The sequence below is a fragment of the Cervus elaphus genome, chromosome 3 (assembly GCF_910594005.1).
Source record: "Cervus elaphus chromosome 3, mCerEla1.1, whole genome shotgun sequence".
Classification (NCBI taxonomy): Eukaryota; Metazoa; Chordata; class Mammalia; order Artiodactyla; family Cervidae; genus Cervus; species Cervus elaphus.
This window is the reverse complement of record NC_057817.1, coordinates 31,753,430-31,896,902: the sequence shown is the minus strand read 5'-3', so window position 1 is coordinate 31,896,902 and position 143,473 is coordinate 31,753,430. Positions and strand designations below refer to the sequence as shown.

General features: G+C 43.3%; 3 protein-coding genes and 1 long non-coding RNA gene across 17 annotated transcripts; 2 read left to right on the top strand and 2 right to left on the bottom strand.

Moving 5' to 3' along the window:
- The first annotated feature begins 15,704 nt into the window (after positions 1–15,704).
- Positions 15,705–21,346, top strand: LOC122682767. The gene is made up of 3 exons (XR_006337509.1): positions 15,705–15,800; positions 17,008–17,202; positions 19,026–21,346. It is a non-coding gene; the product is annotated as an uncharacterized LOC122682767 (long non-coding RNA).
- A 15,303-nt stretch (positions 21,347–36,649) lies between these two features.
- Positions 36,650–87,000, bottom strand: SENP1 (SUMO specific peptidase 1). 4 transcript variants are annotated; one of them, XM_043885822.1, is made up of 18 exons: positions 86,895–87,000; positions 82,496–82,543; positions 80,456–80,586; positions 78,998–79,082; positions 73,792–73,951; positions 68,753–68,924; positions 61,755–61,858; positions 61,386–61,672; positions 59,912–59,966; positions 55,471–55,509; positions 54,418–54,502; positions 54,040–54,195; positions 52,920–53,051; positions 42,194–42,397; positions 40,848–40,927; positions 39,951–40,035; positions 39,341–39,436; positions 36,650–38,384 (listed from the first exon to the last, which is right to left on the bottom strand). In XM_043885822.1, exons 2-18 carry the CDS (start codon positions 82,497–82,499, stop codon positions 38,322–38,324), a joined length of 1,938 nt encoding a protein of 645 aa, XP_043741757.1. In that variant the 5' UTR covers positions 82,500–82,543; positions 86,895–87,000; the 3' UTR covers positions 36,650–38,321. The 4 variants fall into 4 exon arrangements, with proteins under 4 accessions (XP_043741757.1, XP_043741730.1, XP_043741741.1 ...); XM_043885795.1 differs by lacking the exon at positions 86,895–87,000 and adding an exon at positions 86,561–86,840; XM_043885806.1 differs by lacking the exon at positions 86,895–87,000 and adding an exon at positions 85,945–86,548.
- An 852-nt stretch (positions 87,001–87,852) lies between these two features.
- PFKM (phosphofructokinase, muscle) lies at positions 87,853–131,352 on the top strand. 9 transcript variants are annotated; one of them, XM_043885714.1, is made up of 24 exons: positions 87,853–87,949; positions 88,550–88,672; positions 110,016–110,108; positions 116,900–116,973; positions 117,766–117,843; positions 119,466–119,655; positions 119,877–120,042; positions 120,752–120,796; positions 121,219–121,327; positions 121,442–121,537; positions 121,771–121,863; positions 122,406–122,531; positions 123,643–123,707; positions 124,270–124,333; positions 125,070–125,219; positions 126,280–126,350; positions 126,679–126,766; positions 126,856–127,008; positions 127,486–127,650; positions 128,587–128,648; positions 128,879–128,990; positions 130,286–130,385; positions 130,465–130,570; positions 130,812–131,352. In XM_043885714.1, exons 1-24 carry the CDS (start codon positions 87,868–87,870, stop codon positions 130,954–130,956), a joined length of 2,556 nt encoding a protein of 851 aa, XP_043741649.1. In that variant the 5' UTR covers positions 87,853–87,867; the 3' UTR covers positions 130,957–131,352. The 9 variants fall into 9 exon arrangements, with proteins under 9 accessions (XP_043741649.1, XP_043741658.1, XP_043741717.1 ...); XM_043885723.1 differs by lacking the exons at positions 87,853–87,949; positions 88,550–88,672 and adding an exon at positions 106,770–106,913; XM_043885782.1 differs by lacking the exons at positions 87,853–87,949; positions 88,550–88,672 and adding an exon at positions 107,171–107,188.
- Positions 131,353–132,396: 1,044 nt separating this feature from the next.
- ASB8 (ankyrin repeat and SOCS box containing 8) lies at positions 132,397–140,672 on the bottom strand. 3 transcript variants are annotated; one of them, XM_043885845.1, is made up of 4 exons: positions 140,533–140,672; positions 137,645–137,808; positions 136,079–136,183; positions 132,397–134,270 (listed from the first exon to the last, which is right to left on the bottom strand). In XM_043885845.1, exons 2-4 carry the CDS (start codon positions 137,771–137,773, stop codon positions 133,638–133,640), a joined length of 867 nt encoding a protein of 288 aa, XP_043741780.1. In that variant the 5' UTR covers positions 137,774–137,808; positions 140,533–140,672; the 3' UTR covers positions 132,397–133,637. The 3 variants fall into 3 exon arrangements, with proteins under 3 accessions (XP_043741780.1, XP_043741772.1, XP_043741789.1); XM_043885837.1 differs by having other exon boundaries at positions 137,645–137,804; positions 140,533–140,667; XM_043885854.1 differs by lacking the exon at positions 137,645–137,808 and having other exon boundaries at positions 140,533–140,640.
- Between the last annotated feature and the right edge of the window lie 2,801 nt (positions 140,673–143,473).

Sequence of the window (143,473 nt, the reverse complement as noted above, 5' to 3'; positions counted from 1 at the left end):
TATAAGAAGGCAAAGAAGAGCAGATGAACCAGAAGGCATGGCAGGGGGTCCAGACCAGTGTGGAGTCAGCCATGGGGGCCAGTGGGAGTAAGATGTAGTACTAGGGATGAGAAAGGCCAGACACGGAGGACTCCGTGAGTGCCACTAGTTGTCACTGGGTCTGGCTCAGACCTGCCTTTCTTACTTCTCATTCTTTCCTCTTCTACTTATCTCCTACTAGAGAGACCTTTGGGGCAAAAGAGAAAGACATCTGGCTTTCTAAAACTTTCTGAAGTCTTACTTTTTGAAGAAGTAGCTGTGTTTTATCTGCACATGACCTTCCTATTTCCACCCCCCTCCCCTTTTTTAAAAGCATAAGTCATTCATGCAATATCTCACATTCTCTTGAAGCATATGGCTTTCTGGCTTTAAGGAACATATGTGTTCTCATTAATTCTTGCTGGTTCCAGGGTGAAGGGAGAAACATCAGGGCCTCAAGGCAGAGATGCTCGATCACTCCCAGCAGGGGTTGCATGTGAAGCAACCGTGGTTGTCCAGCCACAACTGTCTCCAAGGACCAGAAGGCATTTACTCTGGGCACTTGTCTGGCAATGGCATGGCGTTGTGGCTCCAGGGGACACACTCTGAGGGACCGACAACCCGCCAAATGTGTGAAAGTCGGTGGTTTCTATCTCCTGTCTCCCTCCCTTGAACTCTTGCACTCGTATATAGCCCATCCCATGCACTTGTACCCTTATTCATTCATCCATCTATCCCTCAACCACGGAGAAAAATCTGTGTGAATTTATTCACATGTCTCCTTGAGAACAGGAGCTATCACTTTTACACTTACAGTTCCCCCCATGAAGTCTTCCCTGAGGGCTCAGCAGGAAAAGAATCCACCTGCAGTGCAGGAGACACAGGAGATGCAGGTTCGATCCTTGGGGAGGGAAGATCCCCTGGAGGAGGAAATGGCAAACCACTCCAATATTCCTGGATGAAAAATCTCATGGACAGAGGAGCCTGGCTACAGTCCAATGGGTTGCAAAGAGCTGGACACAACTGACTGACTAAGCACAGCACCCACAAATTCTATTTAGTATAGTGTGGTCACGTGGTAAGTGTTCTATACCCTCACTATGGTAAGAGTGGTCCACAGAATCCTCTCAATCAGATTTGGCATTTTACTGCATCTCCAGATAACTCATGTGCCCATTAGGGGTAGAGAAGTGCCGGCCTAAATATTGGTTTGAAGACGGTGATTTCTGGCCCTAGTAGAGCGGGTGTTGTCTGCAGGCCGCGATCAGGCATGCACTGCATTTGCCATCATGGCCAGGAGGGGGCCTGAGTGAAAAGGTGCCAGAGAGAAGTGAGTTGAGGGAGAGGGATGGACAGAGGTGGGAGAGGAGATGACAGATGCAGGACTTTGGAAAGACTGCGGCTGGGGCCGTGAGTGTGGTAACTCTCAAAAGCTGTCTTCTTCTGCTGTAGGTGAGGGGTCACTTTTCCCATGTTCCATTTCTCTGATAGGAAGTGGAGCTGGAGCCAGGAAGAGATGAACATTTTCTCGAACTCGAGTCCTGAACTCCATGGAGAGAGTGCTGGAGCTGAGCCGAAGCGGAGGCTGGTGTCTTACCTCTTCCCCACCTCTTGGGGACTCGTGACCGATAAACTCTCCCTGGGTGGGAATTATCATGGAAAGGAGCCTCTGGGCCTAGCAGGGTACATACCCCTCAGAGAAAGCCAGGCTCCTGGAAATCAAGTTTATTCTACCCCAGTGGGTGTGGGTGGACCAGCCCTCCAGGAAGTCCTTGAAAAGCTCAAGGGAACGTGTGGTAAGCTTCTAGTGGATTCCTCTGCCAAAAACAACCTCAGGAGGGAGCAGAAGGACATGTGTGAGCCCTTCCCCACCCGCAAACCCAGTGAGGGCACCTCATGTGCCCTGCTGAGTGAGGCACCTGTCCAGGGCCAGACAGGGCACCACCCTGCTCCGCATACCCGCCCCATGCTCCAGCCTGCAGGCCAGCCCCTCTGCTGACACCCACCCACCGCCCCTGACACCCACCCCCCAGGCTCCTGGGCTCAAAGCCAGGGACTCCTCTTGGACTGTCTCCCCTTACTCTGTCCCCCTTCCCACGCCCCCTGTGTTGAGCACCAACACAGAACGATCTATTTGATGTGGACCCTGTCCTGAGGCAGATCACCGCCTCAGGGGGTGGAGACAGTCACACAAGGAGCCAAACTACGAGTAAACAGGCTGCAATAGGACATATATCCGGTACAGGGCAGCTCAGCGCAGCGCCATTTGTGGACGCACTCTGCCCTGGCATTTAGCCAAGAATAGCTCTTCGCACAATTTTGGGTGGTAGAAGCAGCTTGGTCACATCTGTGCCTCAGTGTGACTATTCAGAGTCTCCAGAGATCTGCCACCCACCCCCCTCCATCCCTAAACAGAAGTTTCTTCCTCTGGCAGCTCAACTGAGACACCAGCAAGGCCCCCACAATGGCTTTGCTCCTTGTCCTATGGGGAACCTGCCCGGGAATCCTCAGCCGGTTGTACAAGGACTCCATTCTTATGGGAACAAGAGAAATGAGTCCCACTTGTACCCCTGTTCCTTCCTCTGCCAGCCCATCAGGATGCCTGTCTAGGTTTAGTCTAAAAGTTCTTAGAAACGTGCATACCTTACAGTGGTTCTTGAACTTGCCCAGGCTGGAATAGGCGACTGCACTGCCCAGCTGTATTCCCTTAGGCAAGTTACTCGGCTTCTCTGAACTTCATCCAGAAAGCAGGGATAACGACAATTTGCTTCTGGGCTCATCGTGAGCATAAATGCAATACAGATGTGGAGTTTTAGCAACGCGCTCCACAGAGGAGGCTCAGAGTCATGTTTCTTATCTTCATCCCTGCTTTCCGTGGTCTCCAACCTTTTTATTTCCCCCTGCCCCACCTGCCTACCACACCATAAAGAAGCAATCTCGTGTCTCTGTTTTTAATTTAATTGAGTCCTATTAACACTTTTGTCTTACCCATTATGTTTCCTAGCGTTTGGATGACAACAGTTAGGATCTAGGTTGACTGATGAAGATCCTGGGATGTGAAGTGTAGAACTAAAAGTGTTTTCATTGTTTCGAAGTCAGTAACACAAACTCAGGATTCATAGACTTTTATATGACCTGAAAAGGAAAGTTGGCGCTAATGATACATGGACTCAATACTTGGGCAAAACTTCTGCCTAAGAAAGAGAACAGAAACTTCTCAGTTTATCATGAAAGCTAGGAAGACTAGGATAGCAATTAATCTTCTCTATGAGTATCAGTTTAAACAAAAAGCCCAGTTTGCTTTTACTGTGAAAAGACCAAGATTTGGAGAGAGATTTCCCTTCAAGGCTTTTTGATCCAGTTTGATGAGAAGCTCTGGAGAGAGAGAAGCTGGTTCTTCTCAGGTCTCAATAGCACCAATGCCATACAGTTGAAGGGGCGAGGGGTTAGGGGCTCCAGCTCTCTGGCCATCGAAAACTAGCATATAATTTACAGCTGACTCTCCTTATCTGTGGTTCTTCCATATATACAGCTCAGCATCTGTGGATTCAACAATTTCAGATTGTGTAATTCTGTAATATTTGCTATTGAAAAAATAGAGGGTTGGGAGAAGTTCACTTATCCCAGAAGCAGTCTATGCAGGGTGAATCTAGCAGTGGGAAGTGGTGGCTGGAAGTGAGAAGACGAGAAAAAAGCAATTTCACAGTGACAGCCTAGAGGGGTAGGATGAGGAGGTGAGGTGGGAGGGAGGCTTAAGAGAGAGGGGATATATGTTTATTTATGGCTGATTCATGTTGTTGTATGGCAGAAACCAACACAACATTGTAAAGCAATTATCCTCCAGTTAAATTAATAAAAAAAAGCAATTTCATTATCACCCTTACTAGAAAATTTAAAGATCTACCTATATTATCTGTTTTACTGGTGATACAAATTTATGTAATATTCTATTTCTTTTCTTGAATGGCTTGCAAATCTCTTGGCCATAGAGCAGTGGGAAAAACACTGGCGTTGAAGTCAGGAAACAAATTTTACACCTCCCCATGCATCTAACTGCTGATGCTGAAGCTCCAATACTTTGGCCACCTGATATGAAGATCCGACTCATTGGAAAAGACCCCGATGCTGGGAAAGATTGAGGGCAGGAGGAAAAAGAGGTGACGGAGGATGAGATGGTTGGATGGCATCATCAACTCAATGAACATGAGTTTGAGCAAACTCTGGGAGATAGTGAGGGACAGGGAAGCCTGTTGTGCTGCAGTCTACAGGGTCGCAAAGAAACAGGCAAGACTTAGCAACTGAATAACTCGCCTTGTGATCTTGATCCAATTGCTTTACTCCATGAGCTCAGATGTTTCATCTGTAAAATGAAGTAGCTGCATGTGGTTTGTTTGTTTGTTTGTTTTGATGGGGATGGGTTTTAAAGTCTTTACTGAATCTGTTACAATATTGTTTTTGTTTTATGTTTTGGTTTCTTGGGCTGCAAGGAATGTGGGCTGTTAGTTCCCTGACTAGGGATCAATCCAGGACCCCTTGCCTTGGAAGGCGAAGTTCCAACCACTGAACCACCACGAAAGTCCCCGCTTGTGGTTTTGTGATGAAAGGTACCTGGTTTCTTTTCCTCTCCCACTTCACTGTACTCCTACTTTCACTGTCAGTGACCCCTAAATTGGATCTGACAATCATCCACTGTGAAGCTAAGAGATCAACAGGCAAAGGGTTTAGCTTTCCCACCTAGTGTGACTAGTCAGGTGGAAGCTCCTCTACCAACGGGCTCAGCACCTCTCTCCCAGCTCCGCCGGGGTCCATATTGGTTGCCTGAGGAGAAGCAGAGTGATTACCCAGGAATAGGAAGTAGGCCGTCTCCAGCGCTCTACTCTCCCCAAGACCCAGAAAAAAAAAAAAATCCCTTGAGAAAAGAGAATCAGTCTAGATTTGTCATGTCTGAGTTGGCCTTGGAAGATGAAGTGCCCCATCCGCTGCACCTGTGTGTCCCAGTCCATCCTCCAGACTGTAATGACTGATAACAGCAAATGCTCTGAGAGGTGATCACCCGGAACCCTGTACCTTCTTGCCTGAATCATGGGCCGGCCAGAGGTAGCTGTGCAACCTAGTCACACAGCTCTGCCATGCCCATTGAGCTGTCCTGGATAAAACTCCAGAACAATGTTAACTGATGCCCAAGTAGACATCAATCAGCCAGTATTGATATGACACTTGCCTGTGGACAAAAGCATGAGTGCGCTAACCTGAGCGGGCATTAACCAAGCATTTTCCATAGGCCTAGTACACAGGCACACTGTGAGGAGTGCAAAAGAAGTATTTTATAGTCCCCACACCAAGAAAGCTTTGACCCACATTTCAAGAGATGGCTGCTCCAATACAGTTTCAAAGAGATGCTCTAGGACAGAACTGCCTAACAGGACTTTCTGAGATGATAGAAGCATTCTGTATCTGTGCTGTCCAATATGGTAGTCAGTAGCCACAGACTTTATTTTTTGGGGCTCCAAAATCACTGCAGATGGTGATTGCAGCCATGAAATTAAAAGACGCTTACTCCTTGAAAGGAAAGTTATGACCAACATAGATAGCATATTAAAAAGCAGAGACATTACATTGCCAACAAAGGTCCATCTAGTCAAGGCTATGGTTTTTCCAGTGGTCGTGTATGGATGTGAGAGTTGGACTGTGAAGAAAGCTGAGCACCGAAAAATTGATGCTTTTGAACTGTGGTGTTGGAGAAGACTCTTGAGAGTCCCTTGGACTGCAAGGAGATCCAACCAGTCCATCCCAAAGAAGATCAGTCCTGGGTGTTCATTGGAAGGACTGATGCTGAAGCTGAAACTCCAATACTTTGGCCTCCTGATGCAAAGAGTTGACTCATTGGAAAAGACCGTGATGCTGGGAGGGATTGGGGGCAGGAAGAGAAGGGGATGACAGAGGATGAGATGGCTGGATGGCATCACCGACTCAATGGACATGAGTTTGAGTAAACTCCGGGAGTTGGTAATGGACAGGGAGGCCTGGTGTGCTGTGATTCATGGGGTTGCAAAGAGTTGAACACGACTGAGCGGCTGAACTGAATTGAACTGAACTGAGCCACATGTGATGGGCTTCCCTGGTGGCTCTGCAATAAAGAATCCGCCTGCAGTATAGGAGACGCAGGAGACATGGGTTCGATCCCTGGGTCAGGAAGATCCCCTGGAGAAGGAAATGGCAACCCACTCCATTATTGTTGCCTGGGAAATCCCATGGACAGAGGAACCTGGCGGGCTCCACAGGATCATAAAGAGTCAGACTCGAGTGAAGCAACTGAGCATGCATGCAGTCACATGTGATGATTGAGCACTTAAAGTGGCTAATGTGGGACTTCTCTGGTGGTCCAGTGGCTGGGACTCCAAGCTCCCAATGCAAGGGGCCCGGGTATGATCCCTAGTCAGGGAACTAGATCCCACATGCCACAACAAGGAGTTCACCTGCCACAACTTAAGATCCTGTGTGCTGCAACTAAGATCTGGCTCAGCCCCAAATAAATAAATAAATAAATTTTAGATAAATAAAACATGACTAATGCAATTGAGAAACTGACTTTTTAAGTTTACTATTAAATTTAATTGGTTTTAATTTTAATCATAGCTATGTGGTTAGTAGCTACCATCTTGGACCACGTATGACATCCTTGTTACTCAAAGTATGGTCTGCAAATCAGCCGCATCACACCACCTGGGGACCTGTTAGAATGCAGGGTGTCAGGCTCCGCCCCAGACACAGTGAATCAGAATCTGTTTCTTAATGAGGTAATGTGTTTGCACATGAAGTCCGAGAAGCACTAGCTCAGGGCAGTGCTTCCCAAACTTGACTGTGTATTGGAATTCCTAATATGGGGATCTTTTAATAGTCTCAATGCTGTGCCTGCACCCCAGACAAATTAAGCCAAAATTTCAGGCACTGGTGCTTTTTAAGTCCCCTCCTCATGTGATTCCAATGTGCACCCAAGGCGAGAATGGCTTCTCCTGGGCCATGCGGCCAGCCTGGGTCCCACCCTGAAGGACGAGTCTGTGTGAGGGCTAGCGACTGACTTCTCAGCCTCTCAATTCACTTGTTGGGCCTGGCTGACTGGGAAGCCAAAGGGAGTTATTCATGCTCAGCAAGTGTAAGAACTGGCTGGGGCTGATGTTTGTTTCCAACGCCTAAGTGAGATGTTCGTTAGTTTTTGACAAAACACATCCAAATGCCACACCACCAGAAGGTACTGAACAGGCCTCTGACTGGAGGGCTGGGAAGGGCTGATTCACTTCCTCACTCATCGACCTGGATAACCCTGGCATCGTGGAGCAGCCCCATGAAGGGAGCTATTCTTCCCCTCCAGGGTGGAGGCAGCTGGTTTTTCCAATGCCACTGTCTTCAGTTGCCCTTCCCTGAAGCTCAGCAAGCGTCCGAGGGTCACTAGGGCCAAGTAGAAAAGGTGGGTTTTCCTGAAGAACCAGACTTTCTCATCCTGTTGATTCGAGCAGGACCTTAAAGGCCCCTGTCACTTTCTAGTGACGAGTGAGATTTTAGGAGATGACTCTTCCTCTCCTAGCTGGCAGGCTTCCCTGGTGGCTCAGACGGCAAAGAATCTGCCTACAATGTAGGAGATTCAAGTTGAGTCCCTGAGTCGGAAAGATTCCCTGGAGAAGGAAATGGCAACCCACTCCAGTATTCTCGCCTGGAGAATTCCATGGACAGAGGGATCTGGTGGGCTACAGAATGGGACACAACTGAGCGACTTTCACTCACTCACTCGCTCCTAGTTGGCAAAGGCTCAGGAAAAGTACATCTGAACTCAGGCTCTGAGCAAACTAGGTCCCCTGCACAGCATGGATATGCCAAGGGACGGAGCCACAGACCCTGTGTGGAGTGGCAGTTCCCAGAGCCTCACTGAGGAATACCATGCTTGACTAGGGTGATGTGGAAATGCAGGCTATTCACCATGGAAATGGGATCCACAACGCTATGATTATTAGCCCCTTTGTTGTGAAGTGTCCAGAGGATTTCTAAAGCTTTGTATCCATAACTTTCCTCCATGCCGACCTTAGAAGACTCTGTCAAGACAAAAGAGCCCTCAGGAATGAGAGAACAAGCCACGTGCTTTGCCCGTTTGGGGCCAGGGAGGAGGAGGACCAGCAGAGAGAGCGTCCTAGGACAGCCAGAGCAAGCGCCTCTTCTGTCCCCTCCATGTCCCCCTCCCCCTGGAGGTTAAAGGCATCCCACAGACATCCAGACAGACACCCAAGGAGGCTCTGTTAACCAACAAGCCACACCTGAATCTGACTGGGTGTGAACCCATTTCCAGGGGGAGGATCGGGAAAAGAGGCAGGGGGAAGGTTTTCTTCTCCGAGGCTGCAAAGGTTAGGTTGTGCCCAGTGGAAACAGAAAGCTAGCAAAATGTCATCTCCTGCAACAGTCTCGATGCTACTGCTGTCCCACTGTCTTGATGAAGACTCCCCGTCACCCACCCACACTGTTGTCTAGGCTACACCACTAGCACTTTGCTAAATGCTCCCTAGTTCTTCAATGACACTTCATTCCTGAGCCATGAATCATCAGGGCCCAGCAGGATCCCAGGAGGTCAAATGGTCCAACCCTGTTGATTTAAAGATGGAGCAGTGTGGCCTAGGGAACAGAGCTGTGAGCCCCAATGGAGCCTAAAGCTAAGAGAAACTAGCAATGCTCCTCTCATCTTCATTTGAAAGGTTGGCTTTCTGTTCATAATGAAATTTTTTGCATTGATTTTTATGTTTAAAATATTATCTTTAAATGCTGTTTATCTTGATTCCCAAGGCTTTTTTTTTTTTTTTACTAAGTGTTAGTCACTCAGTTGTGTCCGACTCTTTTCGACCCCATGGACTGTAGCCCACCAGGCTCCTCTGTCCATGGAATTCTCCAGGCAAGAATTCTCTGTCCATTGCCTTCTCCAAAGGATCTTCCGGACCCAGGGAATCAAACCTAGGTCTCCTTCATTGCAGGCAAGTTCTTTACTGTCTGAGCCTTGTGTTCCTAAAAATTTGCACCCAAAGCAAGTGCCTTGCTCCCCTCTCACCCTAGGCCTGGCTGGCCCTGATGGGAAGGGTAGGGACTTGGCCAAGGCAGCATTAGGTTTGACCAGAAGCAAAAAGAGAGCTCGAGTCTTCCAGCTACGTCTACCTCCTTCTTCTCTGTCGACTTCAAGCGCAAGATCCCATTTCTCCATAAAAGTGGAGCACTCCGGCTGGCAGGGAGCTGAACTGGTGGAGTAATACCACTGTTACTTGCTTATCACCCAGCCAAAGAAGTGATATTTGCAAATTCAAAAAACTGCAAAATTATTCCACAAATAAGTTACTATTGATGACAGTATCAAAAGGGTGATACTGCAGTGACATTAGAAGAGATACAGGAATGAACACAGGCTAAAATGTGGGCCAACTCCCTTGCCCAAACCTCTCTCACCTACACTACCTTGAAATCGAGAAAGCCCCTTCCATCCTTTCCAAATGCAGGCTGGTGGTATTTCAAAAGAGTTTGTTACTTTGATCAAGCTTCACCACACCTGTGGTCCTTCTGTTTGGCCTATGCTTATGGCATAGACCACAGCCTTAGGCACACGAGGGTGAACAATATACAACAACCTGGGCAGTGAGGAGCACCCTTCTTCCACTGTATGGCCACGAGACCCAGCGTTCCTCTGCATGGATGCGCTGTGGCATCCATACCAGTCAGTATACCGTCCAACACCAGTCACGAGTTGATGGACACTTGGTTGCTTCTTTTTGTTTTCTCTCTGCTTCCTCTCCCCTCCTCTCTCTCTTAATCTCTCTTTCTCTCTCCCCACCCACCTACCTTTTTGACTGGGGGTAAGCCACAGTTTTGTTTCTCCAGGGTTCTCCATTGCACAGCCATGCAGAGCATACAGTTTTCTCAGAGTGAGTATGTGGTCTGTGCCCAGAATCAGTGCTGCTTAGGATTCACATTCTCTAGCTGAAGGATCAACTGTCCCCCACTCAGAGGGAATTGTTGTTCGTTGTGGGCTTTTACAACTGTTCCCTAAAACTCTCTGTGAGCACTGCTGCTGAGAGAGCCCATGAGAAAGGAGAGAGGAATGCAGTGAGGTGCCACCAGCACCCGGCTGCATCAGCTTTGCATGCTACTGGGTTTTCCTCTTCTTCCTCTGTCGTACCATTTCCTCCCTTCTTTTCTCTCCCTTTTTTTTTTTTAAAGAAAAAAATCATAGCATTAATATTATTTGTAATAGGTAATTCATTCACATGATTCAAAATTTCAACGGTACAAAAAGTGAAGTCTCCCTCCCAGCCACCTATGACCCCTCCCAGAAGGAACCAACGTGACTGGTTTTCAGGTGTCCTTACTGAGGAATTCCAAGCGTAGCTAAGCAACTGTGCTCCTCTCCTCACATTATAAATGATAAATACCATCCCTCCTCTCTCAGCACAAATGGTAACATACTCCAGGCCCCGGTCTGCATGAGTCTTTTTTGGTGTGTCTTAAAGATGATTTCATATCAACACAATAAAAATCACCTGACTATTTTAATGATTGCTTAGTATTTCATTGTGAAATGTGAAATTTCATTGTGTGGATATACCATCAATTATTTAACCATTCCTTGTTTGGTGGACATTTGAACCATTTCTAGTCTCTTGCTGAAATAATGCTGCAATAATAGTTGTTAATGTTTTCTCATGGTTTGATATGTCATCTTTGAGTTTGCCTATGGTGATATTTTTGGTTTTGCCATGAAAATTTTTTTTTTTGCTTTTCATGGTCAAATTGATCATTATTTTATTTTTATTTCTGGCTTAATTCATAGGTTTAAATTTTTTCTCATTGTTTCTTTCAGTTTTTTTTTTTTTTAGATGTAGTTTTAATTTTTACACGTAGGGCCTTCCCTGGTGGTCCAGTGACTGAGACTCCACGCTCCGAATGCACAGGGCCTGGGTTCAATCCCTGGTCAGGGAACTAGATCCCATATGCAGCAACTAAGACCTGGTGCAGCCAAATAAATAAATTAAATAAGTAAATATTTTTAAAACTCCTTAAATTTTTTTTTAACATTTAAACTTTTGATCCACATGCAATCTATTTCATTTTAAATGTATAAGGTGTAAATCTTACTTAAATTTTTTTTCCCTAAGTGTGTACTCAGTTGTTCCAGAACACTTATTGAGAAATCTGTCTTTCCTCACAGGTCGAAACGCCATCTTTACTATGTTGTCTCTTCAAAGCCTGTTTGTGCCTGTCTCTGTGCCGCCCCTGCTGCCCACCGGCTCACGTCCCCAGCCACCAGGCTCTTGTCTTTTCCTTAGGTGCCACCTGGACTTGACTCGGGTCTCTGGGTTTGCAGACACTAGTGTGGGATGGGGTCAGGATTGGGGAACAGCAAAAAGGCTGGATGTGAAGGTCAGAAAGCTTGTAAGATCTTTCCAAGGAGTCCCACATAAACAATGGCCTTACTCCCATACCTCCTCTCAAAAGAAAATCAGAAAGAGAACAAAGCTCATTTCCTCATTAAAAAATCTGGCAATTTGTCCAGCCCAGAGGGAAGCCCTTCTCCCCTGTGCACTCAGCGGAGGATCCTCTCTCTCCAAGTGTCTTCCCTTCCAGTTTCAGCAGCCTGGGAAGGACTTTGATCACCTCTTTGCTTCCCCCATAAGCTCCCTACACCCCAAGCCTAGCTCTTGAAGGTGGAGTGTGAACTGAGCTGGTCCTTATCTTAGAGACATTACAAGAGATCCTAAACAAACACATTAACAGCCACTAAGAGACCTAACTAATGCCGGCCAATAAACAACCCCCCAGAAGAGATTATGCAGAGGAGGTTCTTCCTCCTCTCAGGCTGAGTTCTTGCTCCCTCAGCCCACTGGGCTCCTTGTCATGTCTCCTCCCACCCCCGCCACTAGACTGAAAGGACCAGAAGGGCAGCTGCTCTGCCCTGCCTTCTTTTGCCTTCCCCTACAATCACCCAGCATGGTCCTCTACACTTAAAAAATAGCCAGTGCAAACAAAACAAGGAAGTTCATCTTAGAAGGAACAGCTGTGAGTTCCAAGAAACCAAAAGGAAAGGTTCCTTTTGTCTCCAAGTCAGAGATTATCCTGTATAACAGAGGTTTTCAATTTCAGGTCTTTAGATGCACTTCAGACATTCCCTGAGCCCCTGCCATGATTGGCAAACTACATAGGCCTGGGTTTCCCTGGTGGCTCAGTGGTAAAGAATCCGTCTGTAATGCAGGAGATGCAGGTTCTATCCCTGGATCAGGAAGATCCCCTGAAGCAGGGCAGGACAACCCACTCCAGTATTCTTGCCTGGAAAATCACACGGACAGAGGAGCCAGGCAGGCTACAATCCACGGTGTCCCAAAGAGTTGGACACGGCTGAAGCTACTGAGCACACACGCATGCACATACATAGGCCTGGGGTGAGGGGAGGGTTCTTGGTGTTCTTCAGTGTCCAATACTTAAAAAAAAGTCTAAATGTCTATGGATAAGATGATGTCGGGGATTTACAGGTGGCGCTAGTAGTAAAGAATTCACCTGCCAATGCATAAGATGCAAGAGACATGGATTCAATCCCTGGGTTGGAAAGATCCCCTGGAGAAGGAAATGGCAACCCACTCCAGTATTCTTGCCTGGAAAATCCTACGTGGACAGAGGAGACTTGTGGGCTACAGTCCATAGGGTCTTGAAGACCAGGACACAACTGAGTGACCGACACTCCTCCAAGCTGATGTTGGGAATTTGCTTCAAAACATTCCAGTTGGAAGGAATAGAGTGGGTGGAGTAGGTGTAGCGATTGATGAAACAAGATCGGCTGTGAGTAGATCATTGTTGGTGCTCTTGATGGGTGCTTGGGAGTTTATTGTATTATCTCTCTCATGAAATGAATGGAGGAAGGGAGAGATGGAAGGAGGGACGGAGGGAAGGAAATCCTTGCTACAGACCACAATGAAATAACCAGACAGCCCACAGTGGGCAGCTACAGTCTCACAGCTCTAGCTTTAAAGGAGCCTCTGCCCAGTGGTCTCCCTGATTAGTGTTTGGAAGCCTGGAAATATCTGTGGGTGCAGAAGCATGTCCCCTTCACTCTCACCCCCACCCTCTAATCTCAGCATCACCCAGAGGAAAGGACCAGAGTCCCTGAGGCCATCTTGATCCATCTGCATCCTCTCTGCTAAGCCTCCAACACCCCAGCACAGTCTTCGTGGGGACCAGGGAGCTGGTCCTCCAAGGCCCTTGGCTCTCTAGCTCCACCCCAAGCAGATGGAGCCCTAGTTGCCCAAGCAAGCTTGTGCAGAAGGGGGCTCTGCTTGCTCCGTTTGGATGTGCTTGGAGTAGAAAATTCACAAATTCCAAGGTCTGCTCCCAAAGCAAACCTCCTCGGCCCAGGTGCTACACCCCTCATCCCTCCGATGAGCTATGTGGGGCCGCCAAGCGGGAGGCTTTGAAAACCAGCTTGTGTCTGGGTTGTGAAAGCACCAATGTTTGCTATGTTTGCCCAGCAAAAAGGGAGCATATTTTCTCCCTTCCAAATGCAAGCTCAAAAGATGCTCCACAGATTTTTCTTCAGACTTTCCACAGGAAACATAAATAAGGAAGAAAAATGACTTTAGGTGCTGAGACCTGAAGTGGAATTTCAACCCTGAGGAGCTACTTGTAACAAGCACTCTCTGTCCTTCAGGGAAGTCGCTGTCTAGAGCCTGGTCCATGATTCTCCTCTCTGAGCAGCCCTCACGGACCAGGCGAAGGGAGGAACTGGGCCGGTTCTCAGGCCTGATTCCCAGCCAGGGTTGCACCCCCTTGCAGTAGATGGCCAGTGCCTGGGCTCGTTACTTGCTGAGATTCCTTAGCTAAAGTTATATCTTTCCAGCCTTGCTCTTCCTTGATTGTGTTAGAGTAGAATAAATGTGGGTGCTCCAACCCTGGAGGCCCACTGCCCTTTAAGCCAAACATTGATCAGAGTGTGAAGCATCCCCTGGACCCTGAGGCCCCCTTTTCCTGATCTCTATCTTGGAGGGAGAAGGACTGCTCTGGTCCATGTTCTCCACCCTGAGGAAGGCTACAGTCTGCAAACACAGACTGAGGGAGGCCATAAGGCAGCGTTTGAGTGCACACATATATGCATCAGTCGATCCACGGTTTTGAATAACCCAAATTGACTTTTTTCTGCACAGAGGATCAGAGTACCTTCTATTCATGGGTTATTACTATCAGCTAACTGCTTCCTCACTGGGGGTTTTGAAAATTATATATCTACAGATCAAATGGGCCCTACAAGAGCTCCAGACCCTAGAAATGCAGGATTGAAGTCAGTTTGGCTAGTTTTTGTGGACTGACTGATTCATTAGGAGCTGTGCTGTTAAGGTTTTACCAGGGCTGCAAATGGAGTGCTTCAAGGCTGCCATTTCTGCCTCCTGACACCCGAGAACATTTCTTCTCGAGATGTTTTCCTCTCCTATAACATTCTGTCTTTAGAATGGGTAGGATAGGTCTCTCCTTGTTAGGATAGACCCAACAAGGCCATTGAGCATCTATAATTTTTTAAAAATGATTATCAATTCATATACAGCAACTAAACAAAGCACGGGACACCTTTGGAAGATTCTTGTAAGAAGTTCATGCTTCCAACTAGAACTTGGTTGTCTTTGATGTACCAAATTCAGAGAAAGACCTCAGAAACCATTTCCTTTCAGGCTGCAGTTTATCTGTTTATTTGAAGCCAAAGCTAATAATCCAAGTGGCTTTCAATGACTAAGAAGGTTTCTCAGCACTAGATTAGTCAGTCCCGTCAGAGAAAAGTCAGCTGCCTTATGGACTGGCCTGCTATATTCATGAGTGGTACCAGTTCTGACATCCAGGCAGTGGGGGAGCGTGCAAGTATTTCCCTGGCAATGTCTGAGAGGAGAGGCACTAGCTGAGTCTAACTCTGAAAGGAGAAGAGAGGAGGAAAGGGCAAGCAGTGTGCTGATACGAGCAAGAAAGAGTAAGATAGAGAAGTTGTCAGGTGGCTCAGAGCATGGGCTTGGGGGTCATTCAGATCTGGACCCAAAGGGCTAGCCAGGCTCTGCCATTTAGCAGCTCGGCCACCTGACGAGTTCACGCGTTTCCTGACATGTTAAAGTGGCACAGTTGTAGCACCGGCCTTATAAAGTAATTATGAGGGTTAAAAAAGACAATATGTAGACTTCAACGGGAGCTGCTAGGCTCAGACAGCCTTCAGCATATGGAAGCTGTCCTAATTATGACAAAAAAGAACAAGAGGACAAGTCGAGGTTGGGGACAGGACACCATGGGACACGCACGAGACACCAGCCCCTCACCCAGTCCCGTCTCCAGGCTCCCGGGACGACGCAGGTCCCAGTCCAGACAGATGGCTCAGATGTTTATTACGAAATCATCCATAAAAGTTGTTGGAAGCTTCACACTTGCAGCATGGTCTCTGCACGCTGCCTAGCTGCCACGGCTCTCACAAGGCCTCATTCACTTCCCTGGGGCAGCTCCCTCCCCTGCCCTCAGCCTCTCAGTCTCACAGCCCCCAGCACCCCCTCCCTGCCCAGCCTGGTTTACAGAGCCCCACCCCCCACCCCAGGCCTGGCCTCCTCCCCTCCCTTGGCTCTGAGAGATTTCTGACTTGCTTTTTCCAAACGCGAAATCTTTGAATGAGGTCACTCCAAGTGGGGGAGCAACAGGAGGGTCACCAATATTTCCTAAGTGCAGAGCTCCCTGGGGTGATTTTAGGTGGAACACAGGTAAATATTTTTGGTTTTATACTTATATATTTTGGTAATGTATTTATTTTGATGTGCATTGGAGGAAAAGGTAGAATATCAGTGCTATGATATAAAGCTTTCAGTTCATGTAAACTTGAGTAAAGCAACAGAGAATGAGAGAGTTGACTTAAGGAAACAATTACATCAATAGGAGTCTAGGTGGTTGGGAAGGGAGTCTGGGGGAGAATGGATACATGTGTACGTACCGCCCACCCTTCAGGTGCACCAGGTGTGGTCCACCTGAAGCTATCACAACATTGTTAATTGGCTATACTCCAATATAAAATACAAAGTTAGAAAAAAAATAGTAGTCCTCAGATCTGGCAAATCCACCTGAGAACACAGCAAACTTAATCTCGACCCTCCCCTAAAGCTTCCTAAACATGGGGGTTTGATGAACAAGGTTTTGGTCTAAACAGGAGGGTGCTACCCTGGGCTGGGCAGAGAGGGGCTGCCCTGTGTCCAAACAGCTCCAGTGACAGGATACTTGGAAACGTCCCGGATAGTGGTTCTGTCTGGCCCCTGTGGTCTGACCTGCTACCCTCATCACATCTCAGACTGCTCAGAAGCCCTCTGTAAGTCCCCATTGCCTTCAGGATGGAGGCCAACTCCTCAGCCTGGCACTCAAGGCCCTGCTTAATCCATCTTTCCAGTCTCTGCCCCAGGCCCAGTGTACTCACTGCCCAGACATCTGGTCTCCTTCCTTTGGTCTCTCTGCTCATACTGCTTGACTTAGGTGAACTGCCCACCCACCTCCAACCTGTCCTGCTCCTTCACCCTCCTCCCAGGCCCCCAAACCACCTCCTCCCTGGGGAAGGACAGCTAGCGCAGCATAGCGCTCATGAGTTCCAATCCTGGCACTACTGCTTACCAGCTGTGTGTCCTTGAATCAGTTACTCACCCTCTCTGTTACCCAGTTGTCTCATCTGTAATGAGTGGGTAATGACAGCAACATTTGCTCCCTCCCAGGTTTGTCGGGGAGCTGAGTGAGATGCTCCTGGCTAAGAACCAGGTACACAGTGAGAGCAAGTAAACTATGGCAGCTGCACCTTCCTTGAACCTGAGTTTAGTTCTTGCCAAGAGCAGCCTTTTGGCACTGGTTTTCCAGGGAGTAGGTGCTTGATAGATCAATCTGTTGATTGATCATGACTGTCCTGTGATGTGTTTTCATACTTTCTCTTGATAGTAGGCTCCACGGAGTCTGAAACCCTTTCCTGGCACTAAGGACACTTTGGAGCCTTGAAGAACATCTATTCCTGGGCCATCTTGTAGCTGACTCTTCTCTGGACCAAGTTCTCTTTAGCCTCCAGGGCTCTTTGTGAAACTACCTTCCTCTTATCCTTCAAATTTGGTGGGACAGCTGGAGTCTTCCCAGGAGCAGGTGAGGCCAGTGGAGATGACACAGGAAGGGTCCCCAGAGCAGATGGGTGGAGATAGGACATTGCCTGGAAACATGCAAGGCCATCTGCATCCACCCAAGGGCTCCTTCTCCCAGGCCCTGTGCTGGGTATACCCACCAGCTCCAGGCCCTGCTCCCTGGTCTGGCCCCTCAACCCTTGCTCAGGTTGGCTCCAGAAGCAGTTCCAGAGCCTGAGGCTTAGGAAGAATTCTCCAGCAACTGGCCCGGCCCATGGCCACCCTGGAGCCGGCCTGGAGGTAGCAGCGTGCCTTCCTTCCCCCGCCCAGCCCTCAGCCTTTTCTGAAAGAAGTGCTGTGTTCCCTCGGCCCTCCCCCCGCCCCCCACATCCCCTTCCTCCCACAGAGCCCGGGTCCCCAGGCGGCGGTCCAGCGGTCCCTCTGTGAGCAGACTCCAGTGACGCAGGGCTTTGTTAGAAAACCTCATTAGCAGAGACAGAAAGGCGCGAGCAGCTCAGAGCGGCATTCCAGGTGTCAGATGAGAGTGGCCGCGGGAGGAAAAGGCCATTAAACCATACTGAGGTCAGCCCCAGTCGAATGAAAATAATCAACTGCGACCCGGGAGAGGGGGTGGGACGAGAACTGGGGGGTTCAAAGGGGATGCCTTGGGCTCAGGCCGGAAACGGAAGGCCCAGGGTCCTGGAAAGGCCGCCAGCTCTCTTGCCTGATCCTGAGGGTACCAGAGGCGAGGTCCAAACAAACTCCATTATGTGAACATCTGGAGATGGAGGTGGGGCCTCAGGGGACCCCGAACCTCCATTGCCAGCACCAGCTTGTAATCGGGAGCAGCGCTGGCAGCAGCTCTGACCTGTGTGCGTGCATGCAAAGTCCCGCCTGTCTAGATACTCTTAGTAACCCCACCACCTAAGTGTCATTAGTTCCATTTTAAAGATAAGGGAGTCGAGATACCAGAATGAGTTGCTGGGGGCTCCTTCGGCTCTTCAGGAACTCGCTAGAACTCGACCTCCTGACACTTGAAACTTTTGAACCGAGGACACATTCCTTCACTCCACAATCAGCCACAGAAAGGCGGAATGAGCGCTGGGGCTGAGGGAGCACTGATGCTCAGAGTTAGTGTGAATGCCGGGCTCTGCAATTCCACGTTCTGGGCGGGAGCGGGGGTGTGGCGCCCCCTGGTCAGGGACGGGCTGTGCTGAGGCAGGGAGGACAGCGCTGGCCTCGGGGGACTCCTGGCCGCAGCCCTGAGCTGTTTGCCTTTGCTGGGAAGGGATGCTCAGGGGCTGTATATTTCTGCCCTGCCCAACGGGGAATGTGTGTGATTTATGAAGCCTTTTAACCTGAGCCGTCCTCATAAAGGAGCTTTGAGGAGACTGCAGGGCACCTAGTTATGAAAGGCCCTCCTTTCTGGGGATCTGGGAGACGAGGCAGTGCTGCCTGCCTGCCTGCCCTCCAGGTTTGGGAACCCTGTGTGCCCCACCTTAGGTCTGGAAAGCTGGGGACCAGGGACCCTGGGAAAGCTGGAGGCAGGCTCGTGCCTGTCCTTCAGCCCTGCTCAGGCTTCTTGCCTTCCTCATCCTCTTCGCAGAAGCGCACCCCCAGACATCCCTGATGCCCTGATTTTCAAGGCCCACGTTCCCTTGGACAGTACTCCAAGGGAAGGTCACTTCACCTCATTTGAGCCTCAGTTTTCTCATCTGCAAGATGAGCATGATGGCAACCACCTCAGATTCTTGGGGTCCTGTTGTCTCGCCCCTACCCCCTACCCACCCCCCAATCCAGAAAGTGCCCTGAGGACACACCTCTCTGTTGTGTATTCTTGTCTCTCAGGCATCTGAAACGGCACATAGCAGTGGATGCAAAACGGCAGTTTGCTGAACTGAATTCTATGGGTTATGATGATGATGAAGAAATGAAATGTGCATGAAAGCTCCAAGCACAGTGCCTGGCTTTTGGGAGGCATTTAGCAAATGGGAGTCAAAGCTGAATTTGAATGACTCTCCCCTGTGGAAGCAGAACTGGAGCCCCTGGCCCAGATTGTGAGATGGAGCCCCAGGGTTTCAACCCTCTTCTCCGGGACCCCCGTCGGACCAGCCGCAGAGGACCTTTGTCTGTCCCCCTCACAGGGGCCCCTCCCCTAGCGCGGACCTCCCGGCCTCTCTCCACACGGGCAGCAGCTTCTGCGGCCCCTCTGGGGCGGTGGGCGTCCGTGTGTCGGCACAGCCCGGCTGGGCCCCTCTCCAGGGAAGGGGCTGCAGGGTGTGAAGGACTGGTGTGTGTGACTTTGTTTATTTTCTCTAAAGGATCCTGCCTGAGCCCTGCTATAAAAATAACCTGCCTGGAAACCTCATCTCCGAGGGGGAGAAAGAAGCTTTTGTATCCAAAGAAGTGGCTCTAAGGGCCTCCCTGTACCTTCGTCCCAGCCCCACGCATCAGGGAGGAGCTGGCTGAGGCAATGGGGGGCCAGGGCCCACGTGAGAGGGGCGGGGGGGAGGGCTGCCAGTGGAGGGCATGGAGGAGGGGGCGAGGGAGGAAAGGAAGGGGCAGGGGGAGGAGAATGCGGAGGGGAGGCTCTCAGCAGCCTCTCTGCTAGCAGGCTGAAGCATCTCCATGCCTGCTTAACCCAGGAAGTTCTAAAGAAGGACAGAGGACCAGAGGGGAGAAAGAAGAAATCAACAAGAGATACTCTGGATACCAAGAGAGGAACAAAGAGGAAAATCAAGTTCAATAGAGAGGAGAGACACAGAGAGGAGACCAAAGTTAAAGCAGAAAGAAAACAGTGAGAAATGTTATGAGAAACAGACCTGGAGCTCGAGGGATCAGGCCGGGGCCATGTTTTCAGATGAAGCTTAGGATCTGGTCCAATTCCTGGGATCCATACTGTGTGTGCAGCCCCCCACCCCCCCACCCCCCCCAACAAGGGGGAAGGCCAGGCCGGGGTAGACCTGGGCTCCGTTGGCCCATTTATGCTCAGCTGCTCTGGCTCATACTGGGCAAGGCATGAAGACGAGACTGACTCGGGTTTCTCAGGATATTCCTTCCCCAGAGCCAGGTCCAAAGGCAAGAAACGAATCCTATGGGAGTAAAGGGAACAGGCCTTGGATTCAGGAGGCCTAGGTTTAAGTCACAGCTCTCCCACTTTTGAGCTGGGTGGTCTTGTACAAACCATTTAAAGTCTTATCTGTAAAGTCGAAAAATAACAAGTCCCCCCGCCCCAAACTCCCAGGGCCATGGGGCAGATCCACTGAAGGGTATCCAATGGACTAAGCTGTACCGTGCCAGCAAGACCACAAGAGGGGATGGCCCAACTGGACACATTTCTCCAGGCACTGGCAATGGGTGGATGTTGACCTAGAAATCATCAGTCTTAGTAACCAGACCACTCACGCCACCTGAAAGCTGCAGGAGAGGCTCTCCCTGATGCAGAAAGGTCAAAGAGGAGCCTCCAGCATCAGTCATTTGGAAAAGAATAGGTTCTAATACTAACCATGTAAGTGAAGTCCCTTGCTGTAAGAAATCACCCATAGTTCTTCATCACCAAAACTTGGGATGGAGCCACTTAGAATCAGAGTTTGGTAGGACATGTGCCATCCAAGACACCCTTGAAACTTCTGTTTAGGAGGGAAGTTTATGGGGCCACCCTAGGGGGACATACAATCTCCCTGGGACTTGGAGCTGGTGTTCTTTGAGTGACACGGGTCAGAGAGGAGAGGGGAGTCTAGGATACCTTACAGCAACTTCTGGAGGGAGAAATGAGAATGTGGAAAGTCTATAGAGGAAGCTCTACTTTGGGAACAAAGAGCCAGGCAGCACAGCTGTCCAGCAAAGATAGGGGAGTGCTCGGCCACGACCACAGGCAGGCTGTTGGCACTGCAGGGCCTAAAGTGGTCCCTGTGGCCTGAGGCTGAACAGAGTCCTAAGGAGGAAGGAAGCAGGGAGTGGGGCTGCCGCAACAGAGCTGCTCTGAAATAGAATGGAGAAGGCTTGGTGATGCTTCTGGGGCTGTACCCCAAACTGATCATTAGCAATGCATCTGAAAACTAATTCACGGCATGTACTCAGGATGCTAATAACAATGATCATTCCAAAAAAAAAATGGTTAGCACTCCTATCTGCAGGGCAGGACTAGAGACTCAGGCAAAGAGAACAGACTTAGGGACACAGGGTGGGAAGGAGAGGGTGGGATGAATCGAGAGAGCAGCGTTGAAATATGTATATTACCATGTGTAAATTAGATAGCCAATGAAAGAAAGTGAAAGTCTTAGTCACTCAGTCTTGTCTGACTCTTTGTGACCCCATGGACTGTAGTCTCCTCTGTCCATGGAGTTCTCGAGGCAAGAATACTGGAATGGGTTGCCATTTCTTTCTTCAGGGGCTCTTCCCAGCCCAGGGATTGAACCCGGGTCTCCTTTGCGGCTCAGCTGGTAAAGAATCCGCCCTCAATGTGGGGATTGAATCCTCCACTATACAGTCCATGGAGTCACAAAGAGTCAAACACAAATGAGTGAGATTCGCTTTCACTGCTTTTTGGTAGGCGAATTCTTTACTGTCTGAGCCACCCAGGGAAGCCTCAGATAGCTAGCTAATGGGAAGTTACTATATAGTGCAGGGAACTCAGTCTGGTGCCCTGTGACAACCTGGAGGGGTGGGATGGGATGGGAGGCGGGTGTGAGTTTCAAGAGGGAGAGGACATGTGTATACCTATGATTGATTCATGCTGATGCATGGCAGAATCCAACACAACATTGTAAAGCAATTATCCTCCAACCAAAAATAAATAAATAAATGAAGTGGTTAGCACTTACTTCGAGTCAGGTGTTGTTCTGAACACTGCATGTCTTATCCAACCCTGACAGATGTCCTCTGCCGAGGACTCCCCCAGCATCCATCACACCCCACCCCCACTGTGGAGCAGACTTGCAGTCTGGTAGGGTTGATGTCAGGCCCAGTTTCAAGGGTAGGACCTGATATATCTGAGCCAGTCAGGGTAATCTTATCACTCATGCCTGAGAAACTCCTTCAGGATGATCCAAATGAAGCATAGGGAGAAGATTCAATGATGAAGAAAGAAAAGACCACTCTTCTCTTTCATTTTTATGTTAGACTGTGATGCAGGTGTGTGGGCCCGAAACTGCTGGTGGCCATAGTACAGTTATCATAGGTGAGGTCGAATCAACATATCAGCAAAGCCAAGCCAAGCCAGGAGAATAAGAGAACAAGCTGAAGCCCTGATCAGACTACTCCTGAAACCCTCATGACCTTAGAATTATCTGTTATATGAATTAATGAAGTCCATTGTTACTTTAGATGGTTGAGTTGGATTTTTAAAATTTATTTATTTATTTATTTATTTTGTAACTTGCAAGTATCCAGACTGATGCAGAATATGAGGCCCAGGGAAGTTAGCAACTTGTTCCAAGTCAAGTATGATACAAAAGTGATGAAGCTGGGATTTAAATGGCAGCTGTGAATCCAGGGGATTCCCAGGTGGTGCTAGTGCTAAAGAACATGCCTGCCAATGCAGGAGTCTTAACAGACGCTGGTTCAATCCATGGGTCGGGAAGATCCCCTGGAGGAGGGCATGGCAACACACTCCAGTGTTCTTTCCTGGAGAATCCTGTGGACAGAGGAGCCTGGTGGGCTTATAGTCCATGGGGTGGCAAAGAGTCAGACACAACTGAAGTGACTTAGCATGCAGGCACAGACACTCGCAATGTGAATCCAGAGCTTAGGGTCTTCCAACAGCATCAGCAAAACTGTACTGGTTGTCTTCTGATGCTACACCAGCTCTGTACTTAGTCACTGTTCATGTAATCTCATTGCATCTTCACGACAGCCTTTAGAGGTGGAAACTACTGTTATCCCTGTTTTTGCAGATGAGGGAACTGAGGTTCTAACATGCTCACTATCACATAGCTCTCAAGCAGGAGAGTGCCATTTGAATCCAAGTGTCTGTGATGAGGCTGCCAGGTCTGGTCTCCGAGTTGGTGGCAGAGGCTGCCTGGGAGAGACCCAGGACGGTCTGCTCCAATCTCTTTGAGGATGAACTGATTTCTAATTTGTTCCCTGTGGGTCAGTTGTATCTCTCCATGGAGACTGCACAAAAAAGATGAACCACAAAGGAAGGCTGGGGGTCAGTTTTAGCTCAATACTAGGAAGAACATTCCTCTTGTTCCAGCAGTGGAGTGGGCTGCCTGGGAGAGTCCGAGCTCTCCATGGCTGAGAGGCCAGCGGGCCAGGGGGAGTGGTGCCTGCCAAGGTTGAAAGGAAAGGCTGCCGTTCTCCGAGAGCCTCCCCCTCCTTGGGCCTCAGTTTCCCCATCTGTACAGAGGTTGGGGCAGGACTAGGTGACGGCTGAGGTGTCTTCCAGCTCTAACATTCTCAAAGCCTGGAATTCCCGGAGGCAGGACTCCAGGCCCCTGGGTCTGGCTGAAAGAACAGAGCCGTGGCTGTTTGGCCGACTCCATAGAACAGTGCAGCTCATTGAGCTAGTGGGTCCCTGAAACAGAAACAGCCACACAGCGCACGCAGGGAAGATAAATCCATCTGTGGGTCTGGTGAGAGTTGCTGAAAAAAATGCAGTGCTTGAGGGCCATCCAAGGAGAGCCAGTCTTCAGTCAGCAGGCTGGGACAGTGAGCTCACACGCCAGCAGGGGCACGCGGGGGGCTGCGCTCTGCCCCGGCCAGAAGAAAGAGGGTGAGCGTGGAGATGACGGTCCCCACCGACAGACCCCACAAGGACCAAGAAGCCCTACCTGCACATGGCTCCTTCCAGTGGGGTCCGCTCCCTCTGGAGGCCCCCTGGGGTTGTGTTTGTAATTAGCAAAGGGAATCCTTTTGGAAATTTACCTTGAATTAAACTGCTGTTGTTCATGTAACCCAGAAGTGTTTATTTCAGCAATATAGAGAGACCACCCTCACCAGGTGGTGAGGCGAATTGGGCTGAGAAGACCTGGGGTCTCCTTCCCCGCATATCTTTGGGTTGGACTAGAGACCCAGAGCTGAGCAAGACACTGTCGTGAAGCTTCTGAGGGGCTTTCTGGGATATTTCCTCCACCCTTTGCTCTAATGATGACTCCTCTTGATGTGGTGACTATTTTCAACGTGCTTGGACATCTGCAGTCCTACTGACCTTCATTACAATTCACTCAAGTAGAGTCAGATAATGCCACGCTGCCTATAGAGAGGAGAACGCAGATGAGCCCGAGGCCCCTCAGGTAGCCTAAGCTCCTTGGCCCCAAAGCCTATGCCCCTTATTTCTGGCTTGCTGCCATCCCTCCACCCTCATTTTGGGGGCCTCAGAGGGCTGACTTTTCCAGGCTGATTTTCCTCCTGCTTAGGGACAATGCAGAGCCCTAGGAGCTGGATTAAAACTTCGACAGTTGCCAGCTTTGAAAAGATAGGTATTCAAAATAAAAGCAACTCAAATGGTAAACTAAGTATAAAGAAGTCCTACAAAGTTTTGCCTTTTATCATGATGACAACCTGTGTGCTTTTTTTAAAAAAATCAAATATCAGAAGTTACATGATTGATTTTTTGTTTAGTGACTCTGCCCTACTGGTGTTCCAAGTAGTTTCTAGCTCACTTTGGACTGCTCAGCCCTGAGGACATCCCACCACTACAGGTCCCTGGCCCCTAGGTCACACACTGCTCTGCACTGAGAAGAAATCTCTCCATCTATGGACTTGGGCCAGGCTGTCAGGACAGGAAGACGCCTGTGCAGAGCAGGAGGTGATGCTAAAGGGAGACTAGGGGTACTTGAAGGGGATGCTGCATGTGGGGGCCGGTGGGAGGTGGCAGTCAGGTGAGCAGGAGGAACAAAGCCTGTCTAGGAACAGCCTCGTGCCCTCCCTGGCAGAGGGCGCAGGGAAACGAGGCCTCAGAAATGGAGGTTCCTGCCAAGCTCTCAGTCACGTTCTTCCCGGGCTTAGGAAATACCACCATGACCACCATCCCTACCCTCAGGAAGAAGATGGAGACCAAATCTGGAAGGGCCAAGGTAACAGTGTGAGAAGAATGGAGTCTTAGGAGTGTCCAGCAAGGGGACCAGGAAAGGGTGTGGAGATTCCCTGACCTCCAAATCCCTAATGGAGTGGACCCCATCCTCCAGAACTCCCTAGAAGTAGACCTCCTTCCTAGCCCTAGGAATGAATGAACCTCCTTCATTCAGTCTCAGATTCCTTCTAGACTCCAGTCCAGGGACAAGGCAGCTGAAATTAAGTTCTGGGATATCTATCAAGAATCCAGGGACTTCCCTGATGGTCCAGTGACTAAGATTCCAAGCTCCTAGGGCACAGGTTCAATCCTAGTTTGGGAAACTAGATCCCCTATGCCACAACTAAGAATTCATCTGCCACAACTAAAAATCCTGCATACTGCAACTAAGACTTGGTGCAGTCAAATAAATACATAAAAATAAATATCTAAAAAGAATCCAACTGGCATATTTCCCTATCTTTTTTCATTGCTGCAGAGGCTGAAGGGGGGGCAGTAGGAAGGATTACAGGCAGAAGAAGATGGGGAGTGGTATTAACACGTGGGTGGAGGAGTTCTGAGCCCTTGAATAGGAAATTAATAGGAATTTGCAAAACTCTTTTTTTAAGTCATACAGAAATAAACAGCTAATAAGTCTTTGAGTCTCTGCCTCAAAAGAAGTAAAAGGTGTTTGTATGGGGGAGCAACAGGCACAGTCCCTGCAATATCTGGTTCTCCCTGACACAGTCCTCCCTGCCCGCCCCATATCCTGAAGTCCTGCCCCTGACCCCTGAGCCACCCATCCTCGTAGGGACCCCAAGGCATGACGGGTGCTGGCTGAGGGTGGGAGGGACCGGAGACCACCCTAGGCTGGTGAAGCAGCCCAAGGTTCCTGAGGATGGAGATGGAGGACCATGTAGAAGTCAGAGCAGTGAACAAAGAAGCCTTTGCACCAGGCCTTGGGGACAGCTCTGAAGAGCCAGGGCCTTTGGCCCAGCTTTCTTGCTGCCCTCAGACCCCCAAGGACCGGCTCGGACAGACTTCAGACTCCAGCTCTTCTCTCCAAAGAGTGTTTCTTGTGTAGCTTTGAACCCCAGACACTGCAGTGTTGTGCCCAGTTCCTCTGAAATGTCACTGGTGATGGGCTTATCCCCTCAATGTCCTTCTGTTTGAAAAATAAAGCCTCAAAAAATAAAAAAATTAAAAAAAACAAACAAACAAAAAAAAAGAAAAATAAAGCCTTTGGGGACTTTCCTGGTGGTCCAGTTATCAAGGTTCCATCCCTGATTGGGGAACTAGGGTCCCACATGCTGTGTAGCATGGACAAGGTTTTTTTTTTTTTTTTAAAGATTGTTTAAAAAACAGAGCAAAAACCTTGGACTCAGGGAGTCCTGCTTTCAGTGTTAGTTTCCACCATTTAACTAGTTAAGTGATTCTGAGCAATGGACAATCTCTCCAAGCCTGTTTCCTCATCTGTAAAATGAGAATAATGATATTATTCACTTTGATAATTGGTTGGTTTCCCAAGGCCTGGCACACAGAAAGCACTAAATAGACATCAGTTTCATGGATATTATTTCTAATACCCACCCCATCCTCCATTCTTTCTTGTTCCATGACCCCTACCAGGCTTGACCCTCCAGTCTGATGACCCCACCCCAGTACATGGATTCATCAGATAAGAGCATCTCAGTCTGAGCCTGATCTTGAGTCTTCATGGAGGTAATGGGCATGGGGTTCTCAACCTGGATTTATGCAAATAGCGGTCATATGGGAGAACTTCAGACACTGACCTTAGATGATAAGTGGACCTACAATGGCCACATTTGTGAGACTTACAAAGCACATAACTCATGCATGTAGAGTCCTGAAAGTTCAGAAAATTCACTGATTTTGGGGTTTGAGGGAGTTAAAGGGGCCTGTGTGAAGCTAGCTAAACTTACGAAAACTCTTTCCAGCAAAATACAAAATTCCTACATGCTTTGCATATAACTTCCGTTAAGTGCAGCTGTGGACCTTAATTTTATCACAGTCCAAAGCCTGTGAGCATCTCACAGTCCAAAGACTGAAGCCCAGAGGGGTTAAATGACTTGTCCAAGGACACACAGCTGGCAGACAGCATAGCTGTAACTTGACCCCAGACCTTCAGAGTCCTCTCTCTTCCTCCACTTGAAGGAATGCCTCCATCCAGTTCTTTGGCTGAGTTCTCTCCCTGATACACCGAGGCTTTGCAGGGCCACGGTGGGCTCCCTGGGGACATGCAGGAGGTTGTTCCAGGGTTAAATCAGGTAGGGGCAGGCTTGGGTAAAAGGGATTGAAACAGGCAAAGCCAGAGCCCAGGCTAGGAGCCAAGAAGCACCCCTAAGTGGTGATGAAGGGTTAACAGAGCCCGAGTGTGGCTTTCTGTGTGTGCTCGAGGGCAAGGTGGCGTGTGCGAAGGCGCACGTCTCCCCTCGTGTGTGTGGGAGCTACGGCCCGGGACAGCAGGCCAGCCTGGGAGAGAGGTGCCGCTGTGTCCTGAGATGAATGGGCCTCTGTCTTCAAGGCTGTGTGAGCCTCTGTGTGTGCAGGTCCCATTAACTCGCCCTCGGCCACACGTGGAAAGAGGAGAGGCCTGGAGAAGCCCAAACCACTCAGAGTCCTGACTTTAGAATGAAGCAGAAGACACCGAAGAAAGAAAATTATACTGATCCTAACTCACATACTAATAGAGCTCCCGGGCACACACACGCATTCACACACACGCACACTCACATGCTCTGGTGCCCTGTCATAACCTCCTCTTCTCATCCCTATTGTTACCCTCCTGTTGCCCATCTGAGTCCTTTGTCTACTAATAACACTTTAAAACAGATTCTAGAGAGCTGACCCTATTTGCTTTTGTGGTGGTTTTGGTTTTGTATGGTGTGTGTCTGTCTTCTCCTTGTCTTGTGAGTCTGGGCTTCTCTTTCCCCTGTCTCACCTGCAGCTCCCACGATGCAGGCCCAGACCTCCAGCCCAGCCCGCAGGCCTCACTTGCACCATTGTGCCTGTGATGGACAGGTTTGGCCCAAGTCCTGTCCTGAGCCCCATGTTCCCGCCCTCCCCCTCTTCCAGTCCTCCCTGGGCCCTTGTTGCCCTTGGCTGTGGCTTGTGTAATAGAGTGACTCCTGTCTGGGAGCAACCCAGAGCTCAGGACACAGGGAGACACTTGTCCAAACTTGCTATTTTTTCACCAAAAGAGCCAGACCACAGTGATGGGCTCAGTGGCCTGGCTGGGAGCCTTCCTCATCCCTCCAACCACTAACCTGGCCTCCATTCCCCTTGCTGGCCCCGATTACCTCTGGTTCAGGACTTCTAGTTAGCCACCGGGACAACTCCTCAGTAGGAGTCTGGCTTCTTATGTGAGGGGAGAAGGGAGATCTAGGTTCCGTGTGGAAATAGCTGAGGCTGAGAGAGATGCACTGGGGACCAAAGAATAGGACCACAGAGACCAATGACCAGCCATATTCATCCCTCTCTCCCCAGTACCTGGCCCAGAGTAGGTCCTAAAAGAATAAGTGGGTGAATGTTGGATGGATGAAGGGATGGATAAGCAGATGTGTAGATGGGTGAATGGGTAGAAAGATAAATGAACAAGTAAAGACTCTTAGATCCAAGTAGACATTCTGATAAACTAACCCAAGTTTTTGGTCCAAATGTGGGAAAGAAGAAATCTGGGTCTAGAAGGTGCAGCCAACTTATTCCTGAGTCTCAAGGAAATTTCTCTTCCCAGACCCTTTATAGCATGTCCTTGAGACTCTCCTGGAGGGCTGGGTTGGGTGAAACTGGCCTTTCCTCCATCCTTATGTTTTTCTTCAGGCCCCTTCTTGCAGAGCCTTCTCTGCCCACCAGGTAAGGTGCTCTGCAGCTGGGTAGAGTGGCTCAGAGTCTGGGAGGAGGTGGATGGAAGACGAGGCTCAGGCTGATAGGGCTGCCATGAAACAGGGCCCCAGGGACAAAATGTTTCTAGGCTGGGGCTAGAGAAGTGTTACGTGCTGGGACCAGGAGTTGGACAAAATTTTCCAGAACCCAACACAGAGGTGTGATGTAGGTCACTTGTAATTTTTGAATGAATGAATAAAATATTTCTATGTCCTCTTTACTCTGGATAATACCCCCAAGTCCTTTCCCAAAATGTATATAGAATTCTTGAGTGCTAGACCACTAAGGACATTTCTGCCCCCATTCAAACTCTTCTTACCACCCCCTCCAATACTCATGATCCCACTCCCTCATCTTCCTCCTCCAGTCCCACCACTAGCTACTATGGTATTGATCCAGAAGCTGGGGGTGACAGGAGGGAGCAACACAAAGCGGCCGTGTGTACCTGTGAGCATGTGTGCATGCATGAGTGGCTGTGAAGAGCTCAAGCTTCAGCAAAGGGCTTCCTCAGTCCACTCGGGATGGGGCTGAGGGTTGTGGGGGGCGGGCGCAGTTGGTCCTCTGGCAGAGAGGGAGCTTGACTGATGAGATGGCCAGTTCCACACCACCAAAAGCTATGGGGCTCAGAGACACCTTTCAAGTGTTCTGCCCCTGGCCAGATCCAGTAGATCTCTGGTGCTGAGATCTCCATGGAAGGAAGTACTCCGAGCTCCTCAGGGGCTCTTGTCTCTGGAACAGACTCCTGAAGTTTAATCACTATTCCCTGCTGCAATTTGCCTTGAGAGAGTCTAGTGGAGCCTTCCCTTAATAGTTTATCCATGGTCAACCCTGTCCTCTGAATTAGACCTGGAAAGTCTGAGTTTTGAGGCCCGAGAGGGCTTGCCTCTGGCCTGTGCTAAGTCCATTTTCTGAGCAGACACAGAACTGTTGGTACAGGGCTGGCAAGAAAAGGCCTAGTGCGCCAAGGGAAAACAATTAGGAGTAATTACCATCAAGAGCGGCCCCCAGTGAGGGGTGAGGGTGGGAAAGGCCGTTTGTTTAAGAGGAAGCAGAAAGTGGCAGACAGATTTTGGGGAAAAAATCAGGGAGAGAGAGGGTGGGAGTAAGGGTTAAGTGTGTGTCGTCTTTCTTCTCCGGGAAGACAGGAGGACCCCTCCCCCTCGGCCTCGACAGGGGCTCTGTGTCCGGAGGCGGGAGGGGAGAGCAGGAGGGCACCGGGCTCCACATTCCTGAGATTCTCAAACCAGTTGGGAGAGGAAACTCCATACTGAGGGACAGAGCCCGGGACACACTCAAAAATGAGAGGATAAAATGGAGTGTCCTGTGCTGTGCTCAGTCAGGTCCAACTCTCTGTGACATGTATTCTCGCCTCGACAATCCCCAAGAACAGAGGAGCCTGGCAAGCTACAGTCCATGGGGATTCTCGAGGCAAGAATACTGGAGTGGGTAACCATGCCCTCCTCCAGGGGATCTTCCCAACCCAGGGATCAAACCCAGGTCTCCTGCATTGCAGGCAGATTCTTTACCGTCTGAGCCACCAGGGAAGCCCAAGAATACTGGAGTGGGTAGCCTATCCCTTCTCCAGTGGATCTTCCCAATGCAGGAATTGAAGCAGGGTCTCCAGCATTGCGGGTGGATTCTTTACCAGCTGAGCTACCAGGGAAGCACAGAGCACCCAGAATGCCTCCCAATGTCCCCCTTGCACACCCCTCAGTCCCTGAGCCCCGGTGGGGGTGCATGGGGTCTGCTTGATGTCTCCCTACTTACCACCCTCCAATGACATGGGTGATCTGGGGTTGGGGCTGAGAGTCGGGGTCAGAAAGAAGGGCAGGTGGGGAAAGAGCTATCAAAGGCGAGGTGAAGAAATTCCTTAATACTCCTTTCTAAAGAAGAGGAAATGAACCCCAGAGGAGAGGTGCCATTCCCCCTGACCCTCCTGAGGTCAGGAGACAAGTAAGGGCCTCAACCCTGCTCCTGAAGGAGACGAGGAAGGATTGGCCTGGGCCGATCTCATCACTGGAGGCTCTCCTTGGCTTCACGCTGGTGGAGCCCGTGAACCCTCCTGAGATGGACGAGTGGCAAGTCACAGGCTTTTGGAACTCAGGCTCTTGGTTTGGAGTCCCTGTTTCTGTCAGTGACAATCTGTGATACTTTGGGCAAGCTATTCACTCTCTACACTCCTCGTCTTCTCATCTGAGAAATGAGGATAACAGAACCTACATCATACACTTGTAAGGATTAAATGAGGTAATATATGTAAAGATTTGGTACATAAGGCTGGGGCCAGACCTCAGTAAATGCTCACTCTTACTATTATTATTGGAAGAAGACAGCTCTAAGTACTAAGTGGATGATGAATTGGAAGCCAGAGGCCCTGGGGAGGGTGCACTCTTGACCACAAAGGAGGAAGTGAGTGAGGACTTGAATAGGGTGGAGGCTCTTAATACAAAAGAGAAGCCCTGCTCAGAGATGCGCAATAACTGTAATTCATTCGCTCCTTCAACACTTCTCTCCTGCAGCTGTTCTAGGGACCTGGGATGCAGCATAAACAGAATAGACATTTTAGTGAGAGGCTGACAAAGCAAATGAGTAAACAATATAGCCAGATACGAAATGCTACAGAGAAAAGATGAAGGGAGCCAGGGAGTGTGAGAACTGGGGTGTGGGGATGATGGAGGAAGTAGGGGGGTGACTCAGGCAGAAGGATGTCTGCGGACAAGACCTCCAGCTATAGGAAGCTACAAGAAGAACCACCATGAGAGAGAAGCAAGGTGGGTTCGTTAGACAAACACCAAGGAGGCCGTGCAGCCTGTGTGGTAGGGGAAGCTGTAGGAGAGGTGGTGAGCTGAACATGCAGGCCTCATGAGCCATGGTAGGCGTAGATAAATTGGCTGGCGACGGGCTGATGGGAAATGGGGCACAGGTATACAAGGAAGCAAAACTGTTTTTTCTGGGGTTCAGAAGAGCATCTGGTACAAACACTAAATATAAAATAAACAACAAAGTCCTACTATCTAGCACAGGGAACTATACATTCAATATCTTGTAATAAATTACAATGGAAAAGAGTCTGAAAAAAAAAAATAAAAAGAGCATCTGGAACACAAGTTCATTAAGGAATGTGCCTCCTATCCCCACTTCCCTTTATAACTTTCTGCAGTGCCCAAGACCAATCCCAGCACCTGCTGGCAGAGGCTGACTGACCCCCATCAGGTCCAGGACCCCACTGTGACGGAGTTCTCTCCCTATGTAGACCCAGGTAATTAATCATCAGCTATCTTTAACCACACTGGGAAATCAGAAAACAAGAGTGGCTTGAAGGTTTCTTTCCTCACTCCAATCATTTTCATATGGCTGAAAAATTTTAACCATGTTGGAAAAATGTTAGAAATCAAGAATGCCCTGAAGATGACAAGGGACTCTTCTAACTCAACACAGATAAAACTATTTCATGGTGGGAGGTGGCAGAGAGAGAGGGAACTTATGTATACCTATGGCTGATTCACGTTGATGTATGGCAGAAACTCATACTACATTGCAAAGCAATTATCCTCCAGTTAAAAATAAATGAATTAGAACAAAACTAAAAAGAAAAAACTGCTTCACAAGGATAGCGGAAGACTTTTTAGATGTTGGTGGATTCTTGTCTGATTCTCTGGAGTGTGAGTTTAATAGGTGGCGGGGGGAAGCACTTCCTGGGGGTTAGGTTGGGAGGAGAAAGAGGTGCGGGAGGGGGCAAGGAGACACGGGACACTGTCGGCAGGGTGGGTTGGAAGTCCCAACTGGTGTGCTTGGCTCAGGAAGGCTCTTTTGCCAACTCCACAGACAGGTCTGGTTTTAAAAAGTGCCAGGGAGCCACACATTTGCATGTTATTTGTGTTTCAGGCTTCAATTCCAGGTATGTGGAATGAAATGAATGAATGAACAGTATTCAGACTCCTGGTTAAGGGGTGGACTCGGGAATCCAGACCACACTGAGGATCCAATCACTGGTCCAACTTGGATCAGGAGACACACAGACACAGACAGAGACAGAACAAACAGTCAAAGAGACAGAGAGACAGTCAGAGAGACAAACACCATCAAGTTCTTTTTACCAGGGAGTTTCCAGTCAAAGCAAGAAAATGAAATCTACAGAACTTATTTTCAATAAATCAACCCATAAAAACTAGGGAGAGAGTCACACATGGATAGTCAGATTAAGGCAACATCATCTTTGACCTCTCTCCACATCTGCCCTCCATCATCTACACCCAGCTTCAAACTGGACCATATGACTGTGTCTGCCTTCTTGATAATGTCCATTGCTTGGTACCTGCCTGGTTTTCTAAATTAGGTTCTATGGTTCTTGAGGATGGGTGACTTTTATTTCCTTGGTCAAACCATCTCTTTACTCCATCCTCCAGGGCCCTCCAAGCCTAGTGCTTAAACACAGGCCTATTTAAACACCTAGCATAAGGGGCTCCCCAGAAGAGGTGGATGAGGCCAATGCCCTCCAGGAACTTAGCTCTGGCCAATAGACAAGACACAGGCAGCATGTGAAACAGTCCATTTAAGGGACAAGGCTAACAGAAGGGGACCCACAATCCATGATGGATGTACTGGAAATAAAAAGGTGGAGAAAACTGTATATAATAGAAAGATGTGTGGTTAGGAAAAAAATACTTGATTAGCCCCCTGGCTTAGAGACTAAGACCCTGAAGTACATGCAGAACTGCTGAGGAAGTGGGTTTTGTTAAGTGTGGAGTGAGGCATTAGGTTTGGGGCACAAAGGAGGTACAGCCTCACTGCAGGCTTCTGTGAATGGACCTTCTTCCCTGACTCCCGCAATGCTAAGGAAATGCTTAGTCAGTTGCCCCTACTCCTCCCTAGCAGGCCAGACAGAAGCAGCTTGAACTCCTGGCTTGAAAGAAAAGCATCAAATTATTCACCTACCTTCAGTGGTTACAGGGATCTCAGTCCATTTCTGATATAAAGGACAGACAATACATATGCTGTGTGGAGTTTTACTGTTTGCTGATTCCAAGGGCTGCGGATGTCCAGGTAAGAGATTTTATGATAACGTGACCAGGGAAGGTTTCAAGGAGGCAGGATTTGGGTGTGTGCGCACTTGGGAGTCTGTGAAAGCAGTGAGTGTAAACTGGTAAGGGGTGCTCTGGACTCCTTGTGCACTGCTCCCCCACATGCTGTCCTTTCCCAGCACCAAAGTTCTGCAAAGGATGGAACCAGACTCTCCAGAAGTCAAAAGCGGTTGATGGTTACCCCTCAGTTTAGAACGGAGAAGAGTCAGCAGCTACAAACTGTTCCATTAGGGAGGACTGACCTGGGCCTCACCTCTAAGATTAAGCCAGTGCTAATACTGGCCTTAAATTTGACTTTGAATCTCTACCTTGACTAATTTCTATTCCAAGGTGCATTATGGGCCTCAGTAACATTTAAGAATCTTAGACCTTGACAAGACCCTGGATATCCGGTCCAACCACTCCCAGTTGGAATTACCCCACCCTCTGACAGGCCAGAGCAGCAGCCTGCACTAACATTTCCTCAAGGCTTACCCTCCAGCTCCAAGTCCTTTAGTTTCACATTTCTCTCTCACATGCATGTCTAAGCACTCCCTTCCCTTAGTATTGACCAGCATGACCCAACTTACCTCATGTTACGTCTCTCCCTGCCTCCACAGCTGGGAATAGGAATTATGGGCTCTTAAAAGACTACTGTTAGAATTCTGCATGGGCAAAATCGGCCTGGGCTGTTAGGAAAGATACTGGGCTGAGCCTTACTCATCCCTTCCCAAGTGTTAGGATGAATTTGAAGCTGTGGATAGATTTTTCCTGGGCAAGGAAATATGGCCACTTGGCCAGGAGCTCAGCATGCCGTCTGTCAACAGGGCCCAGTAGTCTTACACATCCTTTTCTGATGCTCTTGGGTACCTGAGCTCCCAGGATGAAAGCATCATATTCCACCCTCTCCTCCCCCCTACCTTAGCCCATCCAGGTGGAACAAGGGAGAAGACAAAGCCCAAGTATCAGCTGTCTCTTACTCTGGGTCAAGACATTCGAGAGCTGGAGCGATGGCATGGGAGAAGGACCAGAGGCTGAAACATTACAAACACTGGGGCTCTGAAGTGCACGCTCTGTCTCTACCCACTGGAGCCTTTTATGGGCCACATAAAACCAGGCGGTGATGGACAGACTATGGAATATGGTTGCTGGCAGTGCTTTTCCAGGCTTCCTGTTTCTAGTCCAGAACTTTGGGGCTAATATTACTAGAGGTAGTGTGTAGAAGATGCTAGCACAATTACAGGGGCTAAACAAGAAGTTGACACCACAGAGAAATATGAAGCACCTCATATACAGAAGAGTCAATTTTCACAGCTGCCAGGCCAGATGACAAAGTACTCTTGCATTCAACCCTCAACAGGGCTCCAGGGAGCAACAGTGGGTCTCAGGGGGCCCAGGTGACAAATGGGATGGAACTAGTCTTGAACCATGTATTCTCAAACGGGCAGGAATGGTCTTTCTCTGTAAAGGGTCCAGGAGTGATCTGTGAGACTATGGTTTCTACTGAAGGTTACATATCTGGCATCTAGAGCTTATCATCCATCAATGTTCCTTTTTTTAGGGGAGGTAGGTAATTATGGGGCTTCCCTGGTAGCTCAGTGGTAAAGAATCCGCCCGCCAATGCAGAGACACAGGTTCAATCCCTGGGTGGGGAAGATCCCCTGGAGGAGGAAACTGACAACCCACTCCAGTATTTTTGCCTGGGAAATCCATTGGACACAGGAGCCTGTACAGTCCATGGGGTCACAAAGAGTCGAACATGACTCAGCAAGGAAATAACGACAAACAACAAGGTAATTTTGAGCACTGGGCACAGGAGAGAGGGGAAGATTGGAGAAAAGTAATAGGCTTTAGTTTAAAGCAGGTTAAACAAGATGCTGATAACATGCCCTTGGCCATGGAAGGCAGGAACACCACATTCCTCCACCCTCCCACCCCAGTCATCAAGGCCCACCCTTAAAAAGAAGTTGTTTCCAGATGCTAATTCTGCTCTTCTTGGGCAGCTCTCTGGAAAGAATGGCCCCCACTATTGGTTCCCACTCTGGACCCCAGTCTGTGTCTCAGCCTGGTCCACTCACGGGGTGGTCTCAGGATCACTCACTTCACCTTATACAAAACTGTATTGGTCAGAAAGCGGGGCCAAATTCAGACAGGCTTAACAATTCCTTATATATTTTTCAAAGTGCTTTTGTTCCATGTTTCATTTTCTGCTATACATGGCAATAAATATTTGTTGCTTTGGTCTGTACAAAAAGTCTGTGAGAAGGTAAGACAGATGTTATCTAAATGGACAAACAATAAATACAGAGAACTATCTTGTTCTGAGTTCCCCAGACAATAGCAAACATGCCTGAAAAGCTCAGGTCTTTTGATTCATGGTCCAAAATCTATACCATATTGCCACCTTTCAAGTTGTCACTTCAATACATTAAGTACCAAGAATCAACGTACAGGAGTCCCACAATTAGCCTGCATGCCATAGCTTTCTAAGAGAATGTGAAAAGTCCCAGCAACTCATATGTAGAAAGCTATTTATTACCTACAGAAAACACCAAAAAAAAAAAAAAAAGGAAAAAGAGGAAAAAAAAAAAAGAAAATAAACAAAAGGTGGTCTTCCCCCCCAAAGGCAGGCAGTATGAAAAAGGCAGGACATCTAGTTGCTGGAGTGGAAACAGTAACATTCAGTTAACAATGGAATATTTAAAAAAAATAGTTTTCTTTTCAAATTGTAACCTGTGGTAACACATAGAAAAATGTACTAAACAAGCTTGATATAAAACAGAGTAAAATTTTCAAATAAGCCCAGGGAGAAAGCACAATGTTGGAAAGGATGAGGTACAAGGGAAGAGGAGAAAAGATCTCATACAAAACTACCTATTAACAATACAGAAAAAAGTATAAAATGTTCCTATTTTGGAACTTAGGTACAAAATGACACTGGCATTGGATCGTTTCACTATCTAGCCTGAGGAGCGCTCAAAAGGTGGGGGAGATGCTACAAGGAACAAAAAGAATAGCAGTTTTTCAATCTCAAGTTGATCAGTCCAAATTCCACCCGTTTTCCAGTTGAAAATCTTGCCTTCCTCTGTAACCTCTACCCCAAGCCGAAATTCGTCCAGGCCTCAAAATACTCTGTTAGGAAGTCCACAAACACCCTACACATAGGGGCTGGGATCTGTGTGTGCTGGAGCTAAATTTGGAAAATGGTAATAAATCTACAGGCTAAAATGGTGAACACATTCAGCCTTAAAAAAAAAAAAAAACATATCCCTGTGAAATATATATATATATATTAAATTCTCTGTGGTTAGAAACATATTTAAACTAGCTAGCCACAGACCAAACTAGACCTGCATTCATCCAAAGCTGGAATTTTATGCTAAAGACTGAGGTCCTTCTTCTTCTTGGTCAGAAGTAGGTAGCAGTAAAAGTGGCGCCTTTGTTGCTCCACTAAACCACTCCCTGGGTGGGTCTTCCCCATATCATGTGTTGTGAGCACATGCAAACCACTGCTTTTAAGGAAGGGACTGCCTGGGACTTTGGGGTCCACCCAGGGCTCACATGTGGTGCCTCAGGAGGGGAAGAAGCTACAGATAATAAAACAGCCTTGTACAGAAGCAGACGGACTTCACAAGGGGCATGTAAAAAGGACAAGTCCTGGAGGACAGCCTTATGCAAGTGCCCCAAAGTCCAGTTTACAGTCACTATCCTGGTGACACGTTTTGAAAATCCTGTGTGTATGTATGTGTGCGTGTATATGCTGGTGGTTTTCATCCCTACGTTTTTACCCACATCCATTCCTACCTCTTAGTAAGGCCTAACAACAAGAGTTTATACGAAACCAAGAGTCCTTCCAAGCTTCTCTCAGGCCCCTAATTAAGAGACTGAGTGAGGCTGGAGCCCTTTGAAAACAAGATGGCAGAACTGAAGAAGTGAAAAGCAGTCTCTCTCTTCAGATTAGGGATGTCCCTCACCCCTTTCACAGCACCAAAGTTTCTTTGCAAAAATAGTATCTGAGATACAAAAGGAAAGGCAGATGTGCTTGTGAGTGCATCTCTCCAGGGCCTGGTCCAGGATCAAGGACTTTACAAGAAGAGAGGGTTGGGAGCAGCTGTCTCCAAGGTCTCTGGCTGTAGACAACAAAGAGCTGGTCCCCCACAAGTCCATGTCTGCTAACTGAGATGGTCTTCACAAGAGCTTTCGGTGGAGGATTTCCCAGACCATCCGCTTCCGGAAGTAGGGCATGTGTTGCTGTAGGGACACAGAGATACCTTTATTTTAATTTCCTGCATGCAGACCTAACACTCCTTTCCTTCTTGAGGTTTTCGCCTAAAACAGTCTCAGCTGCATTTTTGGTCTTTCAAATTGCTCATTCTTCATTATGCGTGATTTTTTTTTTTCCCCGATTACTATCGCTATTGCTACTTTTCATTGTTGTAAACCTAGAAGTTTAATAAGGCATCACCAGGAATCCCCAGGCTATCCTCAAATGTCTCCAAGAATTTTGAGAATGGTGTCTAAATTCAACAAAGTCCTCTGTGTTGAACTTTTAAGAGGATATGAGATCTGAGACTTGAAAATCAAAACTCACTTTGCCCCAAAAGAGTTAAATGAACTTCAAGAGTCAGCTCAACCCAAGGGCTGCGGTGGAGAATCTAGTAAAGTCATTACTTTAAAAAGAAGCAAGGGGTTAAGTGGAGGACACCAAATGAACTATAATCTCCAGTCTTAATTCACTCTGGTCTCTAAAGGACCACGTGGACAGAAATTAACGATCACAAACTTTAAGGAAGACTGATCAGCTGCATAAAGTGAGGGGAAAAGGGCAGCATAACAAACTAGACTAGATCAAGGTGTGGCCTGTTCCAAAACGTCACTGCTACCAAATAAAGGGAGACTGAGGAAACCTGCTCTGTTCCCAGTTCTCTGCTTCTTACAGGATTTGAGGAAGACGGCGTATATGACCAGAGAAGGCCCTCTTATTGACCGGGATTCCTTAACTACAATATATGATGTATGGTGACCCAGGATGTGGCCTATCATTATCCTTCCTTTTCCTACGACGTGGCACAGGTAGCAACCACCCCGGGTTATGAGCCACAGACTGAAGTAGAGCCCCCTAAGTGGAGCAAATGGAGAGAAAAACATCCACCAGGCAGCCTGGAGACAGGGTGGTCACACAGCTCCCTCCCGAAGGCTTGGCTTACCTGTGTGAAGTTGATTGGTCTGTCTTTGGTAATGCAGTCAGCATATTTGCAGGCAAACATGCCACAGTCACTTCCATTCATCTGCTGTGGAATTTCCTGAAAGGCAAAAAATAACAAAAAGGTGACATCTTTCCAAGCTTCCTTCCTTCTTATTCAATTATAAATAAGAACCAAAGGATATAAATTTTCCAAGTTTCCCTGAATTCTGAAGAGATGGTCCTGGTCCCCCTCTCAGAACAACACAGGCTCAGAGAGCAAAAAATTCAGTGTCTCAGTCCAGCCTGTGTACTTCATTTTTATCACATAGGAGACTGTCTGAGATTTCTATGACACCCAAGGGTGTAAAAGCTGTTCCTCCCACAAGGGCCAAGCAGTCTGCAAACATTTTCTCCCACAGATGAAAGTTTAGCAAAATAGCTGGGCATTTAGAAAACCTAGTTCTTCATAGGAAATACATTACTGATTTTCCCACAGAGAGCTAACTCTACCTTATCTTCCCTGGCTGAGGTCAGGCCAGACACTTAGAAAGACGCCAGGGCCCAAGCAGTATACTCCTTTTCTAACCAATACTCTAATCTCAGGATTTCCATCTCATCAAGATGAAACATACCTGGCTTTTCTTGCTGAAGAGCTGCCAGCCATTGGTGTCAAACTCTTTTCTTTTCTTGTCAATGCTTTCTTGCTTCAGATATTGCCTAAGGTATTGGGAGAGAATGAAATGAACTTGGGGAGCTGCCACTGCAAGAATGGGGCTGACAATCCTCAGGAAGAATTTTCTTCTGCCATGTCTAAGGAAAGCAATATATATTGCTGGATAGGGAATCTTTAGAACTCCCACAATTCATGCCCACTTTGTCAGCTCCAGAGAAGCAAGACCTCTGCCTTCAATACCCAGGGTCCTTCTTTCTACTGTCCCCACTGAGGAACGAGTTTTGATCTTTTCTTTGGTTTCTACGGTCCTTTAAGAATTCAGTCTAATGGAAGGAAGGAAAATGTTTCTCTAGCAATGCTGAGGTATATATTTATTTACAGTCTTGATTCTTCTGTATAAAAATTCAAGCCAAATCGATCAATCCACCTCATGGAACCCACCCTCTCCTGGCCACAGATGTTTTGGAAAGAGAAACAGGTGGAATGTAAAGAGATTTGCATTCTGGTTTCCAGTTGAGCCAGTAACTAGTAGGACCTGAGCAAATCAAAGTCTTGGTTTCTTCAATAGAAAAATTAGGAGGTTGGGGTAGATGACTTCTAAGTAGTTTCTATATCTATATGTCTATATCCACTCTTTATTGTCATGCACTGGGACAGTAATTATGCCCATCAGGATGTATTTTTGGTATTATTATGTTATTATTAAACTTTACTTAGATGGAAAATACCCATCTTAATCAATATAAAGATTTCCTTTATTAACCACTCCATTGAAGGTATCAGAGAATTGAGTTCAACAGCTAGAAAAACAACATACATCCAATACTGAACTCTTAGTCTTCAACTCCCTACTTACAAGAGGATTCTGCAGGCTTCATTGTTTATCCCACCCATAGAGTCATAATAGGTAATATTCTTCTTTCTAAAGTCCACAACCTGGGAATAAAAAAAAAATCTGTGTGTTTACAAACTGAAGAAAATCTCAGCTTTTCCCTTCCCTGGAACTTAGAACCTTCTGCCAGATTTCCTATGAAATCATGACAAGTGTGATGGATACTTAGCATTATACCATGCTTCATCTGCAGAGGAAAGAAGAACAGGGTGACTGTTTACTCAGAACTACGCTGGGGGCTGACTGACTAAGTGGCCCAGTAATTGCCCTGAAACCTTTTTCTAGTTTCCAGGGTCCCCATTTGCAACAGAGGCAACAGTGAAGACACAATGTGCTCTTCAGAGATTGTAAATTAAGTGAGATCATTTCCACCCATTTTCAGAAAGATGGTAAAAGATTCTAGGTTTTGTTTCTTGGAGAATTTCCTTTTAATGCTTTTCAAATATAATTCAAAACAGGCTGTAACTTGTATACTTTTATTAATATATTAAGCTAATATATCCATGTTCTCAGAGTCATGTTTGTGTTACTTGCTCAGTCATGTCTGACTCTTTGCAGCCCCATAGACTGTAGCCTGCCAGGCTCCACTGTCCATGGAATTCTCTAGGCAAGAATACTGGAGTGTGTAGCCATTCCCTTCTCTAGGGGATCTTCCTTACCCAGGGATCGAACCTGGGTCTCCCGCATTGCAGGCAGATTCCTTACTGTCTGAACTACCAGGGAAGCAATAATAAATTATCAAGTAAGAAAGGCAAATCATGATTAGGCAGAAAATAAAATAATAGTCACAGAATCTGAGTTGGCGGCATCATTAAGAAGTCACTTTTTCTCCCCATGTATTCCTTGCCTTTAGGTTGCTTTGACTATCACTCCATTTTTAAGTATTTCCAGAAAAGGAAATTTCATAGCTTTTTTCAAAGTCTAAGTATCTCCCATTCTTGACACAGAGTTTGTTAATCTATCCAATTTTTAGATAATTAAATGCTACTCTTTCAATCATCTATGTAGAACTAGTATTCACTGCTCTCTGTGTATTCTATTATATAGACTTCTTTTTTTTCCCATTTATTTTTATTAGTTGGAAGCTAATTACTTTACAATATTGTAGTGGTTTTTGCCATACATTGACATGAATCAGCCATGGATTTACATGTGTTCCCCATCCCGATCCCCCCTCCCGCACCCACCTCCATCCCATCCCTCTGGGTCTTCCCAGTGCACCAGCCCTGAGCACTTGTTTCATGCATCCAACCTGGGCTGGTGTATATAGACTTCTTTTAAATTTTATCAGTAATAAAAGAGGCACTCACAGCAAGACACCAGTGCACTCCTAGGTGAATAGGCACCAAAAGAATGTCAACAGAAAAGACATCCACTTTCTTTGTCCAACGTTTCACTGCTTGATAACCAGCCGTTTTTAACTTAGTGAAAAAAAAGGTATTAAATGCATGTACACTCGGCAATCCCTTCTCTTTACTTCGCTCCATCAGCATATTCATGTAGAAATTGATGATCTGTGGAAAGAAAGTATATGTATTAAAACAGATACTCCAGCCTTTCAAAACAGTTGTGTTGTAAGAAGGAAACACAGCTGCTATACTGCACAGCATAGGCTAGTTCCCTAATCAATTCAGTTATGACCTCAACACCCAACAGCCTAATATCCCTATATCAAATTCTGACTAGATAAGAGGGGGGCTGAGGTGGTTATAAACAGTGAAAACATAAAAGGCTGATATATACATATATGGTTCAGGATACATATGGGAAGATGTTGGCCAGACCTGTAGAAGGCTGAAGATTAGGTTAAAAAAAAAAACTGGAAAATGAGGAGGAAGAAGTACTACAAGAGGAGAGTCAGAGAAAAGGAAAGAAAGGAGCATATGCAGGTACATATTACAAGCAGGAGTTCAGCAAGGTACACATTAGCAGTTCCTTTAGTCTGCTGGGACTGTGCAAGCAATTAAACTCTGAGCTCAGAGTCTAGTGTTAATAAAAATTAAGATTAGTAGTTCAATCCTTCTATATAGGTCTCCTGATTTTGCACAAAGATAGAAAACTCTGCTCCATGACTAAAGACTGTTTTTTCAGCCTAACAAGTTACTTAGCAGAAGCAAACTGTTTTGGTTTCAAGTAGAACTGAGTGACAGAATAAACCATCAACTATATTGAAATATCATCTCTAAACTTGTAGTAGCTTGGAAACAACACCTTTATCCAGGCAGACATGGATATACTATAACCTACGTTATGTAAGACCTGAAAGTAAAACCACAAACATGAAAAGTCAAGTTTTCTCCCAGAATCTATAAGGTTAGCTGCCTCATATTTGTTGATTCCACTTATTTCTTCAATATCAAGTATGAATGAAAGAAATTAAAATGCTTGACATGGGAGATATGTTAATGAAACGATGTGTTCTGTAATAGTGACTACGTTGTCCACAGTTCCTTTAGGTCTAGGACTCCTTGGTACTAAAGCCTCAAAGTTACTGTGCCGGAAGTTACTGCATACTTATTTTATGTGGCCAGCTGAGGTCAGGCCAGTGTCTGTCAACTGCAAGGAATGAATGGGCTAACTGATTCAAAGCTTGGAAATATGACTAAGAAAACAGGCACATTTTTCAGAATGCTTTTTGGGGAATGGGAAAACACCCCCGTCCTTTGACAAATATTTACACACTAAGATGCCAGAGCAGTGAGCTACTGCCCAACAGTAGGCAACTACATACTGGGTAGGCAGAAAGGAACACAGCCAGGAACACACCGGAGCGTGGTCTAGACTAGAGAAAGGGCCTATAGATGAGGATGCCTAGGCAGCTGCAGGGAAACCACATTCACCAAGAAGCAGCACTCTGAGGGTGGTGGTAAGGAAAGTCAGGACTGAAGAAAGACACTGTTCTTCCTGCGTCTCTGAAGACAGAGCAATAGGCTCAGGTTGTGGTTGATTCTCTCCCTAGTGTGATGCCCAACAGGTAACTAGAGCTCAGTTATATAAAACAATGATAATGAATTAGGACACAATTAGGATTGTAGCTTTCGCCAATCCAGGTTTTTAATCTCACTCTATCCTTGAGGTTAATGGTGCTAAAGGATGCTTGTAGGCTTGTGAAGGCAGCCAGGAATGCATGAGGACCTACCTGCTCAGCAAGTACAGATTTCTTGGCTATAATCTACATCCTCTGGTAAGAGAAAATTAGCAAAAAGGGATTGATTCCTCTGGTATTCTATCCCATGACATTACCCATGCCATGAGGCTAAACCCTTCAATTCAAGGGGTGAAGCAAACAGGCAGACAACCTGTCAATCACTATAAGCCAAACCCTCCATGGGGGCAGACAAGTTAAATATTGCAACAGGCAATAAGGACTTAAGATGGAGTTGGAAGGAACCAGAGAGATAAAGACAGCCAAGCACATGAAAGCCACAGAGATATATCTCCCCCAGGTGCCCATCAGAGGGGTGTATCTGGGATCATTACCCTGAAGTGAAAAGGGTGACATAAATGAGCATCATGCTACATATGACTATCCTATTTTTCAGGGGGAAAGAGTGCCAGAAACCAATTAAGTTTAGCTGGGCCTACACAGCCTGAGTTGTCTGGTTTCTTATGTTATTTTGACAGAGTGGTCCTATAAAGTTAAAGACCAAGCCAGCTGAACAGGAACAGAGACCTAGAGATCAGGGCACCACACTGAGAACCCCTCTTCTCTGCTTTAGTTCTCCCTCCCACCAAGGTTTCTCCACCGTGAGGGAAATGGCCTCCTCCAAAGTCAGCTCATTACTTAGCTCTAGGAAGTGATCTGGGCTCTTTTTCATTTGCCCTGCATCCTAGGAGGAGGGGGCTTGGTGGCCTCACAGTTCCCTCCCATTAGCTGAGGATGTGTAATCTGACATCTGAAGCAGAATTTAGAACCAAGTTTCTCTCCTCAATTTTTCAGCTATTACTCAGTCCAAATAAGGAAAACTGCCATTGTTCAGCCAAGACACAATCACACCAAAAAAAAAAAGCTAGAAGTTAGAAGAACAAAAAGAATCCTACACATTATCTCACAGAGGAGGGCTAAAGATGAATGAAAAAGAAATGAGAGGAGATCAGGGTCTAAGATGAAAGAAAAGCAATGATGGTCAGAGCAGTTGCTTGTATTTTGTGATGGCAAGGGTCCCTGCCCTCCTATAGTAGAGTCTTTCTGTACATGTGACTCTCTTAGCTCCAGAAGATCTTGAATTCCCTTTGGAATTGGGGACGAAGAGTAACATGTCTGTTTGTCTGTGCCTACTGTTTGTCTTGCACTCACCACTCTTTTGGGGGCCCACACTTGCCTCTGCGTGCTGCAGTCCCTGGTGCCTAAAGAACTGCCTTTCCTGCTGCCTTCACAGCCTTGGCCCTGAGCATCTACTCCTCTATGCAATCCTGTTTGGGGGTGGAGCCATTGTTTATGGTGTCTTGTTCCTTTGTGATTTTATGTGAAGAGCTGCCAGGCTAAGTTGAAAAAAGTGTTTCTTTAAAAGAAAAGTCTACAATGTTTTCAAACTGAGGACTCAATCCCTTGCCTGTATGTTACCACAATGACACAAATGACCACTGCTATTTGTATCCTCCTTCTCAAGCAGTAAACCAGCCAAACTATTGTTTTCTCATGCATTTAGAAGTAAAATACATCACTAACAGTAAAGTCTAACTTTTAACCCTTCCCAATTTCACACACTGAACCCTTATAACAGACTTTGGGGAAAAAGTATTCTAAAAGTCCTGAGCATGACAATGTTCTGAAGCAGAGATCAAGATAACTTTTAGAAAAAAAAAAGGCTGTTTTCCTACTTGATCTCTCCAGACTTTCCCCTCTACCTCCTCATTCTTATTTTTAAATTAGACTTAACCTTGTCAATCACAAAACCCAAAAGACTAACTAAGCAACAACCTCTGAATGTTATAAATCAGGTCACTCACTCCTAAGACCTAACCTAATACTACTATAGAAACCAAGATAGCAGACTTCAGGGAAGCTGAGTTACAGCATCCCTCACTGTGCCCAGGACTTTTCTCAGACGCAAATTAGAGTAACAAACGATTAGAATTACTGCAGAAGTTTTAGAAAAAGACAAGCAGCATCTATTTTTATGGAGTCATGACAACTGTAATTACTATTCTCCCTGTGACCTGACATAAATCCCTAGTTTATCAAAAGGACTAGTTCTATTAAGAAACACTTTAAAGAGGTAATCTATAATGATGTGGAATCATCCAATGAGTCATGTTAGAAAGACTACACTGTAACTTCCACTCTGATCATTAGCATATGGGAGACTCCATCATATTAACTTAACTAATTTATTTCATCTTGTCTAATTTTCTTCCCTTCTGACTCAATCAGTTTTTATTTCCTAAGAAAACTCTATTTCCTGTGCTAGGTTTGTCTAGTTGAGTTTAATGTTTTATAAGCTGCTGCTTCTCTTACTGAGCATCACTTAGATTTAACATCTCCTTGGAAGCAATTAATAATTGAGACAGAGGTGCTGAAATCTTCAACATTCATACTTACGTATGAATTTGTCTCTTTCCCCTTCCAGCTTTTTCAGTTTTTAGTTCACGTATTTTGAAGTTCTGCTATTAGGTGCACACATATTTACGTTGTTACTCCTTTTGATGAATTTCCCCCTTTACCATTATGAAATGTCTATCATTAGTAATATTCCTTGCTCTGAAATCTACCAGTGTGGTATTAATATAATTACTTAACCTTTCCTTTCTTTACTGTTTGTATGGTATATTTTTTCCACCCTTTTACTTTTAACCTCTATGTGCCTTCACATTTAAAATGTTTTCTGTAGATGTATTTTTATATCTAATCTGTAATTTCTGCCTTTTAACTGGATGCTTATACTGTCCAGTATAGTAGCCATTAGCCAAATGTAACTCTTGAGCACTTGAAATTTGACTAATTCAAATTGTGTTGTAAGTGTAAATGCGTTCTAAGTGTAAAATACATATATTTTAGAGAAGGCAAAATATACCATTAATAATATTTTAATATGTATTACATGCCAAAATAAACATATTTTAGATTTATTGGGTTAAATAAAATATATTATAAAAATTAGTTTTACTTCTTTTCCTTTTTTTAAATGTGACTATTAGAAAACTTTAAATTACATATATGGGTTACATTATATTTCTACTGGGTATGCTGAGTTTGGCCCTTCACATTGAATGCACTGAGATTGTTGCTGTTTAGTCACTAAGTCACGTCCAGCTCTTTGTGATCCCAGGGACTACAGTCCACCAGGCTCCTCTATCCATGGGACCTCCTAGGCAAGAATACCAGAGTGGGTTGCTATGCCCTCCTCCACGGGATGTTCCAGACCCAGGGATTGAACTTGAGTCTCCTGCAATGACAGGCAGATTCCTTACCACTGAGCAATCAGAGTATTGACATGGTTGGTTTAAAATCTATCATCATGTTCTTTTTTTTCTATGTGTCTCATCTGTTCTTTGTATCCTTTCTCTGCCTTCCTTTGGATTGAGTATCTTTTAATTGCATCTTATCTCCATTACCAGCTTCTTAAAATACCTCTTTGTTTTTTACTGATTGCTTTAGGATTTATCAGAGAAGGCAATGGCACCCCACTCCAGTACTCTTGCCTGGAAAATCCCACGGACGGAGGAGCCTGGTAGGCTGCACTCCATGGGGTTGCTAAGAGTCGGACACGACTGAGCAACTTCACTTTCACTTTTCACTTTCATGCATTGGAGAAGGAAATGGCAACACACTCCAGTGTTCTTGCCTGGAGAATCCCAAGGACAGAGGAGCCTAGTGGGCTGCCGTCTATGGGGTCGCAGAGTCGGACACGACTGAAGCGACTTAGCAGCTAGGATTTATGTCTGTAACTTATTGTAGTCCATCTTCATAAAACATTATGCAACTTCATACATTGTGCAGGAATCTTAGACAAGTACATACTTTCATTTTCCCCCTCTTTTGTGTTATGATTATCACATATTTTGCTTTAACATGTTATAAACCCTACATTATTGTTTTTTTTATTTGACTAGTCCATTGTCTTCCAGAGATAATAAAGGATGACAGCATTTCCACTGCTCTTCATTCCGTGTAGACTGAAACTTTCAACTCAAATTTTTCCTCTGCCTAAAAAATATCCTTTAATATTTCTTAAAGAAGAAGTCTGCTGGTGATGAATTCTTCAGCATTTGCTTGTTTAAAAAAGTATAGCCTTATTTCTTCAAAGATTTATTTGCTGGTATAGAATTTAGGTTGATGGTTTTCTTTTTTCTTCAGTATTTTAAAGATGTAGCTACACTGTCCTCTGGCCTACATGGTTTCTGACAGATCTTTGTTCCTCTGTATATAATATGTCTTTTCTGCTTTTTTCATTATTTTTCTCTTTATTAATGGTCTTTAGCAATTTGAATACTATACATTTCAGTATGGTATTTCTCTTACTTGGGGTATGCTGAATTTCTTGAATCTGTCAGTATGCTTCCAAATCTGGAAAATCTTCCATCATTATTTATTTAAATATTTTTTTCTGTTTAAACAGAATGTTTAACAATGTTAAACATTGTTTTCTGTACCACTTACACTCCATCTTCCTGTCTGGGACTTCAATTACATGCTTAGACTTGATACTGTCCCTGAGCTCACTAAGCTCCAGTCATCTTTTTTCAGCCTTTTTTCTATTTCACTTGGATGGTTTATACTGCTCTATTTTCAAGGTTACTAATTTTTCCTTCCACAGTATCTAAACTGTTAATCTCATTTCATGTATTTTTAATATCAGATACTGTATTTTTCACCTCTGGAAATTCAATTTGGATCTTTTTTTATATTCTCCATTTTTCTCCTCATAATGTCCACTTTCCTCTACTTACCTGAACATGTGGAATATTATTTACGGTATCTGTTTTAATATCTTTGTTGGCTAATCTTAACATATTTTTCTTTTCTGGGTATTTCTATAGTGATTGTTTTTTTTCCTTTGTTATATTTTTCTTCTATTTCATGCCTGGGAATTTTTAATTAGATGCTAGACTTTGTGAATTTCAATGTTGTTGGGTTCTGTTGTTACCAGAATTTGTTGTATTTCTTTAAATATTGTTGGGTTTTGTTCTGTGATACAGTTAAGTTACTTGGATCAGTTACAAGCTTTTAAGACTTGTATTTAAGTTTGTTACCATGGGTCCAGAGCAGCCTTTACTCTAGGGCCTGCCTTTCTGGCCCCACTCTTGACGCAATGCCCTTTTGAGGACTCGCTATTCAATGCCCCACAACTCTTCTACTCCAGCTGCTTGGGACATAAACTATTCTTGGCACCCCTGTTAGCTCTCATGCTTGTTATGATTCCTTCTTTCTGGTGGTTCTTTCCACAGCCACTGGTGGTTTCTTGCCATATATGTATAGATCAGCACTCAGCCAGATTCCAGGGAGGCCCTCTGCACATCTCTGGAGCTTTCTCTTTGTTCAGCAACTTCCCCACCAGTATTTATCTCACAAACCGTAGCCGCTTTGGCCTCAATGAAAAATGTCTCCTCCCTCAGCAAGACTGCCAGGCACGGCCAGGTTTTTACCAGCTCTCTCCCTCTAACACACCACCCCAGTAAGCTGTGGGAATCACAGGTTCATGCTTTTCATTTCCATCCTCTCAGGAATCACTGTTATTCAGTGTCTGAAAATTGCTGCTTCAGGTGTTTTTTTTTTTCTTTTTTTTTTGCTTCAGGTGTTTTATCTACTTTTCTATTTGAGAGAATAAATCTGATCTACTTTATTCTATCATGATCAGAAGATGTCAAATTTATAAAACAACTATTGCTTTATAAAACAACTATTAGGCCCTCTAAGAGCAGAATTAGCAGGCCATAAAGAGAAACACAAAGCCTAAAGTAGCCCTCACTTCAGGATCATTAACCTAAAATCTTAGAGTTGGATTCCATAAGTTATTCAACTCTATCTTCAGGAAATAATACACAATTTCTACTGTTTGTTACTTCAATTGACATTTACTTAAAAATACTTCCTTTTGTTTCTTAATTGTGACTTTCAATCTACTTTTGCAACTAATTCCTCCTCTCTTTAACCCTGTCTTCCTTCCCTTAATTATTTTTATCACTAGTCACCAGACCTGGTATAGAAATCTCCATCTACATGTTCTCACCTTTCCAGCCTCATTTTGTAATTCTTTACAAGGCAGCCAGTTCCCACATTCCAATTTTGAGAAGCTTCATTTTCTTACAGTGAGGTACAATGTTAATCCTTTCATTAGTCCTTTGAATTTGTATAGAATTTAGCTATTCATTTATATATAAATCCATTCTTGCAAATATGTTGGAAAGCTTACTCCAAGAACAGGCACTGTGGCCTACTCTTCTTTTAGAAAAACGACCTGAGAAAGAGTAGCCTAATGGCTATTTGTACATATCTCAAATATAGGACTTCTTGATTTTATTTTCCTTATAAGCTAAATCTGATCCCTTTCATTTCTAGGATCTTATATTCTTTGTCTATAAAATGTCAATCACCTTTCTTGGGAGAAAATTTTAATGAAGTCTATAAAACTGACATGAGAAACAAAAATAAAAGAAAGGCTACTAATGAAAATATCTATTTGAGGGAAGGAGAACAGGATTGAAGAGAGAGCAAATTATTTGCAAAATATTGAGGGTTCACAATTGAGAAATAATTAAGTATTTCAAAATGAGTATGAATACTTAAGGATATCTACTAATTCCCCTTCAGAATGTTATCAGCTTTTTAAGGACAGTGACTCTGAAAGTGCGAGAAGTATGGTACGTTGAAAATGATGCTTTTTTTAAAACAGTTATTAAAGTACTTATTAAAACAGTTTTCATCATCATCATGGACATGTGAAGTGGCACCTGCTTTCAAATTTAACATTATTCTCAAATGAACTGGCACCTGTTTTCAAAGTTAACATTATTCTTAACTCAGAAGACAAGGACTCCTTACAAAAGTTATGGGTAAATGTGGTAGAGATAAAGTAGACAAGGAATCTTTCCTTCCCCTTTTCTCTCCTAAATAATGTAATTTCCATTAACTCTGCTTGCTAAAAATCCTCTGATGATCCCAAGGAATGGAAAATATGTCCTGATGAATGTTGCCTCTGTAAGGGAGCTCACAGAGGTAACTACCACAGTACATACAGCAAGAACTCAGCTCATGTCCTGCTCACTGCTGCCCCCTAGAAGTTTTTGGATAATTTACAACCAAGAAGCTGCAATCCAAATAGAATAACTGGGTCTTCCCCATTTAAAAGCAGCAGGGAAAAATTGGCAAGAGACCTCACATTAATATCTTCAAAGAAAAATACTTAATTGGTGGATACTTCTGACTGTTCTTGATTTTCATTTTGCTCTTTGATTTGGTGAGCTCTTTTTTTTCCTGTTATTGTGACCCAATGTTCTAATATCACTATTCTGGGCCACAAGAAGCAAGAGCTGTTTCCCGTAAAGCAAGATGGTATCTCAAACCATGCCTTCTTTACTATTCTTGGTCAAAGATATTATTCAAGGAGTGATGAACTTCTGAAATTTTATCTTATAAACTCACCAAAGGCAAAGAGAATGTTCAACAAATCCCACAGAAAATCAACCTACTGGACATGACATATGGCTCTAAAATTCTCTATATCTAATCCCGAAACAGGATCCAACTTAAGATTCTAAGGCAGTATGATATAACAGATAAGACCCAATGCTTGAGTCTGAATCCTGGCTTGCTATTACAAAGTCATGTAACTTTGCAAGTTTCTTAATCTTTTTATGTCTTATTTCTTCATCTATTAAATGGAGATGATAAAACTATAGCATCCATCTCCAAGAGCTGTGGTGACTATGGCATGAGCAGAACACATAAAATACTTAGATTACATAAGGTAAATGTCCAACAGACGTTGGCCAAACACTAGTATTTGGAAGGTCATAAACGTACAAGGCCAGGATACTGGTATCTAGGGTATTTGGTTTTTGTTCAGTTGCTAAGTCAGGTCTGACTCTTTTGTGACCCCATGGACTGTGGCCTGCCAGTACATGGGAATTCCAAGGCAAGAATACTGGAGTGGATTGTCATTTTCTTCTCCAGGGGATCTTCCTGACCCAGGGATTGAACCCATATCTCCTGCATTAGCAGAAGGATTCTTTACTGCTGAGTCACTTGGGAAGCCCCCTAGAATATCTAGTGCTTACTATATTGAGTATCTAAAAAGTTTCCATAGCGATGAAACTTGAGTACACCCAAGATTTTAGGCAGGAATGCTCCGAGTAAGGAGGCAGGTACTTAGGGAAAAACCCCAACCCAGTTCTCTTCTTTTGCTGTGAAAATATCCTTGTGAAATAAAACAGGCTCCTATAGGTTTAGGAATAGGAAAGATCAGTTTGAAGATTCCAAAGCAACTAATCTACATAAAATAATTAGAACACTTGGGAGCCAAGACCCATAACACTTTTTAACTCAACACCTCAAATATTTAATAAAACTTCTTCAATGTCAGTTTAAAAAATATTATGTACAAATGTAGGCTATTTTAGAAAGCTTACCACTAATAACCTAAGGGACCTAAATACAGAGAAAGGGTAACAGAAATGGATTTCTATATGGAAATCCCGAAGTATTTCTTCATGTGCTGTAACATCGTCAGCTATTAAATACTTGCTTAACAAAAGATGTGAACTGCATGGCAAGTGGCTTAAAGACAGTAAAAATACCAATGAGTAAATGTCCTCTCTATCAGTATCTAAATTGTCAATACATAAAAAGGTAAATCAGCTTAATGTTAGTTCCCAGACATTAAGGTACATAAAAAAAAAAATCACCTGAGATGTTTGTTTAAAATATGTATCTCTACCACACTGCTTCATACTTAGGCAGGAAAATGGAAAAAGCTATGACAGCTGATTCTGAAGCAGGTCATCAAGGACCACACTTTGAGAAACAGTGAAATAATGTCTTTAGTCTGCACTTGATGTTCACTTTCTATTTGAATATAAAAACAAGTGTGAGATTACCTCATCATTGAGCCAGTTAAGGTGATTTAGAGTTTGAATATCTTTGCGTGTAATGGTCAAGCGGAATGCTTCACTCAGAACTTCATCCTGGTTCCCATTACGAAATACATTCTTTATTTCTTTCTCCATTTCCTAGGGAACCAAGAAGTGTCAGAAATTAGGCATACATGGCCTTGGACATACCAATTTCTCATCAAGCCCCGTGCAATTCCCCACACTTAAATCAACTACTCCTAACATTTTGGTTTCTATTCCTTCCAGTAATCTCCTGATTACTTCCTTCCATCCTAGCTCTTCCTCCCTTCTCTTTTTCAGCACATTTCAGACCCTTATTTCATATTATTTCTTGTGTCTGAAGTAACTTTCTGCTATCAAATTTCCTAAGCCTATGAAAAGACCTAATTATATATCTTCAGTCCAATTTCCTGAGAAACAGAATCTTTCTCGAAGGTAATAAGGAAGTGATGTCTTTTAGACACATTTTCCCAGAAAAATTTGTGGTTTTTTTTAGTGTAAAAATGTAGAATTCAGCACAACTATAGTATTAATAAATGTGTTATACTCACCAGCTATATGACAGGTTTTCAAAGACGAATGAACTAAGAAACAGATTATTTTTAAATGTATGCAGACTTTTATGTATTTTCCAAATTTTTATACTGAATTTTTATTACTTAAAAAAAAAGGTAAGGCTCAACTTACTATTTGATGTAAAAGTACTACACATATGTATTAAGTAAAAAAGCATAGGAACTGAAACAAATTTACTGAATGCTTTTTCACTGAAATCACTACAAGTCACCCATAATTCTTTCCTGAATTTTCAGTAATCTTTTAAAAACAAAGCCAATATTGTTATGCAATACAAATGAAAGCAGGAGTATGGAATACAATTTAAATACCAGGTGATCTATTACTGTTTTGTGGCTGCACCACTCAGCATTTATGATCTTAATTCCCTGACCATGGATTGAACACCCTGCAGGTAGAAGCACTGAGTCTTAACCACTGGACCGCCAGGGGAGTCCCTGGTCTATCATTTTTATGTTTGAAATTTGTCCAAAGAATTCTCTCGAAACACAACACTTGCTAGTGTAGGAAATTATACTATGTAATTTACCTCTGTAATTTCAGGAAATTCGTCTTCACTGTCAGTCAATTTATGACCCTTTTTCCCTGTTTCTTGGGCGATCGTGACCGGGATCTCCTTTTCAAGAGGCACACGAAGATGCAGTTCTACTGAATCATGTACTGAATGTTCCTGTTCCTGCAGTCTCTGAAAGACAGACCTTCAAAATAAGTGGAGTACAGAAATCTACTGCTTGTCTACATACACTGAGTAGGACTCGCTGGACAGACCAAGGACACAGCACAGCAAGGCCGTGCTAACATACTATCTTGCAATTCAACAGCTTTGATTCCAAATTCAGGTAACCTTCCAAAATTAGTTTCAACTTGGGATATGCTATTCATTTGTATCTCAAAAAAACTTTTTTACCTGGTTTTGAAGTTGTAATGCCAGTGCTTTCTGCTCTTCAATCTGGCGCAATCTTTCCCGTGCTCGAGAATCATAAACACTAGTTCTACGAACAAAAAATGCAGACCACTCGCTTAGCATCAAGAACACTGCTGATGCACAATAAGCATTAAATATAAAACTCTCAGAGTAAAAGCCTAAAACCCTTATACTAACTTATCACTACACTTGCTTTAAGATGAAGTGAAACTACATGGTGTTACTGAAATTACCTTACTAGTTTTTTGAAATAATGAAAATTATTAGTTTGTTGCTAAACATGAACAAGTGACTTTTGTGGCTATTTGTAAATGTGTAGTCTTTTTTTTTTTTAAACCATGCTTCTAAAATTAAGGAGAAAGTGAAGCTTCATTCTGGAAATCCAAAAATGAGACTGAATCCCAAAGATGAAAATAATACAAAAGATGTGGATTCCATTGCTGGTTGGGGAACTATGATCCCACATGCCCTGGGACAACTAGGTCCACATGTCACAGCTACTAAGCCCACCTGCTCTGGAGCCTCATGTCAAGGGTAGAGAGCCTTCATGCCACAATGAAAGATCCCATATGACATGACAAAGATCTTGCATGCCATAACTTAGACCCAACACAGCCAAATAAATAAATATTAAAAAAAAAAAAATCTCCAGACCAAGTGAGATAACCAAAGTGAGTCCCTGAAACTAGAAACTAAATCTTCAGTGATTCTGCAAATTCCAGAAATAAATATTATCCAATAAATTAGTTTTATCAGTATGAAAATAAAGGTATTTATTTTCCTTTCTGTTTAATAGCTAACTGAAATATTTTTGCAATTCATTTTAGTTTCAACAATGTTACAGATTTAATAAACCTGAGAATAGAAATGTCCCATCTCCAAAAAACTTCTGAAAGTCAGTAACTTAGAAGTTATTTTATAAAGAGGAAATTTTTACTGACTAAAAATAGGTAGTAGCAAGATTGGCTAATTGATTTCTCCTAACTGAAAAGAAAGTGATGAAGAGGCAAAATGATACTAAAAATAATTACTTACAATTCTTTGATCCACAGCTCTGCCTGGAAAAAAGTAGGACTATGGGCAGGAAAAGAAAAATGTGACAAATGAACAGGAGACTTAAAAGAATATCAAATATTTTCATCAAGAAAACCAATCATTTAAATAGTTTATACAAATGCTTTATAAGTATGGGATAAATAAAAGGACCTAAATTACATAAAACAATTCTAACTGGGAAGCAAAGGAAAACAAATGAGTCATTTGCATGCATATAGTTAAAAAGATGACCCAACATTCAGCAGAGAAATTAAGTTTAGCATGCTCCTTACTTGCAAGAGAGACCAACATGATGTGAAAAATACAACATTTATCAAGGTAATATATTAAAACTAGAATGTTCCTCTTTCCAAATGGCTCAGATTGACATTTATTGATTGTTTAATAAAATATTATGGGTTGTTGGACTTCTTGTAGGCCTGTCTGACTCAGAATACATTCAACCACATCACAGTAGATACTGAAAATCCCCACTCACAGCATAGTCCATATCAAATGGCTAATAAACCAATGAACCAACGTGGATAATCAGCGATATGACTCCCTTCCAAAGATGAGAGACCAATTTTATTCCATGCAGCTCTTGCTGACAACCCAAGGAAATAATGCTAGCAGAGTCACAGGTATGCTATCTGTTCTAGAGCCTTTTTGCTCTTCTCAAACTTTCTTATCTCATTGCTCATCTCCCCTCTAACTGAAGGAGTTCTCACAGAACCAAATGAAAGGCAAGTGAGCACTTTTCCAAAGAAAACTTTTGGATATGCAGAACAAGTTAACAAGAGTGTCAAACTGAAAGTTAAGAGACCAGAATCTCTTAGAGCTGCCCCTGATTAGCTTTGTGACTTTGAGCAAGTCACTTCCCTTTACATGGGCCTCAATTTCTGTGTTTGTAAATATGGAGATAAGAGTCCCTTTCAGCTTTTAAACTTCTACAATCTGTCCTGTAAAAGCAAAAATAAGGGCTCAGAGGTAATCCTTTGCTCCTAAGCCTAACTTCTGAGAATCAGTATTCCCAGTAACGCTTAGTTTTGGGGTTTAGTGATAAAAATGCTGTTCTACTACCTATTCACTGTCACTGAGGTCAGTAAGAGGAGAACACAAAGAAGGCAGCCTATCTCCTTAATGCAGTGAACAACTGATGTAACAGCCAAGAAAGAAAGTCACAGAGATCAGTGGAAGCACTGTGAGAGACTAGTTAGTGTGTGATACTAAAAATAAATGAATGTGAGAACACATCTATTGCACAATATGACTACATGACAAGAAATCACCCAGAATTTCATGGTACTGGATCATGCTATTCAAATCTGCTCCCCATGAAAGTGAAAAAAAAAAAAAAAAAAAGAAAGTCACTCAGTCGTGTCTGATTCTTTGTGACTCCATGGACTACACAATCCGTGGAATTCTCCAGGTCAGAATACTGGAGTAGGTAGCCTTTGCCTTTTCCAGGGCATCTTCTCAACCCAGGGATTGAACCCACATCTCCTGCACTGCAGGCAGATTCTTTACCAGCTGAGCCACCAGGGAAGCCCAAGAATACTAGAGTGGGTAGCCATTCCCTTCTCCAGTGGATCTTGCCAACCCAGGAATAGAATCAGGGTCTCCTGCATTGCAAGCAGATTCTTTACCAACTGAGCTATCAGGGAAGCCCAATGCTCCCCATATTAGAATATAAACTTGATGAGGATAGGAATTTTTGTCTTTTGTATTTACTACTGTATCCTCTGTACCAAGAATAGTGCCTGACAGATAGCAGGCACTCAATATTTGTTGAGTAAATAAATAACATAAAGGACAAGCACTTCTCTTTAATGGATCAAGGTATCTATTGGCATAGGAGAGCAACACACAGAAGGAAAAGCAAAATCCCTTTGCTTTTCAGAGATTACATATTACTTCTTATATAACTGATGCAATAAGCACCTACCTAGTGCTTTACGTACAAAACTCTCTTTGGGTTATGTACAAACTCATACTGGCAAAGCCTTATGATAATCCTCAAATTATTAAGCCTCAATATAATGTGTAGTAGGGAAACATTACTTATACTGTACAGAAAAGGAAACTGAGTTCAAAAGAATAATTTGCCCTGGATGAGTCAGGATTAGAAAGTACTTCAGTCCAATTCCAAAGACTGTGTTCTATTATTGTAAAGTGTCTTCTAATAAAGCAAAGCATTAAGCCACAATGGAGATGATGAGTATTTGGACTACTCAGAGTATTTCAGGCTTTCTAGGAAATTTGTTACTTGACAAAGCCTAAGTACTGTTAGTGTCATGTGCTATTACTGAAAGCAGGTGGTAGTGCAAAGATATTAGTAACACAAGGTACAAAGACAGAAGTACTGGAGGAAAAGACTAATGATATCTGGAGAAGCCCAAGAAATGTCCTGAGGAAAAAAACAATACCTGAGTCAGAGTTTAAAAAGCAAGATAAGAGTGTAACAAGTGGACAAGGAGAGAAAGCAAACTCCAGGCAGAAGGGGAAGGGGTTGGAATGTATAACACCACAAAGGCATAAAATGCATGGCATATTCTGGGAAATAAGGGCAGATCTTCATTGCTGGAACTTAACTGAGAGGCAGTGGTGGATGATTAAGAATAAAGAGCCAATCAACCAAGCCTTGAGAGAGCAGGCTCTAACTTTGATAGACAGCATCATCCAATAAGCCTCACCCAAGACTACTTTTCATCTTTCTCACTGTTCAGTCATCAGCAGAAGAAAGTCTCCATAAAGGAAAGACAGACTCAGTAAAGAAAAACTGAGAGCACTCATTATCTGAAATCAACTTTTTCCCAAGAAGGAACACCTATTTTTGTGCATACATGTAAAACACTTTTATAAGTGTTTTATCTGTAAGTTTACCTTCACAACAATTCAACAGTGAGGTATTAATACTGGCATTTTATTGATAAGGAAACTGAGGTTTAGAAGAGTAACTTGTTCAAAGTTACATGAAGCCTGGAAGAGGCAAGATCAGAACCCAGGTCTTAACTCAAAAAAAACGCCTCAAAACTAAAGAATCTAAACTGTAAAGTCTCCTTGAGAAACTATACTAACTAAGGAATACTTTATTTTTTTGAGAACACTTTAAATATCTAAAAGTTTAGAACATACTGGGAAATTGCAAAGATGTAGGGGAATTGAGAAAGAATATCTTATTATCCCTAATCATCTCAATGAAAAATTGATAGTATTATTATCCTAGCAATTGATTGCTAAGGCCCAATATAGCAGACACAGCAATCTAAGTATTAACAGTAACCTACTGGATTACAGAGGAAGAAATACTTAGTACCTCTAGAGGGGTTAAATTTCATACAGAAGATCACATCTGAATTGAGACTTAAAAGATAAGAAAAAGACTACTGCCTGATAGACAAGTTGAAGGAGGAGAGGGTGAACATACCAGGCAGAAGAAACACTTCACATATTCATGTGAAAGTATGAAAATACCTATCATCTTTTAAGTCAGCATATAATAAACACATGAAAGAATCCAGTATTTTGCACATGGCTCCTCCTCTCACGTCCATCGTGTCTCTCCTCAAATGTCAGCTTAGCAGAAACTCGCCATGACCATTTAGATAAATAGCACTCCCAATCCCCAGTTTATATATTACCCTGTTTTATTTTTCTTCATAGTACTTATCACCACTAGGTATATGTATATTTGATTATTTGTTATTATTTGTCCCCCATCCCTCTCCTTTGTTGTTGTTTAGTCACTAAGTCATGGCCAACTCTTTGCAAGTCCACGGACTGCAGTGTGCCAGGCTTCCCTGTTCTTCACTATCTCCCAGAGTTATAGGTCAAATTCATGTCCATTGATAAGGTGATGCTATCCAACCATTTCATCCTCTGTCACCCCCTTCTCTTCTTGCACTCAACCTTTTCCAGCATCAAGGTCTTTTTGGTACAATTAGGATGTAAATTTCTTCAGAGTAGGAACTTCATTTTGTTAACTGCTATTATTTCCAATGTCTATACCAGTACCTGCACCCCTAGGCTATCAATAAATACTTGTTAAAGAAAAATGTATGGCAGGAAGCAAGGCATGTGAAGGAAGAGTGTTGAATACTGCACTAGGAGTTTGGGCTTGATTCCACATCTTATCAGCCACTCTTGAGGGAGTTTAATGAATGATTAGATAAGCACTTTAGAAAGTTCACTCAGTAGAATTGAAGATGGACTAACAAACAAGGCAAAGAATGGGTTAGAGAACATGGTGGAAAATGGCATGAAGAACAAAATGCAGGTTGGAGGAAAAAAGATCAATTAAAAAGTTATTGAAGTAATTCAAACAACACATAAGAGAGGTCTGAGTTGAGTCTGTTTTATATTACTTAACTCTTAGTGAAGAAATTGTGATTAAAGAGAGGGAAAACAATGTTAAGAATGTCCTTTAAACAAAGTTTACCTGGGAGTTGGAATCTGGGAGTCTTTCACTTTGAGTAAAATCACAGAGTCTGATCCTAAACAAAAAACACAAGAGCCTATCATTAACAAAATTCCTCATGGCTGTACCTTCTAGATGTCTGCAGCTTAAGCTCCCATACTTTGCTATATTCTATTTCCATAAAAATAACACAGCATAAGGATAAAGGCAAGATGGAAGAGAAAGACAGGCAGGTCCATTTTCACTGAGCCACAAATAGGGCTTAGTGAAGAGCCTGTCTCACAAATAAAGTAAAAAAAAAAAGTATATATGCCCTTTAGCATCTTCTCCTGGGCTGTGCTTGTTCCCTGTACTTTTTCCTTCTATTCCTGAGAAATAAGAACATGCCAAGATTTCACAAAAGTCTTTAGTTCATGAACCAGTATGAGACTGAACAAGGTGCAAGAGGGAAGGGGAAGGAGGAAGGGAAGAGGGGGAAGGCAGAAAGAAAGAAAGCAACAGCTATGTGAGAAGCAGCAGAGTCCAAACAGTACAAATTCTAGCATTTATTTTCTATTGATAAAGGTAGGAATCATGTCCTTCTAAAGCACTATGATTAGAATCTCATTTAGAATATTTAATAAATGGGATAAGGAAGTAACTAAACCATTCAGTATTGTATGCTTGTTCCAGTTTAGTTGTATTTAAGCATCTGACATAAAATAAATGCTTCTGAAATTAAAGGCTTTTAATAATAGTTCTCAGTAAATCACTTCACAAAATTTTTTAAGTTTTTGTGAATTTGTGTAGCCATATAATGATGACACCAACAAATTCTATCCCCAAGTGAGACTTTTAAGAAAGTGACGAATAGATTAAAACACTTGTTTTAAGTTATATGCCTAAATATATACCATAAATACACACATAATACATACCTAAGGAGGGGAAAACTAAGCAAACAAACAAAAAACTATCATAGCAAAATCTTTAATTAACTGGAATTCCAAGAGACTAAACATTTTGGTTAGCTGAAAGTTAGACAGAAAATTCTGTTTTCAAAACTTACTGACAACCATTTCAAAATGCATAAACCTACTACACAGGTTTTATAAGTACTGCTTATTTAAGAACTTTTACTTCAATTCTTAATTGATATTTCAAAACTCCTAGAACTTGAGAGTACTTAATTTTCATTGTAAAGTACTAGAAACAGAGAAAGTACTAAAGTAAGTGGGCTTAATATACTCTGACACAAGACTGTTCAGGAAGTTAAACTTTTAAATATTATATGAAATCATTTGCCTCTCCATGTAAGAAAAAAGTAAGCTACTTATATGTTTCATTTACTCATGGCATGGCTAACTGAATTAAATGTATTTAAGGTATCTCGTATCTTATATCTTAATTAAGTTACATGTGTATTACTACCTTGCCTATAATTCATACAATTCTCATAGATCCAATAAACCGTTCATTGGTTATTGAAACTACAGCTATACAATTCCATTTTTACCTTCAGATTCTGTATTTGAAGCTGGTAAGTTATCTGGCTGATGTGAAAGAGAGTGGTCATGTTCGGGTTGATGCACAGGATCAGAATCTTTGGATCCAAATGTACCAGCATCTGGGGTGTAAGACGATAAGGAAAACACACTGTGGGACAATTGTTCCTGGGCAGTTAAAATGCTGGCAGATCCAGATGAAGAAGTATCAGAGCCAATGATCTGAGTTGCACAAGAGTTTCCATTTTTAAACAATGGGTCTTTCAAAGTATTCTTACTGGAACTAAGACATCGAGACCTAGCAAGAAAAGAAAACAATTTCAACATCCAACAACAAAATGCAGAATAAAATTCATTTGAAATATGTTTCTGTGACTCACAGGTGTAAAGGAAAATGTGTGGTGGGTTTGGCTATACAGAACTGCTTCCCTGTGACCATCTGCAGCAGCTGTCTGTAAATCTCTCGTTCTTCCTCTTTAACTGTCTTTAAAAGAAGAAAAAAAACCTTAAATACATTCAATGAGGCAATGTTTCTCTAAGTAATATCTAGACTCCCAGAGCTCTGTTAAAGCTCTGGCAGTGTCCTGACAATAATTAAGAATTATGATTCATTAATATTATTCTACAAAATCATAAAGCACATATAAGAGAAGTGAGTGAAGCAAATATTCGATAGTATATTTTGGAAAATTATGGGGCATATATGTAAACAGCAGCACACAGAAACTGTAGGATATGAAACTAGAAGGCCATTTTTGCATCACTGATTGTCCCAGAAATAAAACATTAAAAAAAAAATGAGGACCTCTAAGTATGACTCCAACAAAGTCCTTGACTCCTGATACCTGTTAGAAAAATCACAAGGAAGTAATCGGAACAGTCAAGATCAGCACTGTTTCCTATTCTACCCCATTTTTAAGAGTGTAAATATTTTCCAGAGATGGTTTGCATTGGCAACTTTTATTTACTCTTTTTTTCCCATGAAGTTCCAATACTGAATTTAGGGAAAAGCATATATTCCACAGCATAGTTCACTTACCGACCTAAACACCTACTATGCTCCAGTCACTAGAGATGCTGCACTGAATAAAATAGTCTGTGTCTTGGGGAGGTTACATTAAAGTTGAAGGACTGACAAACAAAAACTTAGTCAAGTAGTATGAAGAAAATTGAAGAGAAGAGAAAGTGATGGAGGAAGAACAGCAAGAACAGATAAGACTTCTCTAAAAAGGTGATATTTCTACAGAAACCTAAATCAAAGGAATAAATCAGTCATAGAAATTTATAAAGTGTATTCCAGGTACTGGCAGAACAAATGCAAAGGGCCTCAGACAGGAATATGCTTGTGTTCAAGGAATAGTAAGGTCAGTGTGAATCAGGAGAACAACAGTGAGATATGAGGCCATTTAGCAGAGAACCAGTCTACATGAGAACTTGTAACTGTAATCATGTACCTACTCTGCACAGATCCCCTGAAGCAATGGGCTGCATTCATTAAATAACATGCCCCAGGATTTAAAAAAACTTATATACAGTTTAATACAACCATCAATCTTCACAAAATAATCTTACATTTCGTGCCAGTGCTAGCAACATCCTACACTGTGACATTTCAATACGCACATAAGCATTTCATTCAATTACAAAAGTTTGTTAAAAGCACAATGAATAAAGCAATGATCCAGGCAAAAGTAAAGAGACACTAAATTTTTTCTTCTTCAATCTTTTTTTGGTACATAGTAAATTTCAGTTACATTGTCAGTATGTTACCGATCTAACAAGATACACCTTGCACTGAGCAATTTGACTACCCCTTATGAGAAAGAGTTATCCTTAAATCTGAATAGTTGAGTGATCACAAATGAAAGAAGTAGTTGAGCATTTGGTGGGAAAATAGAACCAAGAGAAGGAACAAATTTGTAATGCTCTCTATGAAGAAAATAAACACTATTATCTTACTCCTTAGACCTTAATATATTCAAGATGATGGTGGTCCTCTTTTTTTTTTTTTAGTGTTTGTGAAGAGACTGTCTATATATTTTTATAATTAAAAATCATAATTAAAATAAATGCCTCTTTATCCGACTCCTTGCAACCCCATGGACTGTAGCCTGCCAGGCTCCTCTGTCCATGGAATTCTCCAAGCCAGAATACTAAAATGGGTAGCTGTTCCCTTCTCCAGGATCTTCCCAACCCAGGGATCAAACCCAGGTCTCCCGCATTGCAGGAGGATTCTTTACCATCTGAGCCACCAGGGAAGCCCTTATTAAAACATAAATTTGCTATTATGAAGATTCTTCAAGTACATAATTGAAAGAAAGAAGCATCATTACAGATTATCAGGGTGTAAGAGAGATCTCTGTCAACTAACTCCACTGTGATCTATATACTAGAAAAATGTGCTATCTGGCACTTTAATGACTAAAATTCTGAATACGCCTCAATATAAATCTTGATGCCACTTTCCCACTATACCAAATAACCTAATCCGCAACACTATGGGGTTAACAGTATGTTGTTTTCAAGGGTGGTAAAATGGAGGGAGGGAAGGGAAATCAGAAGTAGAGAACTACACCTGAATCATGGATATTAACTCAATCATTTTAGTTCACTTCCACTGTCCCAACAAACTACATCTTAAAAAGCTTTGACTGTATTATCTTATTACAGGAAGAAAAGTAAAGCAGATACATTGGTGTAAGCTGCATATGAAGGGAAGGCAAAGAATTATCCCCATCACTTAAAAGACCTCAAGAGAACACCAAGAATAGATGAGATAGAAAGGATCTTTGTGGTACTCTAAACACTACAAACAAAAGGGGAAAAGTAGGGGGAGGAATAAATCAGCTTGAGACTAATATATATGTACTACAATTACAAGACATACAAGCAAGGACCTACTGTACAGCACAGAGAACACTACTCAATATTCTGTGATAACCTCTATGAGAAAAAAATCTGAAAAAAGAATAAATATATGTATAACTGAATCACTTTGCTGTACACCTGAAACTAACACAATATTGTAAATCACAATTACTTCAATACAAATTTTTTAAAAAGAATTAAACCATAGAAAGTTAGAAACATTTCCCTCCTCCCTCCTATCACATAAAAAATGTTTTCTTGGAATAAATTTTTATACTTATAAATATGAAGAACCAATGTGCCATTAAGTGACTCATCTAATGCAAATTATAACAAATCTAGATTAATTCAACACAAAGTTGACTGTTAAGAATAATTTCACACACACAAAAGTCCCCAACCAATCATTTTCTTCAATAAATATATCTTCAAAGAAAAGCTTCTGCCTGAGTCTGAACAACCTCACAGTCATTAGACAACAAAAAAATGAACAGAAATAAATGTCTAATACTCCAAATTATCTGAGGTCTCTTCAAGCCCCATATTTTCAGTTTAAACTGATTATGGTTTAACAGACACTTGCGCCTTAGAAGAAAAGCTATGACAAACCTAAACAACATATTAAAAAAAAAGTTCTCTACTTCAAACAATTATCTGAGATCTCTTCAAGCCCCATACTTTCAGTTTAAACTTATTTATGATTTAACAGATGCTTGCTCCTTGGAAGAAAAGCTATGACAAACCTAAACAGTGCATTAAAAAGCAAAGATATCACTTTGGCAACAATGGTCCATAGAGTCAAAACTATGTTTTTTTCCTGTAGTTATGTCCGGATGTGAGAGCTGGACTATAAAGAAGGCTGAATGCCAAAGAATTGATGCTTTGGAATAGTGGTGCTGGAGAAGACTCTTGAGAGTCCCTTGGACAGCAAGGAGATCAAACCAGTCAATCCTACAGGAAATCTGGCCTGAATATTCACTGGAGCGCCTAATGCTGAAGCACCAATACTTGGCTACCTGATGTGAGGAGCTGACTCATTAGAAAAGACCCTGATGCCGGGAAAAATTTAGGGCAAGAGAAGGAGGCAACAGAGGATGAGATGGTTGGATGGCATCACTGACTCAATGGACATGAGTCTGAGCAAACTCAAGGAGGTAGTGATGGACAGAGAAGCCTGATGTCCTGCAGTTCATGGGGTTGCAAAGAGTTGGACACAACTTAGCGAGTGAACAATATTACTTGCTAAACCATTTTCTATTGAGTGAGCGAATTAAGAAATTCAGAGGAAAGGAAGCTATAATTGGGTAAAATGTTAGAGCAAAGGAAGTTGGCTAATGTTATGTTATAAATCTAATACATGACCAAAGAAAGTTTAATAAGTTTAAGGATAATTAGTAAAGTATGTTTTTCTTAAAAAAAAAAAACAAACAAAAAGAATAAGCCCACCAGTGTCATCTATAAGGCAGCCCAACATCTTAAAATGCTGCTTAACATGTAGCACAGAAGCATGTCTGGAAGCAACATATAACTGAAAAGAAGCTACCTGTGTTATTGCCATTTAACATTTCTATTTTTTTTTTAGTATTTTTTCTTTCCCAAACAGAAACTCACATCCTCTGTAACAGTACTAAGAGAACATTCTGTGATCATGGAAATGTTCCTAATCTGCATTATCCAATATGGTAGCCACTAGCCATGTATGGCTAATGAGTACCTGAAATGTGGCTAATGTGACTGAGAAACTACATTTTTTTTTTTTTTTAAATTTTTTTATTAGTTGGAGGCTAATTACTTCACAACATTTCAGTGGGTTTTGTCATACATTGATATGAATCAGCCATAGATTTACACTTATTCCCCATCCGGATCCCCCCTCCCACCTCCCTCTCCACCCGATTCCTCTGGGTCTTCCCAGTGTACCAGGCCCGAGCACTTGTCTCATGCATCCCACCTGGGCTGGTGATCTGGAGAAACTACATTTTTATTTTATTTAAATTAACTTAAACAGCACACATGGCTAGAGGTTACTATTAATTAGATAATATTGTTCTTTAATGTTGCCCTTGAATCAGCCATCAGCCAAGTGGTAGTACAGCCACCACATGCATATTTCCAAATTCCTCTTCCTTGTGTATTATCTTCAAATCCCTGTTGTAAGATTGAACAGTACAGTGGTGACATGTTCATTCTATAGATGGCTTCATATTCCTAAAGATGTCAGACAACTCCAGACATAAGAGTATACACAATTCTCCTTCTTTAAACATAAGCAACAGCACCTCCCTTGGAGATCCCAATATTTCCATGGAAAATAACTTTTCCTCCAGTTTATAAGTTTACAGCAAGGAGATCCAACCAGTCCATCTTAAAGGAAATAAGTCCTGAATATTCACTGGAAGGACTGATGCTGAAGCTGATGATCCAATACTTTGGCCACCTGATGCGAAAAACTGACTCATTTGAAAAGACCCTGATGCTGGGAAAGACTGAAGGAAGGAGGAAAAGGGGATGACAGAGGATGAGATGGTTGGATGGCATCACCAACTCAATGAACATGAGTTTGAGTAGGCTCTGGGAGTTGGTGATGGACAGAGAAGCCTGGTGTGCTGCAGTCCATGGGGTCAGAGAGTCGGACATGACTGACTGAACTGAACTGATAAGCTCCCATCAATAATCTTACTTCAGTGGGAAAAAAGTAATATTTTAATCTGTATTATCTGTAACACCTAAGACTAAACATCTAAATAATCTGTTGAGAGTTTCATTTAATTAAGTTTGGTCCAATATTTTATCTTATTCATATAATACAGACTACTTCCTATTTCTATACTACAAGTACCTTGCTTTTCACAGCAGAGAATAGGCCTAAAAACAACTGAGGTAAAATTTTCTGCAACTTTTATTCCATAGGACAGGTTCAAGCCTTGGCATCTTCTTGACACCACAGAAGGAAAGAGAAATCAGCCTCCCATCCTCCATTGACCCAGCCTGTGGCCTGGAGGATAAACTGGAAGGATGGAAGTATTTGGTCAGCCCAAGTCCTCAGGTTGGAAGCGAAGGTGAAAGGACGGGGGGGGGGGGGGGGGGGTGGTGCTGAGTTGTCCCAAATACTGGTTCCTAGTGGGTGAATGGCGTGGGCTTACAATGCACACAGTGTGAAGGATACTCCAGCCGCCACGTGGGGCGAGGAGGGGACTGGGAGGCCTGCGTCCCGCTGCCATGCTGTCACTCTTTCCCCACAAGTCTCTCCGTATCTGCAGACTGCCTAGGCTCTAGCAGAAGTGCAACGTCTACAACTCCAGTAATTAAAAAAAAAGTATATATGCAGTAACTGATGGTACTAAATTCAATGTTACAAATGGTACAGTGAAAAAGAAATAGCTGTTGCTCAGCTATCACCAAAGGCAACTGTTGCTAGTTTTGTCTATCCTCCTCCCTGGTGATGCACTAGTTTTGTCACCCTCTGTGAATACTGTAGATTCAATACAAATTTAAAACCAAAAAACATACAGCATTTTTAACTAACCATGTCACAAATAATCAAGTTTTGCCACCTAAGAGATCTTTACCACCAAATTACATAATTGTTTAGCATCTAACACTGTATTCTGACTTCCGGCTCTGGAAGCTCTTAATGGGCAGGAGCCACATCACCATGTTGTGTAGCAGAAATCACACCACACTGGACTCATGCAGAAGAACTGGGTTGCAGGCTGACTGTTTTTCAGTTGTGTGACTTCCGACCTTTACTTTCCAACCTTCTAAAATGGGGTTATTACCTCATCTCTACCTATTTCACAGATTAAAAGAATTCAAAACAGTAATATATGTGGAAAGCACAGTAGAAAATCTAATGCTATCTAAGTGTGAGGCCATTATTATTCATTTGTATCTCCACAGCAACGAGTCCAAAGCTGACTAGATGCATAATATTTAATTGAACAGGTATAAGTACATTTCCTTACTGTATAAATTATATTTACAGAAATGATTTTTTCCTTTAGGTTTACTGAATGAATATAACAACACAGTGTCAACACATCTTTTTTGTGAAGAAAGTTTATGATCTCAAAGATTTTACTCATAATGAAAAGATTTAAATTGTTTAAGTGTCTTCTTGATTTTTGTTTTATATTGAGCAAAGGTTTTCCTGGTAAGAAGGGCAGACAGGTATTTTATCAATCCAGCAAGGTTAACAGTTTTGCTACATGAAGCTAGAGTTTTACACAGGGTCCAAAAGAGAAAAGAGATAGTCTGATGTAAGAGAAGCCACTCAGATGATACTGAAGATTAAGTCTGCTATCCAACAGGAACAGAAGATGGTAAGAGAAATACTGCTAAATTATCTCCTTAATCTTTTTAGAAAAGATGACAGCACTCAAAGAGTAATCAAGAAAAAAAAAACAACACAGTAACGGTTAAGTAAATGCAATGGTTAATAAACATCTAAGTCAGAGGGAACAAATAGCTGAAGGTAGGGCAAGTTTAACTTTTAGCAGCTTTTCCTTACCTCTTCTGCTGTGCTAATATGTCGTCTCTGAGTTTTCTTGGGGCTCAAAAGATTTCGACGACATGAACCACTCCAAGATGGACTTGAAACAGGTTTAATAGGAAAAGATTTTTCATATGCAGACACGTGGCAGTGATGGTTTGACTTTCCTGTAAAATTGTTTGATAATCCACTAAAAAAAAAAAGTTTGTAAGAAAAGACATGAAACTCTAAGCAAGTGATTATTTCCACTTTCAAGAAATAATAGAAACAAAAAATTAACAGGTAGAATGACAGATGCACCTTGTGAGGGAAATACACAGGAAATGATACATGAGTTGCTGTCTCAAGTTCTGCCATTTATGAAGTCTTAAGCTGCCAAACTATATAATTATCAAACACGTAAAATTTTATTTCTTAGTTTCGCCATCTATGACAGGAAGCACACTGGATTAGACTTCTTCAGAAAATCTGGGTTCAAGGTACGTTAATATGCACACATTTTCTATTTAATCCCTGCAGGCCCTCTTCCAGCCTTTTGGAGGAAAATATTTTCAGATTATATATGCAAAGATGAATAAAGCTGAAGCTCAAATGAGTTTTTCAATTGAATTTTAAAGTTTCCTAAAAGGCCAACAGAGGGCTCCCATCTATCACTAAAAACAACCAGAAGGCTTATTATGAGGCTGCATCACTGTGACTTCTGGCCTCTCTGTTTACCTCTTTGGAAAAATTGTTTCTTTATACCATATCTGCTTCAAATAATGCAGAAAATTGACAATAAAAATATTTTTGTGGACTCAAAACCCAGTTTTCTCTCTAAGGTTAGGTTAATAATTTATAGTTATTTCCTATGTGTTCATCTACTATCACCCAGCATAGCTACTTGCACTCATATAATTTTCTTCCTGCTGAGGATGAATAATGTACATAGCTAACTAAGCTGAATTTATTGAAATGAACTTTTTAAATCAATACATGTGGTCTGAATCCAAATGAAATCAGATTAGGTCTAGAGAAAATAAAAATGTACATATACTCTAACTCTTTCAAACTCTGATGATTTCTATCCTTGATGGAGTGGGGAAAGGAGAAAGAACTTAGAACCTCAGGAACAAGATTCTTTTCTTAGGATGGGAAGAGGCAGCCAGGAAAAGATGGCAAGGACAATACAGTTTGCTTGGTAAGGATATAATGGATTCCCCACAGTGTCTTTTGTATTTATTCTTCCTAGAGTGTGTGTGTGTGTGTTTTAACGCAAAGATTCTTTTACCTAAAGAAACAGCATTAGGGCATCCTGCAATGCCAGAAAGCAAGGGAGCTACCAACAACCGAGGTTGAATCACACACAGATGGAAGTGTGAAGGAGCTCCCACTGGCCAACGTTGTGAGAATGTAAGCATTAGAAGAATAACGATTGCCATGGATTGAATTCATCTGAATTGATCTGAACCACATGAAGTGGCTAAAACTTTGAAAACTGGTAATGAAAAAGAAAGATATTATCACATACTCTGCCTTCCCAGAGGGTAACCAAACAGCCCTAACTAATGACAAAAAAAGCTCTCCCTTATAGCAGAGTGCCAATTAATTAGTACAAAAGAAATGATAAAATCAGAAAAATACTATTTCATTAACTCTAATAAAATTATTATCAGGTCAAAGGGGGCCAAAAGGTACAAACTTTCAGTGACAAAATAAGTCAGTCACGGGGATGTAATATACAGCATGGTGACTATAGTTAATAATACCATATTTGAAAGTGATTAATAGAGTAGATCTTTCTGTATGATGATGGGTGTTAACTTATTGTGGTGATTATTTCATAATATATACAAATATTGCATCATTATGCTGCACACCTGACACTAATGCAATGTTATATATCAATTATAAATCAATTAAAAAATTATCAGATAAGGATTATCATTTAATATTAATAACCTTTAGGTTGATTTGAAACTGGTCATTCATATAATGCCAAAGTAACATCATTTAGGTGACATTTTAATCAAAGAGGGGAAGAAAACCTAACAACTCAGGACCAGTGTTCTCACTCTAATCCGGAGGTCAACCCAGCATCACTAACAATATGGTTGTAGGTTTTTTAATGTGATGTAACACAGTATCAGCTTTTATTCAAGCAAAAAATCTAGTTTATAAAATACATGCAGGAGAGAGGACAAAATAATGATACTATGAGGAAACAAGCTGTCAAATCCAAAAGGTAAAAATTATGCAGAAAAACATGTCATAGAAAAGGGGTGCTATTCTGTAGTAGAAAAGCTTTGGTATACATATATATATACACACAGCATGTATAATATGCATATTTTAGAAGATTTATGAGTTTTTGCCTAGCTAAAAGAATTTATGACATTTTGATTCCATAATTGTTTGACTTAGAATGAACAGAATGCTAGATTTCTAACTTACAGTCTGAAAACTTTGATATAGTTCCATGTATGTTGGGATCTAATATTACTGCTGAAAGTCTAGAAAATTTCCTATCTTAGTGATTTTTAAAAAAAATTTGAATGAGGCTTGAAACTTCTAATCCAATTCTGATAATATAAAGAAATGCTATGTTGTAAAAAAAAAAAACAACAATAAATTAACAAATAATAGAGTATTATTAACTACAGATTTTGTTCAAATTTCACAAAATGTTATGCTAGTGTCCACTATTTGCTTTCATAGTCTTATTCAAGACTCTACGTTGTATTCAACTGCATTGAGCAGCGTCAGCTGCATGCAACAAATTCTGGTAAATTCTCTTTTCATTTTTATGCTATCACAAATATTTTCTAATTTTCCTTGTTATGGCTTCTTAGATACACTCATCATTTAAAAATGGGCATTTAATTTCCAAATACATGGGATTTTGTTTAAAGTATCTTTAATATTAATTCCTCATTTTGATACTAATTTCCCATTTAAGTGTTTTCTTCTCTGCAATCACCCTCTAACTTTATTGAGGCTTTCAACGGCTAAATTGAAGAACTCTCTTGGTAAATGTCACATTGTACCTGAAAATATGTGGGTTATTTTCAAATATCTTTTGATATTGATTTCTAACATAATTCCATAGTGATACGAGAACAGACTCTGTATGATTTCAACACTTTTAGACCATGAAACTTTTGCACCTAATCTTATGTCCCTGGATACATATATATATATATATATACAGTGTCTCCTAGTTTATAGTCTATGGGAACTCGAATAGAATTGTATCCTACTACCATGTGAAAATTGTATAAATCTTAATTATGTTGAATTGGTTCATAGCACTTTTCAGGTCTGCTATATCCTTCTACTTCTCAGTATATTCACTCTATTAATTTTTGAGAATTTGATATTGAAACTCCAACAAAAATCTTAATTTATCTACTTAAAAAATAATTATAACACATGGTGGAACTATAAAGAAAAGTGAGTGCTATTCAAGCCTGTAAGAAACTGAAGGGGGATAACTACTGATAGAATTCTAGACTGTACACTGGTTTGGACAAACTAGCTGTAAAGGATAATTTTGGGTCAACTAGGAAAATTTAAATGTAATTTATTCAGTGTACAAGATAAAATTTACTGAATGAAAAAGGAGAAGATGATTGACTGAAAAAGATTACAGAGGAGCATGCACAGTATGAACTCATTTTTGGAAAAAAATGAGTGTAAACCGAGGAAAATATCTGGAAGGATATATATATTAATGTAAGACATTACCAAGGTGATCACTGATTGGTGGGAATATGATGTTTTTATTGCTTATTTTGTGCTTATCTGTATTTTCCAATTTTGTACAAAGCATGTGCCCTGTTTCTATAATAACATTATTTTAAAAAATAGCAGTATGGCATTCTTGGGTAAAAAAAGCAACTTGCCAAAAGATGCATACAGAATATCTTTAATGAAGTCAATACATTATACATTCTATAGTATTACATAGCATATGTATCATCTATATCTAAGTAGGACAGAGTGAAAGAGAAATGAACACAGGAAAAGATTTGGAAGGAAACACATGAAGAGGAAGGAAGGAAGACTGTGAATAGGGGTTAAGGAATTTTTGGCTTTATTGGCAATGTTTTAATTTTTATAATGCAACTGTATTAATGAATTATTTTTATATTAATGAATTATTTTATAATTTTTTTAAATATTAAGAAGTAGGGAAGACAATTCCTAGGGGTACTCACACATGTTTCCAGAGGTCATGTGCTAATAATCATAAAATAAAAACTACCTGGTTGGTTTCAATCAACACCAGAAAGCTTAGCTTTGACTAAGCAAGAAACTAAATGACCCTACATGTCTAAAATCTATCACCAGAGTAATATTTAAGAAATGATAAATACCATATAAAAAAATTTACCAACATAAAGTATTTGAGGTTTCATAAAGTATTGAAAGTTTCTAAGCCAAACTTCATCTGCCTTTAATAATCAGTATAAATTTGGTGAGGGAATAAGCAGGGCTTATAAGTTAGGCTAACTATGATGAAGTTCTTTATGCATCTATTATTTAATAGAAATAGTGGACCAAAGTAAAAGGCTGCTTTGGTTGAAGTCAGGTCTCTGCTCATGTCAGAAGTCTGTAAAATGTGGTTTCTTTGCTATTAAAGTTGCAGAAATTGATCCATTTTCACTTTGGCTGTCATCAAAATTCAGCACCAAATAAATTAAAAGTTGAAAGTACAAAATGAATTTGTCCACATCTTTGTACTAGTAGTAAAGAACCTGCTTGCCATGCAGAAGATGTAAGTGATTCAGGTTCAACCCCTGGGTTGGAAAGATCCTCTGAAGGACGGCATGGCAACCTAGTCCAGAATTCTTGCCTGGAGAATCCCAAGGACAGAGAAGCCTGGTGGGCTACAGTTCATAGGTTCACAAAGAGTCAGACATGACTGAAGTGACCTAGCATGCACACGTATGCACTATCGTTTAAAGTTCAAAAATGGTGTTACTTCTTAAAAGTGCCAAAGTAACAACTATCCTATGGCCATTTTCCCTTATAATGGAGAAAGTGCTTGTGAACTAAGCAGCCAGAATACTTACCTTGAGGTCTTTCGGGTTTCGAGGTAAAGACTTCGGCTGTTTCTTGATTTTTGTAAAGTTGAACCTGATACCGGAGTGGAATTTCTCCACTGGCCATTTGCACTCTGGCCAAAGGTTCTTAGGTCTCCTGAGCCAATAAAACTGTCTGAGGAAGTGTTGTCTAGAAGAATAAAAGTTTGAATAAATTAAACAAATACCTACAGTGGTTCTCCATATGACTGCAACCATGTCCAACATTGTATTCCAAAGTAATGTGGCATATCACCATGTCTCTCATGGAAGAAAGATACCAGTCTCAACTGCCAGCAAAGTCTGCAGCAAGGGAACTTCTACAAACTATAAGTGATTCAGCCATACTAACCTGAAAATTGATGAAGGAGCTGAATCCTGCCACAGCCATGTGCCTTATCTGCATCAATGTGACTCCGTGGTGTCCACCAAAAGTCAACATTTTACCCCAACTATATCTTGCAAGCACTCCCAGGCCTGGGCCTGAAAGAAGGTAGGCCAGACCAGTAAGAAAGCAGGTGGAGGGCCAAGGAGAATTGTAATTCAAATGAACAACAGTTATTGTTTAATAAGCAGCTGGTGTCACTCTGTTTTTAATTACCATGTTCACGACTCAGGGGCTCTAAGAGCAGAGATAACCTAATTGCTGCTTATTCTGGCCGGCTTATGGCAGGAATGACTCATCATATGCATTTGGTTCTGGTATGATAACTTCAATCACTGAATGTTATGATCAAACATATCAAAACTCAGATACTTGTTACTGCAGTCAGACTAAGTGAGGATTACCTATTATTTCAATTTTATGACTTGTGGCTTACAAACTGGGGTGATAAAAAACTTTCAGTCTATCAGCAGGATGGGACAATTTAAAACAGCACCTTCAAAATAAGTTCAGATGTTAGCCTATGTGACTGAGGTGCACCAGTGGAAAGATGAAAATGTAATTCTCTACTTCCAGAATTTTTGTCTAATGCCCACATCACTTGAAGATCCTCTTTCAAAGCATATTACTATAGAATTTTGCACAATATTATGTATCTGCTGTTTAAATTACTTAATGTAGCTTTTAATACTTTTATCTAAAAAGTAAGGCAACTGACAAAAATACTAGTTTTGTATTGTGGATTTTTTTGAAGCTGATCAGGATTATCAGAAATTTAGGGTAAATAAGAGAAATAAAAGAAACAGTCAAGGGTGGTATTAAGTACCACCATTACTGTACCAGTGTATGACCTAATCTAATAATTAAATTTATTTTCATAATGAATTACAACTTTTTCCCTCTGCAGCCAACATATGCTTGACTTGACATCTGTTACTATTACTGTAAAAATAGAGACATGAGGCTAATAAAATGAAATGAAATAATGAAATGAAAATGAGTTTCATTAAAGGACCAGAAAATCATTATCTTTAAGCAAAGTAATAATGATAGAAATCTGTTTCTCATACTTTTTGCTAAAATTTGATTAGGGAATGATCTAACTTGAGATGTCTACTTGAGGAATAAGTCTACCAAAAAATGCAAATTTGAGACCAAGGATAAACCAGAGTAGCCTCTTCGATGGCATCTAACAGATGCCACAGGTTTTTTGGCTTTAAAATTAAAGGAAAAAGCACAGGATCAAGTAATCTATTTCACCAGAATCACTCAGTGAAATTACTGAACAGTGCTCTATTGCTGATGTGATCAAGCAAAGCTACAGAGAGACCACCAACAGGAGGCTGCACTCTTTTAGTATTCTGTCATCATTAAGAAGTCAGATTGCAAATAAGATTACCTATGTGTGTGTGTACACACACAGCACTATAGGGGAATACACCAAAATTTTAATTTGGTGATGGAATTACAGGTATTTTTCTACTTTTCTATACACATTTTCTATAGAGACAGGCAATATTTTTATGGACACAGTGAAACTTCATATTAAAAAAAAAGTGTGTCAGGCAATCATTTACTATGAAAGTAACCATCAGTTGCTCCTGTTAAGTTTCAGGTTTATTTAGTTTTTATGAATACAGGATGCTTCAATTCACCTTACCTACTAAATATCAGTTTGGCAACCTAATTTAACATATTTTACAAAGATAAGACATTGATGATGATTCTAAGCATGAGCGAAATCATTTCTTTTCATCTTAAGCTACTTTTATTTAAGGTTGAGAATGTTTTGTTTTCCAATTGTACTCTTAGTAAAATCAAAATGTCTTTAAGTCTGGTCAACAATAAGTTATTAAAGTGAAAATGATGCATTTTCTCTGCTTTCTAAATTTTTCTTTTAAAATCAGCTTTTTAAAAAAAAAAATCAGCATTTTAAATGGTCTGATCTTGGAAATATTTTAAAAGCTTGATACAGAGAGGCAGATTCAGTAAAGTGTAAATGGGAAGCTGTAGACTCTAGATCCTAGTTTGAGGTTTTCCTGTTTGTTTTCACTTTAGTGGAGAAGTAGATGATAAGGTAAGAGAAGAGAGAAAAACCAATACAGTCATAATGAGGAGACTAAGGCAAGTAAACTGAGGACCCATGTTTAGCCCAATCAAATCAAGGTGAATGACCACAGAAATTAATGTGGAAATTTTCAGAAAAGAAAAGGATATAGCAGAAACAATATTCTGCAGGACTGGCAATAAACAAGAATGGGTGTAGCAAGGCAACAAAGTAAAAAAAAAAAAGTACACGGTAAAAAGATTTGAACTACAGTCTTCAGTATAAGAAAAAAAGTATACAGATCTTTGGCATTCACAGATTTAAATTTCTAATTGTCAGACAGCAACCTTAGCGGTCTATGCAACGCCATAAATTTGTTTGGTCACAGATTAGATTAAATTTGGCAGAGGCATAAATCTGAATCCTCTGCTTCAGGTTTTAATTTGGAGAATGAATCTAATGGCTCAGCATCCCCATTCAATATGGTTTTATTACTCATTGTTAATATTCTCCAGTCATCATCACATTTAAAGTAACTGTTACAAATTTTTTTCTTTTCCTAAAAAAAAAAAATGGCCTTTCAAGTGAGAGACAAAAACTCTGACATAAGATTTTGATACAGGGATCAACTTGTGGTGTAAGGACAAACATAGAAAAATAACCCTCAAGAATCATGTAATTGAGTAGAAAGCCAGCACAGTCAAGAATATAGGGACCTGAGATGATCTCAGAAATATCCTTTGTGAATATCAAGGGTCTACTGAAATTTAAAAGAAAAAAGCTAAAAACAAATGTTTTTAAGTTATGTATTTATAATAGCTAAAAACAATGAAGATGAAGGGGACCTAAACCAGAAAGAAAATGAAGGAAATGAAGACACATGCCCATTATCCTAAATCACAGCCCCTTGGATTCAGTTGTATTTCTACATCTAAAAAAATTTTTGAAATTTTACAAAGATAATCTGGCATATACTACGTAGTGCTTCTAAGTATAACCTGAAGCAGCACCTTGTTATCAAACACATCGATATATCTATAGTGAAATATGTAAATATTCATATTTACAGAGATTTTTTAAAAAGCAAAACATAAATAGTTAAATATCAATTCATGTAGTTTTTTGCTAAGAAAAGAATACAGCTCAGTCTTGATGTCAAACAAATCACGATAAAAATTTTTGGTTTTCAGAGGCTTTTGAATTTTGGGATTGGACGTAAAGGACTGTGAATGTGTATATAAATTCCATGGGTTATTAGAAATCAACAGAAAAAGGTAAATATGAAGAGTAACAGGTAAGCAGAAAATTTTTTAAAAAACTGGGTTAACAAAAGATCGTATGTTTTGAATCATACAACGTGTACCTGGATATATACTGACAAAAAAACAGAAATGACCACAGAATTAAGTAAGAATTGAGTTAGCCAGGAGATATTGAATATAATTTGAGTATAATTTTCTATATAATGTTGTTTATTAAATGTAATTAATATTAAAGGTAATTACTTTAAACTGAAACCAAATATTCTGTCCAATGGTAAACCAGGAAACAAAATTGCAAGCATATATAGCTTGAGTTCAAATGAAAATATTAATGATCTGATTTCATTATCCACTCAACTGTCCTATTTATAATATTAATATTAATGACCTATGAAGCCAGATTTCAGGCTCTCTGCTCATCAGAAAGAACTCTTCAACAACAACGATGGCAGAGTTACTTTCTGAAAAAATTAACTGATTTTTCTAGACAATTAAGCACATACTATGTGGAGACCACTTCCCACCCTGGGAGAGGAAATCCAGTGCCCAAGGTAAAGTACCACCCACTAAATGATATTTAAATATAATATAAATCTCAAAGAGCATCATACTAACGTCTTTTTAGGGGAGGAGATCTCATCTTGCTGACAAAGAATCCTGAGGAAGCCAAATAACAATAATTATTATTTGCATTTCATATTTATTATCTCAATTTATCCTTATAAAAATCCCACTGAAACAAGTTCAATGGTATGGCTAATATTCCCATACTTGTGGTCAGGTGAGGAGATGAAAGCATGAGGAGTGAAAAACTTTGGAAGACCACTACAATCTTCCTGGGTCATGCTGTCAGGAGGCTAACCAATAAAAAAACTCTTAAGTTTCCTAAGACAGAGCCAGATCATTGGAAATCCAAACCTTAAGAAGGGGGCAGATGAAAAGGCAGGCAGGCCAGGGGCCAGGAATAGCCTAGAGAATGCTGATTTCTGTTATGGATCACAAGTTGAAAAGGCAAGCCCTTGAAAATGCAAGCATGGCTGTGGCAGGTGCTAGACAGAAACATGTAGTGAACATTTCCTGCCCTAAAGGAGGGACAAGCTTGGGTAGAAATAAGTTTTCAGAATTTATGGTTTTAAGCCAAATACAAATAGGCTAGCTCTGTGCTTTAAATCAGTACAAAACAAGTATCCTTCACATTACATACACATATCTTAAAAAAAAAAAATCCAAAATCAGAGTTGTACTGCTTTTCACAATGGCATAATAGGCAAGTAGGAGAACTGATTCCAAAAAAACAATTTCCCCTTAAAAAATGTTTGGTTGAGACTAGATTAGTGAAGTATTATAGCAACCACAAATAGAGAGCTTACTAAAATGATGTTTTATGGAGAAAACACCATTTTGCTTTTGACAATGTTTTCACTTTTAGAGACAGTAAACACAAACAATTTACTAAGAAGACTGAAAGGTAAGAATGCCTTGACTCCAAGTAATGTGTCATACCTGAATAATAGTTTGGACTATAAGCTGCACTTCTTGTAGAACAAGTATAAGACCGGTCCAAATTTCCTTGCCTGGAAGGTAAAATCTAAACAAAACAAAAAGATTTTTTAGCCATATTTTTTAACAATAAAATGCAATAAAGATTGACACTAGGAAACATATACAAATAGACAAGATTATGACACATTTCAGAACAATATAATTAAATATACATATATATATATAATAAACTGCATACTAGTAAGAAAGGAAGACACATAGACAATCTGATGAAGTGACTAAGGCTTCAAGGGGAAAAAATGTGAAAATATTTGTTAACAACTTAGTTCAAAGAGTGCTCATTACAAGGTACTATGTATCTAGTATATCCTCTCCTTAAAGCCAGTGTATCACACAACAAAGCACCTGACAAAATCAACCTGGTTTTGATCCTTTTGATAACAGGACAGTTCTTAATCAGGGGTGCTCCTGTTCCCCAGCACAAGTCTGTAAATGTGGAGATATATATTCAGTTATCAAAATGATTACTGGGGTCAGATGCTACAGGTATTAAGTGCCCAGAGGTTTGGGATGCTAAACATTCTGAACACAGCAAAGAACAGTCTTATCCAAACTAGTAATGGCTTCCTACTGAGAAAGACTGCTTTATTAACAGTGATCCTCAAATCTTAATGTGTATATAGATCACCTGGAGACTTTTTAAACTATAGATTCTGATTCAGTAGGTATGGGGTAAAGCTTGAGATTCTGTATTTCTCATAAGCTCTCAGACGATGCTGATGCTCCTGATCCCTGAGAAACTAAGCTTTATACAACAGAGAAATCTCAGAGCTGTTGTATATTTTCAATTTCCTCCCATTTATCGCTCAGTGATTTTAAGACATCAGTTTAAAAGATCACTGATCTGTGTAATGGTAAATAAAATATTGAGGAATAAGAGTTTTCTAAAAGGTACCATTCTCCAAGAATTCATACATAGCTTGGTTCTTACCTTAACTTTAACGTATCGAACAAAATTCCAAATACTAGTATGAGAAAGTTGCTCAGTCATGTCCAACTTTTTGTGACCTCATGGAACACACAGTCTATGGAATTCTCCAGACCAGAATACTGGAGTGGGTAGCCTTTCCCTTCTCCAGGGGATCTTCCCAACCCAGGGATCCAACCCAGGTCTCCCACATTGCAGGTGGATTCTTTACCAGCTGAGCCACCAGGGAAGCCCAAGAATACTGGAGTGGGTAGCCATTCCCTTCTCCAGCAGATCTTCCCAACCCAGGAATCAAACCAGGATCTGCATTGCAGGCAGACTTTTTACCAGCTGAGCTAGAAGCACTAGTATAACCGACTCTAAAAAGTTTACATATTTGCCTGTGTTTTCAAGTGTGGCATTTAAACTCTATCAGATGAAAACTTAAGCCTAAATAATTCATTAATTAAGGAAAGAAAATTATTACTAACCTGATGGTCAGAAAGTGAAAGGTGGTCCTCTGAAAAACCTGTTTGTGACAGGAGATGGGTTTTGAATATGGAGTTGTGGTTCACTAAAGTTACTTCTCCAGCATCCATCCTCATCCTATCAGCAATATCATCTGGGGAGAGTCCAGATTAGTTCAAGTCACGTAATGCTTCAGTATTTATTTTTCCATGAACCAATCTTTTCACCTAATAAAAATGAATTCTCCCAAACACCTCTACAGTCAAATAAAACCTCTCCTTCACAACTATTGGCAAGAAATCTCAAAATGTCCCTGTCAAAAAAAAAAAAAAGAGGCCCATGTTGAGAAATTGGTTAATTTGGAATTGAGAACATCTACTAAACAGTTCAAGACTTGTACAAGAATAAAAAGAGCTTAATTCAAAGTTTTAAAAATAATGAAATCTTCCCCAAAGAAAATTTTAATTATCTTAACTGTAGAAAAAATTTTAAATATTAAAAAAATAGGGAAAAATTTTACCATTCAAAACAAATACTCTTAACCCAGTTTATTTCGTATTTCAACTCAAAAAGGTGCTGTGAAATTTAATCCATGTGAAATTTTTTTCTGCCAAAAGCATAATTTATTCGTATAGCTCTTAATAGACATCAACTCAATTACTGCAATACTATGGCAGAACCTTACTTTTATAACCATTTTTGAGGGCTTTATTACTATAAAAGGGCTAGAACAGAAACAAATGAGAGGAATGGAATTCATTGATTCACACTGCTATCAGCAATGAGAGAAAAGGGAAACAAATGACCAGGAGAAAGAAGAGAGACTGAGCAAAAGGAGAAGACAGTAGAGAGAAGACTAAAGTGGACTTCAAAGAAACATATGCGATGTTGTAAGATCTAACTGTATAGGTTTTTCACCCTATTCCTAAACTGACTACTAGTCTTGACCTTATTTATATTGCTCCCATTGCAGACATAAACTACTATGAACAAAGGAAAATGTTCCAATCACAATTAATTCTCAATGTTACTAGCTAAACGAAATTAAAATTTTACCTTCATCAAATTATTTATCATATAATAAGCAGTATGAAATGAAGTGAAAGTCACTCAGTTGTGTCCAACTCTTTGCGACCCCATGGACTATATATAGTCCATGGAATTCTTTAGGCCAGAGTACTAGAGTGGGTAGCCTTTCCCTTCTCCAGGGGGTCTTCCCAACCCAAGGATCAAACCCAGGTCTCCTGCAATGCAGGCAGATTCTTTACCAGTTGAGCCACAAAGGAAGCCCAAGAATACTAGAGTGGGTAGCCTAACCCTTCTCCAGCAGATCTTCCCAACCCAGGAATTGAACCAGGGTCTCTCGCACTGCAGGTGGATTCTTTACAACTGAGCTATCAGGGAAGCCCATAATACTCAGTATAACACAGTACTAAAGAACCAGTCTGCCTGAGCTTAAATCCTGGCTTCGCCAATTATAGTTGTGTGATCCTAGGCAAGTTTCTTAATCTCTGTGTCTCAGATAACAACAGTACCTACTAGATGCTACTGCTCTTTAGTGGCTAAGTCGTTTCTGACTCTGTGACCCTAAGGACTGTAGCCCACCAGGCTCCTTTATCCATGGGATTTCCCAGGCAGGAATACTAGAGTGGATTGCCATTTCCTTCTCCAGGGGATCTTCCTGATCCAGGGATCTAACCCTTGTCTCCTGCATTGGCAGGTGGATTTCTTTACCACAGAATCACCAGTGAAGCCCAACTACTAGATACTATTAAGTATTTTAAGTACTTAAAAGGCCTTGCACATAGTAATACTTGGTACTATGTATTTGGCTTTTTAATACAATGAATGAGAAAATGCTTTAAAATGTTGCTATAAAGAATAGCCCAATCCAAAGAAAATTGATATAGTTATTATATAATTAGGATGAGATCTCCTTTAAAATTATTAACACAAAAATCCAAATATTGAAAATATCATTAAGCACAGATGCAAATATTCTTTCATTCCAACTTAACTGATTAGAGTAAAAGAACTGAACACTACTTCATAATCAGTCTTACCCATGTCAGGTGTTTTCACATCACTGACTTCAGCAAAGATACAAAGTCCTATAAAAGAAGACAGAAAACAGAAATATTACATTCTGAAACATCTCTTTCATATAATTATAGGACATGAAGCCACTCAGAAGTGGTGCTTCTATTTCTGGTGAAGAAAAAAATAAGATGGTAAGGCAAGTTGATGGGAAGAGAATGGAAACTAAAATTAGCCTAAGGTAGTTCCAAACATTTCTGCAACCTGTGCTATACTAAAGAGTGATTATGAACTATCCACAGAATACTACAGCACAAAGCAGGTCAGGAGAGCCAACACTCTGGAGGTTAATTTGCATAGGATCATACAGTAAGTGACAGCACTGAAATTACAACCTAAAAGTTCTTCCCAATCCACTGCTCTATCACCTCATGCTAAACCATGTTATAAACAAGTAACAGATCTTATAGTAGTCCTATTAAGATTTCTCTTCCCCATGGCTTACAGGCCAAACAAAAAGCAATAGAAAATTCTGAGGACAATCAAGGAACTCATCACAGTTGTACTAAATACTCCCCCACCCCCATCATTAATGGTTACAAATCAAAGCCCCTTTGCCTATATGAAATTTTCTCCTCGATATGTCTAATTTGCCCAGAGACAGAAGTTAAAAGCCTAGCTGGTGGAACTAGGTTAATAAACACATCCCTGTACCAAGGCTTCTTGGCAGATTTACAAGGAGTTGACTAGGGGTGGTACACTTATTTATTCATAATCTTATCACATATTTTTTTAAAAGACTGAGCACTTCACCAACCACATAGCACTAACACAGCTTCAATCTAAGGAGACTGAATGATGATAACAGGAACCCTTTATGATCCCAACACTGAAGTGCACACATTAAGGAAGGCTGCTTGAGCTTTTCTTGGCATAGGTACAGACTAAGCAGAGTAATCATCTGATTACTTGCCAGGGGAGTTTCCCAAAGAATTTAAGCCTTAGATTAAGGCTTCAAATATATTTCCAAATGCTCAACTTACTATAACGTTTCTATCTGGTAATTCTCCAGATTATTCTTTTCCCTTTTTTCTTTTTCAATAAAGCCAAATTCTCTGGGTCCCCTATTAAGGGAAAAAATTCCTATCAACCAACAAACTAGCAGTGACTTTTTCACATTTCACTCTTTCAAGCCATTCCATAACTGTCACCACTAGACTTTTTCGGAAAAAAAAAAAAAAAAACCACCAAAAAACAGAAAGCTGTATTTTCAATATTTATCATATTTATAAAGTTTCAAAACACACCTGTTTGGCTTGGGTGGGGAGAGGTGAGGGGACATTTATTTCAGGGCTAGTTTTAAAATATTTGCTCGTTTTCTACTGTCCAATCATTTCAGCACTTCCAAAGGTCTCTAGGACACTCTGCCTCTCTTTTCTTCCTGTCCCCCAGTTGCCCCCAGTTCTGAGGGCCCACAGGCCAGGAGTTACCACTAGTCCTTTTTGTTATATTAAGAGGAATGCCAATTTAAAAGTCTGGTGCCCATTAGAACAATCCTGTGTTAATGTCCTTTGCACTGTTGAGACAGAGGTGAAAGGGAAGCAAGCAAGAAGTCAAAGAACATTGGGGATTATGTCCAGGGAGGTTTGGTGACTTGCCTGAAATCACAAAGATGGGACAAAGGAAAGACAAAAATACAGGCATCCTCACTGTAAGCAGATGCTCTTTCAACAAACATCACAATATTTCACATCCTTCAACATATCCTTATTCAAGGATTCATACACTTTGGCAAGATAAAAGTAATCCCTAGCTAAATCTGGGGAATCCACACTTTTTTATGCTGCTGCAGCTGCTATTTGGTCACCAAGTCCTGACTCTCTCGACCCTACAGATTGTAGTTCACCAGTCTCCTCTGTCCATGGGATTTCCCAGGCACATTCAGCTTCTTTGGTATGCTTATGCTACTTTCTTTTTGCCACTGTGCAAATATAATGGGAGAAAGGATATTTTACCCCAAGATTCAACATGAAATGTTGGACCTGGAACTTCTGATGCCAACAAATTCTTTCAAGCATGAGAAAAATTTCCCCCTAAAAGTATTCTAGCATTTCATTTTCTACTTCACATCAGTCATTTAATTTACAAAAAAAAAAAAACATAATTACAGGTATTCAGCTGAAGTCAGATAAACGGCTGAGCACAAGATAACAAAAAATCTGAAAAAAAAAAAAAAAATGATGGCAAAGTCCTGACAATAACAGAACGTAATGAGTATAGTAAGACATATATGCAAAAAGGTGATTATAAATCTGAACATTCAGAGCTACCATGAAGCTATTTGAAAGTATATACTGAGGAGAGGCACTGTACAATTAGCTTTTGCAGGACCAAGATGTAGTAAGAAAAATTTCTGATATGACAAGGGTGTGGAAGTGATCATGTGAATGAATCATCCTGTTACAAACTCTGGAAAATTATGTATATGAAACAGTCTGCACTATATCATTATGCAATTTTTGGTTGTCTTTCATATTTCTAAAAGTCATCACTCAAATTAGACTCTAACACCTTAAAATCCTTAAAAAAAGGATTAGCTTTCTTTCACACACACACACATTTACTGTGCATCAGTAACTCAGAGTGGACTGGGGATACAAGGATGAGTAAGAACTGGTCCTGCTGCTGAGAATCTCACTGTCAGAGGGAGGAAACCAGATTCATCAACAGATACTTAAAACAAGATAATAAAGCTGGTGCAACTGGTAGAAGGTGTAGGAGTCAGGTACAGAAAAGGAGAAGACTTCCAAAGCAGTACTCAAGAATTACATCACCTTAGCTTGAGGTAGAAGAACCTGTTTTTTAATTCATTTGCTGTCTCTAGATCTGTCATTAGACGGGTGATAGGAAGACCATCTTTGCAGCTGGGATAATTAATTCAAATTAAGTAAGAGTGAGTGAGGCTTCTCCACAACAAATGAGACTTCCAATATGGGACTAAAGGAGAAAAGACAATCTCTAAACTAGCAGGTTGAGGGATCATTCTTAAAGATATGCTTAAAGTTTCACTGTAACTGTAATTCCAAATTCAGTGTAATCTAGCTCTCAACAGGAGTCCTTAACACAAATTATCTTTATAAAGATTTAGGAGATGATGCGATCGAAAATCATCCAAAATCATCCACTTGGAGAAAGGACCCTAAGTCAGTTAGTTGGGGGCCTCTAAAAGGCATTATATAAATTTCACAAGAATCACCACCACCCCAAATATAAAAAGCAAACAAACGTGAGGTGAAATGACTTTAACAAAACTGACGAGAAAGTGATAAAGCAGCGAGTTATTGCCAACAAGATAGTGGAAATACTGCAGACGCACCGATAAACAGAAATCACCAAGCTCAAGAGAAACTGGGCATATATCCAGAGAGATCACGTTATAGGGGACGCCAAGAAAGAGACGGTTCAAGGGAATTACCAGGTAAGCAAACGGCGGCAGTTAAGGGGATTTTCATAACCTGGGCAGGAGGGTCCAGACGTTTCTTTCTGGTGGTGGCACTAGCGGTATCACATCTCTGGGAGATACCACAGAGTAAAAGAGTTGGAGAAATGTTTACATGAGACGCAGAAGTAGTCGAGAAATATCTTTCAAGCCTAAAGGAAGGCGGGAGGTGAAGCACGTATAACAGAAAAGCTGAGCTTCCCGATGAAAACAGCTTTCCCCTGAGAGAAGACCTGCTCTGGCGGGAAAGCCCCGAAATCCCAACCGGCCTTTTCCTCACGAGTAGGGCTGGGCGCTGAGATGGGGCCGGCCGTGACCGTAGGGAGACGGCCTCTCCTCGACCCCGGAGAAAGAGGCCTCAAGGAACGGCCTCGGGAAAGCTAACTAACGGCCACCCGCCAGATCGCGGCCTCGGACAGCAGGGGGGAGGGGAGGTGGTCCCAGGGGGCGGGGCAGAGGAAAAAGCGCACTCCCCAGAGCTGTCCCCGCTTCCGTCCAGCCCAGCCCAGGCTGCCGGGCCCGGGCCCGCTCTGCCTCCCGGTCAAGGTTCCCTCCATCCTCACCCCTCCCCCAGCTTCCCGCCGCCACTCACCGAACCGGAACCGGCTGCTATGCGAAGGGGTTTCCGGCCGGGCGCGGAACGCAAAACCCGGGAACCGCCGCGAACCGGAACCGCCTCCACAACACCGGAAGAGCTCTTCCGAGGCTGCGGAGGAGGTGGGGGTTGGGCGAGAGGTCAAAGAGCAGAGTTGAGGACTGAGCGGAACGCCTGCGCAGTGTGGCGAGGCCTGAGACGCCAGGGGAATCATCTAAGGCTGTAGTCATAATTTCCTCTTTCAGTTTGGGCTTTTTCTCTTTCTCCTTGTTAGAATACTGTTAGTGTGCCCATCGTCCTTCGCTTTTCTCTGTTCCCTCGGCCCCCTTACCCGCCGCCTTCTGGTTCCGCTCGGCGATTTCTGCTCACACTTTGGTTTCCATGGCAGCTTCTCTCTGTGGCCCTTGAACAGCAGGAACCGGTGGCCACCTTGACAGATGTAGACCAGAGCTAAATCTAGCTCGGGCAAGATTCGTGTTTTAGCGAGAATCACAAAACGTTAGCGCTTGTAGAGGTTATTGGCCATCATTTAGTCTACGAGTTTCAGAGAAGTGGAATCATTTCCCAAAGTTATAAAGTACATGGCAGATCTGGGACTAGGAAACAAGTTTTTTTAACTTGCCGTCCTGTACTCTTTGCAGCCTATCATGCATGAATGGCTATTGGGGAAAGGGTGGGGCGGGGGGGCGGGGAACAGCTTGGTATTGGCTTAGGCTAGACTCTGGAAAAGTGAAGAAACTTCCAGAACGATGGACGAGTTTGAAACGCTCCTCCAAGAGGTGTGAGGAAAGTGATCCAGAGATCCATCCCAGGATTCTGCTCTCTGAAGAGCTAGATGACCATGTTGTTGTTAGTGGGACTGAATTGGTTAACCTTTATTTTCTATTTTTAAAAGAAAATAATGAGAAGGCATACGTTTGTTCATTTAGACTTGTCATCAAGTCCCTCAGCTTGGCAGGCCTCAGGATCCAGGCCCGTCTAGAAGTCTTGGAGAAGTGCTTCTGAGTAAGCACTCTAGACCCAGATGACAGCCACAGTCTGAGGTCAGACTTGGCTGAGCTGGAGGCCTCCAGCCTTTTAGCTCCTCTCAGCTGCTGGAGAAAATGCTTGCTGAGTTCAGGATATCTTGCCCTGTCAAATGTATAAAAGTAGATAATATGTATCACTTCATATGCTGACATTTTGTACTATCAGGATCTAAGGCCTGTTAGTATTGAACACACGTGGTTCATGTCATTTTTGTCCATCTTATTCATTCCACAGATCTGTTGATTTGCATTATATTCTATTTCTAGGAGGCAACCATGCGTAAAGTGGAGTTGCATCTGAAACTTTTCATAAGTGTAATTCAGTCTCGCCAGTTAGTCAGGACTCCTCAAAGAACAGGTACCATTGTCTCCTGATCATATTCCAGTAACAGAATGGATTCTCTTGCCAGGAATCTCAGTATAGGATATGAGACTTAATAGTGCAAAGGCAATCTTTAGCAGTCAACTGATCTGGTTTATTCCACTCTCACTATGATAAAATGTTTATGACTGAATCCTGTCTTTTCCCTTCACAAGTGTCAGGTGAGATTTTGGCCTGTTACGCGAGGATAGTCCCCAGGCAGATAACAAGGACTTGGGAGCTGAGAGAGAACAAGATTTATAGCACATGTGCTGGTAGTAGGTGTATTAAATATATGAACACTCCAAAACCTATAAGATAAATATAATCCTGAAGGAAAATGGCGTTCTCTTCCACCCCAGTCTTAAAGTTCCTAGGTATGTGTTCTGCTTGCACCTCTTTTATGTCAAGAGTATAACCTTTTGGAGGTAAGATAGTTATTGATAAGAGCCATCACTTCTTTAATTTTTTCACTGGATTTATACGTGAAGTGCCCTGGATAGCTAGCTGAGAGCCATAGAGAAAGTGAAAGAGAATAAAGAGCATTCTCCTCCCTGAATCCCACCTTGAGGATAACCTAGAAATGTTTTTTCTCAGCTGAGGAAGCTTCAACTTCCAGCATGCTCATACAAAAGCCACCATCTGGGACCGATGCCTTGGAGACTCTAGATACCGTGGATGATCCAGACACTGTGGAAGGCATATCCATTTTTGCAAATGGTGAGGCATGTGGTTAAGCATGGGGGAGGAATGTGGAAAGGGAACATTGGAAAGTGAAAAAATTGTGAATATCATTATAAATATGGGTAGACATACTAAATTTGAAAAATGAGTTAAGACACAAGAGAGAAAATTGTGTAGGGTGGGTGGGGAGTGGAATCTGTGAAACTGTAGAAAGAGGGACAGTTCCCTCTATGAAGAATAGCTTGATTTAATCAATAGTAAGTCATTTGGCTCCCCCATAACTGTAAATTGCTAATCTGGTTTATCCTATTATTAGGAACTTTGATATATAAAAATGTGAAAGACACTCTTAAGTGTCTTAAAAAGATTAAATTAAGTTACTATATCACAAAGTTATTCCAAATATTGTAAAAAAAATTCACCTTCAGACTGCATTTAATAACACATTTCTTTTGAATATTTTAAGTAGTGTACAACTCTTAAGAAATTTATGTGAAACTTCAGAAACACATTTCTGTTTCTTCTCAGCTTAATTATATCTGTAGTGGAGTCAGTACACTGCAAACATTTATTGAGTTCCCACTATGTGCCCAATAATATACTAGAAATGATAGAGATGTTGTAAATATATATTTTTACATAAATGACAATGACATAACCTTGTCATTGTCTCAGTAGTTTACAATTTGGAAATGTTTTAGAGATTAATTAGTCCAATTCCTTATATTTTTCAAAAAGAATTCAGGTCTAAAAAGGTTTTCCTCAAGAAGTTAAAAAATTCTTTGGTGTAATCACTCCCAGCATCTATGAAATATATAGAAATATTTATTCAGTAATTTTTGAGCACTTACTGTTTGAAATAACGTATTAATACTAGTCTCAATAGAAGATGAGAAAATGAACTAGATGCTTTCCCTCTCGCCCAGAAACTGATGATCAAGAAGGGAGATAATGTGAGACAGTGTGTAACTCAAAGAACTTGATAACTTTGGTTCAAAATGTTGAATTTCAAAAGGCTGCCTTGGAGATGTAGAAAAGAGAGGGGCCAGCTAACTGCTTTGGCAGAGCTTCACCAAGCTCCAGTATGTTGGCAGGGCACCGTGGGGCAGGATCCAGTCCTAGGCTTTGCAGTGGCATACACTCTGTCTTAATTCAGTCTCCTCAGGGTTCCGAGAGCTAACCAGACTGACAGGCAAATGGTTTGTATACAGTAGTCCCAATTTATTAGGCCACTGGAACAATATGTATCCATATATGGCAACTATGTGAGGTCTGTGTCCCTTTAATCAGACTTGCTTTGCGCATGCATACAAAGCTGCTAAGTCAAGACATAAGCCCAGCTGGTGGGCTTGTCCTACAGTTTCCTGAATTTGTATAGATTATTTCTTATTTGCCTTCTTCTTCCCTGCTTTTCCTATTCTCATTTTGCTCTATACCTAATACTCACATCAGACCCCCTTTGCTCTGATGACCCACTTGGACCTGCCTCTGTGGTTTGAACTCAGCCTTATCCTATGGACAATATTTTGCTGTTCAACTTCTGCCTTTGAGCACTGAGGCCTCAGGTAAGAGCTACATTTAACCCTTCCAGCTCTCCCATTAGAGACTGAGAATCAAATATCTTCCCAGTTTGCCCCATTGGGACCTCCACTCCTCCTTTTCTGCCTTTCTCCCTGCCTTATTCCCTGCTTCTTTCCTTCCTTATTCACTCCCTGCTTTCTTCTTTCCTCTCTACCTCCCTCATTCTGACCCTCCTCCTTTTTGTTCCTTCCAAGAAAACTTGTTTAGGATATACTATGTCAGGCACTGTCCTTGGCACTGGGCATAAAGTAAACAAAATTAGTACATTGCCCACTCTCATGAAGTTTTTGGTCTTGTGGGTGTAAGGCAGTAATCACATAATCACACACATGCTTAGATAGAATGATGCTAGTACAGTGAAGGAAAATAGTACTCTATAATCAGAGTGTAAAACATGGGATCTAACCTGGCCTGAGAAGTCAGAAAGACCCTTTCTTAGGAAGACTCGAGAGATGAGTATGCATAAGCCAGGGAAAGGGGGAAGAAGAGTTTTGAGAAAAAGGGACTGTAAGCTCTGAAATGAGAAGGAGTTTGGCTCATTGGAGGAGTAGAGAGGCCAGCACAACTTGAGGGAGGGGAGGAGTAGCTGTAGCACCAACTCTGAAAATAGTAGAAGAGCCAAATCATGCTCTCCTTCTAGGTCTTACCACTCCCAAGCTAGTGGAAGTCACTGAAGAGTGGCAGGGTCGTATTCCTGTTTTAAAACAAGAATTATTTTGAGGATGCATTGGAGGGGACAAGAGTGGCTACCTGATTTGGTGGGATGGGTAATGTCCCTGTCTTGCTCAATTCCTAACATCTATGCAATGCAGCCTTGTAGGGCATGAGTGAGGAAGTCAGCCGTCAAATAGCACTGAGGTGAGCCCAGAGCTATAGATGCCAAAAAATCCCCAGACCCTGGTTTGATGTCCCTCTGCTGCTGCTGCTGCCAGCCTGAAAAATTCACAGGGACTCCATTCAGGATGTCTTGCTCCTTGCTTAAGTGAAGCTATATATGGAGGTGCTGTGCTCTGATCCTCAAGAAAAATGGAATACATTTTGCTTCCCATCTCACACCAGGCAGGCAGGCAGCTGCAGCTCTTATTTTCTTCACCTTCCTGCCCATCAGTATAGACAAATCAGCCTATACTATAATGAGGCAGGCTGAATGTGTATGTGTGTGCTTCTGGCCTAGAGGACTAATTCTAAACAAGGAAGTCATTTGATCCTGCACTGGGGCACAGCAAGGTAGTGAGTTTCTAAGTCCCTTGACCCTTGTAAAGAAAGGTGGTTAGTATTCCCAGACAGCTGAGGTTGTGGGATGACTACTTCCATGACAAGTACGCAGAGGCAGTAGGCAGCTTGGTGGGCCAGACTATAGTTCAGCAGATCCAACTGCCCACTAGACCTCAAGCTTAACTTTGAAATAGTGGAGCTATTTCAAATCATAGAAGATTATGCTGTTAAAGTGCTGCACTCAGTAAACCAGCAAATTTGGAAAACTCAGCAGTGGCCACAGGACTAGAAAAGGTCAATTTTCATTCCAATCCCAAAGAAGGGCAATGCCAAAGAATGTTCAACATACCGCTCAATTGCACTCATCTCACACACTAGGAAAGTAATGCTCAAAACTCTCCAAGCCAGGCTTCAACAGTACATGAAGTGTGAACTTCCAGACATTCAAGCTGTATTTAGAAAAGGCAGAGGAACCAGAGATTAAATTGCCAACATCCGTTGGATCATAGCAAAAGCAAGAGAATTCCTGAAAAACATCTGCTTCTGCTCTATTGATTTCACCAAAGCCTTTGACTGTGTAGATCACAACAGACTGTGGAAAATTCTTTAAGAGATGGGAATACTAGACCACCTTACGCCTCCTGAGAAACTGTATGCAGGTCAAGAAGCAACAGTTAGAACTGGACATGGACCAACAGACTGGTTCCAAATCGGGAAAGGAGTATGTCAAGGCTGTATATTGTCACCCTTCTTGTTTAACTTCTATGCAGAGTACATCATGAGAAACGCTGGACTGGATGAAGCACAAGCTGGAATCAAGATTGCTGGGAGAAGTATCAATAATCTCATAGATGCAGATGAGACCACCCTTATGGCAGAAAGGGAAGAAGGACTGAAGAGCCTCTTGATGAAAGTGATAGAGGAGAGTAAAAAAGTTGGCTTAAAACTCAACATTCAAAAAACTAAGATCATGGCATCCAGTCCCATCACTTCATGGAAAATAGATGGGGAAACAATGGAAACAGTGATAGACTTTACTTTCTTGGGCTCCAAAATCACTGCAGATGGTGACTGCAGCCGTGAAATTAAAAGACGCTTGCTCCTTGGGAGAAAAGCTCTGACCAACCTAGATAGCATATTAAAAAGCAGAGATATTAGTATGCTGACAAAGGTCCATCTAGTCAAAGCTATGGGTTTTCCAGTAGTCGTGTATGGATGTGAGAGTTGGACTATGAAGAAAGCTGAACGCCATAGAATTGATGCTTTTGAACTGTGGTGTTGGAGAAGACTCTTGAGAGTCCCTTGGACTGCAAGGAGATCCAAGCAGTCAATCCTGAAGGAAATCAGTCCTGAATATTCATTGGAAGGACTGATGCTGAAGCTGAAGCTCCAGTACTTCGGCACCTGATGCGAAGAACAGACTCATTAGAAAAGACCCTGATTTTGGGAAAGGTTGAAGGCAGGAGGAGAAGGGGACGACAGAGGATGAGGTGGTTGGATGGCATCACCGACTGGATGGACGTGAGTTTGAATAAGCTCCGGGAGTTGGTGATGGACAGGGAGGCCTGGCCTGCTATAGTCCATGGGGTCACAAAGAGTCGGACACGACTGAACAACTGAACTGAAGTGAACTGTGCATAAGCCTCTTCTGTTCACTGTTGGGCAAAAAACTTGGTAACCTGTGACTGCTGAGCCCACTTCTTCCTGGGCTGCAAATGGTGGGGGGGGATGCCAGGGGAGCAGTGTTTCCCCATCTATCTCTCCTGTCACAGCTCCTTCCACCCCCTGCCCAGAAGCAGAAGACTTACCTGTCGTATTCTTTGCTTTGTCTAAGCTGTCTGTCACCAACATTGCCCATGCCCCCACCTTCAGTTCCTTTGATGATACACTTAAACCTTGGCAGTTTATGCAGGCCAGGACGTGAAGTTACCCCCACACTGTAAGCACAGCTGTTTACACTGTGAGCACACTGTTTACAAGTGTTTGCTGCCCACAACCTAAGTTCCTTCCAAACAGGCATACTTGCTTCCTGTCTCAGAGATAGGATTCTCCACATATAGATGCTATGCTATCATGATCCCAGAACCTGTATTCTTGCTAAAGGAAAATCAGTAGGAGCTCTGCCTCTAGCAAGATTACCTTCATCTCAACCTAGTCACCATTCAACATTGACCTCCCAATCCCAACCTCCCAGGAACAACTCCAAAGAACTGGTGTTTTTTGCAAAGCTAAAATTCTCAGAGCTTTTATAGTGTCAACTAAATTGGAAAGATCTTTGAGTAGGAAAATAGCCTTACAGATGCTTTTCTTTCAGTCAAATATTCAAGGATACCAGTAGACTTGAGGAACACTTTTGTTCATCTTCCACTGATTAATAGAAATAATTTTATTTATTCTCTTGGAGCACCCTACTCTGAATGGTTCCTTATTAAACTACCTCTCAGTTAACCCTCTCATTTCCCTCAGGGAAATGTATTTAAGAGTCTAAAGATATATCCCTTGGACTTGCTAAACTGCTCGGCCTTTCACGTTATGCTCCATGAGGTGTCAGTAGATCTGAGGTAGAAGACTCACACCCAGTGTTGTCTTATATAATGATTATTTGTCATCTCTTCCTTGATAACCCTCAAAATTTGCTTCTTTAAGAAAAGAAAAAGTGTGTCTGGTTCAAGCTTGAGTCTTCATACCTCAGCTAAAGACTTCACTTACCTCTGCCCTTATCAAGACTTGAAGGTGGTGCTTCAACTGTGGTGGGGGTCATCTTGTTACCTGTGACTGCTGCCTGAGCTAACTTTCTCAAGAAGTTGATCCTCATTGGCAGAAATGACTCCATAGGAACCACCCAGGCCTTTGAGACATGCAGCTTTATTCTTCAAGTGTTGGTGTTCCTAGACCTCCACAACTTACAACAATGGTTCTCATACTTTATTGCACATCTGAATCACTTGGAGGGCTTGTTAAAGTGCAATGCTGTGCCTCAGCCCCAGAGTTTCTGACTCAGTAGATTCCAAGTAGGGCCCAAGAATTTTCACCTCTGACAAGGATCCAGGTGATGCTGAATCTGCTAGACTGGAACCGAGAACCTTTAATCAGTGCACTGGGTCAGAAACTTTAACACTCATTGCTAGTAGAGGCTGCAGTGTGTCCAGGGGCCATCCTATTACAACTCAAGCTCCAGTGTAGACAGTGGTTTCTTGTTTATACCCAGGGGCTGTCCTCAGGGAGCTTCCATTCTAGTGGAGGAAAACAGACAAATAGCATGTTAGTCAGGTAATGACCAGATGAGACCCAGGGCTTGTGTAGAAGTGAGAGGATCAGGTGGATACTTGTTTTAACCCAGAGAGAGATGTTTCACAGTATGAATCCACCAAATCATAGTAACTCATTTTCAATTCTGGTTCTAATCCAAAGAACATCTTGGTGATCCTCTGGTATGATACTCCTAACTTCTTCCAGCCTCAGAACCTTTGCATTTGCTATTCTCCCCTATCCAAATGGCAGCATGGTTTTCTCTTTTGTTTATTGGGACTTCTTCCTAGAATGTCATTTCAGCAAGATTTTCCCAGAATACTCTACTTAAGATGGCACCCTTGTTGCTACCCTTCTTTGCCCTGCTTTATTTTTCTTCAAAGCATTTGTCACCACTACTTGAATAATTTGTTCATTATCTGCTTTCCTCACTGTTATATAGGCTCCATAAGGACAAATGGGATTTATTTTTCCAATCCTGGATCCCTTTGAGTCTAGAATGGAGTCTAACGTGTAATAGGTTCTCAGTATTTGTTGACTGAGCACATGAAACCTATAGTGTGCTATTTCCAGTTCTCCAGGGCTAGAATCACACCCGGATAACTGACATACCTACTTCTCATTCCTAGATGTCCCGGTATACTGCCACTAGCTATCTTCTCATCACAGTGGTCTAAATATAGATATGTATCCTTTCCATAGTCATGACACCATCCTAGTGGAAGTGAATGGACTCAGGAGTATGCCATACAACATCCTCTTTATTGTCTTTAATCTATACCAGCCTTTAGTAATCAGTGTCCAAGCAATCTGTCTTTAAGAACTGCTCAACTTCCTCTCAGTACTGTCTAATTTTATCCTAGTTTGAAGGGTCCTCTCCAAAGCCGTCTATGTCTTCATTTTCTACCATTATTTAACGGGGTTAATGCGTAGAGCATATGAACCAAGGTACTTTAGAATACCTCAGCTGGTTTACTCAAGTGCTCTTCCTATCTAGGTACTATAGAATTCTCTTCAAACATCTTATACTTCTCTCCCCTAGAATGCCTTCTTTTATAATAATTATGACTTTTTGCCCCTACTGTTTGCCTGGACTTCATGCCAACACCCCAATAGCTGTCTGATACCCAGAGAGCTCTGAGAAGTCTAAGAGGACCTTCTGGATGCCTCCCTGTACTTTGAGGATCTGTGTAAAGAATATGTCTTTCATTGCTTAATACCAGGATATGACATATAAGGTGAGCTCTCGTATTAAGTAGTTCTCCTGTGTGCACATTAGCTTTACCTGATGTGCTGAAAACAAAAAGACCACCACTAGATAGGACACAGTACAAGAAATAGTAGATTTTTAACCACATGACCTTATACATCCAAATGACTTTCTTCTTATGGGTTCATCTCTTATTTTCCCCTTACTCTGTGCCAAGTTTTCTAAAGCCTGAATTCTAGCTACCAATCCGAACAACTGAATAAAGCTGATTATACTTTGGAAAAAATTCTAGACTTCCAGCAGATCCCTAACTAATTCCTATCCTTAAGTCATTAGAATGGACATAATCCCCCACCCCTCACCCCTTGAGAAGTTTGTTTGAGAACCCCAGGTTTTTTTTGAGTGCAAACTCAGGAAATTTCAGTGTTCTCTGGAGGAGGGATCATCAGTGTCCTTTCCAGTTCCCTTAAACTATACCAGCAATGACAATAATCTTATGATGAAAGCAAATTCAGCTACTGGCTTAGTTTGGTTGCTTTGAGATGTGTTTTGGCACCAGCTCTTGTCTGACTGCCTGATATGCTGCTGTGTTTTATGACTCCTGGTCCTTACCTCTGCCAAGCTGTGCACTTTACTCCTTACTCTTTCCTTAGGCACCCTAAGGTATGACAATGTTTAGACCCCTTTCTCAGTCTTCTTCCTCAGTCACCAGACTGTGTTTACCCGTAAGCTCCACACACCAGCACCCTGCCCTGAAGGATGCTTCTCAGCCTCCCCATTAGAGGCCTGAGGATTAGGTATAAGATATATAAGTGTTTTCAAGAATTTCCCAGATCTCAAAATTCTCTTCTGTCATCAGTCTACCATCAAATTATATGTCCAAATTTTGAATCATTAGTCAACCAGAGCTCACTAACATGCCCCTTCCAAGTCATTAAGGTTCCTGGGAAACTATATTTGAAATTTAAAAGTTGTTTGATAAACAGAAAATTATGAAAAAATAAAATGTGTGGTCTTTGAATTTAAGATTAAGGGAAATCCATTTATAAGGAGCTATCATGGTTTTATCATGTCATCCATCTCTCTAATGCTGGAATACATTTCCTCTGGTGTTCGTTTCTCAAACAGTACTAAATAAATACTGCTAGAGTCTTACTATCCAGGCCCCATTTTTTTTTTACTCCACATGCCCTCAATTAATATATTTTTGTCATAAAAATTTGATATATTACAATTTGTGATTGAATTATTGATTTCTCAATTATCTCCCAGGTCCAGTGAAATGTAAACTTCCTTTGAACCTTTGATAGTCCCTTTAGATGATAACCTCATGAGAGCTTATTATACTTCAGTATCTGGCACAGTGACTGGCACATAATGAGTCCTCAATAAATATTTGTTGACTATATGAATAAATTAATTACAAATTAGGGTTTCTCAAAATTCTTATCAGGAAGACATTTATAGCCATTTCTTAATATGATGTATTTCTTCCATTAGCTACTCTCTATTTTGTGTTGGCTTTTTACTAATTTATCTCTCAGAAAGTAGCATCTTCAGTTTTGGAGATTGCACTAGGATGACAATAGGCAAGGCCTAGTACTTCTGAGAAAATTCTTTTCTATGACTCCCACCTCCAGCTGATCTGAAGTTTCCCTAGGTGCCTTTTGAGACGATATTTCTTTGAATGGTCCTCCTGGGGGTGATTGCTCCCTAGACAGAAAAAGTGATCTAAAGGATCAAGTATCTGAGGATAAGGCTATGAGTAAATGACATTTCCTTGTCTTCACCTAAGTAAGGAAGACTCAGTAATGCAGTCATTCATTAAGAACGCCTACATTAAGATGTAGGAGTTAGTAGTGGGTAGAAAGGGGAAGGGGTGGATTGACTTAAATTTCAGCCTTTAGATTCCCTTTTGGAATTAAAAAGCCCAGAATGTATGGGCAGCTCTTCTAGCTTCTCCTTTTTCAAATTTTAAGTGCAGATTTCTCAAGATATAAGTCACATATCATAAAATTTATCCATTTAAAATGTGTAATTTGGATTTCTATCCACCAGTTCCCCATTCCAGTCCCCCAGCTCCAGTTCAAGGAGCTTGAAAGTCACACTCCATGCTAACAACAAGTAATAGTAAAAAAAAAAGACTGAAAAGCCAATAACTCTTCTTGAATCCATAAGAGGGGGAGGACACAGGGCAAACTGCTAACTCTGAAATTGGAGAGGCAAGCAAGTGAATACAGTTCATCACAGCTTACTGGAGCAGAGACCCAGGAGTGGAAACCTTGGGAAACAGTGAAGGGGTAAGAAAACCTGAACTGTAATTGACAAATTGCTGGAGACTCAGTGCAGACAACTCTGGGAGTTAAAAACTATAGGAGGATCCAGTCAAAGGGGTGGCCTCCGAATGCTGTGAGATTTACTCCCAGGAGTTTGACCAGATTCGCACAGTAAGTATCAGAGAAAAACCTGGTTGGGCTTCCAGCAGGGGGAGGAGGAGAGGAACCATTCTGATCTAAACCAGAGTGTTACCGAGTTTTAGCTTGTATTTCTCACCTCAAGACAAGCCAATAAATTGAGAGGTGAGTTGATGTGGCAAGGAGTAACAGCTTTATTTGGAAAACTAGAAGACTGAGAAGATGGTGAATTAGTGTCCCAAAGAAAACATCTTCCCTTAGTTAGAATTCTGGTTTCTTTTTATAGTAAATGGGGGGTAAATTCCAATTTCTTACATATATTAATTTCTTCCTTGCTGTAACCATTCACAGGTGAGCCTGGTCAGGGGGTTTCATGTGAGCTAAACAAAGGTATATTGGCATAACATTTGTTACATGGGAGGCAGAGTTTTCAGAGATGGGCCATTATGTATAATTTAAGCCTATAGACAACATCCCTTTAGTGAGTAACTTGTAGCAGAAGCAATAGAGTACAAAAGTTAAAAGAAACATCCAATATGGAGTCAGATTTGTTCCTCCCTGTTACAAGAACGCTTTGTTCTTCTTAACAAGGCCTGCCTTCAGGAGAAACTAGTTAACCAAAGCCTAACCTGGAGTAAGTTATCAGAGTCTAACTGATCCGAGGAAGGGTAATACCGAACTCCAACCCACTCTAGCTGTCCTATTCCATCTAAGGGAGGCAGGGAGGAAAAAAAAAAAATCCGAGAAACACTTGTGAAATTCGTAGTCCAGAGGCATAGGCACAGTAAAAGGCTGAAATCTAATCATAGGACTGTAGAATGCTTTCCCTCCCCAACACCTCACCACTACAGTATTAAGGCCTATTTACAGCACTTTCTTTTACCCAGTATGTCATGTCTGGCTACCAAGAAAAAAAGTATAAGGCATATAAAAAGGAAAAAAACTGTGTGAAGAGACAGAGCAAGCATCAGCACCAAACATGGCAGGGATGTTAGAATTATTAGACCAGGAATTTTAAACACCCATGATTAATGTGCTAAGGGTCCTAGTGGATAAAATATCAATAGATGGCATGTAAGAGCAGACAAGCAATATAAGCAGAGAGATGGAAATCTTAAGAAAGAGATGAAAAGAAATGCTAGAAATGAAAACCCTTGTAACAGAAATGGAAAATGCCTTTGATGGACTTCTTAGTAGACTGGGCATGGCTAAAGGAAGATCTCTGGGCCAGAGGATATATCAATATAATCCTCAAAAATTGAAAAACAAAGTAAGACTGGAAAAAACTGAACAGAATATTGAAGGACTGTGGTACAACTACAACAGATGTAACATATACATAATGGGAATACCAAAAGGAGAGGGATGAAGAGAAGAATTATTTGAAACATTAAAAACTGAGGATTTTCCCAAACTAATGTCAGACATCAAATCACAGATCTGGGAAGCTCATAGAACACCAAACAAGCTAAAGGCCAAACAAAAACACCCCTATACCTAGGCATATCATTTTCAATTATAGAAAACTGAAGATAAAATTCCTGAAAGGGGGAAAAAACACCTTGCTTATAGAGGAACAAAGATAAGAATTATATCTGACTTCTCCTCAGAGACCATACAAATAAGAGAGTGGCATGCATGCTCAGTCACTTCAGTCATGTCCAACTCCTTGTGACCCCATGGACTGTAGCCTGCCAGGCTCCTCTGTCCATGGGATTCTCCAGGCAAGAATACTGGAAAGGGTTGCCATGCCCTCCTTCAGGGAATCTTCCTAACCCAGGGATTGAATCTGTGTCTTTTATGTCTCCTGCATTGGCAGGCGGGTTCTTTACTACTAGTGCCACCTAGTGGAGTAAATATTTTATATGTTAAGAGAAAAAACCCCCCACCAATCTACAATTCTGTACCCTGTGAAATTATCCTTTAAAAGTGAAGGAGATATATGCGAGACAGCGAAAGAGACACAGATGTAAAGAACAGACTTTTGGACTCTGTGGGAGAAGGCAAGGGTGGGATGATTTGAGAGAATAGCATTGAAACATGTATATTACCATATGTGAAATAGATCGCCAGTCCAGGTTTGATGCATGAGACAGGGTGCTCAGGGCTGGTGCACTAGGATGACCCTGAGGGATGGGGTGGGGAGGGAGGTGGGAGGGGGGTTCAGGATGGGGAACATATGTACACCCATGGCTGATTCATGTCAGTGTATGGCAGAAACCACTATAATATTGTAAAGTAATTAGCCTCCAATTAAATTAATTTTTAAAAAGTAAAGGAGAAATAAAGATTTTAAGGGGATGAGATGATTGGATAGCATCACCAACTCAATGGACATGAGTTTGAGCAAGCTCTGGGAGATGGTGAAGGACAGAGAAGCCTGGTGTGCTGCAGTGCATGAGGTTGCAAAGAGTCAGACACGACTGACTCAGCAACAGCAACAGTAAAACCAAACTGAGGGAATTTTTTTGCCAGTATACCTGCCTTGCAAGAAATGTTAAAAGCAGTTCTTCAGAGAGAAGGAAAATAATATAGGTCAGAAACTCAGATCTGTTTAAAGAAAGAAGAGCATCAAAGAAGGAGTAAGTGAAGATAGAACAAAACCTTTCATTTTTCTTAATGGATCTAACAGCAATTTGTTCAAAACAATAGCAACTGTGTATTCACTTATGTATACTTATGTGTTTATCATGGGCTTCCCAGGTGGCACTAGTGGTAAAGAACCTGCCTGCCAATGCAGGAGACATAAGGGACAAGAGTTCAGTCCCTGGGTTGGGAAGATCCCCTGGAGAAGGGCATGGCAACCCACTCCAGTACTCTTGCCTGGGGAACCCCATGGACAGAGGAGCCTGGCAGGCTACAGTCCATGGGGTTGCAAAAAGTTGGACCCAACTGAAGTGATTTAGCATGCATGTACGCGTGTGTTTATCATACATATGCTTATTTATGTTTATATATAAGTGAAATAAATGACAGAAATGACACAAGGGATGGGAGGAAGAAATTAGGCTTATTTTGTTGCTATAGGTATTCATATGACCTGTGAAATGACATAGTGTTATTTGAAAGTGGACTAGAATTAGTTGCAAATGTATGTTGCAAACTCTAGGGCAACCACTAAAAAAAAGTAAAAAGGTATTACTGCTATGCTAAGAAAGGAGGGAAAAATAGAGTCATATAAAATACTCAGTTAAAACCACAAAAGGCAGAAAAAAAGTGGAAGACAAAATAGAAACAAAAAACAAGGGCAACAAATAGAAAATTGTAATGAATATGGTATATACTAATCCAATACTCATTTTGAATGTTAGTGGTCTAAATGTACCAAGTGAAAGACATACTGTTAAAAGTCAATCTGAATGAAACTAGAACACTTTCTAACACCATACACAAAAATAAACTCAAAATGGATTAAAGATCTAAATGTAAGACCAGAAACTATAAAACTCCTAGAGGAGAACATAGGCAAAACACTCTTCGACATAAATCACAGCAAGATCCTCTATGACCCACCTCCCAGAATATTGGAAATAAAAGCAAAACTAAACAAATGGGACCTAATGAAACTTAAAAGCTTTTGCACTACAAAGGAAACTATAAGTAAGGTGAAAAGACAGCCCTCAGATTAGGAGAAAATAATAGCAAATGAAGAAACAGACAAAGGATTAATCTCAAAAATATACAAGCAACTCCTGCAGCTCAATTCCAGAAAAATAAATGACCCAATCAAAAATGGGCCAAAGAACTAAACAGACATTGCTCCAAAGAAGACATACAGATGGCTAACAAACACATGAAAAGATGCTCAACATCACTCATTATCAGAGAAATGCAAATCAAAACCACAATGAGGTACCATTACACGCCAGTCAGGATGGCTGCTATCCAAAAGTCTACAAGCAATAAATGCTGGAGAGGGTGTGGAGAAAAGGGAACCCTCTTACACTGTTGGTGGGAATGCAAACTAGTACAGCCGCTATGGAAAACAGTGTGGAGATTTCTTAAAAAACTGGAAATAGAACTGCCATATGACCCAGCAATCCCACTTCTGGGCATACACACTGAGGAAACCAGATCTGAAAGAGACACATGCACCCCAATGTTCATCGCAGCACTGTTTATAATAGCCAGGACATGGAAGCAACCTAGATGCCCATCAGCAGACGAATGGATAAGGAAGCTGTGGTACATATACACCATGGAATATTACTCAGCCGTTAAAAAGAATTCATTTGAATCAATTCTAATGAGATGGATGAAACTGGAGCCCATCATACAGAGTGAAGTAAGCCAGAAAGATAAAGAACATTACAGCATACTAACACATATATATGGAATTTAGAAAGATGGTAACGATAACCCTATATGCAAAACAGAAAAAGAGACACAGAAGTACAGAACAGACTTTTGAACTCTGTGGGAGAAGGCAAGGGTGGGATGTTTTGAAAGAACAGCATGTATATTATCTATGGTGAAACAGATCACCAGCCCAGGTGGGATGCATGAGACAAGTGCTCGGGCCTAGTGCACTGGGAAGACCCAGAGGAATCGGGTGGAGAGGGAGGTGGGAGGGGGGATCGGGATGGGGAATACGTGTAACTCTATGGCTGATGCATATTAATGTATGACAAAACCCACTGAAATGTTGTGAAGTAATTAGCCTCCAACTAATAAAAAATTAAAAAAAAAAGAAAAGTCAATCTGAAAACGTGACCCAACTATGTGTTGTCCACAAAAAATGTACTTTAAATATAAAGATATTTATAGATAAAAAGTAAATGGATGAGAAGAATATCCCATACTAGCACTAATCAAAAGAAAGCAGGGGTGGTGGTTTTAATTTTAGACTGGCAGAGTTCAAAGAAATGTCAACAGGGATGAAGACGGGCATTACCTAATGATAAAGGGGTCAATTCTCCAAGAAGATACAATTTTTAATGTGTATGTGTCTAACAACACAACATCCAAAAAAAAAAAACACAACATCAAACTATGTGAGGCAAAGACTGATAGAACTAAAAGGAGGAATAGATGAATTAACTATCACAATTGGAGACTTCAACATCTTTCTCTCAGAAGTGGACAGATACAGAATACAGAAAATACGGACATCAGTGATCTCAAAGCCATCAGTGAACTGAATAATACTGACTTCAGCAATTTGTCCAACAATAGTTGAATATAAATTTTTCTCAAGGTGACTTGATTCACCCATGCATACATACATGATAACATATTCATCATGACAGACCACATTCTGGGCTATAAAAAACATCTTAACTAAAGGAACAGAAATTATATAATTGCTGCTCTCAGATCCCAGTGGAATTAAACTAGAAATCAGTAACAGAAAGATAACTGGAAAATGCCCCAATACTTGGAGGTTAAACAACACAAATGTAAGTAACACTTTAGTCAAAGAAGAAATCCCAAGATACGTTTAAATATATTTTAACCTAAATAAAATGAAAAGCACAATTTATTAAAATTTCTCAGAGGCAGAGAAAGCAGTGCTTAGAAGGAAATGTATAACATTGAGTGGATATATCAGAAAAGCAGGTGATCTAAATCTCTTATAGTTTCCTAAGTTTCCATCTTAGGAAACTAGGAGAAGAACAAATTAAATCCAAAGTACTCAGACAAAAAAGAAAAAAGAAGAACAGAAATCAATAAAATTGAAGACAAAAAGATCAATAGAGAAAATTAATGTAACTAAAAGCTAGTTTTTAAAAAAGGTCAATAAAGTTAATAAATCTCTGGATAGATTAACTAAGGGGAAAAAAAGAGAGGGAACGCAAATTACTAATGCCCAAAATGAAAGGGGACATTGCTTCATCCCGTGAAAATTAAAAGGATGAAAAAGGAATACTATGAACAACTCTGTGCCCACATATTTGATAACCTAGGTCAAATGGACCAATCCCTTGAAAGATACAATCTGCCAACATTCACACAAGGAGAAATAGATGATTTGAATAGGTCTATATTAAATGGAATTAATAATTAATAACCTAAAAAAGAAAGGATCTTTTCATGCACCTATCAGTTGTTTGTATATTTTCTTAAACATATGTCTTTTCAAATGCTTGCCTATTTTTCTTTGTTACTATCACAACTTTATTTGATATTTCATTGAACAGAATATATTTTTTGAAATTAATTGACTTTGTTAGAGAAGTTTTAGACTTATAGAAAATTGAGCAGATTGCACAGTTTGCGTATATCCTGGCTGTTTTCTGCTCAGTTTCCCCTATTATTAACATCCTGCGTTGGTGTGGTACATTTGTTAACAATCGATGAACCAGTATTGATACATGATTATTGACTAAATTCCATACTTGACATTAGGGTTTACACTTTGTGTTTTATAACTCTATAACTTTTGACAAATGCATAATGTCATGTATCCTCCATTACAGAATCATACAGAATGGTTTTGCTCCCATAAAAATCCCGTGTGTTCCACCTATCTATTGCTCCATCTCTACTCTGAACCCTTGGCTACCACTCATCTTTTCACTGTCTTTATAATTTCACGTTTTCCAGAATGTCATATAGTTGGAATCACATAGTATGTAGTATTTTCAGACTGGTTTCTTTCACTAAGCAGTATGTTTTAAGGTTCCTCAGTGTCTTTTTCTTGGCTTGGTAGGTCATTTTGTTTTTTTGCACTATCCCATCAGATGGATGTACCACAGTTTGTTTATCCGATAATTCACCTTTGGAGGGACATTTTGGTTGCTTCCAGTTTCTGGCAATTTTGAACAAAGTTGCTATTAAACATTTATGTGCGGGATTTTGTATAGGTATAGTTTTCAACTCACTTAGATAAATATCTCAGAATATGATTGCTGGATCATATGGTAATGCTATATTTAGCTTTGTAAGAAACTGCCAAAGTATCTTTTAAAGTGACTATACCATTTTACATTTGTATCAACAGAGTTCTTGTTGCTTCACATTCTTGTCAGTGTCTGGTACTGTCAGGTTTCATTCTAATAGATGGTAGCGGCCTCTCTTTTAATTTGCAGTGCCCAATGACATGATTTGAGCATCATTTTATATGCTTATTTGCCATCCATCTATAGTCTTTGGTGAGGCATCTGTTAAGATCTTTTGCCCATTTTTAAATTGGTTTATTATCTTTTTATGGTTGGGTTGCAAGAGTTATATATTCTCAATACCTGGTCCTTTATCAGATATATGATTTGCAAATATTTTCTCCCATTCTGTGGGTTGTCTTTTCACTTTTTTGATGGCAACATTTGCAGTACAAAAGTTAATTTTGTGTAGTCATTTCTTTTGATCTCCTAGTTACTTATTGTTTGCAGCATGTGCAGGTGCAGAAACAAAAGTAAGCAGGAGGAGGGGCAGTAAAAACAGCAAGGAGATGAGAGGGGTTGAAACAAGGCATGGGTGGAGCAGTGGAAAGAGTAAAGAGGAGCTGGGTAAAAGGGTGCACATCTTGCTCAAGTAGTACTTGATCCATGTTCCCAGGATCCATGTTGTTCTTGCTTTGTAGCCCAACTGATATGATTGCCTCACTCTCAGAATTCTGCATCCCCTTCTACTGCAGGTTTGAGAATGAGGCTGTCAAGGCAGGGTTCTTGCCTCTTAGTTTAGCGACTAAACAACGAAAACAACTCTCATTCCTCGCTAGCTTCCCTGTATTTTCTCTGAGAAAGGTATGTAAATGCAAAAGGAGTTTTTGACATCCCTCAGGAGTTTGAGGAAACTCCGGGAGATGGTGAAGAACAGGGAAGCCTAGCGAGCTGCGGTCCATGGTGTCGCAAGGAGTCAGACACGACTGAGCGACTGAACAACTACATAGAAAATGTCAATACCAGTGATCAATGTTCTTCAAGGGCAGGGATTCAGTTTCACTTATCTTTTCATCTCTCAAAACCTAATACAAAACCTGGCGCACAGACTTCCAATAAATGTTTGTTTAAAGTGACAGAAGGCTTCCCTGGCGGCTCAGACGGTAATGAATCTGACTGAAATGCAGGAGACTCGGGTTCAATCCCTGGGTCGGGAAGATCCTCTGGAGGAAATGGCAACCCACTCCAGTATTCGTGCCTGGAGAAGTTCATGGACAGAGGCTACAGTCCATGGGGTCGCAAAGAGTCGGACACGACTGGGCGACTAACACTTAACAAAGTGACAGAGGTGGGAGACAGTCGACAGGGCCAGAGGGAGGCTTATTTGTAGTTGTGGAGGATGTTTGAATGCAGAAAAGCCCCGGCTAGGAAAACAGTGTCTCCGAGGACAACAAGAGGAGCAACTAAATAAATTCTGGTTCCTACTGTGTACCGGAGCTGAGGCCTCCCGAGCTGGATGCGGGAACCCTCTAGGGAGCTGAGAAACTAAGCCCCTGGCACATTTGTGCTGTGTTCTTAGCGGGAGGGGGAAGGGGAGGAGAAAGGCGAGCAGAAGCGGGAGGAGCCTCGCGGCCGGCATCAGCTCAGTGGAGGTTGAAAAGCCTCTCCTCTTTCCCCTCCCCGGCTGCTTCCACCTGGCTCCTCCCCGTGTTCGCCAAGCTCCCCTCCCCCTTTCCCCAAGGACAATCTGCAAAGAAGCCCGGGCGGAGGAGAGCTAAGACTATAAGGCAAGGGGGGCCCTTGGGTAAAGAGCGAGGGGGATAGCGGAGCGAGGCGGGAATGAACGTGCTGGGAGCTGGCGGTGGGAGAACAGAAGGGAGCAGACGGGGAAAGAAGAGGTGGTGCGGCATCAGAAGGAGGAGCTGAGGGGGGATGGGTGACGAGTCCTAGCCCCTCGTGTGCACACCCTGTCTCTTTGCCTGGGAATCAGGGGTGGGTGGGTGGCGCTCCGACCCAGTGGCCCTCGGCAGCCCGACTCTCACCTGGCACTCATCCAATTCAAGTCAGTGCACCTATGATGCTGCCTTGCCTGTATTTCTACCTCCCTCGTGCCTCTCTGCGCACCTGTGATTTTATGTATAGGTTTAAACATGTCTGTTTCTACATATGTGTCACTGTTGATCCATTTATTTATGACTCTGCTTGTATGTCTGTGACTTGTGCCTCTATAACAATTTTAGAGATGCAGCAGAAGAATTTGAGCTGTTGTTTTTGCAGGTCAGCACTCCCAACCTTCCTCCCCCCCCCCCCCCCCGTTTATGATGCATTCTCTCCGTCACTGAAGCCTCTGTGGGTGGACGATCCCTGTATGGATTTCTATCAGGGATGAGCTCCCAGAGTGAATAAGCAGAGGAAAACTCAGGGAAAAAGGGATTGGCACAGTTCTCAAACGTTTTGTTCTTTTCTTTCCAAAATTTTGCCTTCCTATTTGCAGCAACCACTTAGGCTTTCTTTTCTTGAGAACTGCAGAAATTTGCACGTGAACACTCATTAAATAGGAGAGTGTCTCTTCTTGTGTGTTTGTATTCCTCTCACTATTTGTTGCTATCTGCTTTCTTAAGTCCTGTTTGTATCTGTATGTGTTAGAAGTAGAAGGAATATGTATCCAAGCATATTTAAATTTTTTTCTATATTTGTGCGCCTTTCCTGTGGTCAGTTCACTGATGCTTTACTGAATGTCTCTTGTTATGTGCATAGGTTTTTTTAGGCTTTGGTAGGCTGTGGGAAGCTTTAAAAAATGTAAATGATCCTCCCACCCCCCCAGGAGTTTTCAGTCTAGTTAGGGAAAATGACGTTAGCAATGTTTAGCCCAGGTATCTGCAAACTTTTTCTTTTGAAGGCCAGATGGTAAATGTTTTAGGGTCTCTGTCGAAATAATCTACTCTGCTCTTGTAGCACAAAAGCAGCCATAGATAATTATCAAAAGAATGTGAGTGGTATGAGCACTGAAATCTGAATTTCATATAATTTTCATATGTCATGAAATTGCTTTTTCAACCACTCAAAATGTAAAACTTTTCTTAGTTTGCTGCCATACAAAGACATTGCAAGGGTTCAACTTGGCTCCTGGGCTGTAGTTAGCTGACTCCTTATTTAGCTCAACCTTTTCAACTCATAAGAAGCAACTAAAATATCACATAAAGCAATAATTAACTGCTAAGCGAGTGATCTGGTTTCAGAAACACTATGTGATTTGAGGAGGTTCAGGAAGCAGCACTCCTTGACCTGTGGTAATCAGTGAAGGCTTATAGGTTTAACAGGGATGTGACTGGGACAGGCCTCAAATAATGGAGTAGGATATTGATCTGTGGAAAGAGCCAGGGTAGCCTTCCACACAAGTGATGCAGTGTGCACAGGCCCAGAAGTGGGGAGGAACAAAGTGATGCTGAGATGTTAATGGAGCAGAAGATTCGCAAGAGCCAGGGTTGGAGCTCCAGGCAAGAGTTAGGTCATGGAAGCTTTGAATGCAACCCAGGAAGTTTTGGTTTATCTGTCAGTACTGATTATATGCAGCATATCTGTGAACCTGTGTTTGTTAACAACACTATGTATGTTTGTGTATGTTTTCTTCATGAATGTCTCATTGCATGTATTTTCTTGGCATGTGTATGGATTTGTATGAGGATGTGACCTATGTGTTTATCAGCAGCTACCCTGATTGCTCCGGGGTTCACATCTGAAACATGAGCTGTACTTAAAGGTCATCAGCTCCTGATCGTGTGAATGAATCCTCTCTCCACTGAGGCCTCAGAGGCCTGTGACCTTCCCTTGGAGGTTTATTTGGTGTCTGAAATAGAGTGGAGACGGGAAGCACAAGCAGAGGGAGACCAGCTATTGAAGAAAACAATTCAGATGGAAAGAGGCCATGAGGACAGAAAAGAAGGATAAAGGAAGATAATAATAAGGAGAATAATAGGGTTTGGTAACTGTTTTGATTCTGAGAGTAAAGAGGAGATAAATTTTAAAAATAAGAGTGGTTAGCCTGGATAACTGGGAGAGTGATGATTCAGTCGGCATTTTTATGGATGCAAAAGTATGTCTTGTATTTTCCTTTGAGAGAGATAAGTCCTAAAGACAAAAATATGAAGGTGTTCACATGTTATGTGTACATATTTATGTCTATGTGGCAGTGATTTTGTGTTACTCTTCCCATTTGGTAGTGTTTAGTGTAAGGGGCAAGGCCTGAAGATAAAGGATCAAGAGATGCATAGGAGGCAGAGACCCGGAGAGGGATGGGGAAAAGCCAGAGAAAGTCCCTCACCATTCCTAAGCCTGAACCATTATTTTGCCCAAGCTCCAATGTGCCTGTATGACCTGGAACTCCTGTTCCAATTTAGCCCATTTCCATAACACCCAACCCAAATCTTAGCCAAAACCCAAACTACCCTTGTTTTTCTGCTTCTGCTTTTTTGGTTTGCTGTGCCCTAAGCCTCATCTGATTCCTGTTGTCTGCAATAGCCCTTCCTTTCATTAAAAGGGTGGACTCTGTGAGGCTAGCTTAACTTTTCTCCTTTTCTCATTTCTGTTCAGTCACCCACCCTTCTCCTTGACCTTAGCTTCTTCTCCAAATAGGCTCCAGTTGGAGTGGGAGGGATTAACCAGGACTTTTGCGGTCTTAGGCTTGATTTCTGTGACATTTCAGCCTGTCATTCTGCAAGGGTGTGGCTCTCTTCTGGAAGAAGTCCAAAGGTCCCAGGCTGCAAACCTCAGACTCAATATAGTGGGAGAGCCTGACTGAGGTGGCTCTAGCCAGTCTAATAGAGCCATCTTCCAAGCTCGTAGCACCTTGATCCTGTTGTGTCCTAACTGGCCATTCTTTTGAATTCTAGAGTGGATCATGACCCATGAAGAGCACCATGCAGCCAAAACTCTGGGAATCGGCAGAGCCATCGCCGTGTTAACCTCTGGTGGCGATGCCCAAGGTAAGGAAGAGGGCCCAGCTTGGGGAGAGGGCCTGGCTGGGAGGCCCTCCAAAACCCACAAAAAGCATAGTTGGGAGGCCCCCTTGAATTTCCTGACTCCTTTAGCCTGAGCCTGTAGAACAGAACCATCCTCCTTAAGGTCCTCCTGCTTTACGTTTACACCGGAACCTGGGGCTTCCCCCCAGAATCTCTGTTAGGTCTAAGTCCACAAGTACTTTTGTATTTCACTTGCTCTACTTTTTTTTTTTAACTTTTTATTTTATATTGGGTTATAGCCAGTTCACAATGTTGTGATAGTTTTGGGCTATAGTTTTGGGGAACAGAGGGACTCAGCCATACATATATATGTATCCATTCTCCCCTAAACTTACTTAGGTCTTCATAAAGCTTCTTTCCAAGTTTCTCTGAAGATCTGGGACCATTTGGGTCCTTGGGTACTCAGAAAACTGGTGTTTTCTCAAGCAGGATTGGAAAGGAGACTAAAATGAGATAAAACTGTTGAGAAAGCAGTAGGTGGATTCACTTCAAGTACATTGGGAATGTTGCAAAAAGGAGGAGATTTAGAACTGGTATTTGGTGGGCTCTAGCAAATCTTCAGGAGCCAACTCCGGTGTCAGCAGGGCTCCCGCGTGGACCAGGGTCAGGTGCCTCTTACAACACGTTTCCTTCTGCTAGGTGCACGTCTGCGTCCTTCTGCCGTTCTCTGTTTTCTCTGACCCCCCTGCTCTTCCATTCCTTTAACCCTTAAACAAACAGGAACAGCAGCAGTTAATCAGTACATACCAAGGGGTGTGGAGGGTGGGTGGGGGGCGGCAGGCAGAAGAAAGCAAAGCCCTCTGGTTTGAGTCCAGGAGACCTGGGAGTCAGAACTGTCAGGTATATGGAAAGATGAAGAGAGAAAGAAGGGGATCTCAGCTGGCCTCCCCTTTCCTCTGAACCGCTCTTCCCTCGGGTTTTTAAACACCCAATTTGTATAGAGCCCTGTCTTGTGTGTTGTGGAGAAGCTGATTTCCTTTGGGAACTGTAATTTAATGAGGAAAGATGTCATACATTACTAAAATTCTTAATAAATAACATAATAACATAAATAGCAATAATCAAGTGTGTCTTAGCCCAAATAGAATCCACTTGTGTATTGAAATGGTAGGCCTTGGTTAGACTAACCAGGGAAGGCTTCGTGGATAAGATAGATTTCGAGAAACTGAACTCTTCATTCAAGTAAAGTGCGTAAATCAGTGCATGATGCAGTAAATGCAACACTAATTCAATAAAAAGTGAATTGTTGAGCATCTGCTGTGTGCCAAACAGGATGGAAGACGCTACAGCTTCATCAGTGGAAGACTCACCCATCGTCTTTGTTCTTATGACTCTTCTAACTAGTGTATTAGTAAAGCTAGACTTTAAGTATATTTTAAACTAATGTTTAATTATAATTGTGATGTCTATTATGAACAGGAAAACAGGAAGGAGGGCACAGGGGCCTGAGTTTAGGAATAGTAGCCAGATTAGGAGCGCAGACCTGTTTTCTGTTGCTTCTCTCTTTCTCCTGGAAAGAATCTCATGCCAGTACTGAGTTCCTCAACATAAACGCTGAGTGTTGATCCTAAAACCTTGGTAGGATGGCCTGTGGGATTGGATCGTCAGATTAGGGGAAGAAAGAGCCAGCTAAAAATCCAGATGAGGTCCACAGAGTTATGAATTTATGAAGAAGCAGAGCTTTCTGGAAAAGGAAAGAGGTTTAAAAAAAGAAGTCTAGGATTTAACATGGGTCCAAGAGCAGCAGAGCCCTTATAGCTTCTGATCCTGAGCAGAGAGACCTTCATTCTAGAGACAGGCACAGTGTACCCAGGGACACATCCCACTGCAAAGCCGTATAACGTCACAGGTGCATGTCAGTAGGTACTGAGAGTGGTAGGATAGAATTCTTGGGAGGAAGGAAGCGAAACAGCAAACTCAAAGTAGATTTGAGAGTCCCAACTGAAAGGTTTTTGAACAAATGTTTAATTATAACAGCTCAGATGCAGAAGTGGCCTGCCTGGAGATAGGTTTGTGGGGCCCTCGTTCTCCCAGGGAGAGGCCTGGGAAGGCTTTTCCCTAGAGGCTGTAGGCCACATGGCAAAGAGAGTCAGCTCTGTAAGATCTAGAGGAGCCTCAGCTCTGTTGTTCCCTGACCTCAGCAAGGTTGCTGCTGCTGAGTTGCTTCAGTTGCGTCCGACTCTTTGTGACTCTGTGGGCTGTAGCCCACCTGTGGGGCTCCTCTGTCCTTGGGGATTCTCCAGGCAAGAATACTGGAGTGGGTTGCCTTGCCCTTCTCCAGGGGATCTTCCCAACCCAAGGATCAAACCCACGTCTCTTAGGTCTCCTGCATTGGCAACCAGGTTCTTTACCACTAGCACCACCTATTAGCAAGGCTAATAGCATCTTAAAATAGAAGAGTGGCCAAGAGTCAGACATTCTGAACTCAGAAACTGGGCTGATTAGATGCTAGATCCTAACCCCGTTTCCAGCCCAGAAGTGGTCCCAATCCTCCTGAAACCACACTACATTTGGCCTAATGAAATGGGCATATTCTGCTGGAAAGGACCTCAGTCACCTGCTCTATCCCTCTGTCCTCAGACAGGCAGTCTATTCCCAAAGCATGTTTATCCTATTTTTAAAGGTTCATTGGAATAGGATTCTATTCCCTCTCCATGGCTGTTGTAGGATTTACAACTTTTAAATTACGTAGCTGTCAGAAAGTATACTTCACATCTAACAAACATTTGCTCCTCATGTCCTTTTTTTTCCTTATTCAAAGTTCAGTTAAGGTAGAAAGAAAAATTTTAGCAAAAAGATAGTGACCAAGTCATTTATTTGTTTTCTATCTCATGTCATAGACCCATCACCTGTAGTCCTCCCTACAGCCTCTTCCCAACAGGCTGTAATTGGAGACTCCAAAGTACGTGCTTCTGATGCTCTCCAGCGTCCCTCGTGGCTGTGCCCAGAGTACCCCTGCGTGGTGCCTGTAATCTTATCCTTCGTCTTGCTTCTAATAAGGCAGACAGCTGCTCATGGAGGGTTATTTAGGGCAACGTGGAACAGCCAAGGACTGGCCTGGGACCAGAGCAGGCCAGTGACGTTAAGTAGGAGAGCCCAAAGCATTACTGGGACTTTCTAGTATAATCTATACAGCCCAGTCTGTGACTTCTAGGGAAGTAAGGGTACAGAGGCACAAAAGGGGTCGTGGAACTTGATTTCTAGGAAACACTCAGATATCCAGTTCTGAGGCAGCGAGGATGACCTCTGAAAGTTGGTATGATAAAAAGGCAGAGGGAGGGGAAAGGAGAATCTTCTTTTCTTGTGGGATTTTTCTTCTGCCCAAGAGACTTAGCTGTTTCTTGCCCACCATATATTGTTTGCTTTACACTTGAAACCTTTGAAGTGATTTGTTTTCCTTTAATTTTTTTTCTCCCCTACCCTTCCTCAGCTCAGGAACAGGAAAGAGTACTCCAACCTATACATTTCAGAAAAATATTTTTTCCTTCTTTGATAAGATTACAGATGTATACTCCAGGACTCCAGGTATCCAAAAGAGAATCCCGTAGGCCTTGGGAAAGTCTAGAAAATAAACAGTAGTTTCATATTTGTCCTGATTTTTTAAAATTTAATTTATTCATTTTTCCTAACACACTGATGGCTTTCTCTTGACTCTGACTTTATGTTTTTTTAATACGCACAGGCTTTTCCTAAAGCTTCTGAGAAGGCCTCTCCCTTCACAGATGTTTTCACTTTTGATTCCTTCAGGTCCATCAGTTAGATGTCTAGACTTTGCCTTGGTGATGTAATAAGTATGTTTTGACATCAGTGCTATCCAGTGACCTCTTATTGGCAAGCCCAACATTCCAGTCCTCATCTTGGATCAATTATCAAATGCATATGGCAAAGTTCCCACTTCTTGAAACTGTCCCCTTTGGTTTCTAAGGTGTTGTTGAGCCCTGGTTCTCCTGTCTTTCTTGCTGCTCTGTTATTCCTTCAACATTGGTGTCCCTCAGGGTTCCATTCCTTGCCCCTTTCCCTTCTAATTTTACCTATTTTCTTGGCATGGTCTTCCGGGTCCACATGGATGACCCACAAGAACTTCAAACTCAGTAGATCCAGATAGGACTATATCATCCCCACCCCGATCTTCCCAAAGCCAAACCCGCCTCCAGTCAGCTAAGCGCACCACAGTTTTCCCTGGGGCCCAAGGCAGTCATGGGGCATGTCCTCCTTGCTTTCCAACACCGTGAAATCTAATCACATACTGATTAGATGGAAATCCCGTTGCTTCTGTTTCCTAGGTTCTCCTGTCCAGTCTCTGTTTCATCCCAAATGCCCAGTCTAGGCCCTGATTGTTTTGTCACTGCTGCCAGGTGGCCATCTAAGCCTAGTGTCACCTCTTTCTAGTCTGTCTCCCACATTGCTGCTCGCGTGATCTTTCTCTCCCACAGATCTCATTATGTCCCTCCACTCTTCAGAGATTCTCCATTGACTATAACTTTTATAATTTTTAAGTTACAGACCTCTTTAAGAATCAATGAATGCTGTGGACCTTCTCCCAGAAGAAATGCCCTTGCCCACAAAGCTTTTCATACAGTTTCTTGGGGTTCATGGATTCCCTGAAACCATTACCCGTGGATCCCCAGTCAAACCCTGGCTTCCAGAATAAAAACTAGCCTTCCCTTAATGGGCACACAGGTGCTGCCCCACTGCACAGCTTCATCTCTTCATAGTTTTCCAGTTTATTCTTTATAATACAGAGTTATAGAAAGCTACTGCTTGACCCTCAACTTTATTTGTGCTATTCATCCTGCCTATAACACTTTCCCCAGATTCATCCATCTGACCAAAAGATATGAAAGGAAATTATCCTTTAGGTCTCAGGACAAGTGCAGTCTTCTCTGTGTCACCTTCCCTGACTTCCTCCTGGCATTATAGATGCTTCTTCTCCTTGTCCCCATTGCACTTTGTACAGATCCCCTCCATATGGATCCAAATTAGAACCACACTATAATTCCTCCCGTCTTTTTTTAAAAATTTTTAATTTTTTGGCCTTGCTAAGCAGCATGTGAAATCCTAGTTTCACAACTAGAATTCATGCCCCCTGTAGTGAAAGTACAGAATCTTAACCCCTGGACCACCAGGAAAGTCCCTCTTCCCTTGTCTTGAGGACCATTCCCAAGTCCTTTATCTTTGTATCCCTAGACACTCTGTCATCCCCTGATGCATCTTTCCCATTGTCTACATAGAGTTAGGAACATGAGAGGTATTTAATAAATATTTGCTAAGTAAGTGAATAGTAAGGCTTTCGGTTTGATTTGGTGCTTAAAGCCATGTAAAACCAATTTTTGTCGACCTGCAAACAAACAAACCCAAAAAATAGATATTCTGGCCTTTTTGATTCTATTCAGTTCCAGACACCTTTGGATTATGCAATAGTTCATGATGGATTTTAGTCTGCTGCTGCAGATTTTTCCAGTTACTGGCTTCTCTAGTGCTCACTGATATTTCTCCGGGCAGGTTAAGGACCATATGAACAGATTTTAGGTTGAAACAAAAATGTATAATGTATACAGGGCTACCTGAGGGAGGGTGATGAAAGTGGTTCACAAGAAGTTGATCTGTCACGGCATCACTCTGAGCCCTTCCTCACATTACAAGGTAGGACAGGGTGACCAAGGTTAAGACCCAGGACTGTCTCACCAGTGAGACGCTGAGCGCCGGCTGTGGCATCGTTTCTGCTGTGGTTGTTTGCACAGCCCTAACTGTGTGTTGTGACAGGTCAGCTCCTCCCTGTATTCTCGGAAGACAGGCTTCTTGTCATTGAGCAGCTGCTAGGAGAAGGACGGTACTCACAGACACGGATGTGGGAAAGGCTCTCCCCTCTGTTTCAGGCCTAGTTGTTTCTCCCAGTGGAAACAATAGTTTACAGCATGATGTTTAGGTTCGTCATACACATGCCACACACAGGGCCACAGGAGAAGATCAGCACGGGAGAAGGCGAGCGTGGAGTCTCCACTCACTGTGCCTGCACACTTGGTCGCAGCCTCTTCTGGTAGTTTGGGAGCCAGGGGATCGCTCTGCGTGGCGCACGCTGGGACACACACCAACGCAACAACACTAGAAAGCTCTGTATGTGTGGGGACTGGGAGGATCCACCAGCCAGTAATGGACATGCTCGTGAATAGCTTGCAAAGGGCTGACCTGAGTCACTGAGCCCAGAGAGTCATGTCTTTGTCCTGAGAAGCCTAAACAAGCCGGATGCCAGATTCACTGCAGAAGACAAGGAGAAGCCTAGTATGGCCATTGGGATTAGCATGGAGGTCAGCAGTGTTGGTTTAGACATTTCGGATTTGGATTAAAAGCTGACCTCATCCTTGCTCTGTAACCTCGACCTATTTGAGCTTCAGTTTCCAAGTCTAAAATGGAGGCAACTCCCGGTTGTGGGAAGGATTAAATGAGTTGATGATTGACAAGAATCTAGCAGCATCTAACCCCACAAAAAGCATGTGAGATGCTTATTCCCCAGGTTGCCCTGGCATGGAAATGTTTTAAGAAAGATGGAATTTGGGGAGGTTGGGGAGGTGAATGGAGGTAAGTTGTGTAATGTTAACACTGAATGAAGTAATTGAGGGTTAATGGGGAGCACAGAAGACTTGGATGAGGAGATTCTAGATTCAGAGAAAAGCCTTGGAAAAGGACTGACTCAGATCTTAGAGCCCAGGGCTACTTTTCCTAGGAATAACCTCTCTCTGACTCTTTCCTCCTCACAGGTATGAATGCTGCTGTCAGGGCTGTGGTTCGTGTTGGCATCTATACTGGTGCCCGTGTCTTCTTTGTCCATGAGGTTGGTTCTCTGCTGTGCTCCCATAACTCTTTGTTTTCTACTCCCTCTCCCCACCCTCTCTCCTTATCTCCTGGTTATATGTCTAATTGCTCTTGATTCTGTGTCCCCAAGAATGACTCCTTCCCACTCTGGGCTCCAGTAATGATAGTGGGGCCCAGAGATCTGCAGACCAGGTCCTCATGTTGCCTGTTCAATTTAAAGTAAGAAGTAATTCTGCCTTCCCTTCACCTCCCTCCAAACAGAGAGGGAAGCTGAAGCAACTTAGTATTTCACATCCAGAGTCAGAGCCTCAGGAAGACAAGTCCCACTCTGTTTCTGCAAGGTTCTAACTCCTCCTTGCTTCCCTCCTCTCCTTTTCCTCTCATCCCTTGTCTACTCTTCTTTCCATAAGGTCTGTCTCCCTTTCTTCTCTGAAGTGTTATTGTCTCTTTTCAAGTCACATTTCTCTCCTTTTCTCCTTCTAACATCCCCTTCTTTTTTGCTCCTTTGCTGGTTATCAAAACCATCTGTCATCTAGTTCCCCTGGGAGGAAATGGGATGAGCCATAAATAAGAGAAATCAAGATTAAATGTTAGGAAGGGCATCCTGATGTTCAAGAATGAGAGAAACTAGAAGAGGGTATTGGAACAACTGATGCCTCCTTCCTTGGACTGTGTTTTTCTCAGAAGCACCCAGGCATCAGTAATGGGAGGTGACATGATTCTCAGAGAACCTCTTCCCAGGGACCCTGTCTTAATCCTGGGGGTTTGGGGAGGCCTTTCAGAGGCTGAATGGATGTAATGTACCCCACAGGGTTATCAAGGCCTGGTGGATGGTGGAGATAACATCCGGGAAGCCACGTGGGAGAGTGTCTCGATGATGCTGCAGCTGGTATGTTCCAGAGGGCTCCATCCCCTGTTTGTGCTGTCCTTGTCCCACCCCATTTGGGTGGGGCTCATGGTTTTCCTTCCATGTGGCTTAGTAGGAGGGGATTCTATGACCACAGAGGGGCTACATTTACCCTTTACTCTTTGCACTTGAAAACATCACCCTGGTTTCCTGGGGCAGGATGTAGGATTGCGATGTGATCACAGAACGCTTTGTTCTTTATAGAAAGGTCATAGGTAAGACTTGAGGAGCTGGCATGTAATGGGTCCTGCTCTGGGGTCACGGGGAAGGTCAGGCCCTGAAAATAACCTCATCAGGGGCCTGGAGCCAGAGCCAGAAGTAGTGCTGAAGTTTGCCAGTCCTCATGTGATGACGATGAGGTGACCTGAAACCAGACCTTTTAAGGAAGGAAGGAACCGAGATAGCCTTTTAGAGTTTAAAAAAAACCCTGAGAAGATCTTGATTGTATCCACAGCTCCTTTTGCTACTTTCTCTAAGTCATTCTATACCCATTTTCTGATTTACTGAGAAATCTACACATTACATTTGTATCCTCATTCTTTATCTCAATCCCCTAAAAAAATCCATGAGGAGAAATTTAATGAACAGCACTTAGTGAAGATTTTAAACAGGCAATGGCATCTCCATAAAGCAGTCTGAGAATGAGCCAAAATTCTGCATCAATACCCATGAAGGCATGGATGCCTGGAGTTCATATCATTTGTGAAAACCCTCGGTGTGCTGTCCTCTGTTGTGGTGTCTGCAGGCTCCTGGGAGTTTAGGGCTTTCCCTACTCAGAGCTGTTTTTTCTGTGAACGCCTGGGTCTTGTGGGTCCTCCCACTGGCACACAGCTCTGCAGGCGCAAAGGGGAAAGGACTGGCAGTGCTTGGCCCCTGCTGAAGTCACTGCTGCTGCTTCATACATGTCTAAGATGAGAAAGATGGAGGTCATTTAGAAGCCTACAGATATGTGTGTATTCCCTAGGTCTCTTTGGGACAGTCACCATGACATAGCCTTCAGTGGCATGGGTCCATCTTAACCATCTTCCAAGAGATGTAGCAGAACGTGGGAATGACCCAGCAATGCCTCAGCCAGCACCATCCCACCTTCCTTTAGAAGGGACCAGTGGGGAAAAAAAATCTCAGTGAACTACAAGCAGGTGAAAAACAAGGAAAGTTCCACGTAGGCTCATGCAAATCAAGCTGAAAATCAAGATAAAGTGAATAACCTTGAATGCAGTCAAAGAAGCTAGCTAGACAAATGAAATAGAAACGTGTTAAAGGCAATTGATACTCACATGTCTTCCACTAATGGCTAAGCTTGTACAATTACATGCCATTAGACAACAGACTTCAACATCAGTATTCATGACTCTGGAGTTTGAAACTCATGTGAATTTCATTAACCCTTTTCATGAAGAATAAAACTTGTAAACCACACACACACACACACACACACACACACACACACACACATATGAAGGGGCCAATGACTCTTCAGGATGTCAGGGAACTTCCTGAAGTTCCAGAGAGCCATTGGTGATGTTGGGATGGGGGAATCCCAGCCTGTTGAGCCCAAATTTGGCCTGTCACCTGGGGAGCTGACTCCCACCTCTTCCCCAAAGGGAGGCACGGTGATTGGAAGTGCCAGGTGCAAGGACTTTCGGGAACGGGAAGGCCGGCTCCGAGCTGCCCACAACCTGGTGAAGCGTGGGATCACCAACCTGTGTGTCATTGGGGGAGATGGCAGCCTCACTGGGGCCGACACCTTCCGCTCTGAGTGGAGTGACTTGTTGAGTGACCTCCAGAAATCAGGTAAGATGCTGCTTCATCAGTGTGGTTTCTGTATGTGTGCACACCACCCTCCTCCTCTCACGGGAGAAAGTTGTTGCCCAGACACAGAGGGCAGTCTTTGCCCTCCTCTTTCTGCCGTTGTTGGCGATTGCCATGGACTGCAGCCCCTGCCCTCTCCAGCCACCTGCTCCCTGGCATTGGGGACCTCACCCAGGGCCCCCTGCTTTGGTTCCCCTCATCAGGCAAGATCACAGCAGAGGAGGCTACCAAGTCCAGCTACCTGAACATCGTGGGCCTGGTTGGCTCAATTGACAACGACTTCTGTGGCACTGATATGACCATCGGCACCGACTCTGCCCTGCACCGGATCATAGAGATTGTAGATGCCATCACTACTACCGCTCAGAGGTGAGGGCCCAAGAGGAAGCGGCATGGGAGGATGGAGCTGGAACAGATCAGTTGGCCGAGAACTAGAAAAGATGAAAGTGCTTGAGCTGTGGTACTATTGTGATCAGTTTTCTGGGGACTAGAACACTGTTTTTAACTAAGAATTATCCCTGGAGCACTTAATTTTACTGCTCCGTAAATACTGTAAGACTCACCTCTGGCCACTCTCTACCCACACGTGCTGCTCTGTGGGCTTTAACACAAGTGGGGTCTCCTAAATGACTAAGACAATTCCAGGGCCCCTCAAACCTTTCCAGCCATATCACAGAGATCGTAGAGGCCATCGTGCCACAGGTCAGATGGGAGGGACTCGGGAGGCAGTGCAGGAGAATGGGGGTACAGAGGGATGGCAGTCTCCCGAGGGTGATCCTGGAGGATTCCAGGTCATCGAGTCCTCTCTCCACTTCTTTTCCCCTTGCTCCTTCCCTTCCTGGGTCCCTCCTTCCCAGACACAGTGCCTCAGTACTGACACTGTTTCTTCAGTGCTTTCTCAGGCCTGGGTAGGACACCCTGTGGCTGAAGCGATTCTCCTGGGTCTTCCGGGCCTCTCAGAAGGCCCACAGCATAAACATACACCATAGATAGGTTCCTGGGCCTTGATGTGGGTGGGGTCCTGCAGGTCTGGCCATAGGAACATTTGGACTGTGTAAGCCCTGTGTCTCTCTTGCAGCCACCAGAGGACCTTTGTGTTGGAGGTGATGGGCCGGCACTGTGGGTAAGACTGCCCCAACCATCTTAACTCACTTATTCCATGTACAAGCAATAGCCCTTTCCTCTTCTCCGGAGACCTGCGGGGCAGATCAGGAGGCCTACACATTTCTCTTGGTGTGGCCACCTTTCCTCATCCCCACCCACCTCCCTTACACACCCACATGTGCACATGCGCATGCAGTGTGAAAGAGCAGACAGTGCTGTGAGACTGGGAGCCACTGAGGCAGGTGAGTGTGAATAGAAGGGCCTCTTGAGGGACAGAACCTTGCTGAGCAGCTGTCTCGGGGCTCCTGCCATCACCCCAAGAGTGAAACAGGAGCTCCGCAGACCTTTCACCCCCAATGGGACTAGGTGGCCTTGTCGGGAACGGGGGAGGCTGGCTGTGATCTGTGGCTCCGGCCGTGACACTACTGGCTCTCATCTCAGATACCTGGCCCTTGTCACTTCCCTCTCCTGTGGGGCCGACTGGGTCTTTATTCCTGAGTGTCCACCAGATGACGACTGGGAGGAACACCTTTGTCGCCGGCTCAGCGAGGTACTGGCACTTCGTCTTGCCCTTCAAAAGTCCCCTTGCCCTGGTCCGCTGCCGATGGCTTTCCTGTCCATCAGTTTCATGATGCTGACCATTTTGCCCTTTGTTCTCAACCAGACAAGGAACCGTGGTTCTCGTCTTAACATCATCATCGTAGCTGAGGGTGCGATTGACAAGAATGGGAAATCAATCTCCTCTGAAGACATCAAAAATGTTAGTATGGATGGAGCCAGAGGGGCCATGACACCTTACCAGCCCCGGGCCCATTCCCCAGTACTTTCTGAGTCTCCCCTTAGTTCTTGTGCACATCTCTCCCTCGGTGTCCGGCCCTCTGGTTTCCTCCCACACAGGAATCATTACAAGATAAGAGGCTGAGTCATCCTTGTTTTATCTGGGTCCCTGCTTGATTCCTCTCCTCGACTCTGTCTCTCTCTCTGTCCCTTCAGCTGGTGGTTAAGCGTCTGGGATATGACACCCGGGTCACCGTCTTGGGGCACGTGCAGCGGGGTGGGACGCCGTCGGCCTTTGACAGAATCCTGGTGAGTCATGGGGCTCTGTGGAACCCTCAATTTGCCGTCCGTCCCCAGCACAGGGGCTTCAACCATTGCTCACGCTGCTCTGTCACCAGCCTCTGGACTGCAGTGGGCCTTGACTCATTGCCATGTGCTCAAGAGTTCTCTTTTGTTGCAAAAAATGATGGGAGACCTATGCTTCACTAGGGTCGAATATCTTACAGCATGAGTGAAAGATTAAGATCTAACCTTAGACACTCAGTTTGTACCCCCTATCCTACTTTGATCAAGAAGGGAATCTTACTCAGCCCCAGTAATCCTCTTGATAACTGTAGTGGATATGGTTCCCTGGAACCAGGAAGAATCCTTGGGGGCTCTTCTGGCAAAAGGAGGAAGCATCATCAGGCTTTAGATGAAATGTGGGTCAGAAGGTAAAGCCCAGTGAGTTCTTGGCTGTAGTCCTTAAATGTGGAACTCAGCTCATGATTTGGAAAGGGCCTTGAATGCCCAGGTCCTCCAGGCTGAGACTAGATGGAAGGCTTGGACCAGAGTGGCTTTGCTTCCTGCAGGGCAGCAGGATGGGTGTGGAAGCAGTCATGGCGCTTTTGGAGGGGACCCCGGATACCCCAGCCTGTGTGGTGAGCCTCTCTGGTAACCAGGCCGTGCGCCTGCCCCTCATGGAGTGTGTCCAGGTGGTGAGTACTGACCCCGATGCACCTTCCTACTAGCCCCCAGCCCCTGTCCGTGTGAGATCTGATTGGGAGAGAGAGCAGCTTCCGGGGCTGCCAAGGTGGGTGCAGGTGGGGGGGGCTGTGTGCCACAGGAAGGAACACGAGGGGAAGGCACTCGGGGTGCTCTGTGCAGGAGCTGTCCCCTCTCCAAGCCTCAGTTTCCCCATCTTGACAGATGTTCCTAAAGAAGATGCAGACCACTACATCCTACCTAATGAGACCCAATATCTCCTAATATCCAACCTCAGGAGACATGCAATCTCTCTCCAAACCTTATTAAAAGCAGTGGAATATTATCAAGGTCTGGCTGGATAGCTCATCTCTCACTCTGATTTCTCCCTTGAACCATCACGAGGTTACTGATAAGTATTCACCTTGAGCGTGAGTGTAAGGATTGGAGAGAAGATGTGTGAGTGGTCTGGAAGATGCTGAGCGCTCAGGAAATATGGCTCTAATTATAGAGGAATCGCTCCTTTGATACCACAGAGCAGATGCAGTGGCTGGGAGCTGAGGTGTCAGGTTGCCTCTCAGGCCTGGCTCCCCAGCTCCTGGATGCTTCTCTCTGAGACTCAGGAGTCCTAATGACCTACAGGCCAGACAAGCTCCAGCCTTGCCTGGAACCGTATCTCTGAAAGCCCCCCAGCTAAAGCACTGGTTCACAGAGGAGAAAGCGGTGGTTGGGAAGCATGGGGCAGGATCAGACTTTCTTGCTACATGGTCACCTGCAGATGACCAGTCTTAATTTTCTTATTAGCTCAGAGGCCACCGTGAGGCTGGAGCCCTGGGTGTAGAATGGAGAGAGATGCTGTGTTATTTGTGTGTGCTCTGCCATCCTGCACATCTTCTAGTAAATAGAGCATAGCTTTAGCCCTTTTCTTCTGCTGCTCGTTACTCAGAAAATTAAGGAAAAACACAGACAATTCTCCTTCTGTAAAAGTCTGTCCGGGGGGTGGGTACTGGATGGGCAGGGTCCAGTCACAAGCCCAGAGCCGGGCAGAGTCTCAGTGTGGGATGGGAACCCAGCTGTGTGCGGAACCCTGCCCCGATTCTGACTGTTGCCCTTCTCCTCCCTCAGACCAAGGACGTGACCAGGGCCATGCATGAGAGGAAATTTGATGAAGCAATGAAGCTGAGGGGCCGGTGAGGAAATGACCAGGAGTTCGCTAGCCACAAAAATCAGATGTCAGAATGAAGCCAAAAATCGATGTAGCACAGACCCAAAAAGGGAGCTTCTGTTTTCTTCTCTTACTGCTGTGCAATCGTTTCTTCCCTAGAGAACTAATTGTGAGATGGCCGGGAGGCTTGGTTCACCCCCGGATTCTTTCCCTGGCCTTAGCTTTTCACAGCTTGTTACTGCTGTATGTGGGCCCAGCTAGATCATGAGGGTCTCTAGGCAAGGTGGGGGGGTGCGTGGTGCTCAGGGGTATTTGGTGAGTTTATGGCCTCTTTATACCCACCTGCTTCCCACCCCACCAATCCCTGCTCAGGCTCCACTCATGTCCTTGGAGGCTTGCCCCGTGGAACTTCAAGCGGGTTTATACCCACCCACACCCGGCCCCCAATCCCTGCTCAGGCTCCACGTCTGTCCTTGGAGGCTTGCCCTGTGGACCTTCACCCTGGGAACAGAACTTTAGACCAGATCCCCTTGGCTGCTGGCCTTGGGGAATGGCCTGAAAACACCGCGCTCTCTCTCCTTTTTTAGGAGCTTCATGAACAACTGGGAGGTATACAAGCTTCTGGCTCACGTCAGACCCCCAGTGTCTAAGGTACTGGCATGCTGCTGTCTCCCCTTGGCCGTCTCTCTCCCTCATCCTTCCATTGGGAAGCGCTCCCCTCAGTCCACGCAGCCTTCAGCCTTGCTGACTTCTTTGCCCGCCTTTGTCTTCAGTGGGGAGACCTGGACACCAAGAAGTTAATTTCTCTCACCCCAGATACAAGCCTATGTTCTTAGTGTGCCCTGGATGTCTTGAACTCAAGACTCACATCCACTTCAGGGCTGACAAGATAGCATGCAAGGAAGGGGAAAGAAGCTCATGTGTTATTTCTCTGGGCAAATCTGTAATAATCACATCTAAGTATATTTGAGCCATCTCTTCCATTGGTGTAGTGGTTCTTAATATTTTATCTACACTAGCGTGATCTGGGTTGCTTATTAAACATGCATATTCCCTCCCTCCGAGGGAGATCAGGTCAGGGGTGGGGCCAGGAATATGCAGGTTGAATAAGCTTCCTGGGTGAATCTGATACAGCAGGTGGTCCAAGGATCCTACTTGGAGCAACACTACTCTGGGGGGTCTCATGTTCATTGTGCAGTGATGTCTGGGGTCAGGGACTGCAGCTTTAGTGATCTGTGGTGAAGACTTCTGCTTCCCTGCAGTGGGGGTGAGGGCAGACTGTGCTGGCATTCCCTGGGCAAGGGATGTGCCATCAGAACCGTGACGGACTCAGAGGCCAGCTCCCCTCACTGACCTGCCCTCTGTCCCTCTCCACTTCCTTCCGTAGAGTGGCTTCTACACGGTGGCTGTGATGAACGTGGGAGCGCCGGCCGCAGGCATGAATGCCGCCGTCCGCTCCACTGTGAGGATCGGCCTCATCCAGGGCAACCGGGTGCTGGTGGTGCACGACGGCTTCGAGGGCCTGGCCAAGGGGCAGGTAGGAGGGCACTGCCGCCGGACAAGGAGCGCTTGTGCAGAGGAGGCGTGCAGTCGCCGACCTGGCTGTTCTCTCATGTTCCCCTGTCCCTCACAACCTTCTTCTTGGGGTTCAAGCAGAAGCAGATACAGCAGTCCCCCCTTTTCTGCAGGGGACACATCCCCAGTGGATACCGAAACTGCGATAGCGCCAAACCCAATGTGTAGTTGATCCTTGAACAACTTGGATTTCAACTGTGTGGGCCCACGTATATGCAGAATTTTTTTAAATTTGGCTGTGATCTTCCTTGATCTTCCTTGATCTTAGTTCCCCATCCAGGGATTGAATCTGGGCCCATGACAGTGAAGGCGCTAAGTCCTAACTGGACCTCTAGGCAACTCCTCAGAACTTTTCAATAGCAAGCCCTGTGGTACTTTATGATCTGGGATTGGTTGAACCCATGGATTCAGAGCGGTGGACATGAGAGCCGGCTGTAAATTTACATGTGCGTTTTTGACTCTGCAGAGGGTGGGCACCCCTAGCCACATGTGTTCAGGGGTCAGCTGTGTACTACGTGTTTCTCCTATACTGACAGGCAGGTAGTGTATACAGCGTGGGCGCACTGGACAAAGGGATGAGTCACGTCTCGGGTGGGATGAAGCAGAATGGTGCAAAATTTCATCACGCTACTCAGAACACACAATTTAAAATTTAGGAACTGTTTATTTCCAGAATTTTCCACTCAGTATTTTTGGGCCAAGGTTGACGATGGGTAACTGAGAGCTTGGAAAGTGGGATCGCAGATAAAAGGGGGAACTGCTGTATTTAATTTTAGGGCAGTGGGAAGAGGCAGGAGGCACTGAAATGAGCCCTTTGCAAACAACGTGTCTGATATAATTCTCTATCCCAGAGTTCAGCACGGGGCCCGGTGTAAGATTTGTGAGTGAGCCATAAGGGTGGAGGATGTTCAGTGAAGGGGGAGAAGCCGGTGGTGCCTGGCACAGCTCTGCCAAGGGGTTGGGCCCAGGGCTGAGTAGTGGTGTCAGACCATGATGCAGACCTGTGTGATCTCTCCCCGCAGATCGAGGAAGCTGGATGGAGCTACGTTGGGGGCTGGACTGGCCAAGGTGGTTCTAAACTTGGGACTAAAAGGTGAGCGGCATTCCAGGATTACCTCCACCTAGTCACCCTAAAGGCAGCCCTTGCACGTGGGTGTCAGTTCATTTGGTTTAGGTTCGCTGAGACCAGTGCTGTTGTCTGGGTCCTCAGAGGGCAGACGTGTCCATCTAGACATCCGTTAGCAGCTCTGGCATCTCAGAGCCCCAGCATGTGCCCTTGGACCAGGCAAGAAGTGGGGTAGGAAGGGGGCACAAGTTAAGAAATTATAAACACAGTGCCTTCTAACTCTCGCTTTTCTCTCCCTTGATTTTGCTGTCTCTTCCCCCAATTCTATTCCCCTCCCCTCACCCCAATCAACTAGGACTCTACCCAAGAAGAGCTTCGAGCAGATCTGTGCCAACATCACTAAGTTTAATATTCAGGGCCTTGTCATTATCGGGGGCTTTGAGGTGAGTGTTCCTGCCATTTCTTCCTCTCCTCCTGCCCCCTCCCCCGCCTTCTCCCCCTCATTCCTGCCCCTGCGGCTTTGTCTTCTCAGGCTTACACGGGGGGCCTGGAGCTGATGGAGGGCAGGAAGCAGTATGATGAGCTCTGCATCCCCTTCGTGGTCATCCCTGCCACGGTCTCCAACAACGTGCCCGGCTCGGACTTCAGCGTGGGGGCTGACACCGCCCTCAACACCATCTGCATGGTGAGGGTCCCTCCGGCTTCCCAGCCCCTGGCTGGGGCCCCAATCCCTGGACCGAGTCTGGGCTAGGAAGTGAGCCACTTGATTTGTACCAGCCAAGTGGCAGTGTGAGGAGAACACTTCTCAAGCTCTGCATTTGCCCACACTGAGCTTAGCATGTTGTGTCCATCCTCCTCGCTGTGAGTCCTCTAGCCTAGAGATGCATCTGTACTATGCACACCAAGTGGTTTCTCCTTTCTGAGGCCCTACGTCCTAGCTCCCCTAGCCCAAGCACAGAAGGGTAGGAACGCCTCTGGGGGAGGCGGTCCGCACTGCACTTGCCAGACATGCCCACCATCCTTGTTGGCGAGAACTGGAGGGGGCGCTGGGGCCCTGCTGGCCTGGGGGGACATCGCTCCAGAGTTGGGTGATGGTGGGGCCAGAGAAGTGACAAGTGTCACATCCCTGACCCTGTCTTTCTTTGACGTGTTGTCTTTGCAGACGTGTGACCGCATCAAGCAGTCAGCGGCAGGCACCAAGCGCCGTGTGTTTATCATTGAAACGATGGGCGGCTACTGTGGCTACCTGGCCACCATGGCAGGCCTGGCAGCCGGGGCTGATGCTGCGTATATTTTTGAGGAGCCCTTCACCATTCGAGACCTGCAGGTAGACGGCTACCCAGAGCTTGTTAGGAGGCTCTCCCCTGCCCCATTGGTTCCCCCGTCCCCATGGCGACCTAAGCTGTGAGAGCTCAAGGCAAGGACAGAGCTGATGGTCTGTGGAGTCCTAGGAAGAGCACCGGGCACGTGCTGTGGCGTGACATTCTGTATGTGGTGCCGCTCCTCTTGGAGCATTCGTTTGAAGGGTGGCTGCAGCTAAGCCCTTTATGTGCCTTTTTGCATTTTATTTTCACAACCGCCATGCATGGGAGGGATTATCTCCATATTACAGATGAGCAAGGTTCAGTGAGGTTATAAAACTTCTAAACTTTGAGCAGGTGGTTTAACTGATTGAAAAAGTCATGTCCCCCCTACTTCAGATTTTCCTTGCTACCAAACGGACCCCTGACTCCATTTTTGAGGGGATTCCCTTATGATCCTCATTTCTAAGGTCTTCGTTCACTGGAGCCACAGAGAGGAGGGTGGCAGGCTGCGGGAACTCACTACTCCAAGGGCCCAGCCGTCAGTGGAGGGTGACCCTCTCCCTCCTTCACACCTGGCTCAAAGCCTAGATGGGGTGTTTTCTCCGCAGCGAGGCACTGCTGTACACGAACGCCACCCGTTTAGAGACCAACAGCACGAGCAGGGGTGGCTCTCTGAGGGCCGAAGAGCCGAAACCCCTAGAAAGGGAGATCGGGAGCGGGTGGGAAGGGGCTTCAGACTGACAGTTCCCACACTCTCTCCAGCGTTCCCTCTGCCTGCTCTGCCCATCTCAGCCGGGTCTTCACTTATCTGTCTGCACTGACCTTCTTAAAGGGATTAGGTACCGGTCAGCCCTGAGCTGTCAGCAGCCCGCCCTCCTCATGTCCCTCTCCCTCCGCTAGAGGCCTGCTCAGCCGTGTCCATGCTCAGCTGGGTTTAGGATTTTCCGTTTCATTTTCAGGTGAACGTGGAACATCTGGTACAAAAGATGAAAACAACTGTGAAGAGGGGCCTGGTGTTAAGGTACCTCATCCCCGGTTTGCTCCTGAGTGAAGAGGAGCAGTAGTCAGGCTTCAGTCCTGGTCAGGCTGCACCCCTGGCTGGCACACCCTGCGGAGTCTGTGGATACGGAGCAGCAGAGCCCGAGCCACGGGAGGAGATGGAACTGGGAGGGGCAGAGCCCACAGAGCTTGGAGAAGGCCGGGGGGAGGGAGGGGGCCAGCGCCCGGCTCAGGCTTCCATCTCTCCTGCAGGAACGAGAAGTGCAATGAGAACTACACCACTGACTTCATCTTCAACCTGTACTCCGAGGAGGGGAAGGGCATCTTCGACAGCAGGAAGAACGTGCTGGGCCACATGCAGCAGGTGGGCCAAACACACCGTGCGGCCATAGAAAACCCCCACCCAGCAGCCAGTCTCCCTCTGGCCTCCCACCTGCTGGAGGCTGTCGGGGCCGCCCCAGCACGGGCCTGCAGGCTCTGCAGTCACAGAATCACAAGTCTACCTTGGAATGGCCTGAGAGATTCTGTGGTTCATCCTCTTTATTTAGGGCAGAGTTTCTCCACCTTGGCACTCTTGCCATTTTGAAATGGAAAATTTTTTGTGGTTGTTTTGCGTGTTGTAGGATGGCTTAGCAACACCCCCGGACTCTACTCACTAGATGCCCTCACTAGTAGTGTGCCCTCCCTGCTTGTGTGATTGAAAAAAAGTCTCTAGACATTACCAAATGTCCCCTGGGGGGCCAGGTCATCTCCAGTTGAGAACCACTGCTTCAGATGAAGAAAATGAGGCTCAGAGAGGAGAAGTAATTTTCCCAGGGCCACTAATCAGACTTGAGTGAGGCCAAAATGAGCTGGCCCGGTCTTTCCCCACACACCACGCTGCCTTCGTGGGCACCCTGTGAGATGAGTGTGGGCGCCTCGCCAGGGTTGGGCTCTGTCTCCACTCACTAGGGTTTCCGGGGGAAAGGAATCTGCGTCCAAGGCAGGCCTGCCTCACAGATGCTGCTAGTGGTCTGAGACCTGCCCCATCCCAAACCTTCCCCACTGATGCCGCTTAAGTGTTGACCTTTGACCTTTCTGTACCCACAGCTGAATTCACATTATCTCGGTTTGAATGGGCTTATCAGCTCCTGAAGGAATGGGGTACTATTGGATAAAGTATGAAGACCTCTTTTCTGTTTTTCATTCCTTCCCATTTTCCCACTTACTTTTGCTTTGTTCAGAGAAACTGCATCATGTTTTACATTATTCTGAGGTGCTACCAGGGCACCCAAATTAGGTAACAAGGAATACTTGTTCATCGATAGTGACTGACAAAAGCTGCTAGGCTAGTGAAGGGCAGGGAGCTGACCGAGAGGCCAGTAAGATTAGGAGTAAATGAACAGGGTCATGCAGCCACGGAGCTAGAAGAGGCAACTGGGAGACCAGGCATTCCCTCGTACTAATTACTCCTAGAGCTGATAAACTGCCAGACGTGCCAGCCCAGCACACCCTGGTTCCCTGCCCGGTTTCAGGATTTCCTTTCATAGTTAGATTTCTGGATTCCTGTTTCTGGTTATAAACCTGAGACCCATCCTTTCCTTTTTCTCTGTGTATTAGCGTGTCTTTGCCACTTCATTAAGAGTCCTGCCCCTTGTAATTTTATCACTCTTTTCCCAGGGTGGGAGCCCAACTCCATTCGACAGAAATTTTGCCACTAAGATGGGTGCAAAGGCTATGAACTGGATGTCAGGGAAAATCAAAGAGAGTTACCGTAACGGTAGGTGGGGTAAGAGGGTGAGCCGCTTTCCTAGAGGCCGGTTCCCAGCATAGAAGCTGACTGACTATCCCTGTTGCAGGGAGGATCTTTGCCAATACCCCAGACTCGGGCTGTGTTCTGGGGATGCGTAAGAGGGCCCTGGTCTTCCAACCAGTGACTGAGTTGAAGGAACAGACGGATTTTGAGTGAGTACATCTGCTTCCTGAGGTGGGTCCCTCCCCAGTAGTTGCTGAGATCTACTCTTCCCAGGCTGTTCACGTCTTCAGTCCTTTTTTCTTAGGATTAACACCTGTAGTCATACCTACTTCAGATCTGATGCTCAGGTCCCAAATTCAGCCTCTGCTGCTCCCCTTTTTCCCATAGCCTCGGATAGAAGTTGATTGGGGTGCTGAAGATTAAACCATCTACCACCTCATTCCTCTGTAGGCACCGCATCCCCAAGGAACAGTGGTGGCTGAAGCTGAGGCCTATCCTTAAGATCCTCGCCAAGTACGAGATTGACTTGGATACCTCAGAGCATGCCCACCTGGAGCACATCACTCGGAAGCGGTCCGGAGAAGCTAACGTCTAAGCCTCTCTGCAGAGAGAGGAACGGATTGTCTGATCATGGTCAGCTCACCCCAGCAGATCCAAGTCCGTGTATTCTCACGTGTTTCAGCTCATTTTCCATTAGGTTTCCTTTTATTCTGTAACTGCAGCCATCGCAGCTCTAGCCAGGGAGCTGGGGCAGGGGCCATAAGTGGACGCTCCCTGTATGTAGAATTTCTCCTGACTTCGACCCCAGCTTCCCATGTCACACAAGGCTGGACTCCTCTAGTACTACTGCTCGATTTCAGTTACTCGGTTAGAATTTTCCTAAAAATAAGCTTTATTTATTTCTTTGTGATAACAAAGTCATGGTTCCTCTACGACTATTATGACAACGACACACCACAACTACACTAATAAATGCCAACTGGTCACTGTGCTTTGGATTCTCCTCTTATCATCTTCACAAGTGCATTCCTGTCAGCCCCAAGCAATGGACTCTGCCCAGATGGACACCCGGGAAAAGGCAGCCCATGTGCTAACCCCGTGTACTTCTATTCTTGGGCTCTCTTGACTCTGTACGCAGGGTCCCAGAACACAGGACACCATCCTCGCCCTCATCCCACAAGCGGTCCCTCCTGCATCCTCTGTAGCCAAGGGCACTCCCATCTTCCCTAAGCATAAAGTTATGTTTTACCTCTTCATCATACACCCATTACCCAACTTTGCTTTTTTTCCAGCCATTCCCTAATCTCTACTCTGACAATCCAGGGTTCTTCCTTCTCAACTTTCCCCTCTGTGCTCCTTCCTGGATGAAAGCCAGACTCCATCCCGGTGGGGTGACATGTACATTTTGAATGCCTGGAAAACAGAGACACTCAATTCTGGACCTAGTTTGGTGGGTTGGTTGAAATACTGCTTTGGAAAACCATGAGTTCTCGTTCAGCTCAGTTTGTTTTCTGTTCCACGCTTCCTCATTAACAAGTGCCCATGTAATACAGTTGGTCCTCAGGACTGGGTCTACATACTGTGCCCTGAGCTGCTGCCCTGTCAATGAGAGGTTTGAGATTAGTCTCCAAGAATCAGATCCTGGCTCTTGGCACAAGCATACATATCTCTCCCACTAACACAGCTTCCTCACTTGCTTGTTGAAGCAGGAAGGAGGTTTGGGGTTTTTCGAGGAACAGAGGAAAGGACTATCTAGTACTTCACTTTTGCTGGCTGTCCAAAGTATAACTGCTACCCTCTAGAAACAGTTCTAAAAAATGACCGAGAAGTCTTGTCAGAGTCCAACATTAATTAAAGCAGCCAAATGTTCTCTGTACAGTTCTTTAAGGGGAACAGAAATTAATAAATATCAAGCACCGTTATCAGTGATTCTTCAAAACAGCTCATACAGGTGGTGTGACAGCCTCAGAGATGAGGACACTGGGGCTCAGGGCGATAATGTAGAGAAAAGTAGGAAGAGCAGAAATTTCCAAACTTGCTTTTACACCTTTTTATTTCCTTTTTTTTCCTTAGTGAGCAAAAAACACCAATAACAAAAGGACAAAAGCAGACATACTTTTTCAAATTAGCTGTGTCAGCAGATTCTGTTCATTTTTTATTTATAGTTCCCAATCAGTTAAAAAAAAAAAGTCTTTCACATTGCATAAGGTCATCTAGAATCAACAACTTGATCTAGCTTAGGAACATGAAGAGGAAGAGTACTTAGACTAAGTATTGTTCACTAAAACAGATCTCTTTTGGGTAGGTGGGTCATCTCAGAGAAAGCTCTTATAAGTGCTCTTCCCCCACTCCCCAACTCCACCCACACCACCAATGTCTTTTCGTGTAGATCAGTAAAAAGCAAAGTTTCCAAAACAACTGAAAACAAACTCCAAACTCTTAGCAGAGTGAATGAAAGACCCATGAGAAAAGGCAGCCCAGCTCATGTCCTCCCCTGCTACAGCAGACACCTCCCTCAATGGTGGGTGCAGGAAGAGCCTGCCAAGCCCACTAGCACAAACTGGCTGTTAGGAAGAGAAAACTGCATTCGAAGAAAAGTTCTTAGGACTGCTTAGAACCTCCTATCTCTTCTACTGCATGGAGAGCAGCAAGATAATCTTTCTAAAATAACATTGCTGAACTACTGTAAGCCTTGGGCACACTCATGGAAAAGCAGCAAAAACTCCCCTTCAGTGGTGAGAAAGAAGGGGCCAGTCCCTTTTGAATGCCCAGGGATGATTCTAGGGACTTCGGGCCCAGTTCTGAACCTGTGCACCATCTGAGGTGGTAGTATCTTCATCTTTGGGCTGCAGCTGTTAGCTGGAGTTTTCTTAAACTTCTTCGCAGATCAATTAAAATGTTTCTAGAGGGATTCTTCCAAAAGTTAATCATGTTCCCAAAGGCAAACTAAATGCACATACTATAAATACTCTTCATCTCCCCAGAGAAATACAGTCTCACTGTTGATTTCTTTCCCTAATGAGGGTTGGGGAGACCTCTTTCTTTGCAGGGTGCAATATAAAAGGCCCAGTAAGCAAGAAACAGAAACAAAAGTGAGGGACATTTTTTTGTTTGCTTGGTTTGGGGAGGGGAGGTGATGTGAAGGTTACTGTTGTGACATGTTGCCTTGAAATATAAACCACACAACAGGAACAACTGCTTTCCCTGTTTTCCAAGACAGACGGTGCTGCAGGGCAAAACCTTACGCAGAGTTGCTGGCCTGACGTCTCCTCCAGGCTATTCTACAAGCAACAGGTATTCCTTTAGAGAAGCTGGCAGAGGAAGGCCCTTGACGGCATCCGGCAGATACTGGAGTCCCAGGCTCCGGCGCACAGCATAGCGAGAGAGTGTTTTGAGGGTCCCGGGGGCTGAGCACAGAACAGTCAGCTTTTCACACAGCTGCTGGTCTTTGGCCACTTCTCGTGGCATGGTGCCATTTTTCCTCAATTCAAAGTGTCCAACAGCTCTGTGGAGGAGCTCAAAGCAAGAGTCCTCTTTCTCTGTCCCAAGTCCCCTGACCAGCAGAGCCACCAGGCGGGAGATGGGCGTCTGGCCTTTTAGGTTGATGACTCTGACCTCTGCACCATAATCAAGAAGGATGCTGACGCTCTCAAGATTTCCCTTCATGGCAGCCCAGCTGAGCGGGGTGTCATTGTTGTAATCCAGGGCGTTGACAGAGGCCCCGCTCTCTAGGAGGGCCCGCACACACTCAGCATTGTTCTTAAAGGCTGCCCAGTGAAGTGGGGTGTCTCGGTTACCGTCCAGTGCATTGGGGTTTGCACCATACTCCAACAGGACCTCCACACAAGCCTCATCTTTCTCGGCTGCATAGTGGAGGGCTGTTCGGTTGTAACCATCCAGGGCATTCACCTGTGAAGAGGGAGTGACTATATTACAGTGTATGGACGATGGGCGGGCAAAGAGGCTTGCATGTGCCTATCCACTGTCTTTGCTATGTAATTTTCTGAACATGCAGGTCAACAAGCAATTCCCAGGGAGCTGTGATCAGGATGGAGCTAAGAAGCAAGTAGGAAAACAATAGTCCCCAAACAACCAACACTCTATTATGTCCATTGGTTAGCTGGCCTGCATCATCTAGGGTTTTGCTGCCACATTCTTATTTAATGTTCCCTAGGACCTCTACCACACAGTAAGGGGGAAGAAACAGAAGTCTAAGTCCTTGTAACTACTCTGAAAGACATTTATTGGAAGGCAGCTTGAACATATTGGTCAGAGTAAAGGTTCTGGATTATTCTACTTATCCTGACTCACTCTGTATCCTGTGGCTAATGGCAACCAGACTGAAAAATAATGAAGTCAAGGTTCTGCCCATGTAGCTCTGCTGTTTTTTAACCACACAGAGCAGCTCAGAACTATTCATCCAAGTCAGCCCCCTGCAAACATATGTTGTGAGGTCATGAGAGAACCTGGAGGAAAACATGCCGAGGAAAGAGCACAAATCCTCCGATGCTGAAAAGCCGCTGGCTTGCTAAACTCAGCATCTCCTATAATATTTGGAGGCTACAAAGATTTAATTTACATCCTAGGTTTAAATAGCGAATTTTCTCCCCCATAAAATGCACTTAAAAAAAAACCACCCTTGAAATATTTAACTGAGTTCAATCTTCTATTAGCTAAAAACTGCCCCCTCACCCCGGGGATAGTCTCACTGCTATTAATCACTGGCTTTCACTTCAGGGTCACTCACAAAAGTTACAGGATAGTTCATGACAGGCAGAGAACAGCATGGCTGTGTGGAGGTGGGGATGCTGGGGGCTAGAACAGGCTTACCCACCAGCATGTCTGGGGCCTGCATACCTGCTTCATGGCATCTTTGATTCAAATGACTGCCTCAACCTGTGCACCCTGAAGATGCCACGAAAAGTTGTCAAAACTGCTACTTTATTTATTTAACAGGCACTTACTTAGTATAATAATTACTACATGCCAGTGTTCTAAACAGTTTCACCCTTATGAAGAACACACCATTTACCATCCTCATTTTACAGATGGGGAAGCTGATGCAAAGAAAGGTTAAGTAACCTGTTGAAGATCACAAAGCTGGAAGTGACAGAGCTGGAATTCAAATCCATGAAGTCTGGGTCCAGACTCTCTATTCTTTTATTCATTATACTATGCTGCTTCTTGCTAATGCCAATAAAAGTTAATCTATTTTTTTTTATGTTAAGATACATTAGAAAGAAGATAACAAGATATGGTAAAACAGAAAAAAATGAATGGGCAGAAAGAGCATAAGTAACTCAATCCCGAGGAAGGGACTGACCCACTGACTTATTTTCCAGTGACAGACATGTGAGAAGTGCACACTGGTGGCAGGTCTCAAGTGGTTTAGATTGAATCAGGGTTGAGGGGACTGAACAGTCAAAAGAGGATTAAATAGAAATATAAACAACCCCAGAAGGAAGGCAGGGAGATTAAGGGGAGATAAAAATTCCCTCTTCCCGGAGCAATGGTCAGTGTATGAAAGAAAGGCAACGGAATGAAGTACTTTGGATGATTTACCATTACATTTTGTTTGAATATTGGCCACGCTAAAGTTACCTAGAAGGTGGGAGCAAGAAGGTGGGAAGAGAGAGGAGAAGAGACAAAACATTTTAAGGAAGTGTGAAGCCCAAGTTTTAGTGAATCACTGATGTGACAGCATTAAAAAACATTACCTCAGCTCCCTTTTCCAGCAGTAACTCCACACAGTCCGCATCGGACACCATGCAGGCACAGTGCAAGGGCTTCAGCGTGCCGTGGGTACAGTTCACATCTGCTCCCTATGGACAAAGGCAGTTTCAGTTGGTGTGCTCAGCTCCAGCTCACCATACAGGACAAGACTCATATCAATGTCGGGGGTGGGGGTGGCGGTGGGGACAGGGTCTAACTCTGACTGTATTGTAAATATACTACCAGCCCCAGTGCCTATTCCTATTAATTAAATGAAATTACAATGCCAATATCCAAACCAAGAGAATACACTGAAGATGAATAAAAGGAACTGTCGATGCCTTAGATCAAGTCATTAAGTTTCTCTACAAGCTAGCCTGAAAGATGGCCATGGGGATGGACATCACTAAGGACATAACCTTGTATGTAAAAGTAGTGGAACCTTATTACCAGGCAGGAAAGCTGGAAAAGTCAGGAATGTGTCTTTCTGACAGAAGCCAGAACTGGCATGCTCTTCTTGCCATCTGACAGATGACCGTCACTAACAGTAACGTCTTCTTAATGTTATGTCTTTGTTTATAAACATATATAGCATATACCTATAAACTAAGTGGCCCCTTGGTATCAGCATTCTCTGCCACCTAGCCCCCACTGGTACTTCTGTTTCACATCTGATGAAGGAGCTGGAGACACCATGGTCCGACCAAAGTCACAGAATGACTCAGCAGCAGAGCTGGAATTAGAATGTGACAAAGTTTCTACTGCTGAGTCTTCTGACACCACTTTTGCTGAGAACAAGCTAATGCTGTCTGACTTTTCTTCTCACAGCTGTGCCACACAACTCTGAAGCAGCTACAGAGCTCTAGGCTGTAAAGGGGATTCTAGAGTTGTTCAAAAGAATGTACAGCAGTAGCCATCTGGATGCATTCTCTAGAGATAAAAAAAAAAATTACCCTGTAACTTCTCTTCAACAGGAATAATATACAGAAAAGCATCAATGCCCTTCCAGGATACTAGCCATTTAACAGAAGTACAGAATGGTACTGGTTAGACAGCAGACAGTTAAAGTGTTTCCGTAAGTCAAAAATTACCATGCATTTTAGGGACTGATAATCTCTATAAAACTGTAAGTGGTAGCTGTAGTTAGGATAGAAGGCCAGTGATATCTCTCCATGTAATTATTATTATAAACTACAAGGGTTTGAAAACCACTAATGCTTTTGCTTGCCACCTTCCTCCCTTAGTACAACATGTGTAGAAGAGTTTGAGCTTGCTGGATCCCACATGCACCATACCCAGACAGAGATTTTACACACAGCACAAAACTAGGGTTATCTAGAACATAATTCCCAAAGAAAAATATCATTTGCACAAAGTGAAAGGCAGAAGGGAAGAGAAGCAAAACATACGTTAATGGTCAAGTGAATACATTTTAGAATATTGTAAAAACTGTAAAAACTCCCTGTCATCTTGTGGTGAGTCAGAGGTGAAAACCTGTAATTCATCAGGATTCCCCAGGAACCTTCCCACCTCACCTCCCAAGGACTCCTGCGTCAGCCCAGCACACTCACCCCTCTGATGAGGTCCTCTACATTGTCGTGTGGGAAGGAGCGAATGGCAGCGATTGTTCGGATTAAGCGCTCTGAGAGAGAGTATTTGCTCTGAATGCTCTGCATAATATACCACATACTGGAACTCATCAAGGCTCCGAGTACGTTCACATGCTCCAAACTGCCTGAAACAAAGATGTTTTAGGCATACACAATACCACTGAGCACACCTGTCCTTAGGGTTAGAGGTTCTCCAAGGCCTTCCCACTACTAAAACCAGATTTCAAAGAGTCAATGACTCATTAATACCATTTTTCCTAATCACAAGAAGGAGAATATGATAGTTGCTGAGGGAGCTGGGTAAACTGGACGGAAGGGTTCTGACCCTGGGAACCCTGGCTCTACTCTCTGACCTCGTCTAGCACAGGACTTCCCCAAAGGCTCCAAGCTGCCCATGGAGCTCTTTCTGGTTTAAAAAAGACCAAGCCAGAAAAGGGATCCCTGGAAAGGCGAAGGATTTCACAAAACGTCTGTTTTCCTGCTCTGAATTAGGTGCTCTTTATTATCAGCACCCCTTTAGGTTACTTGTTACATTTGACCTTGCAGTACAGTTATGGTCATACTGTTTGTCCATCTAAACTGTAATCAATTGGGAGGCAAGGTTCTTGTCTTCTACTTTTTTAGACCATCTCAGGCCAGCCACAGAGTCTCACAGAAAGTAGGTATTTAATAAATACTGGTTGATTGACTAAAGGGTATAGGAGTGATTATTACCTGTGAGAAGAAACAGAACAGATGCATTTATGTTAATGATGACAAGCCATCTGTGAAACAGTTTAAAATGTCTTCAGCAAAGAAAAAAAATGAGAAGTTTTTGAGGTGAAATTCTAAAATAAGAAAGGAACGCCAAAGTATAATTACTCTGGAGTCCTCTATATAAAAATTAGGAAAAAAGTTGAAAAGTTCTGACTAATGATATATGTTTGCAGTTTCAGGAAAACAAGCAGATTTAAGAGTGAAAAATTAATTTAAAAATTAATAGGCCATTTGTGACAACTGAGAAGTAGCCCTGAGTTCTGTGTTGGAAGAAGAAAATAATGCAATATTGGCTCAGACAATAAAGAATCTGTGGGTCTGGAAGATCCCCTGGAGAAGGGAGCGGCAACCCACTCCAGTATTCTTGCCTAGAGAATTCCATGGACCTGGTGGGCTACAGTCCATGGAGTCGTAAAGAGACACAATTGAGTGACTAACACAACACAATCAAAACAATACTTAAATTCAACTATGATAAAAAGTTTTGGCTATCTAAGAGCCATATACCAGTTGGGGAACATTTAAGATTACAGCAAAGAAGGCGGATCATTTCTATGAAAAAGCATATATCAAAAACTGTAAAGAAAACATGGTGTGCTCACTAGGTGTAACCATTTAGGAATCCATGATCCTGTCAAACCATAAGCTCCTTGCTAGTAAATACAGCATTATTTTTAATAGTGCCTGGCACACCACAGGTTCTCAATAAATATTTGTTGTGTCAATGTAAAGCTTATTACTTAGGACCCTAGAAAAATTTAAGACTTGCAGTAATTAGACATCTTATGCATATGATGATTACTAAGGGAAAAACACTAAAATTATTTTGGTCATTTCATACTATGTAACTTTTGTGACGGACTTCTCCCTTATACATTATGTAATAATACTATAAGCTCTTCCATCTTGCTACCGGGTAGCCATTTATCTGTCTAAAATATATATAGCATTAATTAATGGAAGTTAAAAATCAATTCATAGGTATCAGTGATTCAAATTAGGGTATTCTCCCTACTTTATTAAGAACAAAGCTTATTTATTCTTAATAAATAAGCTTACACACTTGTTTATATGCCTCTCTGAAATTTTCCAAATAGCTTAGACTTGGAATACGTTTTAATCTTTGCAACAGCCATGAAACTCCTCAGAGACAAGGGTCTGTATCTTACACTTCTCTGTTGCAAGGAAAAAGGGGAAAAGGTACAGATACATTTTAAGTCAGCAATTCCAAGAACAAACAGAGCATCCAAAGTGGAAGGCTTAGCCCGAAGTGGTTCTGTTAACCATTTCTGGGTCATGATAATCTGAAAAAAAAAAGAAGAAAGAAAGAAAAAAAACTAGACCCTTGCAATCGTTTTCGGAGCTCTCTTGGACTCCAGGCTAAGAAATCCTAACTCAGAATAGGATCATTAGTCCTCTGCGGCTGCCTCAAAGCTCCTGCTGAAGAGTGAAACTTCGGGGCACATTGACAACATTCACTGTCCGGAAGAATCACGAAATCTAGACTCGACATATAGCCAGGCAGCAGCCTGTGCACGGTTTGACCCGATGTGCCCCCTTTCCTCTGCTGGAGCAGAAAGCTCCCTCTCTCCCATTTTCTTCCACTTCGGATCCGAAGAAAACACCAAAGGGTTTTTCTTAATGCGAAGCTAGCAGCAAAAGAGGGGAGAGGCGACATTTAGCAGCTCTGGTGCTAGGGCGGCCGGGCTTTCGCCCACGGGCTGGGAGGCCCGCGACCCGGCCAGGCGCGCCCCCGCCCCACCGCACCAGCAGAGAGGGCTCGCGGCAGCTAGGTCTAGCCGAGTCTAAGGGGCGGAGGGCGAAGACGTGTGGTGTCACTTTCTGCACGGGCTCCGCAAAGACCACAGCAATCCCAGCAGGTCTCGCGGGGCCGGTACTTAAATGGGGTCAAGAAATCTGCCGGGGAGCCCCAAAGGCGAACCAATCCCCGCCCCGATCTCCTTAAGGCCCGGGACGAAATCCCAGCCTCGAGGGCTGGCAGAGCGCGAGCGGGGAGTGGAAGTGTTACTGGGCGTGGTGCCCGAGGTTAGGAAACCTGACTGCAGACATTCCTGCAGCGGGGCGACACTCACCAAACCGTGGGGCTGACCTGGGTGGTGAAAGCGGCTGTCAAGGCGTGACCCGGAAGCAGAAGTTGTCTCCCGCGGGCTGCTGTTTACAGGTTGGGCGACTGGGGTGCGCGCCTGCGCACCGACCACCGTCCGAAGGCGGAACGCGCCTGCGCAGACTTGCGAAGCCGCTTCCGCCTAACCGTGGCTTAATCAGTTTACTTTCTAGCACCGGCAGAGGCTTTTGCGCAGGCGCAATGTGGAGCTTTGGGCTGCACCTGCTGGGCTCGGTCCGTGGCGATGGTGGGCAAAGAGCTCATCAGCTGCCGGCTGTTGGCCCGACTCTGGCGGGTGTTGTGCCTACGTGGACCAGGCTTGCAATGAATTTATCCGAATCCTCCGCTGCCTCCCACTGTCCCCATCTGATAATCGGACCTGAACACCCCTTTTCCAGATTATTCCCAAACTCGGAGACACTGATTCTGTTGGTTTGGAGACTAAGCTGTTAGTGAGAAGTGTCTTTGGCAAATAAGAGACTAACAGCATTTTTCATAAAATGTTGGAACGTATTTATGCTTCTCCGAGCATTGTCCACTCTCTCTCAAAGAAACTATATTAAAGATAAACAAGCACTCAAGAGGAGACCTAGTCCAAATGTTGAGGGCTGAAAAAACATGTACATGCTTAACATTAACCTTCCCCAACCAGAGATGCTGACACCTCCGAGTGAAGAATTTTCCGTGCAAAACAAACATTTTGAAGCAAGCGGCACGTAGTGGTCCATGCATAGAGTGAAGCAGCCCACACTGGCTGACTAAGTGCTATATCTAGCCTTCGGCCACTCCCCAAAGCTTGCTCAGAGAAACAATACTTTACCAGTTGAGAGTGAAGCAGGGCCCAGAAAATTCTGTTTATCGGTGAAGAAATGGCGAACTGGAAAGGTTCAGCGAGGTTTCTGAGTTTCAAACTCAAAAAGAATTTTTCTGGGCTGAAATGTGTCCCCCACCTCCTACCACTCTGCTATGGTGAGATAGTTCAGTTTTTCAAAAGGAGATGAAACCTAGATTTTAAAAATGTGAATTGCAAATGTTGGCAATATTTGTTTTAAAGAAAAATTCTAGAAACAACAGGCAGTGTTCAATTTTCAAGCCACCAATTCCAGACTCTGGGACTAAAGGCTGCTTTGGTCATTGGCATGCCTCATAAGTTGCTTCAGTCCTGTCTGCTCCAGGCAAGAATATTAGAGTGGGTTGCCATGCCCTCCTCCAGGGGATCTTCTCTACCTGGGGATCAAACTGGTGTCTAGGTGTGTCTCCTGCATTGCAGGCGGATTCTTTACCAGTTGAGCCACCAGGGAATACTTGGTTATTGGCAGCTCTGTGGAAGAAGGGTTTAGGGGTAGCCCTCTGATTGGGGGTGGTGGTGGTTTTGTTGCTATATGGTCTCCAACTCTTGCAACCCCATGGACTGTAACCTGCCAAGCTCCTCTGTTCATAGGATTTCCCAGGCAAGAATACTGGAGTGGGTTGCCATTTCCTTCTCCACTGATTGGGAGTGAGTCTGGGGAATTGACTTGAAACTGTAGCCAGGTATTAACTACATTGTTTTTAATTCATATGTTTACTTGAGAAAGTTTCAAGGAAATTGAATGAGATTATGTGAAGACCAGAGGAAAACAATACAATGGAAAAGACTAGAATTCTCTTCAAGAAAATTGAAGATACCAAGGAAACATTTCATGCAAAGATGGGTTCGATAAAGGACAGAAATGGGATGGACCTAACAGAAGCAGAAGATATTAAGAAGAGGTGGCAAGAATACACAGAAGAACTATACAAAAAAGATCTTCATGACCCTGATAACCACAATGGTGTGATCACTCACCTAGAGCCAAACACCAGACGAAGTCAGGTGGGCCTTAGGAAGCATCACTACAAACAAAGCTAGTGGAGGTGATGGAATTCCAGTTGAGCTATTGCAAATCCTAAAAGACGATGCTGTTAAAGTGCTTCACTCAATATGCCAGCAAATTTGGAAAATTCAGCAGTGGCCACAGGACTGAAAAAGGTCAGTTTTCATTCTAATCTCAAAGAAAGGCATTGCCAAAGAATGTTCAAACTACTGCACAATTGCACTCTAGGAAAGTAATGCTCAAAATTCTTCAAGCCAGGCTTTAACAGTATGTGAACCGCGAACTTCCAGATGTTCAAGCTGGATTTAGAAAAGGCAGAGGAAGCAGAGATCAAATTGCCAACATCCGTTGGATCATCGAAAAAGCAAGAGAGTTCCAGAAAAACATCGACTTCTGTTTTATTGACTACGCCAAATCATTTGACTGTGTGGATCACAACAAACTGTGGAAAATTCTTCTAGAGATGGGAATACAAGACCACATTACCTGCCTCCTGAGAAATCTGTATGCAGGTCAAGAAGCAACAGTTAGAACTGGACATGGAACAACAGACTGGTTCCAAATTGGAAAAGGAGTACGCCAAGGCTGTATATTGTCACCCTGCTTATTTAACTTCTATGCAGAGTACATCATGAGAAATGCTGGACTGGATGAAACACAAGCTGGAGTTAAGATTGCTGGGAGAAATATCAATAATCTCAGATATGCAGATGACACCACCCTATGGCAAGAAAGCAAAGAAGAACTAAAGAGCCTCTTGATGAAAGTGAAAGAGGAGAGTGAAAAAGCTGGCTTAAAACTCAACATTCAAAAAACTAAGATCATGGCATCCAGTCCAATCACTTCATGGCAAATAGATGGGAAAACAATGGAAACAGTGGCAGACTTTATTTTCTTGGACTCCAAAATCACTGCAGATGGTGACTGCAGCCATGGAATTAAAAGACGCTTGCTCCTTGGAAGGAAAGTTATGACCAACCTAAACAGCATATTAAAAAGCAGAGACATTACTTTGCTGACAAAGGTCCGTCTAGTCAAAGCTATGGTTTTTCC

Coding starts and splice junctions, on each gene's coding strand:
- ASB8 (XM_043885845.1), bottom strand. CDS start 137,773: ATGAGTTCCAGTATGTGGTATATTATGCAGAGCATTCAGAGCAAATAC. Junction 136,184..137,644: donor TAGAGGACCTCATCAGAGGG/GTGAGTGTGCTG, acceptor CTTTGTCCATAG/GGAGCAGATGTGAACTGTAC. Junction 134,271..136,078: donor TGCTGGAAAAGGGAGCTGAG/GTAATGTTTTTT, acceptor CCCTCTTCACAG/GTGAATGCCCTGGATGGTTA.
- SENP1 (XM_043885795.1), bottom strand. CDS start 86,777: ATGATTCCCCTGGCGTCTCAGGCCTCGCCACACTGCGCAGGCGTTCCG. Junction 73,952..78,997: donor TAGTCCAAACTATTATTCAG/GTATGACACATT, acceptor TTATTCTTCTAG/ACAACACTTCCTCAGACAGT. Junction 39,437..39,950: donor TCTTCAGCAAGAAAAGCCAG/GTATGTTTCATC, acceptor TTTGCCTTTCAG/GAAATTCCACAGCAGATGAA.
- PFKM (XM_043885714.1), top strand. CDS start 87,868: ATGCGTAAAGTGGAGTTGCATCTGAAACTTTTCATAAGTGTAATTCAG. Junction 124,334..125,069: donor TCAGACCCCCAGTGTCTAAG/GTACTGGCATGC, acceptor TTCCTTCCGTAG/AGTGGCTTCTACACGGTGGC. Junction 127,009..127,485: donor CCCTCAACACCATCTGCATG/GTGAGGGTCCCT, acceptor TTGTCTTTGCAG/ACGTGTGACCGCATCAAGCA.